At 41.1% G+C, this 144,179-nt stretch overlaps 1 pseudogene; it reads right to left on the bottom strand.

The window, feature by feature from the left end:
• Window positions 1–32,270: 32,270 nt before the first annotated feature.
• Window positions 32,271–138,756, bottom strand: LOC143404205 (cTAGE family member 15-like; annotated as a pseudogene).
• Window positions 138,757–144,179: the final 5,423 nt, after the last annotated feature.

The following is a 144,179-nucleotide window of genomic DNA, read 5'->3' as shown; positions in this document are numbered from 1 at the left end:
GCCCATTAAGTTATATTTCTTGATCCAAGATACTTTGAAGGAACTGGAGCTTCATGTGGCTCCAGGAAGAGATTGACCCTTGGGTCCCTGAAGTCCTACGGTTATCTGCCCATTTCATGAGCTGTGCTTTATAAAACTCCCTTGTGTTTTCTCAGGACCCCTCCTGGGCAAGTAAAGTAATCAAGTGTTTTTGTGTGTGTTTAGGAATTTATGTTTAGCTGTATGGTGTGTTAAATTGGAAGATTTCTACAGATATTTTGTAGTTGATCTGGGATATATTTCACAGGAGCATCATGTAAGGGATCTGTATTATGGAATAACACCAGGCAGATGCACTCTGTTATTTATCTGTCACTTTAACATTTATTGCTTGACTTCTGCTAGCTTGGCTGTGCTTGATACTAGGCACAAATTCAGAAGACCTTGGCCAAAAGGTGCTCTGTTTTCCTTTTAGGGCCTTTCTGTTTAACTCAGTGAAGACATACAATTAGTTACAGAGAGAAAAAGAAGATATAAGACTTTTCTGAGAAAGTAGGAGGCTTCTAGAAGATAAATATTAGCCCTGAGTTCAGTACCAGTTGGCAGCAGTTGGCAAAGGACAAGATTCTGGGCAGACAAACCAGCATTTGTAAAGTGAGGAAGGGAAGCTATTGGGCATTTGCATTGGCTTTAAAGAGCATAGCAGTGAGGATGTACTCTATGTACAAAGTAGTGGAAAGTCTATCCACTCAGGTAGGAGACATATCACAGAGGGCTTTGGGCAGAATGCTTTAATCAGTAAGGGGCAAGGGCTTGAAGAATGCTGAGGGAGGGAGGTAATATTCTCAGGTCCCTGCACTGAGAAAGTTGTAATGTCCTGCCCAGGGGTTGGGCATTGAGTGTCCCTACTCTGCCTGGCCTATGAACAGAGGGCATGATTGCAGCAGTTGATTCAGAACAAGAATGCTACATGAAAGAGTAGGTTCCTGTTTCATTCCAGGTACCAGAGAAGACAGTGGCATTCGTTCTTCTCCAAAGCAGAGGTGAAGGTGGAGTTCTACACAGGGATTACCTTGGGACAAACACACATTCACTTTCTATTTAATATTTATATTTAGGATTAGAGATTTCTAGAGCTAAGTTTTAAAACTCAGTTTCATGTACAAATCTTATTCATATGTAATGATTGCAAGAAAGAAGAGAATGAAGACATTATTTCTAACTTGGTGATACATGAAGAATTTTTAAAAAGTCCTCATTTGTGTTTGCAAAATTTTCCTGTAGCATTTAGAGAAACTGGTAATTATTCCCATGGAGGAATGTGTTTCTTAACAGCATATGGCTTTCATCAAATGCCACTGTGGCACTAATGCTATTATTTAGGTCTCTAAAAAGATACAAAATATAGTTACCAATGCAATAATATAGAATGTCTTCCTCACTCCTAAAATCTTAAATTTAGTTTACTGCCATGGCTGATAAGTTGGTCCTCTGTTACCTTTGGTTTACAAAGGTAACTCAACCAACTGCAGATCCAACATATTAAAGAAAAGTGATTTAATCTTCACTGAACATATGTGGACTCCTTTTTTTGTCATGATTTCTAAACAATATAGTGTAAGGATTATTTACTTTTTAAATACTTTTCATCAGATTAATATAGAAACTTAGAGGTAGTTTAATGTATCCAGTTGGGTACTACCAGGTTATATGCAAACACTGGCATTTTAAAGAAGGAGCTGAGACATCCATGGGCATAGGTATTCATGAAGAGTTTTGGAATCAACTCCCTGAGTATTCTGAGGGACAGCTGTGTACATTTTCAAGGATTACTGTGAAAATTGGCTTTGTTAAACTAACCAGTTTTGTTAAGGCAGTAGAGTGATTTGTGAGAATAGAGATGACTTTCAAGGGATGTAATGAACATAAGTTCAGTATAAGTCAATCATGTTGTTTATTGATGTCTCTAATCAGATTAGTGCTAAAAATTACTGCAAATTAAAACTAAGTAATTAACACACCCTCTTACATAGGATTTGTTTCAGTTAATAAAACTTGATAAGTGTCTGCCATACATTGGCACATTCTACGTGTTTGGAGAACATCAAAGAACAAAAGACTGAGGCCGGGGTTGAGACTCAGTGGTAGAGCACAGTGCTTGCTTATCATGTGTGAGGCACTAGGTTCCATTATCAGTACCACTTAAAAATAAAATATTGTGTCCATCTACAAAAATTTTTTTTAAAGATGCAAACCCTTGTTTCTTTGTTCTTCTCTTCCAAGTGCAGGGAGACAGGCAATAAACCAACAAATAGATAGAATCTAGTCTGTTAAAGGTGTTGAGTATTTTGGACACATATAAAGGAATAAGGTGGGTTGGCATATTGCCCTGTGAGCAATAACAGTGAACCTTATGGAGAAAGTGAGATCTGAGCATATGCTTTAAGAAGTGGAGTGAGTAGCTGTGTGAGAATCAGGGAAAGAGTATACATGGCAGAGGCCTATGGAAACTTGAGGCATAGATGAGGGTAGAGAGCAGGGAACAGAGAGGATGGTAGCCAACTACTAACACTTGATCTGACCTGGGCCAGGGATCCTGAGGCAGCTTCACTTGGCATAGCCCTGAGTGCTGCTTCTTGCTCTGGGTCTCCACTTGCCACCCACTGAAGCACCATTGCCTGTCTGATGCCTGGAACCTGTTGTGTCCCAGGTTAGAGCTGACAGTAAGAAAAAGCACCCTTGTCTTGTGGAGTTAGTTTTCCAAGCTGCCTGAACAGGCACAGAATTACAACTTAAATTTGTCTCATTTTTCAATCTGTCTCACCTGAAAAAAATCCAGAAAGAAATGTTTTACTCAGCTATGACATTAGCTAAATTCCAGCTAGAAATTTCCATTAATGTGAAGGTTGATTGGATAGATATTTGTTGGGAATTTGACTCTAACCCTGTTATTTTCTTTATTTTTCCTCTATGTCACCATTTCCAAAAAGATATCCTACAGGTATTGCAGGATGTTACAGAACATGGGAATTTTGTGATCCAATGCAGTACTGCTCAGAGTGTAGGCCAGGGACCAGGAATCAGGCCAGTCAAAATTAATTACTGGTCTGTAACAAAACAAGTAAAGATATTAAGAGTAAAGGATTAAACATTTTATATCTGTTTAAGGGAGAAATTTAATAACTTGAAATGGTGTTTATATATCCTTTATGTCCCCATTTTGAAATGTTAATTCTTCTAGAAGTTTTATTGCATTTTATTAGAGATGAAGACCATGATGGAACTGGAAATATAAAACTAGTCCCTTATCATGGGTGGTTTGAGAAGTACTGATCTGACCTGTTTAAAGGGTGCTGAGTTAAAGGATTAAATAAGTGTCATTTTTACTTCACACTTTTCACATCTGTGTACTGTCAGCAGCTATAAAGTGTAGAGTCAGCCTTTCTGTGTCTAGGCATACTGAGTCACAGCATCCTTTTTCAGAGGGTACTCTGGGACCGCCTGTCTAAACAGTAATCTTTTCTTTTGGGAAAACCTCTGATGGGCTATTTTAGGTATTTTTTTAATCATTTCACAGAGGTGACTTTGCTCTTCCGTGGTTTTCTACCCATTAATCTCTTGAATTTACCATCTCCCTTTGCAAAGGTGAAACTGGATCTAGGTAGAATAAATGAATATATTTTCAAATTTATGTAAAAAGTTCAGAAAACAATTTTGAAAATCTGTGACTTTTTCTTTTGGCCCCTTTCATTCTTGATGACTTGTAAAAAGGGTTTTGTTGAAATACGCCACTTACCTTGTACATTTTTTTTTGTTGTTGTTCTTTTGGTTTTTGTTTTCCTAAGAATAAGGAGTTATTTTCACTGGAACCATTTTACTAAGGACCCAGAACATAAAATTTAAACAGTGTTTCAGATTCTAGAATTTGTAAAACAAACAAGTTAGGCACAGATTGTGCCTCTGTTCTAGTAGTTTCTTTTTCTTTTCTTTTTCTTTTTTTTTTTTGTATTTGTTTTGTTTTTGGTCTAGGAGTTTTATCCAGAGGCACTCTGCCATTGAGCTACTCACTCAACCCTTTAAATATTTTTGAGACAAATTCTCTTTAAAGTGGTCTTAAACTTGTTATTTTCTTGCTTCAGCCTCTGGGTAGCTGGGATCAGAGGTGTCCCCAGTTTCTACTAGCAACTTAAAAGAAGGAAGAATACATACCAATCAAGTAACTTATAATTCTACTAAAAATGACACATGACAGGTATTCCTGTATGAGGAGTGCACTATGTCTCAACACTGCGCTTTTGTATTTAGTATGTCCTACCTTTCCTTGAGTCATAGAGGTTTTCCATTATGCTTAGTAATTCATGGAAGCTCATAATTTCTCCATTTTTTACAACATAATTTGGCTAAATCTGAGCTACATTCCTGTCATTTTAGTGATTGACAGCTAGGATACAAAGAGTAAGCCCTGGAATGTACACACCATATTTGCATGTAGTATACTGAGCCTAGCCCACTTTGAATAATCCACTCTCATTGCTGACAGCTAGTGGTGGATGGTTTGATTAATCAGTAGCTGTATAGACTGTTGTGCCCTTCCCTATACTGAATACTAACACCCACTTTTCATGAGATAATTCTTAGCATTTTTTTTTTGCCGATGTTTCTTATAGGTCAATAGTGTTTATTTATATGGTTTTGTAATGAACTGATTTTACTAAATTATTAAAAAACCAAATTAGAGGGGTAAAGCCCCACCTTCTTTCAAATTTATACTGTGTTCATTTCCACTATGCGGAGGAAGTAGGGTGATTCCTGTTTTTCTTTTGTTGTTGTTGTTGTTATTCATGTACTGAGTTTGCTAGGGCTCTAGCAGAGTAGATGAGAGAACAGTCTCTGGCAGTGGGAGTCTTGAGGTCAAGGAATAGCTCCATCAAGGTGGACTGCCTGAAGTAATTCAGCTTCACTGATGCTACACTTTGGTCTCCTTGTTCAGTGGTGATAATATTGTTTGTATTTTCTGTCAGGATATGGGGGCTCAGTGACAACATTTTGTTGAAGCCTTCAGCACCAGCACCACCTATGTACAGCAGAGCAGGAACTATCTGGGGTTTCTGCTTGCTGGCTTTACAGTATATCTCAGAGGGATTAACAATTTTTTTTTCATTGAATCCTGAGAATTGACAAACCCTTGTTTTGGATGAAGGGGCGATTTAATGCAAATATATTGTGAAATTTTTTCTGTGGATTTCTGCCATGTAAATCATTCACAGCTGACTTACTTTAGGCCCAAAATGTTATTTGCATATTGGAGAACAACAAGAAGTTCTTACATCTCCTTGGGAACAGCACAGGTCACTAGAGTATGCAGCCAGATGTCCCTGAGTATACCACCTGGTTCAAGTTCTAGTATCTGGTATCATGTTCATTTGATACAATATTGTGCAAATTCCAAGTCTTAATTTCTAAACAAATAAGTTGTTGTTCATAAATTGGTATTATAATGGTGTTTAACCAACACAAAACATACTTATGTAGAATACTTTCTTGGGAAGATAACACATAGATAGATATCAGTGATTTTCTCCTAGATAGGTATTTTTCCTTGAAGGACATTGGTATATATGTGGGCATAGGAGAGGGATGAATGAGGGACATAGGGCAGTGGATAAGAGCAATGCAGAACGGGAGAGACAGTAGATAAGGGCAAGTCTTCATTGCTGTATATAGGAGCTGGTGGTCCTCCCTTTGATCCCTCTTCCGTACCCTTTTTTTTGGGGGGGGAGGGGCTCTTGCTGGCAGCAATCTTTCCAGTCCTGAATATTGTGAATCTTTATGTTTAATCCTAGGCCCTTTATTCTTCTTGAGCTAACTCTGCAGGTGTTTTTATCATGCCATGATTTAATAACACAGAAATGCTTAAAGTGCCCCACTATTGATCCTTCAGAGAGACACCTGCTGTGAGGGGAGGAGGTTAACACTCCAGCCTACAAGTGACATGTTCCTCAGTGCATGATTAAGCAGTGTCACCTGAAGGCTCTTCATCAACTGAGCTCCTGGGCCATTTATCTGGCTGCCCAGCCAGGAATCCTGAGTCATTCTGGACACCTCCTTTTGTCTTAAACCTGTGTCCAGCCCAACATTAGTTTCTCCAAGTATAACTCCAATCAGTCCACCTCTCCCCACTGCCCCCATGTAGGCTGCCGCAAACTATCACCCAGACTACCCACAGTCTCCTAACTTGTCTTCCCACCCTCTCTCTACATTATGCACATAAAATCACACAATTAAACATGCACATATATTCCTCCACACACAGGTTGCTTAAAGTCATTTAGTGGCTTTTCATGGCTCTTGAACCCCATATTGTCACAGGAGCTGCAGGGTGTTCTATCTCTGTGCCTCACCATCCCTTTTCCCTGTCTTCCAGCCCCCTTGACCTCCTCCAGTGAGTTTACTTTTTACTGCCTTGTCTGTTCTCTTTCTCTTCACTAGAAAGTTCTCTGCTGGATTTTCAAACAGCATCTTCCCTGCTTACACTGTTTCCACTTATGTCACTTCTTTGGTAGAGATTTTCCGAGAACTTCTAGTACTCTCTTACAGCACATTACAGATTTTTTTGTAGCTCTAATTTTAATACATAATCTTTCTTGTTAAAGTTATTTAATATTTGCCTTTCCTGTGAGACTCAAATCTTCATGTAGGAAGATACCTTGATTATTTTTATGACTTTAAATTTTTAGAGCAGCTTTAGTTTTCCAGAAGAAGTGGGGAGGAGGGTAGTAGTTCCCTCATGCCAAGCAAGGCCCCATCATCCACAGAGGTGCCTTTGTTACACTAAAGAACCTTCATTGATGCATCATTAGCAACTGGTGTCAACAGCAGGGGCTCAAAAGTACGGTTATGATGTGAGTTCTAGCATGGTGTTCTCCACACAATTGTCCAGATGACTTTTTGCTCACATATTGCAAATATTTTCTGAACTTTGATTTTTTTTTATCCTTTTCAATCTCAGACTTCTTTGAGTTTCCCTCTATTCTTCTTTCTGATGACCCTGAACAAACCTGGTGTCTAGGAGTGGATTGGACTCTCTTCCCTCACTTATGGCTTCTAATCACCTTTTAACTCCTACTTCTTTTCTGTTTTTAGTCTCCTTTTAAATGATACTTTTTTATTTAGAAAATACATTTGGGGGCTGTGGCTGTATCTCAGTGGTAGAGAACCAGCCTTGCACATGAAAGGCACTGGGTTCAATAATCAGAGCCACACAACAGTAAGTAAAGTAAGATATTATGTCTGTCTAAAACTAAAAAAAAAGTGGATGTCTATTCCGCTATCAATATCTTCATTCATATTATTCCACCCAGGCAGATATATGTCCAGATGGATAAGTAGACTTCCATATACATGATATTTAGATAAGTAAGTACACAGGTATTTGGATGTGGTGTATGTATTCAATGTAAGAGGTCATTCATTGCAGCATTTTTAAAAATAGCTGAAGATTGAAGATCAACTTAAAGATAAGGAAAAGAAAACATGGATGCAGTTGATGCTGAAATTCAGGTAAAACTGAAAGAAAAAACAAGACTTTATTAATCAAGTGTTGGAACTCCAACACACACTTGAAGATCTCTGTGCAAGAGTAGTTTCTGTTAAAGAAGAAAATCTGAAGCTAAAATCAAAAAACCAAATTTTTGGACAATATACACAAAAACCTGATGTCTGCTTCTAGTGTTTTTCAAAAAACTGACACAAAAAACAAAAGAAAGGAATTCATTTTCCTTCTGTTTTATGGTATTTCATTTTTTCCCTTTAAAACTAGGATAGATTCCAAAAAGTACAGTACCTTTGTTTGTGGCTTCCTTGAATATTTATGAAGATAATGGTAGAGGAGGCAAAATTAACTGCATAGCAGAGACTTCCATGAGTTTGTGTATTATGTTAATCTATGAAAATGTGCAAATATAATGTAGAGACTTTATAATTAGAACTGCATATATTTATGAGACTTGAAGATGAATGTTTTATCAAATTTGCTTTTATATTTAGGTATATCACTGTCTTATATAAGCTTAGTAAAATATATAAGAAAATAACCCCATATTGTGAAAAAGTGACCAAAATCATGTACTGAATGCACAGCTTTATGTACTCTGTCCACTATCTTGTGCCTACCATTTCCCTTCCCCTAAGGAATAAAAAAGATTTCACATTCGTAAAAAATATTTTAATAGTCAATCACTTATGAGAGTAACCTGACTTTAATTGTTAAAACTCAAAAAAAAGCTACTCTCTTGACTAGGGCTTGTCCTTTGTGATATTTAATAATGAGAGAGGATTGCTATTTTCTCTTTAAGCAATTGAAGATGTACTGAAACTATAAAAATGGTCTAATACTGGGAAGATTTTTTTAAAACTTCCTTTTGCACAAAATAACCACTTGTTACCTGAAAAGATAAGAGTTCTTATCATGTGTGTGTTCAAGATAAAAAATGTTGGCGCAAGAAAGAACTTGGTAAGTAGTAGTAAACAACTCTAAATGCTTTCATTCCACACTTTTGTTCTCTCTGTAAGATTAGACTTTTGTCAGACAAAAGATAAGTATGAAAGTACATTAAGTTTGAGTAAGTTTATGTAAGGCACATATTAAGGAGATCAATTACCATTTGGTCTCAAAGACATTTATTCAATAGATGAAGTCTTGCAAAACTCCTTGAGAGAGTTTTTAAGCAACAGAATCATGAATACATAGTAGAATATACATATACAATAATGGTAATTTTATTTTATTTTATTTTATTGGTTATTCAAAACATTACAAAGATTGCAGAATCACATCGGTTACACATCCACATTTTTACATAATACCATAATAGTAACTGTTGTATTCTGCTACCTTTCCTATCCTCTACTATCCCCCCTCCCCTCCCCTCCCATCTTCTCTCTCTACCCCATCTACTGTAATTCATTTCTCTCCTTAGTATTTTAGCACTTTATTCTCCCAGAATTTTTTGTAAATTCAACCATTTTGTTTGCAGAGGTTTAGTCATTCTTCAATAATTTTTTAAATTTTATTTTTCTGATTCCGTTTGGTAAGGAACTCTGTATTGGAAATGATATTAAGATAAGATGAAAAGAGATCTACTAACATAGCTTATAGTTATTTATTTGGGCTACTTTTAATTATGGAATACTCATATATTAGTGTAAAATTTGATTCGTGACTTTACCTGTATGAATATATAATTAAACCATAAACATTTTTCATCCCTTTTGTGACCTAATTTCAAGTATTTAAAGTTGTGTTACAGTTCAGCTTTGTTTTTTAATAAAAATTTTTTACAAAGGAGAAAAGAAACATTTTGTCATTTTCACCTTATGGAATACTCCAGGGAGGTTTAAAAAACAAACCAGCTTTTTGTGAAAGGATAGTAATAGTAAGGTGTATTATTAAATAAAAAGAGGAAGTTATAGAGAAATACCTCTTGTACACACTCATTTGTGGGAAAGGCAGATACACCACCAATGGCACACATATGCACACACACACACACACACACACACACACACACACATTTTTCTTTAGTATGTGCAGACCCCAGGCAGTTGTTGATAAACCCAGCATAATTCCCTCTTAAGATCAGGAGCCATCTCGTCAAAAGTTATAAAAAGTACATTTCTGTTTTCTGTAAATACTAGGTTTTGTATTTGGTCTGGCCATTTTTTGATGTATTAAACTTACTTGGAATGCCTGCCCATGCCTTAAACTCACCCATGTCTGGCTTTTCCTGACCAGGTATTAACCCTCTCTGAAAACATAATGGTGCCTCATACATTCTGATGTTAGGATCTGAATTTATTTCCTAACTTGAAATGTTGAGCCATATAGATCACTAACCTAATATCTGCTTTTGTATTATAGTTGTCAAAATCCTGGTAGCTTTAAATTCTCAAGACATACCCCCATTGCAACTTTTTTGTGCTATAAAACCTCTTTTCTGAAACTGTGGTGCTGATTTCTAGCCCATGTTGGAAGAGACAGCCACTGATCAGCTCTCTTTGTGTACACCAACAGAAGCTTGCTTTAGTTTGATTTAAAAATGGAGTTGGTAGTCTTTTCTTTGCATTTGGGGCTCAATAATATACAAGAACTAGCAGCAGTTGGTGCATCTGGAGAAAGAAAAGCCACTTAAAATAAGGACCTGATGGGAGACTTAAACTTCCAGTTATTCCTTTTTGTGCCATTTCAATATTTACTTTATTCAAAAGTAAAAATATATATATATTTATTTTATTAAAAAGTAAAAAAAATTGAAAATAAAAATGTTTTGTTTTGATTTAGAACAACTGACTTATGCTGTGCTTCGAGGTTGGGTCACTATCCCCTTCATAGCCATTAGGTTTGGTTGTCTGGACACAGGGAAGACACCTGTAGCACATGTTTGCTTTTGTTTTACAGGACTTTGTTGGTACTATGATGTCATGTGAGTATATTGGATGAATACACTAAAGAAAAGGTGGAAAATATGAAGCCCTCCAAGAAATAAGTTGAGTGACAGGTTGTATCCATCTGCAGGGTGCAGTTGGTGTGGCCTTTGCAGATTGAGGGAGAACTGGGTGCCTTGCTTGTATTTGGTCACCCATTGCAGATTCAAAAATTCATAATGAGCTGAATCACAGGTGCTTCTTCATGTCTGTGGTGGAGAGTAGACTCTCAGGTTGCTGAGAGGAACAGCAAAGCTCAGTGTGTGTTTGAGAGTGTTTTATAAAAAGAGTCTTATTCCTAGTGTTTGTGAGTGTGAGAGCACTTATATCTGAATTTATGACATTACGTGACTTTCCGTTTCTTATCAATTGTTTATAATTTTATTTATTTTTATAAAGAAAACTTGTTTGAGGAATAATTATAAAGTATTTTTTTTATTTCTGTTTGAAGATGAGAAAGCCGAGCAGACACATGCTAAGTGGCTCTGCCTGAAGTTCTGTGACCCGTACCTGTAGCAATGCTTAGCCTAGTAAACCTCTGCATCCTCACTGCTAACAATCCTTGAAGTTAATTGCTTTATAGGAAAGTGTTAGATACTAAATGAGCAGATATATGATGAATGGTAGCTATTTTGTGATGTTATTATTTTCTCATTTATTCTTAAATATTTAAGCCACTACTTCCAGGACCCATATTATTTTTCTCAGATTTTTATTGGTACATCATATTTGTACATAATAATGGAATTTGTTGTTATGTATTTATACATGCACACAATATAACAATATCATATAGCAAATATCACTCCCCAGCACTCCCCACTAATTTCACACTTCCAATCCCATGGTCTCTTTCCTTTGTAGACCTCACTTTGATTTTCATAAGATCCACTCCCACCTTTCTTTTCTTTTTTTTTTTTTTTCTCTTTAGCTTCTGTGTATCAGAGAAAACTCATGACCATTGACCTTCGGAGATTGACTTAGTTCACGTAAAGTGATGGTCTCCAGTTCCATCCATTTTAATGCAAATTACATTATTTCCTTTTTGTTTATGGCCACATAAAGAAAAATGTATATTAAAATTATTAAAATTATGTATGTAGCTGAGCAAGGTGGTGCATGCCTGTAGTCCCAGCAACTTGGGAGGCTGAGTCAGGAGAATCACACATTCAAACCCAGTCTCAGCAACTTAGCCAGGCTCTAAGGAACTCTGCAAGACCCTGCCTCTAGTAAAATATAACAATAAAGGGCTGGGAATTTTGCTCGGCATTAAGTGCCCCTGAGTTCAATTCCTGGTGCCAAAAAAGAAATAATAATCCTGTATAAAAACCACATTTTCTTTATCCATTCATTCATTGATGGACACCTAGGCTGGCTCCATAGCTTGGTTATTGAGAACTGTGCTGATATAAACATAGGTATGCAAGTATTGCTGTAGGAAGATGAATTTAATTCTACCATCCTTACTGAAGAGTTTTATAGCAGGTTCATATGGTGGTTCCATGCCAAGTCTTTTGAGGAGTGCTCCATACAGATTTCTATACTTGTACTATTTTGCAATTACACCAACAGTGTAAATGTGTTTATTTTACTCTATATCCGATCTACTATTTATTATTATTTGTTTTCTTGATGACGACCATTCTGACTGGTGTGCAATAAAATCTTGATGGAATTTTTTGGTTTTACTTTTTCCTTTTTTATAATAACTTTATGGTTGTACATAGTAGTTGGATTCATCCTGATGAACTGACACATGCATGGAATTTAATTTCAGATCATGACCCCTATTCTATCTCCCATCATCCCTCTCATTCTCCATCTTCAGTGTAGTTGACCTGCATTTCCTTAGTTGCTAATAACATTGAACTTTTTTATCGTTTTTTGGTCATTTTTGTTTCTTCTTTTGAGAAATGCCTCTTTAATCCATTTGCCCATTTATTAATTTGTTGATATTTGGTGTTAAGTTTTTTAAGTTCTTTATATATTCTAGATATTAATCTTCTGTCAGCAATCTGCTAGGGTAGCTAGAAGATTTTTTCTTTGGTTTTTCTCTTCACTTTCTTTATTTTTTTTCACTTAGTGTGCAAAAGCTTTTTAGTTTTATGACATTTATTAACTCTATTATTTCTTGAGCTTTAGAGGTTCTATTGAGAAAGTCATTGTGCCTAAAAATTGTAGTGTTTACCCTATGTTTTCTTTTAGGAGTTGCATAATTTCTGGTCTAATTCTTAGGGCTTTGATTGATTCTATGTTGATTTTTTTGCAGGGTGAGATATAAGGGTCTTGTTTTATTCTTCTACATTTGGATAATCATTTGTTTAAAAATTCTGTCTTTTCTCCAGTGTATGTTTTGTTGCCATTGTCAAGGATCAGACAGATATCTGCAGATGTGTAAGTTTGTCTCTATGACTTTAATTCTGTACTACTGGTGAAAATTACTCTTCTCAGTAACAGGTGTGGGAATGTGGTAAATAATATCATGGACATGAAAACAAAATATCTCCCGACTATCTCTGTTGTATCCCCAGGCCAGGGGCTTCCCCAGATAAAATGAAAGCCAAGTGGAAATGTTGTACCTTGTGAAAATGCAACCTTACCCACCAGGGCCTACCCCAGCTGACTGCACACACTAAGCTCAGTGCTGCCAAAGAGAGCTGATGGAAGCTGTGTCAGGACCTTGCACATTCTTAGGTTCTAGACGTGTTTTCCAAATGTGTGGACAGTCTCAAAGATGTAATTTTATGGTATGTTTCATACATTTATGTTTTGAAGCAATCCTTTCTGCGCAGTTTCTAATGTATCTAATGGTAACAGATGAGCTATCTGCCATCAATTCTACTTAAAAACCATATGAAAACATTGATAACTGAGAATTTTTCATTGTCCATTTTTCTCTGAACTGTATTTCCAGTTCACTTTTCCCAATCTAGATCATGACTTTGGGTGATGTTCTTTTGTTCAGCAGTCTTTGCCTTTGAGTCAAATGGCAAGATCAGTTGCAGTGTTTGTTCACGTACACAATTTTTGTTATTAAAAAGCTTATTCTATTCAGTGACCCCAAAATTGCTACTGTTTATCACAAAAACTCCTATTTAATCATTTTTCTGGTTACAACTCAATCAAGTCTTTGTTGAATTTTTTTAAGAACAAAATATTTAGAAGCCACCTAACTCACAAAAGAATTCATTATCCTCTTATTAGAGACATTTATATTCTTTAAGGTTTTTGAAATGTATATGAAAAAGTCATAATTAGTGCTAAAAATATTAAAAAAATAAATACCCAAACAAAACAAATAAGTATTCCTGTTTCTCTTTCACCTGAATACAAAAATGGAATTATTAATTTTATGTTATTTTACAAGTATAACATAATTAATTTTTATACTCTTCTGTGTGTGTGTGTGTGTGTGTGTGTGTAGTGTGTGTTATGTGTATGTTTGTGTTTCACTAAAATCTTGAGGTACAATTTACCTTGTTTTTTAGTGGATTTTTCTCCCATGTAACCTAGTTGGTAAAAGCTGGCTTTCACTTTCAAAATAAATAGTTAAAATAATTATCTTTTGTCATAAAAAGTCTGACTTTCTTTTCTGTTGAATCAAGTGGGTTAATATATGTCCATATAATAACTGAGTTCTGATTTCTAAATTTAAGACAGTGCTTGCAATATATCTTCTAGAGGAGCCCAATCATCTCCCTTTGGTATTAAATAAAAACTCCTCTCATCTGCAGTCTGTATTATTTCTTAATTCACCATGACACACCACTTAATTTTAACTCCATTTGCAACAGTTAGTGAATTGATAGTAACTGGCATCAACATGGATACAGGTCAGCGTAACCAGAAATGTTGAAGTTTCAGAACCATTTTAAAGAATTTTGACATCATCACACTAAGTTGTACTTCCAAACACCTTCTCAGCAACCAGCTCCACACTTGGAGAGATGCCCTAGAGAAAGGATGTGCCAACAGACATGGGAGTATTGCCTTATAGATATTATTTGCAATAGCAAAAATAAATAAATAAATAAAGGCAGGCTATTAGGGGTGGGTGCAATATTCTTCAGTAGGAAAATGAATGATTTTTATTTGCATTTCCCTAGTTGCTAATAATGTTGAATATTAGGTATAAATGTCAATGTAGGCATACACAAAATATAGTGTTGAGGATAGAAAAATACGTCTCACCAGGGGATATAAAGTTGAGACACCATACAAAGGCAGTCACAAACTACATACGTGCACATGTGGAAATTTGTTATACACTTAAGGTGCTCTTGCAGGTAAGTCAGAAGATGGTGAACTACTGAGTCTGTGGATCTCAGATCATTGATTTCAATTTGAGAAAACTACTATATTTCTCCCTTGAACCATACACAGACATTTGCAGAAGGAGATTCAATTGAATAAGACAGAAGTTTTTGAAGACAACGTCATAGGCTATCTTTATGACTGTGAAGTGAGGAAGAATTTTTTGAAAGCAGAAGAAACACTCATCTTCACTTCATTTAAAACATTAATTCAAAGAATTATTCTTGGTGAGGCCTTTTCTCCATATCCTGTGCAATGTGTGGTCATTTCCTTTGCCTTGCTCTATCTTTTCAATCATTCTTGTCATGTGGTGACACTTATTTGCCTATTTTTCACCCTGGCTTCCTTCTGTGTAAAACCCTATGCTTGTGATTAATTGGTCCATAGATACTGTTGAGGAAACAGAACACCTAATAAAATTGACTATATTGAAAAACTTATGTACATGAAGGAGATGATCAACTAAGTGAAAAGATTTGAAGAGCAACACCAAGACTCCTAAAATTAATTAGATGTTCTGATATAATAATTAGCAGAGGGTACAGATAATTCACAGCTAATAAACATGAAAGACACTCAGACTTACTAATATCAAGGCAATAATGTAATAGTAACTGCTGTATTCTGCTACCTTTCCTATCCTCTACTATCCCCCCTCCCCTCCCCTCCCATCTTCTCTCTCTACCCCATCTACTGTAATTCATTTCTCTCCTTATTTTTTTCCCATTCCCCTCACAAACTCTTATATGTAATTTTGTATAACAATGAGGGTCTCCTTCCATTTCCAAGCAAAAATGTGGATGTATAACCGATGTGATTCTGAAATCTTTGTAATGTTTTGAATAACCAATAAAAAAAATAAAATTAAATTAAAACACCTTGGGAAAAAAAAAGGCAATGTTTGATAAAATCACAATGAAAAGCTATTTTTCTCCCACCATGTTGGCAAAAACTGAGTAAATTTGTGGGACTATTAATTAGTATAACTACTCTGAGGACCAATGTAGCCTGATATCATAAAGCTGGAGAGGACCCAGTTATTTCTTACTGAGCAATGAGCCTTAGAGAGGTTTTGCATACAAAACAAACCTGAAAAGACAATTCATTGTATCATAGATTGTAGTGGCAGGAAATTGGAAAGAACTTAAATGTCTTCTTACTTGAGAATATAAAACTAATTTTGGGAAGTATATATTGTAATATTTGTTAAAATAAATTCATTATAGCTAACTGAGGCTGCAGAACCAATCTCAAATACATTGTCTTGAGAAAAACAAAATGCTAATGGTGGGCACAGTATAATGCTATTTAAATTTTAGAAACTTGACATGTGGCTTAGATATGTTTCCCAGAACCTAGTATGCCTAAAAAAATTCCTTGTAGTGTTGAACACCAACACAAAGAAAAGACCACCAAATCCATTTTTATATCAAATTAAAGCAAGCTTGCATTGTGTTTACAAAAAAGAGCTGATCAGCAGCTATCTCCCCCAAACAGACTAGAGCTCACCACCCCAGCTGACCAGGAACAAGGTTTTATAGCACAAAAAGATGCAGAGGGGAGTGTCTTGAGAACTTACAGATAACAGGATTTTTATAAGCATAATAGAAAAATAGGTAGTAAGTTAATGATCTACATGTCTTAATATTTAAAGGTAGGAAATAAATTTAGATACATACAGCAGAATTTATGAGAAACTGCTGATGTTTCAGAGAGGTTTGTTATCTGGTCAGAGGAAGCCAGGATTTATGAGGTGCCACTAAGGTTTTAGAGAGGCTTGCTATCTGGTCAGGGAAAACCAGCATGGGTGAGTATAAGGCACAGGCAGGAATTCTAAACAAGTTTAGAAATCACAGTAATTTATAGTAAAACTTAAATTAACTTTTCATGACTTTGTGATGAGATGGCTCCCAATCTTAAGATGGAATTAGACTGGGTTCATAACTATGACTACTCAACTTCAAATTTATGGCACTGTGGATGTATATGGAACTCTCAAGGTACCCCATTAAAAATTTTATATATGACAGCTCAAAAATAGATTTAAATACAAACACTTGTTACTAGCACATTATTCTTATGGTAGTCTTACCAATCATAACCATCCTCAAAACCAGTTGGTTTGGGGCTGGGTTTGTCACTCAGTGGGAGAACACTTGCCTTGTACATGTGAGGCACTGGTTCAATCCTCAGCACCGTATAAAAATAAATAAAGATATTTTGTTCATCTACACTTTAAAAAGAAAAAAAAAAAGCTTGGTTTCCCTGTTCTCACAGGTGAAGTTTTGTATACATTTTTGTACCAGTTCCACATGAAATATCCCTCAGTTGGAATTTTTCCACAAACTCTAATGTGTCTGTCAGGCAGCCAATTTAGGCAGTCATTCTGGAAAATATTCTCTGACTTCCTCCTACAGGTTAAATTGATATAAAGTCTGATTTTTGTATAGTGAAAAACTGTGTTTTCAGTGTCAGTACTCTGTTTCTGATTGTATGGCAGCTATGGTGATGCCAACACAAAGCAACTATACGAGAGACTGGGGATGTACATCAGTGGTAGGGCAATGCCTACCATTTACAGTGACTGCAAAAACTTCTATCTGAAGATACTGGATGGAAGACTCTGGGTTTTTTCTTATTCCTCACAACTTCATATGGTCATTTTGCTTATTTTTAGTTCTATTTTATTCTCTGATTGAAATATTGAAAAATATCTTCTCAAGCAGGATTTCTGTACATGTTTCTTAGTAATATTTTATTGAATCTGTTCAAGTAATTTGTATGCTAACAAATGTTGTTTTTTATTTACTGAAATATATTAAAATATTCCATTGCCTTTGTGGATGAGACCAATATTATAATTTTGCCAGTTATTCATTAAACTTTATGCATGTGTTACCTTGTTAAAAAAATATTGGCCTCATGAAAGTTGAATGTGGGTTTATTTATAATCACAGTTCTCATTTTCAACATTATTAGTAATTTTTATTCCTTAAGCTGAGTGGAAACTGATCTCATGATTATTTTATGAATAATAAATGTTTAAATATCATTTTATGCACATAAAATATTTTAAACTTTATTATATATATATATATATATATATGCTTATGGCACAATAGGATAAAAATAGTCACTTTGGATTAACAAAATTATGGACTTTTCATTCTTTTTAACACTTTTTTTATGAATTTGTATTTCTTTCCACTTGGAGGGAAACTGCTTTTAATGTAAAAAAAAATTATAGTAAATAATCATGAAAAAGTTAACATTTGTGTATTTCATCTGTGTGATGTCTCTTGTGGGACAGTGTTTCTAATCTCAAAATCAGGACAGGTGGCCAATTTTGTTCTGAAACCTCATTTCCTAAATCTTGTTTGATTCAGATGGGAAATTTCACCCCCACCCTCCTTTTTGGCAAAAAGCAAAATTATTTAAATTTCAAAGTAAAGTATAAAAAAAGTCAGTCTTTGTTTTATTTGTGCTGAAGATTAGCTGTAAGTAACAGCAGGAACTGTCCCTGGGGAGTCAAATTACCCCTTCAGCTCTGGACAAAAAAAAAGGCTCTTACTTTGGGGAGAGTGTGAGGTAATATGAAAAGGTCATCAGAGCTAGCTACATTGCCTCTAAATTTCCATGCTTTTTGATAATTTTAGTAAAAATTTTAAGAAGTTCAATATGTTATTTGAGAATTATATCACTGATTTACTTTGGTGATTGTATCCTATTTTGTGTTAATCCACGGTGAAGGTGATTCTGAGCAAAATTTTAAAGATCTGACAAAATAATTAGTGTGTTTGTGTACCTAGAAATCAATGGAATACATTTGTGGTTTTAAAATTCAAAATAGTTTTTCTTTTATATACATAAGGTTGATATCTGTATTCAATTTTTATCTTGTTATTTTAGTAGATATCTTAAGAATTTATTAGGTTTGGAAGAAAAGATTATTTTTAAGTTCAATTCAATTTTTTTTTCTTTCTTTCTAGATTTTCATTTTGGTAACTATCATTGTCATTGCTTCCAAGGAATGAAATCTTATTTTGAAATGGATGAAATCTAGAATGTCATTTTCCATGATAAGTTCCCAGCTTCTTGATGTCCAGGTCATAACTGTTTGTATTTGTCGGATTATAGAAAAACTACCCATATTCAGGAAAGTAGTCATTGCATGGAGACAAAAAGCCACCAACACATAAATGGAGATAAGTAGATAGATGATAGATAGATAGATAGATAGATAGATAGATAGATAGATAGATAGAGATAAAAGAGAAAATATGTGGAGTTAGTTTTTTTAAAATACTACAGGTCCAAAAAGCATGAACTAGCAACTGTGTTTTTGTTAATATTCAACAACATACCATGTGAACATCAGAGACTCTGGATTCCTGGACATCTCCACCTGGGTCAGGACCTTGCTGAGGGCTGCTTGTGAGGCTGCAGCTCATCTGATTCTGTGTTCACAGAAGGGGCCATCTGGAGTCATTCCAGGGAGTGGTGGGTGCACTCTGTTTATTGGCAAACTGTGACAAGGACTCTTCTGTCCCTGTAGGCCCATCAGTGGCACCAGGACAATGAACACTATGGATACTCCTGGCAGGCAGGTGACGTTGTGGGTTGCATGATTGACACGAATGAACACAACATGATGTTCACACTAAATGGCAAAATCCTGCTGGATGATTCAGGTTTCAAGCTGGCTTTCAAGGACTTCAATGTTGGTGATGGTGAGAGTTATCATTTGGTTCATTTTAAAGTTTGTGGTACAGTGAAACTATGATTCTGATACCTGATGTTTGAGGGTTTGTGAACTGATGAGCTGGAACTTTTAAGTCCCATGGGCACCACTTGGCAAATTGGATCAGGCACCCTTGAACTATCTGTAACAGTAAGGCTGTGCTACTAGCTTGGATTTTGATAAGGTAGAAATGTCTTTGATGAGTTTCAGGCCAAAGGATGGAGTTCCACAGTACTGGAGGGCTCAATTTTAATTCCCCTGGTTAATGCCTGATTTTATTCTTTTTCTCTTCAGTTCACAAAACTGCAATGAGAATCAACCTTGAATTAGGTCCTCAGCTGGAAGCTGAGGTAACTAAGAAAAAACAAACTGATCCTCTTTTTATGTAGATTGCAGTGTGCCAGCAGAGGGTGTTGCTTGTATAACCTCTATGGTACAGAAATGCTCCATAGGAGCTCCATGCAGTGGCAGTCTTCTTTGGCCATGAGATAGGTCCTGGATGTTGGGGACAGTTCCTGTGGCCGAGGGATGTCCCCTACCCAAGGAAAGATGGGGCTTGGTTTTGGGCCAAATCAGCTGCCTTTGGCGTAAACAAGTTTGTGCCTGTACCAGGAAGTCCACCCCATTGGCCGGTAGAAACCACAAGAGCTCGGGCCCAGTAAATGCTTTCTGTCTTCCCTATTATGTGTCCACAAGGTTGAGATGTGACCTTCTCTGTGATTGGCTCCTATGTCCTATTTATACTACGCACTTTCTTGGTACTGGGTTCCTCTTGTTGCGCCTTCAGTAAAACCTGTCACAGTTCCGCCGGGTCCTTGTTTTTCTTTTGTTTGACTCTGCTGGTCGGAGTCAGCACTGGATACCAGCTGTGCAGGAAATTTGAGGACCTTGGCAAAGAAAAAGAGAAGGCACTTGTCTTTCAGAGATGTACTTCTATGTGGTGGCCAATGGACACATGCACCTGTGTAGGTTTAAATTAAAGCACATTAAAAATTGCCCTTCTATGTCACACTAGCTACATGTCAAGTGCTCAGTGCCCATGAGTGACTGGTGGTGGCCTTAAGTTCTAATCTAAATAGTTTTCAGTTGGAAGTCATTGTAATAAAGCCACAGTGAACACTTAGTACATCAGCTGCCTTTGTCAGTACCTCTGAATATTTTTTTTGTGATTCACCAGAGGTGGAATTGCTGCATCAATTCTGTGTCTATTTTATGGTTCCCTAATAAGCCAGAGTAGTGGTGCCATATATAAATATTGATCAAAGAATAGTAAAGAATAGGGCAGGTCTCATTGCATTCAAACCATTTGGACTTGAACACTTTGTCTGAATCCTTGCTAAGTGGATAGGCAAAAAAGCAGTATTTCATGCCCAATAAGATGCAAGGTCCAAATCAGATGCCATGCTCACAGGTCCATGACAGCTGTGGAGACTTCCTTCTTGGGTTTTGATGTGGTTGTAATAAAATCCACTAAAAACAGTGGATCTTTTCCTGCCACAGTATTATCTTGGGTGTGAAACTATCTATGGACACCACTGAACTTGTACTTGTGTGGACACTGAACCATGCTCTTTCGTGAATATTTATGGCACCACTCCTCTGAAGTGTCATTTCAAAATACATATAAAGAAACTGTAGACTCGAAATTCCCTCCCCCTGACTTCTGCAGATTATGATCCTTTTCTTGTTCCTCCAGTTCCTTGGTTTGTTGCCTCCTTCTGCCTGACAGACTCAGTACTGAAGAGCATTGCCAGCAGCCATTTGCCAGTACACCTCATACATGGTTAGCCTGTGATATTCATCTGGTCCCCAAATGATTAACTACTCAATGGAATTTATCTGATGGACTCACTCTCATAGAACTTGAGCTCGTACAGAAATCTTGAGGATGAGAGGGAGGTTTGACAGAGTGTGAGATGTGGGTGTTCTTTTTTCTTCAAGTTACATTCTTATTTTCTGACTTAATCAGCTTTCTATTTCTGTGACAGTGAAATTGAAATATTCACACTTCTGCTGGCAGGTGGAGTCTGCATAAGCTGCAGGAGTCTAAGCTGAGAAGTGTTGCACTTTTTAATGGTGGGCCATGCCCTCCCGTGTTGCAGCAGACCCCAGCAGCACACTGTCCATTTCTACTGATTTCTGCATTCTTCTCTTCTGAATTGAACAAAGAAATCCGCAGGCAAGGATGAGTGAGGGTAAGAATAGGATTTATTGAAGAATAAAAACAGGAACACTACTCTCCATTTGTGAGAGGGGAACCAGTGAGAGGTTTCTGTCACCCTGTGCTAGTGTAGGGGAGTGTACAGCACTTGGGTTAATGCTATTATTCTGTACTAATGCCATTTAGGCTTTGAATAAAATACCAATTCTGCTGATCCAAACTTACGGTAATTAGAATGAAGACACATACTAATGCTATGGCTTAGCACTAAATCCCATTTACGTTTTTCTTACTTCCATTTTCTCTTGGCCTCTTCTCTTGACAAGAAGTTGAGGTAGTGAACCTCATAGGCTCAGTGGGTGGGACAGGATGTGCTGATATTCTGTTGCTGCAGCCTGGCCTAAAGCAGTAATCTGCACCTCAGCCAGTTGGTGTTGGTTGTTGCTGGGATGACAGCTCAGTGTGCCTTGGCTCTCCTGCAGGGATGGCCCACTATGCCTCATGCCCACACTCATGAATTATGTCCAACCCACCTGAGGCTGCCATTCTACCACTGTTTCTTCATTCTGCTAGGCTGCAATTTCTCTGCAAGGACCATGGGTCTGAGTACACAGCTTGGTGGCTCAGGACCCATGTCAATGCTCACCTTATATAAATAACATAGATGGAGTACAGACTAAGAGATGGAAGATGGTGGAATGAAAGCAAGCTGTATTCTAGGCTGTGATGTGTTTCTCTGTATGGTATGTGAAGGAGGGATTTCATTAACATTTCTTATTAGACATTCAGAGTGGCTTAAGGACTCGGAAATTTTGGTACAATAAACTAAAATGAGTGACTACATCAGTGATGGCTTGGATGCCTTATGAGTGCCTCTGGTGCTAATTCACCAAAAACAAACAGTGGGGGGAAACAGAGTTTGGGTTCAGAAACACCTGAAATGGTAAAAATGTTGCCTGATCTTAGCTGATACAGAGACTTCAGTGTGTGTTGGAGTTTGAAAAGTAAGTTCTGTATCTCTGATGGCCTCTGGGAAGTGAAGCACGATCCATCTCTGGGTGAGATCACTGCCCTGGTGACTGGGGGTCTTAGGATAGGATATATGAGGGAAACAGCTGCAATATCTTGGCCAACACCTATAGAGTGACAAAGGTGTGGCTGATTGAATGAAATAAGCACAGAGTGGACTTCACCCTGTGTGATTGAAGTAAGAAGGGCAAAGGGGAGCTCACTAATATGTCCTTTGTGTCTGGTGGCTCATGTAATCAGTTGAAGTGGGCTGGGAGTGTGAGCTGTCAGGGTGAACATCTCAGGGGCTAAACCCATAAATGCTGTGCTCATGGGCAGCAGTCAGTAGAGGATTGGCCCCTCTGCCCCACAGGTGGTTTTCTAGGGAGTCTCCTGAGGACCAGACCCATATCAGAGATGGGCTACTGTGTACCCAAGGTCCTAGTTGATCTAATCTATCCCAAATTTCACCACCTAACAAAACCCTTCAGGTCTGATTAGACGTAAGCTCCACCTGCTGGAACTCTTTTCACTGAGTGCTGCAGAAGTTGTACCCTGAGTATACCCAAACTGAGTACCACACTGTGTACCAGTGAATCAAACTGGGGTGAATGGAGAAAATACCACTGACAGTACTTCATAACTCCTCCCACCTCATACTGGTAAAAAGGGAAGCTGAGTCTTATATCAAACACCTCAATCTCAAGCCATTACAACTGGCAACTCAGAGAGCAACACAAAGACAGAATGGTGTTAACACCTCCTACCCCTTGCTCTGACAGTACTTAACTCAATAAGAAATGGAAAGAAAGACACTAGGGAAGAGAAAGTGACCACTGAATCCAATCAACTATTTTGACCACCTCGGTGAACATAGTTTCTTCATTCTAAACTAAGCTGTGAAGTTTTCTAAATTTTCATTTATATTTATTTTCCACTAATATTTTTTCTCACTAAAAAATTAGTTGCAGGAATGTGTGTGCATTCTCATGTGAATTCTGGATATGCTGATTGGTTCAGGGACATATATAAATACATTTATTGCTTCACTAATTTTTAGCATTTTTAAATGTACCTATTGTTTCCTAGCATTCTCTAGTAAGTGTATGGGTTTTGGATTATATATTTTGGTTTCATTTTGTACCAGTGTCCTTTTTTTTCCTCTTGTTTCTCATTGTCTATTCTTTTACTAAGGGCCAAATTATGTTGCTCTTTCTCTCTTTCCCAATACCTTGATGTTTCTATTTTCCCCCTCATTTCATAGAGAGAGAATATGCTGCATCTCTTCTGAATTCTCTGATCAGTTTTTGAAATTGAAGACTTTTTCCTAACTTCCTAAAACGTTTTCTTTTTACCTAATCAACTGTATATCTACCATCCTTCAGAACTGATGGGATTATATAACCACTGTCTCCACATTAATGCTAATACAGTCATTACTACTGTGGATGATATAGTTGACACCTCTGGTTTGCTTTACTAAATCCAGGTCTAGTTCATGTTGATTGTTTTTATTGTTGACAATTGTTGAATCCACCATTCCAGTTTATTTGTGGTAATTAATTTTCCAGAGTTCTCCATTTACACAGCTGGTGGAAACTCTCAGGAATCTTTGGATGATTAATGACAGAAAAATGAGTACAAATTGTTATGGCAGAGCAGGCAAAGAATGTGGAAAGAATGATCTAAGAAAGTAAGAAGTTCAGTGGCAGATGGCCTTAGTCAAAGCTCCACCTGGTTGCTGATGAGGACAGCAGGAATGATCTCTCCTGACCTGCTTGTGGACTTCTGATTTGGTGTCATATTTTTGATGGCTATGACTTTGTAGTGACAGGATAAATACTAACTCCCTCTGCAACCCTCCCTGGTGGTTTCACCTTGAGTCCTGCCCTATACAGTCTGAATGATCACAGACAATAGACAATCAGTGTATCCTGCAGGATGATCTCTTCTGATTGGCCAGATTTCATACATGTGAACTTCTACCTCCCAGGTGCCTTTGGAACATCTCACAATATTTCCTGGTGGAGATGCCTGTGAGCAGGGTTCAGGGTGGAGATACTGTATCCTATGTTCTGTGGCCATTCGTGCTGACATCTCACACCCCACTGTCTCAGAGGAATTTATGACAGCACTTCTTCCCTTCATACGTGTGTTTCACCACCACAGTGTAGTATGGTTTCCTTTGTGCAGGTTGAATTTGTCTTTTGCTCCTGGCTTCTAGACCTGTAACTTGTTTATATGTGACATCAGTTATTCAGTCAACAATTATTCACCGACCACTTGTTCTTTGTAAGGTCATCATTAGTTTCTGGATCCAGAATCCTGAGGAATTATAATATTCCTGCCCTCAAGGAACTGAGATGGTAGTAGGACTACTTCAAATTTTGGAAGTCAAAGGCAGCTGGGTGAGTCCAAGTGAGAAAAGGGGTTAAATAATCTATGAGCATACATAGAAGTGCAGGGAGGTAAATAGAGATAGAGCCTATGAGGAGGTGACAATGGGAAGTAAGGGACAGGTCATGTGTCCATTAGAGGACCAGTGTTCCAGGCAGAGGGCAGCTTTTTCGAAGTTCATGATATGGGACAAACTCAAGCTTCCCAGAGAACAGGTGTTCAATTCTTTATTATCAAAAGCCAGAGAGTAAATATTGCAGTTTTGAGGGCCTTATGCCCTTTGTGGCAACTGCTCAGTTCTATCACTGTCATTGAAAAAGAGACATTGACAACCCCTAAATAACCCGATATTAATGTGCTCCAACAATAACTTTTTTGAAGGACAAAAATTAGAAATTTTATATCATTTCTGTTGCCATCATTTAGTGTTTCTTTCGGGTGATTTTAAGAAGAAAATCTGAGCTGGAAGGCCTGAAAATACCAGTGGAAATCCCATTTGGCCTAAAGTCTGTGATATGCACACTCCTGATTGCAGAGGTGTGGTAAGGTGACTGGTGAGGTAGCAGGGCAGTAGGGAGGAAAGCAGCTGGGGATGCGCTCAGCAAGAGAAGAGGGCACACCATGTGATCTTGGAGGTCATTCTGGAGCTGTTAGTGTTCCAAAACCCCCTGGAAATGCCTATCTGGATTTTTACCACCTACAGTGTTTCTGGCCAGCAGGTGTCACCCAAGGAGTCTTCCAGGAAATAAGCTCCATCTGAGCAAGGAGCAGAAGGGTGATTCCAGGCCTAAACTATGTGTTCACCATGTGTCTAGAGGGAATCCCTTTTCTTTTCTTTTTTTTTTAAAGAAAGAGTGAGGAGAGAGAGAGAGAGAGAGAGAGAGAGAGAGAGAGAGAGAGAGAGAGAGAATTTTAATATTTTATTTCTTAGTTTTCGGCAGACACAACATCTTTGCTTGTATGTGGTGCTGAGGATCGAACCCGGGCCGCGCGCATGCCAGACGGGCACGCTACCGCTTGAGCCACATCCCCAGCCCCGGGAATCCCTTTTCTTCTCTGGGCTTGTGCCTTCTTCTCAACACTAGGTCACTGGGGGAAAGTGATTTTTAGTAAGCCTCTTGGCTCTGGCAGGCTGTCATTGGTCATTGCACATTTCTTTCCAGGTAAGTCTGATATCCAGCACCCCATGGTGCTGACAGCTTCTGATGTTCCTAGGATGCTGCTGACCTGAGCTGAGTCCACAATCAGACAATATTGGGTCTGTACGCTTCCCCCTCACTGGCTGCTGAGGATACACAGGGCAGAAGATCTGAGCTGTGTCTGTGTGTAACATCCAGGAGTCTAGGTTCTTGTGGGGTACCCAAATGCTACTGCTGCTCTCACCAGCAATTTGCATTGAGCTGCTTGTTACTCCAGTTATGATTGGGCCTCTGAGAAGAAAGTGAAGGAGGCCCCATGGAGGGAGGAGAGGGGGATGTGAAGTCCCATTAAGCCCATTCACCTCCTGCCTTCCTCTCACACGTCTTTCAACCTCCGCCAACCACTTTTCACCTGCCCCAGGTGAAATGGGCAGTGGCTCCCAGGGAGCATTGACAGCATAGTGTGTTGCTAGGGCACCATGGGATCCTTTTAAACCAGGTCCACTGGGATGCCTTTCATTCTCTTCAGTGTGGGCCCTGTTCATCTTCTTATGGGAACATTTGACTGCATGAGTTTATTCTCATTGTCACTGTCACTGACTTGTCAGTTCATTCAGGTACTTCTCATCTTCTTAATTCATTTTATCTCCTTTATCCAATATGTGATCTCCAGGGAGAAGAGCTGTTCATGCTCTTCCTTCCTTTGATGGCACCTCCCAAACCACCTGAGAGGCAGGCAGGGTGAAAATGATGACTTCAATGTGGAGAAGAGATTATCAGCCTCCAGTCTGGAAGTCACATAATAACAAAGTTTATTGGGTTTTAATGTTCAGCAAATTTTAGTTCACGGTGATTGGTGGAGCCTCAACTCTCTTCTTCCTCCCTGCTCAGTGAATAAACTCCTGAAATGACACCCTGCATAACACTTCATTATGTCACCATGAAAGCATAATCATTGAGTTATCATTCAAAAAACTATGATCTTGGTAATATCTGATCACATAAAGAGCAACAACACTGTATTAGCTTGCTTATAAAACTAAATGCTCTCAGATTGAATACTGTTTCACAGATTAAATGCAACTGAGTTTGTGGTCTGCCACATTATCATAGGGAGATATATACTGACTTCTTGAAATAATTACTCTAATGCAGATAACACTGAAAGAAAAAAATATGATTTTTAGTAACTCTGAAAATAGGCTGAAATTTAAAAATTATAATAGTAATTATAACTTTCTTATCATTATTACCAAGCAGCAGGAAATTTGATAAAAAGGAGAAACAGGATTGAAGGGTAGAGATGTATAGTGAATTAATTCACTACCTAATATTATTGGAAGGAAACACTCACCTAACTAGAGTTTAAATTTGGGTAGTAGTGAGGCTTATAATTTTAACTGACCTCCCCAAAATATTTTTTTTTCCATTTTCCATTTGGAATGTATTCAAGACTTTGAAATGTTTGACTGACTCTCAGATCTTTGTGTCTAACCTAAAGGCATCTGTGATGCTGAAGGCTAAGTGAATAACCGCATAGCAGTGTTAAAACAAAGCTTAACTGATATGACTTCCCAGTTGCCCCCTATATCTGCATTGTGGCTATGTTGCTAATAGTTTTATGATGACTATAGATCACATTCACTTCTCCATGCTTAGTAAAGTATACAAAGGTCAAAAACCTGCCAGACTTTTACTGAAATTTCATAATAAATTTGGATCATCATGCCAGCCATGGTAGAACATACGTGTAATTTCTGTGACTCAGGAAGTTGAGGCAGGAGTATTACAAATTTGAGTCCAAACTATGGAATGTAGGAAAACCCTGTCTCACAATGATATTTGAAGGAGGCTGGGGATATAGGTTGGTGGTACTTGCCTAGTATGTGAGAGGCCCTGGAATCCTCAGTACTGCAGGGAAAAAAATCATCATTATTGTATGACAAGGATATTCTATCCTCACATTAGGTCTAGATTATTATTAAGAAAAATAGACAGACCAAAAATGTACTTCTGTGAGCCAATAGTCATGGAGCTAGTGACTACCCATCAGCCTGTGAGCAGGGAGAATGTGTGAGAATCTATTTGCTATCCTCCCTGACAGGAGTTTGAGGAGGGTTTGGAGGACACCCAGCAATCCCACTCCTATGTGTGGAAAACAAAGTTAGACATGCACACAAACATTTGTATAGTGTTCAAGTAGCCAAAAGGTACAAGTGACTCAGTCAACTAACAAAATTGATTAATACAGCATATCCCTCTAATGGAATGTTGTTCTGCAATAGAAAGAAATGGAGTACTGATAACATGCTACAACATGAGTAAACCTTGAAAATATAGGCCAACTCAAAGAAAATAGTCACAAAAAGACAGGGTCCCACTAAGTTGCTGAAGGCCCTAATTTTATCTTTGATGAAAGAAGGAACACTTGGCAATTTGTCCCATGTGCAGACTTCTACTCACCTCTCCAGGAACAGTGAGAGGCAGGCTTACTGAAATGTTCCTAGGAGCAGCCAGGTTTCACAGCATGTTTACCATGGTTCATACTGCAAGTTCCCTGGGGCCACAATATCTTTTAACTCCTGTTTCTCCAGCAGCTCCTCCAGACAGAAGGCAACATCTTCCAGAATATTCCTTATCATGCCATGCCATTGCTCTTCCTAGACTTCTCCATTCCTGCCTTCCTCTGGACCTCACCAGAGAGCCACCTCACCAGAGTTGCTCAGGAGAAAGCTCACAGCTATCAGGGAGCAGGCCCTGCATCCTCCAGGATGTGCTGTCTTTAGAGGCATGGGCTAATGGAAGAGAGGGGACTCAGGAAAATGTGCATCATGCTATATCACAAAACTTTCCTATGGGTACATAAAGCATATTCATATTTTGAATAGAGGTTTACATGTCCCAAAGGAAGTTGTCATTTCTTTTTTCTAGGAATCTGTCACTTTAAATCACTCTAAGAATAGGATGCCACATTAGACATATTTTTGACCTTCATAAAGTTGTATGTTGAAAAAATAAATAAATAAAAGTTGGAAGTTGTCTTCTTACCCAATATTAATATAGCTAATGGCATAATGACTCATTTATCCAAAATTTCAGGCAAGGATTTATGAACAGCATTCCAATACCTACCTAAATGTATCCTCAAGTGGACACCTCACTGAACTGGATATCCCAGGATGTGGGACCACCTAAAACACTTATTGAAATCATGCCACTTGCCATCCTCACTTACAGCCCACCTAAGTGAGAACTCACAGCTCCCTCACTGACACACCTCAGATGTTTGTTTTCCATTTTAAATGTTTTATTGTGGTTAAAATACACATAAAATGAAATTTGCCATGTTAACAATTTTTTAAAATATATATTTTTTTAGTTATAGACAGACACAATACCTTTATTTATCTGTATGTGGTGCTGAGAATCAAAACCAGGACCTTGTAGCTTCTAAGTGATCACTCTATCATTGAGTCACATGCCCAGCCCTCATTTTTTTTTAAACACAATCCTTCTACTCAATATCAGTACTCTCGGGTCCATTGCACATTTGAGGAATATTGATACCCCTGAGTATATAAGTTTAATTCATAAAATGAATTCTAACTTACCCATTTTCTCTATTGTAGAAGATTAGATGCTGGCCAAGTTCTAGGAAATATTTCAGACCTTTGATAAAACCACAACAGAATAAAAGAATCCCTGTAATGAGTAGAACATTAGAAAATAATTCATATCTAATTATTGTTGTTATATATTTTTGGCTTCCATTTCTTTGATAATAGAAATATACTTATTTCCTTTTTAGATTATTGATAGTGGTTATTAAGACATAATCATGGGCTGGAGTTTGGCTCAGTAGTAGAGCTCCTACCTGGCATGTGTGAATCACTGTGTTCAATTCTCTGCACTACATATAAATAAATACATAAAGTAAATGTCAATCAACAACTAAAAACGTTTATAAATAAAACAGTCATATACCTATTAGTTTCATTCATTGATGCTATATTTCTCCACATAAGTCATGTAAAAAAGACTATTCCTTTAATTATGACAGCTCAAATATCAGAGCAGGACTATTCTTTACTTGTGAGAATTTTGATTTTTACAATAACAGCCCAATAATTTAGTTAAAGTGCATATAAATATGTACTGTGTATATGACTTCATTTTTGGACTTAATTATTCCTTATTTTCCTATGAATTGCCGATTTTTCAGATTGTTTTATTTAACTGTGATTTTCAGAGCTGTAAAGAAAGTTGGAAGCTGATTCAATAAATGGTGTAATATTTAGAAGAGCCTATCAGGTTTTTCTTCTGAAGCTATAACTTTTTATAGGACTGTATCATGGTATTTAGGCATTTCAGCTCTAATTTCAACCTGAAATTACCTTACTTCCAGTTTCTGGATGTCAAACTTGAAATATACAAGCAACTACTCTCTTATAGTACTTAGGGCAGAAGTAGTTCTGGATTAAGATAAGTGGGGGATCATCAGTCCATTTTATACAGACCATGAATGTAGACTTGTCTTCCACTCATTTAGAGCAAATAATGTTTTATCCTGGAAAGTAAAAATTATAGGATTGATTTAACCACTAGTGTTACTCTTGAGGGAAAATAGATTAGATTTATTGAACTTGTAGAGTTTCTTTTTCAATGCCCAACTTTAATTTAATTGTGGGCTCAAGTATCATTGAAAATCTTCACTGGCCATAAATTGTGATAAAGCTGCTTCTTATATTTAAGAAGAAAATTATATTACCGCATTTATTTTAGACTTAAATGTAGACCCTACAAATAAAAACTGAAAAGCATATTTAACACTTGAAAAAATGCTTTAACTACTTAAATTAAATTAAATTCTTAATTAGGGAATTTTTAATAAGTGTTCTTTCTTGGTCTCTATCAGGGAAACATCGTTTGAAGGGTTGTCTCTGGTCGGGTGCAGTTTTGTAAATTTTTACTTATTTGCAATGTTATAGAAATTGAGATTAAAAACTTCAAACATTTATGGTAGTTTAGTAGAGTCATTTTATGACTGTGAATCTAACAATAACAAAATTTGGAGTTATGTCCTTGTTTCTTCATTTCAGTGTCCTAATAATTAATTTTTATTTTAGAAATGTCTCCCTGAAAACAAAACAAAAACTAGAAAACTCCCCATATCACTGAACCACAGCAAAATGGGTATAAAATAAAGAAGATATAAGGGAAAACAGGGACAGAGTGAACGCAAATTTTGGTTTCCAATTTTAAAAGTTTTCTGAGAACTGATTTTTTTTGTATTTGAAAACTCTTATTTCCATGACATGTATAGTTATGTTTTCTGATTTACTCTTAATATACTCTAGTTATTTTTTTTTACTGGAAAAGGTAGCTGATTTTTATAATCAATGCCAAAGAAGAATTTAAATCAATTAAAATAGTTTTTAAACATAAGGTTACTTTCACATTTTCTACAATCACAGTAAATATGTTTCTTTGTATAAAGGGACAGCCTTTGTTGGAGTTTAAAATATCTCCAACTGCAAGATTATATATATATATTATATATATATAATATATATATATATAATATATATATATATATATATAATATTTATAATCAGTGCCAAAGAAGAATTTAAATCAATTAAAATATTTTTAAGCATAAAGTTACTTTCACATTTGCTACAATCACAGTAAATATGTTTCTTTGTATAAAGGGACAGCCTTTGTTGGAGTTTAAAATATCTCCAACTGCAAGATTTTATATATATATATATATATATATATATATATATATATATATATATATCCATTTATTGCTTATATAATAGTACATTAATTAAATTAAATGTTACACTTTCTAGAATAAGATAAAATGGAAATAATTTACTCATAAGATTCATATTTAAACCATCCTTATTTACAAAATATTATCATAAAATTTATATTTTCATTAAGCTTCAATTGGAGAAAAAGTTTAATCACTTAAATAAAAGCAGTTACTTAAATTAAAAATGAGAGATAAATTACTTTTGAAGGCAGATACAAAATATTGTCAGGTTTCTTGTTGTGCTTCTGCATGTTCAGTAGCAGGTTAATTTAAAGGTAGAATCATGCCTGAAGAGAATTCACTTCTACTTTCAGAATGCAGAGGTTGGGGGGGGGGGAGAAATCCAGCTCTTGGGGTGGAGATAATGAGAAAAACACTGAGGTCCCATTGGGAATGGAGGGGGTGGTGGGCCTGGTAAAAATATTCTCAAGATGCTCCATACATGTTTCCTGGAGGAGGTGGAGGAAAAAAGGGTCCCCTTCTCATGAACTGACTCCTTGGATCCACTGGAAACAATGGACCTCTGATTGGAGCAATAGGTGAGAAAGCAAAGCCAGAGGCCGTTGTTTCATTTTCAGCAAGGAGAGATGAATCAGGCATATTGGAATCACCAAGATAATACTTGGTATCATTTCTACTGCATTCAACATCTAAAAACATAGACCCATTTATTTTATCCAAAGTCAGCATAGTGGAACTTGAATTCTGCTGCTCCAAATAGTCTATCATAATAAGAATAACATCCATCTTGACTTTATAGAGGAAGCTGGGGATAATAATATGGTTGTCCTGGTGGAGGGATCATTATCTTATGGACCTGTTGACATGGAGATGCCAGGGGCCCAGTGTCAGTTGATGCTCTCTGAGGATCAGTTAACCTATCAGAGTTTAATCCTCTTCTTCCATTGCTAGTCGGATGGTTCAGAGAATTCTCTGGGCACCTTGAGCCTCTTTCTTCTCCCACTGGCACCAAAAATGAGAGTATGAATGGACTCTTTTTTTTTCCATATAAGAAGGTCTCATTTCACATGAAGGTCAACCAAATGGTGAAGGACTATTTGGGGAATGCTGTCTGCCAAATGCTGTATTTGAAATATCAAGTGCAGAAGGATCTTTTTCTGCAAGTTTAATTTTGAACTCCATTTCAATCAATTTTTTTCTGTTGTGAGCATTTTGTTTCCTTAAACCATTGAGGTATCTTTCAGCACTCTGAGCTGCCAACTCATTATCATGTGCTTTTTTCTCATAGTACATAACACACCCCTGATAAAAAATCTTCTTCAAGATTATTGGCTCACTTTCTATAGGTCTCCAGTGGTTTAGTTGTATAGCTGATCTTTTCTTCCACTTTGGAAACTTTCTCTTCTTGCTCTACCTGGTAATTTTCCCCTTCTGTTAATTTTCTTTGGAGTTCCATTACATTTTGATATAGTTCCATGATGACTTTAAATTTCTGCTGAAGGTTCTTTTTCTCAATTTTAAACTGTGTATTTTCTGCTTGCAAAGATGCTTGTTCTGTCTAAAGACGTTTAATATATTGTATAACATCTTCCTTTGTTTCAATTACTTCAGATAATAAAGTAAAAATTTGATTTCTTTCTCTTTCTAAAGTTTTAAAAGAGACCTTTAACTTTGCAACATAAACCAGTTTCTTCAAAGGCCCTTTTGGCTGATCTTCTAAGTGAGCACAAATTTTTGATTCATTCTCTATTTCCAACTTCAAGTTACCATTATCTGTTAGGAATTTTGCAAGCACAGGAGCCCAATCATTAATCTGCAGCAAGTGTTCTGTCAGAGACTTAATTTGATATTTTTTATCTCTTATAACTTCTTCTTCATGTACTTTATAGTGTCCAAATGTCATTTTCTGTTTCTTGGCTTTTTCTTTCCATAACTCAACTTTTTGAAAAAGCTGTTTCTGACTTTTTTGAAGTTCAGAATTTTCATTGAAAGCCTCTTTTATTGCTATTATTACTGCTCTTCTTTATCATTTTAAATATTCTCAAGGTTGCTTTATCTTGAGATTTGAGGGATTTTGATTCATCTTCTAGGGACTTAATTCTTTTTAATATATCCATCATCAATTCATTCTGTTGAAAATGTTTAGTTTTCTCTTCTTTTAGCTCTTTTTCTAGACAGAATATTTCATCCTCAATTTTATATATGGACCTATGCAGGTTTTCATATACTGTCTCCAAATTTTCTGGTTTTATTGATTCTTTCTCCAAGATGGCATTCTTTAAAGATGACTCTAAGCCTTCATACTGTTTTCCATCAAGACTAACTTTTTCAAGTAGTTCACATTTTTCTTCAATTAGTCCAGGAAGATTTCGAGAAAGCTTTTTTTCTCTTCTAATGTGACACCTGCTTCTCACAGATTGTTATCTTCTCCATAAAAACAAGAGAACAACGAAAAAACCAGTAGTTGTACATATCACTAATTCCCATGTACAGCCATAAGGACTAGGGTGTGTTTCCATGTCTTTAGACAAGGCACACCACAACCCTGCTTACTTCTTTCAGGACCACACCCAAGTAGGGCTGAGGGGCAGCTGTTGCTCCTCCATCACACTAAGGCTACTTTGGCTATTCCCTCTACAACCACACCATGATCAGCCATGCCAAAACAGGCTGTGGACACTCAGGGCTTTGGTCAGGAACAAAACTGTACCAGGCAACAGAGCAGACCATTGTAAACCAGTGTGGGGGGGGCTGTGGGCATGGGCATGGGAAGCCCCATTCATGGGCTCCCAGGGGCCTAGAAGACTCACACTGCCTTTCAGAGAAGTCTTGGCTCCTTCACTATGCTGTGAATCCTTAAGCAGCACAGGTTCAAGCCTGTCCCAATCAAGCCAGAGAGGAGTCCTCTCCATGTCACTCACCCGTTGGTTTGGTTTAGGTGAGGCCAAGGCAGAACTTATTATGTGCCATTCTGTATAGTCATAATATCACCCAGTTTGATGTCAGTAAAGTTCTGAAGATCTGAAAACATTTTAAAGAGCTAGTACATCAAATATTTATATTTGTACCACTTGTCCTTTTGTTTTAATGACTCATTTTTCCATCCCTTCTTGTCCTCTATCATTTTTCTTCCTTTCTTCCTTCCTCCTTCCTTCCTTCCTTCCTTCCATCCTTCCTTCCTTCCTTCCTTTCTTCCTTCCTTACTTCCTTCCTTCCTTCTCCCTTTTCTTATTTTTCAGTGTTGATGGTTAAATTTCAAAGTCAATACCTGCTGGGCAAGCTCTCTAGCACAGAGCTACATCTTTATGCCTGTTGAGCTTTATATAGAAGCCATGTAAATTATTGGCATAGAAAACCTCTCATGTTAGACTAGTTTAAAAACTATTTTAGAAGAGAGCAAATATGGGCACAAATCAGTTTTGATAAGTTATTTTTAAGTAGTGCAGAATATCTAATGTTTCTAAAAAGAAGTAGCTTAAAACTTGAGTTGGCTTTTATGTCAGTTTTTGTAGACTACTATTTAAGAGTTATGAAAATATTTTTTCAGATGTTCTTTTCACTTCTCAAAGGATGTAAATACTTCTAGGCAAACTGGTCATTTTAAATATATAGCAATGAGAATGATATGATACCTTAGTTTTCACATCAAATAAAATGCTGCATGGGATTCTCACACAGAGACAAAGAGACACCAGAGTATTCAATAGAAAGGAGTGTTTATTTGTGTGCATCCAGCCTTAGTGGACTCTTATCCAAAGGCTGAGCATTAGTGTAGGGCGTTATCCCTTATCTACTCTGGTTAGTTTCCTTTTACATACTAGCCTTTGTCTTCATATTAGGTAATACACATTCCTGTTTGAGCATTCTATTTCTATACTAAAAATAGTGCGAATGTTCAAAACTGATTTCTGGAGGGCTCACAATGTTACAGATGGCATCATATTCTCTTTCCTTTCTTCTGAGATATATGTACCACAAAATATAGCTCAGTGGTAAAGCACCCCTGGCTTCTATTCCCAGTACCAAACCAATTAAATGGAAGATGCACTTCATTTAGGACAGAGAATTTAGTATTATAATGAGTTAGAGTAGGTCACTTAGAAAAGGAGCTGTGACTGACTTAGCCGGTTCTTCCAGGCCTTTTCTAAGGAGAAGTTTCTAATACAAAGAAACAACTTTGAGTGATGTTAGCAGCTCTTTACCTGCAATCACGAGTGTTCCTAAGTTCCTGCCTGGCAGCTGACCATTTTGCAGACTGTATCCTGGTGTGGAGAAAAGTCTGAAGGGAGGCAGAACTTGACATCTGGATTCCTTGGGGGATCCCTTCCTCTTAGGCTGTTCTAACCAGCTCTCTGGCAGCACCTCTACTATCTAAGATGCAGAGAGTTTCAATGGCCTCTGAAGCTAGGGCATTGAGCCCTGATCCCAGGCCCTCACCTCACTCTATATCCCTGAGTTGTGGTTGTTTTTTAGGGCAACCCAAGGCCCTAAATTTGGAGGATTTTACTTTTATCCCACTTCTATGACTTCCAGTTCACTGAGGGATTTGATTGCAGTACCTGGAATTGGGAAGGGGTTTCTCCAGGCTGGAGATTCAGCCTTCCAAGCAGGCTGTCTTGACCTTAATCCTACATAAGACAGTGCCCTTGGAGCTACCCAGTAGGCGTCTTTAGGCTGTAACTTATGGGGTTGAGTCTTAGGAATTTTTGCCAGACAGGTTTTTCTCTCTTGTGCCAAGGATCTCCCTCCCTGAGGTACTAGTTACTCTTTGATGGAGGCTAAAAGCTCTCTAGGTGCCAGCCACTCACTTTTCTCACTTCCTTTGACCACTGGTATCAGAATAAGCTTTATCTCTCACAGCCTATTGCTCAAGCCCCAGGTGACCCAGGAGGCTTTAAAGGTTAGTTGCCTTCTGCAAAAGGACACTTTTTTTCTGAGAGACTTCAGTGATAGGAATCACCTGCACATTTTCTTCTAGACCATCTTGACAGTGGGGTTGTGATGGGTGCAGTCAGGTATTACTTTAAATCTACTGTTATTACAGTCCACAGACTGACCCAGAAGCCTGTTTTCCTGGGCTAGAGAAAACATACTTGTGCACATTATAGAGAAATTGTTGGTTAGTGATACAAAGGGTGTGGGGAAGCTTGAAAATGTCTCTTAAGAACTTTCTGTGACATTTGGTGAGAGGTGACAAAAGGAGAGGCAAGGCTCCTGACCCACCAGCTCATGAGCCATTCACTGCTTAATAGCTATATATTAAAAGCTACATCTTCATGCAGAGGTGACTGCTAATGGTGACTTAAGCACAGAAGGCCAGAGCAGTTCAGATCTTAGAGGGTCCAACAGTGATGTCAATCTTGCTGGCCACTGACTGGTATGAATCAAGAGATGGTAACTAAGCTCTCCAGGCCCTGAGTATGGGTAAGGCTGGAGATAAAATCTGATACAAATATCTTCTTCTTATTCTGGGACTTCTAACCATTTCTGAGCATCACAGCTTGATTCTGGAATGACAAAATCACTTGTAATAGAAGAGAAATTGTCACTGTGAGATGACTTGTGAGTTGTCCAAGTCACACATCTCAGGAGTGGGTCAACCTGGATTGAATTCAGGCATTTTCTCTTGACCCAGTCCCTCACACACTGAGCTCAGGGAGTTGCTGCCCATGGTGCATAAGCAGCTCTAGGGGATGCTCCTGGTAACCACTGTGTGCTGTCCCCAGTGGCAGGATTTTGCACTCACTGTACTCTGCTATCCTCCTAAGGACCTTGGGTGAAGGTCTGCATTGTATAGAAGAGAAAATAGAAGCCCCAAGGTGTGCTGGGATTTGGTAATGAGCACACAATTAGCAAACAGCAAAATGGGACTAGATCAGGGCATCTACAAGCTTTTTATTCATGGTCCTGGCCTCAAGACTTTTTATTGGTGGAAAAGCTCTCAGAAATCAGGAGCAGACCTTCCTGTGTGAGAGGGAGATGAAGGCGGAAAGTGGAATCTGACCCACTTCCTGTGTTTGTAGCTCCTGTGAGGTTGGTTTTGACTCCCATGAGTCATGTCCTGGGGCCAGGTGGGGAATCCAAAATAATGCTTTTCTTTCCAATTTGTTAGTACCATAATGGGAAGTTGCTTAAACTTAAATTCGTATTATTTAAAATATTTGTTGGTACTGGGATCTAATTCTGGGTCCTTCTGTATGCTATGTGCAGACTCACCACTGAGCTACTTCTCCAGCTCCTGATCAGATTTAGGAGAAATTTTTCCTATTTCCATAGGTTAGCCAAGATGAACTTAATTAACAGGGTCAATTTCTTGGACTCATGGGAAAAGTATTTGCCAAAGAGTAAGGTGTGTTAAGTTTTCTCTATCACTGCCAATTTCTGGCTTCAGAAGGCTAATGTTGATATACATCATGGCAGTGTGAATGTAGAAAAAGCCCTCTTGAGTGCTGTTAATTATCTCGAAAGAGTTTATCTCCCTAATGTCTTGCTGCAGGGAACACCCAGTTGCTGTGTAGTGACAGGGCATCTAGTCCAGGACTTCTCCTGTCTCCAGGCTGAAGGAAGACATTTAAGCCTATCCAAAGTGTTGCACACCAACACTGGTGTCACATACAAAGTGAGTAATTAAGTAAATGAAGTAAAAAAAGCCAAGGACACTCTTGGACCAAGCCTGTGGGTCATATGCTGGATGGTGTTGCCATGAGGCTAGGGAGAATATTCTTCTCTCATGTGGCTTATCTGATTGGTCTGGCCCACGAGGGTACTCTTCATAAGATTAATAAGTGGTTTGTAGTTATTACTGTGAAGTCCCCTCACAACATAATCAGATCAGTGTTTGACTGATGAAACAGGAAATGGGATTCTTAGAGACCAAGCAGTTCATCTTTAGAATTCTGTCTACTGGAGAATGAATCATGTCATTGAATTATTGGGACAACTTTTCAGTAATATTATTATTCTCAATTCAGACAAATAAACTGAGGAATGAACAGGTGAAAACACAAGTTCACGGAGCTTTAAGTGGAAAAACCAGGGTTAAACTCAGGAAACCTCTTTCCAACATTCACAGTCTTAATGTCTACACTGTGTGCATGAAAAATGGCCAACATCCATTATCAGGGACTGAGGAAGAGGAACACAGGAATGAACAGGAACGAGATGGAGATGAGAAACAGCTATAGTCAATACCAGGTCTTATGTCAGGTGCATCTGTCATCTCACCGTATCCCCACAACTACTCTAGGAAGTATCAATACTAAAGTGTGAGAGAGTCCCACGTCAGATTTATCTGAACCTCAAGCACAGACCACTGTAACTCACTGTGGTGTGGTTCTCACCTTATGTTGAAAACCACCAGAGTTCTCTAGCCCTTGATCTGGGTCAGCTCTGGGTCTGAGATCTCAATCTGCCAGAGGAGAACAGGCACCAAGACAGTATCCTCCACTTCCCAGGTTGCTGGTGGGTGAAGTTCACTATTGTGTCCACTTTACTCTTTATTATTATTTTTTTTTAGTTGTGGATAGACATAGGACCTTTATTTTATTTGTTTATTTGTATGTGGTGCTGGAAAACAAACCCAGTGCCTCATGCATGCTAGGCAAGTGCTATACCAATGAGCCACAACCATGGCCTCCCCACTTTACTCTTCATTTCCTTCCCATTCAAAAAATAGAGTCACCATTGTTGGAAACCTGTGGAAAACAGAGAGAACCAGGAGATGAACCATCCAAAAAACCACAAAAAAAAAAAACCCTAATAACAGCAAATCAGGTGAGCTGTGACAGCTCTTATTTATTAGACACCAGTATGACCATTAGAATATGATTCCCATAAAAGGAAATTTGCACTAGTGATGAATGCTGATAAACAGATGAAAGAATAAACATTTTGTTACAAAATTGTGACAAGTAAACCTGTAAACATAATTTAATAAGGTCACATAACCTTGCAGTGTAGTTTTTCTTCATCTTACCTTTTCCCATTAACACAAACCACCAGTAATCAAAACCCAGGTCCAATTTATTTCACTCTGACACCATATTAGAAGATGCACAAAATGTTTTTGTCACATAAAAACATATTTAACTTAAGCCATAAAGAGGATCTTCTGAAAAAACAAGAGAGGTTTGCACTAGATTAAAATCCTGGTAAAAGGCAAAGCACCCATAAAATGTGCTAGAAACATAGAGGCAATTATTTTTGCCCCATTAAATTATAATTTTTCAGAAGATCAGTAAGAATGTAGCACTTTAGCCTGGTCTTTTGATGCAGCATTTGGAGGCACCTCCTTAAATTGATCCTTTCACAGATTCAGACTTAGGCAATATAAGCCTCCATTTCAATTTACATCTTCAAGATAAGCAAATAAAGTGTTATCGCCTTGCTCTCCTGGCCCAACAGGAAAATGTGTAGATGAGCAAAAAGGAAAAAGTAGGCATCATATCATGAAGAGACATCAGGAAATAAACCATCAATTCAGAACACAATCACAACACTGCAAAGAGGCCATGATCTCATTTTGAAGATGAAGAAACTGAGGCTAGCAATATGGCATAATTGGATAAATGTCACAGACTACTTTTAAATTTTTTTTTAGTTGTAGTTGGACACAATGGCTTTATTTAATTGACTTTTATGTGGTTCTGAGGGTGAAAACCAGTGACCTGCACATGCTAGACGAGTGGTCTACCATTGAGCCACAACCCCAGCCCCACTGACTACTTCTTTTAAAACTTAAAACAAGTTTATTGTCTTGAAGTGCCAGAAGTCAAAAATCCAAAAATTAGTCTTGGTTAACATTGGCAGAGCTGTTTTCTTAAAATTCTGTGTCAGGCTGGGACTTTTGGCAAGGCTCACAGCTCAACCAGTGATGTCTCCACACAGCCAGTTTGACAAGCCACCAACTAGAACCTGAAACTTTCCATCCTCCCCTCTTCACCTGGATCCAGAGCTTCAGCTCCAAGCCTCAGACCAGGAGCCCACCTGCCTGATAAGGATCATCAGATGAATGGCTCAAGAGTGAAATCAGAATACCAACTTCCAAACCCAGAGAAAATCTCCAAGTTTTTCGAGACAAATTAACACTTTCCCCTGCAAAACAGTACCATTATAAATGTGCTCCCTGAGGAGGAAATGGTGACCTCCCACTACCTACTAGTCATGTTTCTGTATACAGTAGTTGACCACAGAAAGAAACCAAACTCTCACCTTCATCCAAGTCACAGAGAAGGACCTTTGTCATTTCCACTTCACAACATCAGTATCATCTTAGGGATGATAAATGTGTTTCAATTAAGTCACTAATTAGAAGATCAGCTGAAATCACTGTGATCCTGATTTGGTAACTCTGGCCCACAAAGCAATGCACAGAGTTTGCCAGAGAGCAATTGAGTCTAGCTATGTCCCTTTCTCTGCAGGATCTGCTCTTCTGAGCAGCAAATCTTCACCAGCAACACAGTGGATTATTTGTGGAGTATTTTTTGTTGATGAGGTGGCTGATGTGGCTGTTGTTATTGAGTGATTTAAGTTCCTATATATTCCACATAGTCACTCTTTGTCACATTAATAGTTTGCAAAATATTTCTCCCATTTTGCAGCCTGTCTCTTCCCTCTATGGCAAATTTGCTATACAGAAGCTTCTTAGTTTGATTAATCTTGTTTATCTCTTTTTACTTTTATTCCTTGTACTTTTAGTGACTTATGAAAAATGTCATTGCCGATAGCAATGTAGCAAGGTATTTTTTCTGATTCTTCTTATGGTTTCAGAGTTTTAAGTCTTATATTTGAGTTTTTGACCATTCTGTTCTCATTGTCATTTTTTGTTGTTGTTGTTGTTTTGTGTTACTGGGGATGGAAAATAGGGCCCCACACAGGCCAGGAAAGTGCTCTACTCTGAAGCTACAACCCTATTCCTCAAGCTGACTTTCATAGTGAGAAATAGAGTTCAAATTTAAATCTCTGTCTTGTGAATGTCCAGTTTTTCCAGCACTGTTTTTTGAAGACACTCTCTTATCCCAAACACACGTTTATGGCACATTTGTTGAGAATGATTTGCCTGTAAGTACTCAGGGTTATTTCTGACTCTGTTCTGTTCCACTTGTCTGCATGTCTGTTTTTAAAGGGATAAATTCAAATCGCCAAAAATTCATGAAAAAAAAAAACAGAACTCAACTTACTTAGCCATCATGACAATAAGAGAAAAAATATACTATCTAACCCCAGATAGAATTGCTATTACCAAAAAGAAAATAAATTCTGCAATGATATAAGTGAGAGGAAACTCTCATACATTTTTGATGGGAATGCAAATTAACACTGCAATATGAAGAACAGATGGAGCTTCCTCAAGAAACTAAAGGTTGATCTACTATATGATGTACTTCTGGGAATATCTCCAAAGGAAATGAGATACCTGCCACATATGTTCATGGATGCACTTTTCACAATAGCTGATATGGAATAAAGCCAGATGCTTTATTGTGGAGAAATGGATAAAGATATTGTGCTATATACACACAGTTGTATATAGTGAATTATTATTTTCATCAAAATGCATGCAATTGGAGGAGAAATAAGTCAAATTCTGCATGTTTTTATAAGTGTGTGTTTTTAAAAGTCAATCTAAATGTATAACAATTACTACTAGAGGTTGGGAAGTGTTGGGGGGGGGTAGTGGGAGATTAGATAATGTGCACCAAAACAGAGTTAGATAGAAGTAATAAGTTCTGGTATTCTACAAAAGAGTTGGGGGACAATTATTTACAATAACCTATGTATAATCAGAGAAGAGCTCAAAGGCCCCAATTATGAGGAATAAGAGGAACAGAAATACTAATTTGACCTGTACATACATGTGTACAGTGTATTAAAATGTTTCACTGAATCACATAAATATGTATAATTATTGTGTTAATTTAAAGTTTGAAATGTTTGAGGTGAAAATGTTAACTACCCTGATTTGAATATTATATTCCATATATAAGCATCAGATTATCACACAGTACCCATGAATTTGTTAAGTTAAAATAATACGGTTTTTAAATGATGATGCTGGTAATTATCAAGAATGCAAACAACAATTAATGTTGGCAAGGATGTGGGAAAAAAAGTACACTCATACATTCCTGGTGGGGCTACAAATTGGTGCAACCACTATGGAAACCAGTATGGAGATTCCTCAGAAAAGTGGGAATGGAACCACCATTTGACCCAGCTACCCCAATCCTCCATTTATACCCAAAGGACTTAAAGTCAGCACACTACAGTGATGTAGTCATATCAATATTTATAATAGCACAATTCCTACTAATTTATGGAAGCCACCTACGTGTCCTTCAATAGATTAATGGATAAAGAAAATGTGATATAGAGACATAATTAAATATTACTCAGCTTAACAAAGATTTAAATTATGATATTTCCTGGTAAATTGATGGAACTAAAAATATCATGCTAAGCAAAATAAGCCAATCCCCAAAAAACAAGGGTTCAATGTTTTCTCTGATATGTGGATGCATGAGGGGCTAGAGAAGAGTGGAAGTACTTTGGATTAAACATGGTGAGTTAAAAGGGGAGCAAGTGTAAGGGCAAGAGGGATAGTAGAATTAATCAGACTTTATAATGTGCATATTTGATTACATGACTACTATAACACTACATCAGGTACAACCATAAGAATGATAAGTTATAAACCAACCATGTGTTCTACTGTCACATATAACTAATTAAAACACATTATTTAAAAAAAAAGATGATAGTGTATAGTGGTAAATAACATGTCTCTCAGCCCCATACTCCCAGTTTGAGCTGAAGAGGACATCTCTTTTGACTCTTCAAATTTGAGGGAATAAGATACTTTCCCAACTTCTCTGCTTTACTTTTTTAAAAGGGACAAAATGAATAGCCAAGAAAATCATCAGTTTGTGGGGGCATGTTTGAGGGACATGAATCTGTATTATTTTGCCCAGTATTGTAAAGGGAACAATGAGAATATATTTTACATTTTGAGCAGGAAAATGGAATGGAGAGTCATACTCTTATTTTAAAATACCATGATGCTGACAAAAAAATGTAGCCTGGCTGCCATCCATTTAGATACCTAGGAATGGTAACAGAAGTCCCGTTACAGAGCAAACACTCTTCTGATGGGAACACTGCTCTGGGGAAAGTTGAAGTCCAAGAAGAACCTTTCCTCTGGAGCAAGGAAAAGAATGTAATCTGTCCCTGCCATGCAGACCACCTCCAGAGAATGAGGTTCCCTGCCAATCAGAAGGCTGCAGTGCACACATTAGAAAGTTTTATTCTGCCCTTACTTTTTCCCTGGTACATGTAGTTGTCACCTACTGCTGGGACTTTCCCAATCCTACCTTCTAGAGTACAGACCTCAACTCTCCTACATTTATGGAAAATTCTGCTTCTTCTTTGTCAACTGTATCCCACCCACAAGTAATTCCACTTTAGATCACTCTGAACCATATCCCACTGCCAGGGACACATCATATTTGGAAACCATGAGTGTTTTTCCTGTCATTCAAATTGAAATCATAATGCAGGAACTCTGCATCCTTTCAGAGCACATGCAGACTTAACCTTGCCATGTATTTCAGGAATTGATCTATAATGACTTGGAAAAATAATTAATACTTTCATTAACTAAAAATTTTAAGAGTGAATGATCTAAGCAATTCTGATGTTATTATCATTTATCTCATAACATTTGACTTGTTGATGAGTCACATATGAGGTTCGAAGGAGAAGATGCACAAGTAATCACTGGTTTTGTAAGCATGCAAATTCCAAGCCCATAGGCCACCATGCATGATTAGACCTGTTGTTATTTACACTTAAATGGCCAGAGCTGTATCAGTGTCTCAAAGTTGCCAAATGAGAGTAGCTTGTTTTCCTCTCCAGCACCTGTATCTAATGACCAGCTTTCAAGTGGACTTCCCTGAGCCTTTTCACTATCTGAACATGCGAGTCCAAAACACTTTAGTCCTACTACTAAGAAAGGTACTCACTGTAACACTGTTTTTCTGACCATTCAATGGACAATAAGATGACCCTGGTGTGCAAAGAACAGGACTCACTGAAGATGTACTGCCTGTTGGTGCATGACACTTTTCTAGGTTTTACAGGCCTTGAGGAGGAACCAGTCCAAACACCTTGAAATAGCACTCAATTCATAGTTTAATTAAGGACACATGTGGCTAAGGGAGAACTTCTTTCCTCTGAAAGTGTTTCTTCAAATGAGATGAGAGTCGAAAAGAAGATATTGAGAACACTAAGAAAAATGGCTGTGCTTTGTGGAATTGGCAGGATTCACCAATACATGTAACAATGCTTTGTCACTGCCTTTGGACCTAACACGTATCAGTGTAGATGAACAGAGGCACAGTAAGAAAGATAGCTGGAATAAAACACCAAGGGGAAGGGGCTAAGCAGCCTTACTAGGTTTACTTTTTTCACTCTGGAGGCACTTTCTGTTTTCTGTAAGAACAGGGTTTCCAAGTACTTTCCCACTTAGCCGGCCTCTCTGTTATTCATACAGTTGAACCACCAGGGAGAGATGGATCAGTTTACCACCTGTGAGGCCTTTTCTTCCACATTTTCTGCCCATTGCAGGCTTTTATTTTTTTAGCTCTTCTGACAAACCTCCCTAATCCTGATCTCTCCTTAGTCCTTATGATTTTTTTAAGTGTCCCCTTTGCTCCTGTTCATGGAGTCATGTGTACCGATATTATACCTGGTTCTATTGAACTCTACTTAATTCTTTCTCACCTCTGTGCTCCTTTTACCATGTCACACCTCAACACTTACTGAAACCCTTTGAATTTTTTGTCCATTGCCATTTAAAAAACTCTTTGAAAATTGAACCATTTCGCATGCAGATACAGTCCTCTTGATCTGCTAGTAATCCCCCACTACTGACATTGTAAATTATTGAAATGTACACTTCCAGATCATTTTCAGATTTTTTATTTCTGCATATCATTCTGTCTATCTATTTACAAACATAACATGGTATTCCGAAAGTATAGTTCTGCTTTTGGAGCTCTACATTGTGTTTTTCAGAAGCAGGCGTATTACACAGAGATGAATCCATGTTACCTAGATTGAGTTCAAACCGGTATGTGCACTGTGATTCCCATTATATTGTTCTACCTACTAATGGACAGTTAAGTTATATCCAGACCTCACCCCCTCCCCCATTAAGTAAAACCCCTGTGGAGAGACATGTAGATGCCTTTATGAACATATTGATAATTTTTCATGGCAGTGTTTTCCAAAAACCAGTTAGTAAAATCAATTTATTTCTTTGCAACCTGAAATTACCTTCATTCCAGTTGACTGGTATAAGAACCGCAGTATATCATCAACAATTCTCCAATAGTAGTTCAGGTAGAAGTCATTCAGGATAACAATCAGTGCGGGATCCTCCATGTATTTTACACAGCCCATGGCAGGGGACATCCGTCCACTCGTTTAGAGAAACTGATGTTCTATGCTGGCAATTTAGGGTGATTTAAAGGAATAATTTGAAAACAGGTGAGTCAGACTGATCAGATTTATTATGTATGTTGGCTTTGTTTTTCTAGGCCTGAATTTTTCACATTTCAATTAATTGTAGGTCAAGTATCAGGCAGATTCTTCACTGGGCTTCAAATGTGATAATTTGCTTCTTATTTTTAAGAAGGCCGTTGTAATCCTGCATTTATTTTACACCTCAGTGCATGTTTTACACACAAGCACACACACACACACACACACACACACACACACACACACCTACACATCAACAAACACACAAACACAAAATTAGAGCACATTCAACACTAAATTAAAGCTTTAACTACTAATTCATAACTAGGGTATTTTTTTAATAAGTATTGTGTCTTGGTCGCTACTGGGGAAACATTGTTCAATGTGAGTTCTCTGGTTTGTTGTAGGTCAATGAATGTTCACTTGTTGGCAATGATACAGAAATGGGGAGTAAGTGTTTAAAAGTTTTTATAGTAGGTAGGCAGAGTCAGAGTATGGAATCTAAGAATAAGAAATTGGGGAATTTCCTCTTTGTTTCTTCATTTCAATCTCCTAATAATTCATATACATTTTCCAAAAGTCTCCCAGAAAACAAGGACTAGGTCAATCCACATATCAGTGAACCATAGCAGAATGCAATTCTGAATTTCATATAAACAGTCATGAAATCAAAAAGACAGGAGCTGGGGTTTTGGCTCAGCACTAGAGTGCTGGCTTCGCACTTTCAAAGGTCCTGAGTTGGATCCCCAACACCATATGTGAAAGGAATGAATGAACCAATGCATGAGTGTATGATGAATGAATTAAAGGTATAAGGAGGAGGAGGAGGAGGAGAAGGTGGAGGAGGAGGAGGAGGAGAAGGAGGAGGAGGAGGAGGAGGAGAAATAGAAGAAGATGATGAGTAATTTGACAGAAGGGAAAAAGGGGAGCAGAGTGAGTTTGAAGTGTGGTTTCCAATTCCCAAACGTTAAATTACAGCAGATGGGATAGAGAGAGAAGATGGGAGGGCAGGAGAGGGGGGATCGTAGAGGATAGAAAAGGTAGCAGAAGAAAATAGTGACTAATCTGGCATTGTGTAAAAATGTGGATGTGTAAACATTGTGATTGTGCAATCTGTATATGGGGTAAAAATGGTAGTTCATAACTCACTTGAATGTAATGTAGGAAATATATCTCAAGAGTTATGTAATGTTTTAAACAACCAATATAAAAAAGAGGTCTTCATTTTTCGTTGTAGTTGAGATCTCCTGTTTCCGTGACATGTTTAGTTGTGTTCTCTCCTTTAGTCCTCCCATGCTCTAGTTATTGTGATATAGAAAAACTGGCTGATATGCCCAACCCGTCTGTAAATCAGTGACAATTTTTCATTAAGCCTAATGTCACTTCACATTTGCTACAGTCATACTAAATACACTTCTTTGTTGGGAGTTTAAAATATATTTCCATCAGCTAGATTACAAGTACCTAGAACTCCCATTCTTGTTTATGTAATAGTGGCTTCATCAGATTAAATGCTGTACTCTAGAATAAAATAAAATAGGAATAATTTACTCATAAGATTCCTACGTAAACCATCTTTATTTACAAAATATTATCTTAAGAATTATAGTTTCATTGAGCTTCAGTTGGAGCCAAAGTATAGTCAATTACTGAAGTAAAAGCAGTTACTTAAAAATTAAAAAGGAGAGATAAGTCAAATTACATTTGAAGAGATAGCAACAACAGTAGGTTTCTTGTTTGGTTCTGGATGTTGAGTAACAGGCTCATTTGCAGGTGGAAGGAACCCTTCAGGGAACTCACTTGTACTTTCAGAATGCGGGTGTAAAGGGGTGAATTCCCGCTCTTGGAGGATGATTGTGAGGAAAACCCCCTCCCTGAATAGACATTTCGCATTGGAAATGGAGTGGGTGGCGGGCCAGGTGGAAAATAATCTCCAGGTTCCCATACAAGTTTTCTGGAGAGGTGGAGGGAAAAAAAGGTCCTCTTCTCATGAACTGACTCCTTGGGTCAACTGGAAACAAGGCACCTCTGACTGGAGGGATAGGTGCCAACACAGAGCCAGAGTCAGTTGCTTGGTTTTCAGCATGGAGAGGTGAATCAGGCACATCAGAGTCCCCGAGATCGACTATGATCTCCTTTCTACTGGATTGCCTTTGTAAACACATAGGCCCATCCCATTTATCCAAAGGAGGCATATTAAGAATTCTGTGTTCTGCTGGTCCTGATGGTCTACCACAATTTGAGTAAAACCCATCTTGCCTTTGTAGAGGAAGAGGTGGATCAGAAGAATATGGTTGGCCTGGCGGAGGGATCATCAGCCTGCTGGCCTGTTCCCCTGGAGGAGAGAGGGGCCCAGTCTGAGAAGGTACTCTCTGAAAATCAGTGAATTTATGACAGCTGGATTCTCTTCCTTTACTGCTAGTCGCATGGTCCAGAGGATTCTCCAGGGCCCCTTGACCCTCTTCCTCATCCTACTGGAGTGAAAGGTGAGAGTGTGAGTGGACCACTCTTTTCAAAATGAGGAGGTCTCCTTTCAGATGAAGGCTGACCTATTGGTGAGGGCCCATTTGGAGAAGGCTTTCTGCCCATTGCTGAGTTGGAAACATCCAGTGCATCATAGGGATCTTTTTCTACAAGTTCAAATCTATGCTCCTTCTCAGTTAATTTTTGTCTGTTGCACGCATTTTGTTTTCTGAAATAACTCAGGTTTTTTTCAGCAATCCAAGCTGCCAACTCACTAGCATGTGCTTCTTTCTCAGAGGAAATAATCTGCCCCAGACAGGAATGAATGGTTCTCTGCAATTCTTCTTCAAGATATTGGGCTCTCTTTCTGTAGGTCTCCAGCTCTTCCATTGTATGGCCCAACATTTCTTCGACTTTGGAAAGTTTCTCCTCTTGCTCCACCCTGTAGTTTTCCTCCACTCTTAATTTCCTGTGCAGTTTCACCATATTTTCTTGACAGCGTTCCATCATGACTTTAAAGTTCTTCTGTAGGGTCTCATTCTCACGTTGCAGCTGTGCATTTTCTGACTGCAAGGATGCCTGTTCAGTCTGCAGACTTTAAAGGTGTTCTGTAAGGTCTTCCGTGGTTTTCTCCACTTCAGATGAGAAAGTACATTTTTGATTTCTTCCTCCTTCCAAGATTTCTAAGGAGGCCTTTAGCTTAGCACCATAAACCAGGTTCCTCAAAGCTCCTTTGGACTCATCCTCCAAGTGAGCACCAATTTCTGGTTCACTCATCCTTCCCAAATCCAGGTGACCACCATCCCTTTGGGCTTCCATGCTTGGAGAAGACCTATACTTCATCTTCAGCAAGCATTCACTCAGAGACTCCATGTGATTTTCTGTGTCCCTTAGAACTTGTTCTACAGCTACTTTAGAGTCCTCTAATGTGATTTTTGCTTTATATTGGACACCTCCTTGTTTCCTCTGTGCTTCAGCTTCTTCTTGTATTGTTGGTCTCTGCATTTGCGGAAGTTGGGATCCTTCATTCAAAACCTCTTTGATTGCCAGCTTCAGTTCTTCCTCATTCACTTGAAAGAGTCTCCAGTTTGTTTTAGATTCAGCTATTTGTGATCTGAGGGATTCAGATTCACCTTGGAGGGACTGTATCCTTCTTGATAGATGCGCCATCGTTTCATCCTGTTGACCATGTTTAGCCTTGTGTGCTTTGAGCTCTTCTTCTAGAAAGACCATTTCAATGCCATGGCTGGATTCGGACCTATGCAGCTTTTCATAGGTTACCTCCAGATGTTGTGCTTCCCTTGAACCCTTCTCAAACCTGCAATCCTTTAAAGATGAGTCTAAGCCTTCATGTTCTTTTTCAACAAGGCTAACTTTTTCAAGAAGTCCACATTTTTTTCCAATACGTCCAGCAAGATTTAGAGCCAGCTTTTTTTCTCTTCCCACGTAAAGCCTGCTACTAACTGACTGAAAACTTCTCCAGAAAAGTGAGAGAAGAGCAAATAATCCAAGAGCTGTACACATCACCAACTCCCAAGGAAAGCCATAAGGAAGATGGCCTGGCTTCATGTCTTCGGAAAATGCTGCCACAACCCTGGGTGCTTCTTCCAGAACCACCCACTAGTATGGCTGAGAGGCAACCCTTGGCTCCTCCATCGCGCCAAGATGGCTTTGGCTCTTGCCACCACAACCACAGCCTGCCCAGGAAGGTCAACACAGGCTGTGTACACTCAGGTGTTTGGTCAGGAACTCCAACCTGCACCAGGCAACGGAGCAGACCACTGTGATCTTCTTCAGGGGCTGAGCGTATGGCGGGGGGTGGGCGTATGGCAGTGGGAGCCATGATCAAGGGCTCCCAGGAGCCTAGTTGTGCTCAACTGCCCATCAGGGGAGTCTTGTCCCATTCCCTACCCAGTGCATCCTCAAGTGCCACAAGTTTAAGTCCCTCCCACTCCAGCCAGAGAGAATTCCTCTCCATGCCACCCACCCCTTGATTTGGTTTAGGCCAGGCCAAGGTGGGGCTTAGTAGGAAGATTCCATCCAGTCATAATAACATTCAGTTTGATGTCACTCAAATTCTAAAGCTGTCTAAACTGTTCAAACAGCTTTTATGGCCTATATTGGTCTTTGTGTCCCTTGCCTTTTGTTTTAGTGACTCAGTCCTTTCCCTGCCATTGTGCTCTCCCTAATTCTTTCCTTCCTTGCTTCCTTCCTTTCTTCCTGGTTTTTCTTCTTTTCTTCTTCCTTCTTTTTTACCTCCCTCCATCCCTGCAACTTTGCCTCCCTCCCTTCCAACTTGCTCTCTCCCTTCCCAACCTTTTCTTTTCTTGCAAGTGTTTGGGGTGAAAGTCCATGGCAGGTCAGCCACAAGCTAGGCAAGGTCACTGCCACTGAGCTACAACATCCCCAGACCTGCTGCCACTTCCTATGCAAGTAATTTCAATTATTTCTAAAGAGAAACTCTCACATTAGTCTACTTTCAAAGTAATTTCAGAAGAGTTGCTAACATGGGCACAAATCAGTTATGACAAGTCATTTTTGAAAAGCACAGCACAGCTAATGTTCCTTAAGAAAAGGAGTTGAAAACTTTCGTTGGTTTTCATGTCAGCATCTAGACTAGTATTTGTTGAAAATTCTTCAAACTCTTCTTTCAGATGTTCTTTTCTTTGGACTTTTCATGGGCTTGAAAACACCTAAGGAAGCTGGCTGGTACTTATAAATATATAGCCAAGAGAAGGATGGATATGACTCTCTGAAATGGATGTACTGTTGATGTTAAGACAAAGAGTTCATGGCTTGATGTACAAAAAGGACATCCGAACATATTGTTTTCCTTCCAAGTTAACACTTGACTTGTTGATAAGTCACATATGAGGTTCGAAGGAGAAGATGCACAACTAATCACTGGTTTTATAAGCATGCAATTCCCAAACCCATAGGCCACCATGCATGATTAGACCTGTTGTTATTTACGCTTATATGGCCAGAGCTGTATCAGTGTCTCAAAGTTGCCAAATGAGAGTAGCTTGTTTTCCTCTCCAGCACCTGTATCCAATGACCAGCTTTCAAGTGGACTTCCCCGAGCCTTTTCACTATCTGAACATGTGAGTCCAAAACACTTTAATCCTACTAATAAGAAGGAAACTCACTGTAACACTGTTTTTCTGACCATTAAATGGACAATATGACCCTGGTGTGCAAAGAACAGGACTCACTGAAGATGTACTGCCTGTTGGTGCATGACACTTTTCTAGGTTTTACGGGCCGGGTGGAGGAACCAGCCCAAACACCTTGAAATAGCACTCAATTCATAGTTTAATTAAGGACACATGTGGCGGAGGGAGAACTTCTTTCCACTGAAAGTCTTTCTTCAAACGAGATGAGAGTCGAAAAGATGGTATTGAGAACACTAAGTAAAATGGCTGTGCTTTGTGGAATTGGCAGGATTCATCAATACATGTAACAATGCTTTGTCACTGCCTTTGGACCTAACATGTATCAGTGTAGATGAACAGAGGCACAGTAAGAAAGATAGCTGGCATAAAACACTATGGGGAAGGGGCTAAGCAGCCTTACTAGGTTTACTTTTTTCACTCTGGTGGCACTTTCTGTTGTCTGTATGAACAGAGTTTCCAAGTACTTTCCCACTTAGCCGGCCTCTCTGTTATTCATACAGTTGAACCACCAGGGAGAGATGGATCAGTTTACCACCTGTGAGGCCTTTTCTTCCACATTTTCTGCCCATTGCATGCTTTTGTTTTTTTCAGCTCTTCCTACAGACCTCCCTAATCCTGATCTCTCCTTAGTCCTTATGATTTTTTTAAGTGTCCCCTTTGCCCCTGTTCGTGGAGTCATGTGTACAGATATTATACCTGGTTCTATTGAACTCCACTTAATTCTTTCTCACCTCTGTGCTCCTGTTACCAAGTCACACCTCAACACTTACTGTAACCCTTTGAATTTTTTGTCCATTGCCATTTAAAAAACTCTTTAAAAATTGAACCCTTTCGCATGCAGATACAGTCCTCTTGATCTGCTAGTAATCCCCCACTACTGACATTGTAAATTATTGAAATGTACACTTCCAGACCCTTTTCAGATTTTTTTTTTATTTCTGTATATCTATCTGTCTATCTATTTACAAATATAACATGTTATTCTGAAAAAATCTTTCTGCTTTTGGAACTCTACATTGTGTTTTTCAGAAGCAGGCCTATTACACAGAGATGAATCCATGTTACCTAGATTGAGTTCAAACCAGTATGTGCACTGTGATTCCCATTATATTATTCTACCTACTGATGGACAGTTAAGTTATATCCAGACCTCACCCCCTCCCCCATTAAGTAAAACCCCTGTGGAGAGACATGTAGATGCCTTTATGAACATATTGATAATTTTTCATGGCAGTGTTTTCCAAAAACCAGTTAGTAAAATCAATTTATTTCTTTGCAACCTGAAATTACCTTCATTCCAGTTGACTGGTAGAGGAACCGAAGTATATCAGCAGCTATTCTCCAATAGTAGTTCAGGCAGAAGTCATTCTGGATAACAATCAGTGCGGGATCCTCCATGTATTTTAAATAGCCCATGGCAGGGGACATCCGTCCACTCATTTAGAGCAACTGATGTTTTATGCTGGCAATTTAGGGTTATTGATGGACTGATTTGAAAACAGGTGAGACAGACTGATTAGATTTATTATGTATGTTGGCTTTGTTTTTCTAGGCCTGAATTTTTCACATTTCAATTAATTGTAGGTCAAGTATCAGGCAGATTCTTCACTGGACTTCAAATGTGATAAAGCTGTTTCTTATTTTTAAGAAGGCCGTTGTAATCCTGCATTTATTTTACACCTCAGTGCATGTTTTCTACACAAGCACACACACACACACACACACACACATCAACAAACACACAAACACATAATTAGAGCACATTTAACACTCAAATAAAGCTTTAACTAGTAATTCATAACTTCTTGGTCTCTACTGGGGAAACATTGTTCAATGTGAGTTCTCTGGTTTGTTGTAGGTCAGTGAATGCTCACTTGTTGGCAATGATACAGAAATGGGGAGTAAGAGTTTAAAAGTTTTTATAGAAGGTAGGCGGAGTCAGAGTATGGAATCTAAGAATAAGAAATTGGGGAATTTCCTCTTTGTTTCTTCATTTCAGTCTCCTAATAATTCATATATATTTTCCAAAGTCTCCCAGGAAACAAGGACTAGGTCAATCCACATATCAGTGAACCATAGCAGAATGCAATTCTAATTTTCAAATAAACAGTCATGAAATCAAAAAGACAGGAGCTGGGGTTTTGGCTCAGCACTAGAGTGCTGGCTTCGCACTTTCAAAGGTCCTGAGTTGGATCCCCAACACCATTTGTGAAAGGAATGAATGAACCAATGCATGAGTGTATGATGAATGAATTAAAGGTATAAGGAGAAGGAGGAAGAGGAGGAGGAGGAGGAGGAGGAGGAGGAGGAGGAGAAATAGAAGAAGATGATGAGTAATTTGACATCAGGGAAAAAGGGGAGCAGAGTGAGTTTGAAGTGTGGTTTCCAATTCCCAAACGATAAATTACAGCAGATGGGATAGAGAGAGAAGATGGGAGGGCAGGAGAGAGGGGATCGTAGAGGATAGAAAAGGTAGCAGAAGACAATAGTGACTAATATGGCATTTTGTAAAAATGTGGATGTGTAAACATTGTGATTGTGCAATCTGTATATTGGGTAAAAATGTTAGTTCATAACTCACTTGAATGTAATGTAGGAAATATGATATCTCAAGAGCTATGTAATGTTTTAAACAACCAATATAAAAAAGAGGTCTTCATTTTTCTTTGTAGATGAGATCTCCTGTTTCCGTGACATGTTTAATTGTGTTCTCTCCTTTTGTCCTCCTATGCTCTAGTTATTGTGATATGGAAAAACTGGCTGATATGCCCAACCAGTCTGTAAATCAGTGACAATTTTTCATGAAGCCTAAAGTCACTTCACATTTGCTACAGTCATACTAAATACACTTCTTTGTTGGGAGTTTAAAATATATTTCCATCAGCTAGATTACAAGTCCTAGAACTCTCATTCTTGTTTATGTAATAGTGGCTTCATCAGATTAAATGCTGTACTCTAGAATAAAATAAAATAGGAATGATTTACTCATAAGATTCCTACGTAAACCATCTTTATTTACAAAATACTATCTTAAGATTTATAGTTTCATTGAGCTTCAATTGGAGCTAAAGTATAGTCAATTACTGAAGTAAAAGCAGTTACTTAAAAATTAAAAACGAGAGATAAATTACATTTGAAGAGAGAGCAACAACAGGAGGTTTCTTGTTTGGTTCTGGATATTGAGTAACAGGCTCATTTGCAGGTGGAAGGAACCCTTCAGGGAACTCACTTGTACTTTCAGAATGCGGGTGTAAAGGGGTGAATTCCCACTCTTGGGAAAGATTGTGAGGAAAACCCACTCCCTGCATACACATTTCGCATTGGAAATGGAGTGGGTGGCGGGCCAGGTGGAAAATAATCTCCAGGTTCCCATACAAGTTTCCTGGAGAGGTGGAGGGAAAAAAGGTCCTCTTCTCATGAACTGACTCCTTGGGTCAACTGGAAACAAGGCACCTCTGACTGGAGGGATAGGTGCCAACACAGAGCCAGAGCCAGTTGCTTGTTTTCAGCATGGAGAGGTGAATCAGGCACATCAGAGTCCCTGAGATCGACTATGATCTCCTTTCTACTGGATTGCCTTTGTAAACACATAGGCCCATCCCATTTATCCAAAGGAGGCATATTAAGAAATCTGTGTTCTGCTGGTCCCGATGGTCTACCACAATTTGAGTAAAACCTATCTTGCCTTTGTAAAGGAAGACGTGGATCAGAAGAATATGGTTGGCCTGGCGGAGGGATCATCAGCCTGCTGGCCTGTTCCCCTGGAGGAGAGAGGGGCCCAGTCTGAGAAGGTGCTCTCTGAAAATCAGTGAACTTATGACAGCTGGATTCTCTTCCTTTACTGCTAGTCACATGGTCCAGAGAATTCTTCAGGGCCCCTTGACCCTCTTCCTCCTCCCAATGGAGTGAAAGGTGAGAGTGTGAGTGGACCACTCTTTTCAAAATGAGGAGGTCTCCTTTCAGATGAAGGCTGACCTATTGGTGAAGGCCCATTTGGAGAAGGCTTTCTGCCCATTGCTGAGTTGGAAACATCCAGTGCATCATAGGGATCTTTTTCTACAAGTTCAAATCTAAGCTCCTGCTCAGTTAATTTTTGTCTGTTGCACGCATTTTGTTTTTGAAATAACTCAGGTTTCTTTCAGCAATGCAAGCTGCCAACTTACTAGCATGTGCTTCTTTCTCAGAGGAAATAATCTGCCCCAGACAGGAATGAATGGTTCTCTGCAATTCTTCTTCAAGATATTGGGCTCTCTTTCTGTAGGTCTCCAGCTCTTCCATTGTATGGCCCAACATTTCTTCGACTTTGGAAAGTTTCTCCTCTTGCTCCACCCTGTAGTTTTCCTCCACTCTTAATTTCCTGTGCAGTTTCACCATATTTTCTTGACAGCGTTCCATCATGACTTTAAAGTTCTTCTGTAGGGTCTCATTCTCACGTTGCAGCTGTGCATTTTCTGACTGCAAGGATGCCTGTTCAGTCTGCAGACTTTAAAGGTGTTCTGTAAGGTCTTCCGTGGTTTTCTCCACTTCAGATGAGAAAGTACATTTTTGATTTCTTCCTCCTTCCAAGATTTCTAAGGAGGCCTTTAGCTTAGCACCATAAACCAGGTTCCTCAAAGCTCCTTTGGACTCATCCTCCAAGTGAGCACCAACTTCTGGTTCACTCATCCTTCCCAAATCCAGGTGACCACCATCCCTTTGGGCTTCCAGGCTTAGAGAAAACCTATACTTCATCTTCAGCAAGCATTCACTCAGAGACTCCATGTGATTTTCTGTGTCCCTTAGAATTTGTTCTCCAGCTACTTTAGAGTCCTCTAATGTGATTTTGCTTTATATTGGACACCTCCTTGTTTCCTCTGTGCTTCAGCTTCTTCTTGTATTGTTGGTCTCTGCATTTGCGGAAGTTGGGATCCTTCATTCAAAACCTCTTTGATTGCCAGCTTCAGTTCTTCCTCATTCACTTGAAAGAGTCTCCAGTTTGTTTTAGATTCAGCTATTTGTGATCTGAGGGATTCAGATTCACCTTGGAGGGACTGTATCCTTCTTGATAGATGCGCCATCGTTTCATCCTGTTGACCATGTTTAGCCTTGTGTGCTTTGAGCTCTTCTTCTAGAAAGACCATTTCAACGCCATGGCTGGATTCGGACCTATGCAGCTTTTCATAGGTTACCTCCAGATGTTGTGCTTCCCTTGAACCCTTCTCAAACCTGCAATCCTTTAAAGATGAGTCTAAGCCTTCATGTTCTTTTTCAACAAGGCTAACTTTTTCAAGAAGTCCACATTTTTTTCCAATACGTCCAGCAAGATTTAGAGCCAGCTTTTTTTCTCTTCCCACGTAAAGCCTGCTACTAACCGACTGAAAACTTCTCCAGAAAAGTGAGAGAAGAGCAAATAATCCAAGAGCTGTACACATCACCAACTCCCAAGGAAAGCCATAAGGAAGATGGCCTGGCTTCATGTCTTCGGACAATGCTGCCACAACCCTGGGTGCTTCTTCCAGAACCACACACTAGTATGGCTGAGAGGCAGCCCCGGGCTCCTCCATCACGCCAGGATGGCTTTGGCTCTTGCCACCACAACCACAGCCTGCCCAGGCAGGCCAACACAGGCTGTGGACACTCAGGTGTTTGATCAGGAACTCCAACCTGCACCAGGCAATGGAGCAGACCACTGTGATCCCCTTAAGGGGCTGAGCGTATGGCGGGGTGTGGGCGTATGGCGGTGGGAGCCATGATCAAGGGCTCCCAGGAGCTTTGTTGTGCTCAACTTCCCATCAGGGGAGTCTTGTCCCCTTCCCTACCCAGTGCATCCTCATGTGCCACAGGTTTAGGTCCCTCCCACTCCAGCCAGAGAGAATATCTCTCCATGGCACCCACCCCTTGATTTGGTTTAGGCCAGGCCAAGGAGGGGCTTAGTAGAAAGATTCCATCCAGTCATTATAACATTCTGTTTGATGTCACTCAAATTCTAAAGCTGTATAAACTGTTCAAACAGCTCTTAGGTCCTATATTGGTCTTTGTGTCCCTTGCCTTTTGTTTTAGTGACTCAGTCCTTTCCCTGCCCTTGTGCTCTCCCTATTTCCTTCCTTCCTTGCTTCCTTGCTTTCTTCCTGGTTTTTCTCCTTTTCTTCTTCCTTCTTTTTTACCTCCCTCCATCCCTGCAACTTTGCCTCCCTCCCTTCCAACTTGCTCTCTCCCTTCCCAACCTTTTCTTTTCTTGCAAGTGTTTGGGGTGAAAGTCCATGGCAGGCCAGCCACAAGCTAGGCAAGGTCACTGCCACTGAGCTACAACATCCCCAGACCTGCTGCCACTTCCTATGCAAGTAATTTCAATTATTTCTAAAGAGAAACTCTCACATTAGTCTACTTTCAAAGTAATTTCAGAAGAGTTGCTAACATGGGCACAAATCAGTTATGACAAGTCATTTTTGAAAAGCACAGCACAGCTAATGTTCCTTAAGAAAAGGAGTTGAAAACTTTAGTTGGTTTTCATGTCAGCATCTAGACTAGTATTTGTTGAAAATTCTTCAAACTCTTCTTTCTGATGTTCTTTTCTTTGGAATTTTCATGGGCTTGAAAACATCTAAGGAAGCTGGCTGGTCTTTATAAATATATAGCCAAGAGAAGGATGGATATGACTCTCTGAAATGGATGTACTGTTGATGTTAAGACAAAGAGTTCATGGCTTGATGTACAAAAAGGATATCCCAACATATTGTTTTCCTTCCAAGTTAACACTTGACTTGTTGATGAGTCACATATGAGGTTCGAAGGAGAAGATGCACAACTAATCACTGGTTTTGTAAGCATGCAAGTTCCAAGCCCATAGGCCACCATGCATGATTAGACCTGTTGTTATTTATGCTTACATGGCCAGAGCTGTATCAGTGTCTCAAAGTTGCCAAATGAGAGTAGCTTGTTTTCCTCTCCAGCACCTGTATCCAATGACCAGCTTTCAAGTGGACTTCCCTGAGCCTTTTCACTATCTGAACATGTGAGTCCAAAACACTTTAGTCCTACTACTAAGAAGGATACTCACTGTAACACTGTTTTTCTGACCATTCAATGGACAATAAGATGACCCTGGTGTGCAAAGAACAGGACTCACTGAAGATGTACTGCCTGTTGGTGCATGACACTTTTCTAGGTTTTACCTTCCAGGTGAAGGAACCGGCCCAAACACCTTGAAATAGCACTCAATTCATAGTTTAATTAAGGACACATGTGGCTGAGGGAGAACTTCTTTCCTCTGAAAGTGTTTCATCAAACGAGATGAGAGTCAAAAAGAAGGTATTGAGAACACTAAGTAAAATGTCTGTGCTTTGTGGAATTGGCAGGATTCATCAATACATGTAACAATGCTTTGTCACTGCCTTTGGACCTAACACGTATCAGTGTAGATGAACAGAGGCACAGTAAGAAAGATAGTTGGCATAAAACACCAAGGGGAAGGGGCTAAGCTGCCTTACTAGGTTTCCTTTTTTCACTCTGGTGGCACTTTCTGTTGTCTGTACGAACAGAGTTTCCAAGTTCTTTCTCACTTAGCCGGCCTCTCTGTTATTCTTACAGTTGAACCACCAGGGAGAGATGGATCAGTTTACCACCTGTGAGGACTTTTCTTCCACATTTTCTGCCCATTGCATGCTTTTGTTTTTTTCAGCTCTTCCTACAAACCTCCCTAATCCTGATCTCTCCTTAGTCCTTATGATTTTTTTAAGTGTCCCCTTTGCTCCTGTTCATGGAGTCATGTGTACAGATATTATACCTGGTTCTATTGAACTCTACTTAATTTTTTCTCACCTCTGTGCTCCTTTTACCAAGTCATACCTCAACACTTACTGTAACCCTTTGAATTTTTTGTCCATTGCCATTTAAAAAACTCTTTAAAAATTGAACCATTTAGCATGCAGATACAGTCCTCTTGATCTGCTAGTAATCCCCCACTACTGACATTGTAAATTATTGAAATGTACACTTCCAGACCGTTTTCAGATTTTTTATTTTTGTATATCTATCTGTCTATCTATTTACAAACATAACATGGTATTCTGAAAATATCATTCTGAAAGTATCAGCAGGAGGGAAGGGCTTCCTGGGACCAGAGGACTCTTGTGGTCCCACACAGACTCTCTGTGAAGATGTCCCTTGCAAGTCTGGGCCTCTGTGCTTGCTGCAAAGAGCAGACCAACTTAGAGATCAGCAAGATGCCACTCTGACAGATGGGTCTCCCTGTGGCCAGGTTGCCAAGTGTTCCACGCAGCAAGTGTCCCCACTAGAAGTCCACGTCTCTGCCAGGTGCATCTAAAGAATGTCTGTCTCCATGCCTGACACAGCGTGTAGGACTCCAGCTTTTCCCAGGCCCGCTGCCCTGTACCTTACCTCTGTTGGGCTCCTCTGTCTAGGCAGGAGGGCGTGGGACTGGCAATCCAGGGTCGACTGGCAATGGGCAGCCAGGTGTCTGCCTCACCCTCTCCTGGAGATACAAGTCCACCAAACCCAAGCTGTCTCCTTGGCCTGGGCTCATGGGAATTCAAAGGAGAGGACACAAGCCAGGGAAAAGGAAGTGTAGACGTTTTGTAGACGTTGTTTCGTCTTTGCATCTGACAGGTCCATTTAAACGCCTCAGTGTATGCAGTATCTGCAGTTGCTAGAATACATGTAATTCGTTTCATCAGAAAATGGCTTTTGACCTTTACAGTAAGTCCATGTATAAAAATCTGCTTTGGGAAGTTTGGGTGGGGTTCATGTCAGGGAGGAGCGTTGTTAGTGCTTGTGGACATAAACATGAGCACTGTGTACAATTACACATGTATGCATCTACACAGTTCTCATGTATATGATGGGGTGCATGCAGATTCTGTGTTCATCACACAACACAATTCCTAAGAATCACCATGCCATGACCATGTTAGATGTGAAGAGCTGAATGGTCCTTAGGATATTTATTCAAATGAAGCCCAATGTCTCCTCTGGGTATGATGCCCCAATTTGACATGAAACAGAATGTGCATCACCTTCTTTGGGTACATCACTCTCTTCCCACATTCTTTGACTTGAGAATATCCCGTCTCCTTGTGAACCCAACAGGGGGGTAGGAAATAGCAGCACATCACTGGGTGTCCATGGGCCTGTCCCCTTTACACTGCTATGGTGTGTGGACCAGGGCAGTTACACAGGCTGAGAAAGCATACACTGTTCTTGAATATAAGGGCTTCTGACTTTTATTGCCCTTTGCTTCTCAGAATTTATCATTTTATTACCATGTAACAGAATCTCCTAGAAACTTTGCAATTGTGACGGGGCTGTTCCATTTCTATTTTCAGATTTTTTTAAAAAATGAAATGTCCCTTGCCTTCCCCAATAAGTGTGTATAACACTACAGATTTCAGCAGACTATAGATCTGCAAATAGTGTAGTTGTTCATGATTTTACATTTTTTTTTAATTTTGCCTTTCATACATCTTGTTAGAAAGAAACTATTCAGGGAATTCAACACAAGTTAATCATCCATAGGTTTAAGACTCTCTCTCTCTCTCTCTCTCTCTCTCTCTCTCTCTCTCTCTCTCTCTCTCTCTCCTTAATTCATGAATAAAATTGCCATTTGCCTTTTCCAGAAATGCTTTTAAGAAAATTCAGCATCACACCTAATATATGAAATAATAATCATAGAATTTACAGTTGAAAATCTTAATTGGTTACAATTAATTAGACTCCTATTTTTATAGATTTCTTTGATAATTGCATTAATTAAGAAGGATGCACAGTAATTGGGTTCTGTCCAAACAGTAATATCCCTGCAGCTGCTGGCTGGAGATGCTCTCCTCGTTACGATGCCCCACAGAACATGGTGGAAGGTTGGTGTGGGATTTGGCAGTGTGTGCCTGAGTCTGGAAGCACGTGCAAGATTCCCTCCCTGACGGATTTGTCAGTGGTTTTTCTTAAGATTAATTACAGTCAGGAAAAGTATGGAAATGGGATTCTAATCTACAGAACACAGCTGGTAGGCCTGGAACTCAGTCTTGGCCCTGAAACAAACAGCGAACCCACATGCGAGGAGAAGTATGGGATGAGCTGAGGATGCAGGTGTCAATGACATGCCCTGCAGAGTCCTTGAGGGCAGGGATGCTACTTAACACACTCTTCTTGGACAGCTTTTGTTCTCTATTTCCTGTTGATAGACAGTGGCCATTAATGACATTCAGTAAAGAAATATCCATTGAGGGCCCCAGCCACCTACTAGGCATGGAGAAGACCTTAAAGAAAAAGAAAGGACACACTCAAGAGAGTGTCTAGTGCTAGGAGCTGGACATAAACAAACATTCAGAGTGACTTCAAAGCCACAGCGAAGGCAGCCACGGAATGCTCACGACTGTGACATCAAAGACAGAGCCAGCTAGTGTCTCCTGAGGGCACTCCAGGCTTTCCTCAAAGAAACACTAGCTGCAAAAACCAGCATCCTCTCTCTGTTCTGGACTGCCATCTCTTTTCCTGACTCTACTCTCCCTCACAAATTTCATCCTCAAATTAGCTGCTCTTCTACATCATTTGACCTGCAAAACTTTCAAACCAATTGAAATTCAGGGGTGGTTATATCTTGTTTCTCTTGGACCAAAAAAAAAAAAAGTGCAAAACTCTTTAATACTTGACATAAGTATAGCAGGTACTTAGTAAGGAAGCAAGGAAAATGAGCTAAAATAGCTGGGCCAGCTCTGCAAAGTGCTGATTCCAGACTTCTGAGCACAGGCTGAGAAGCTCTGTGGCTTCAGGCATAAGGGCGGTAGCCTCCTTCCTGAGCCCAGAGGCTGTTCTACCAATGCCCTCCTCTGGCGCTCACCACCTTCTCCTGATGAACCTTTTCAGCTGTGCCATTGACCTCTACAAGTCTATAGCAAGTGCTCTTGTAAAAGAGTAGCAGAAAATATTCCCAAATCTAATCAAGCCTTCCCTCTATTTTTATTCAGCTCTGATTCCAACCATGTCCTTCTAGTGTAGTCAAGCGCCTTTTACATGATCTTCCCAGTGAGGTCAGTATTGGCTCTGAAGCCATCTCCATCTTGCTTAGGGAGGGAACATGTCTAAGTGTAAACAAAGTTGTTTTTTTTTTTTTCTTTAGAGCTGTGGCTGGTGCTAGCCAAGCATGGGCTCTGCAATTGGGAAGAACTGGGAATCAGGCTCTTTTTCCTTTAATGATTGCATGGTTTCTGAAAAGTTCATTAATTTCTGAGAGCCTCAGCTTCCTCATCTAAATATCTACAAAAAAATTTGCATACTAGGCGAGAATTAGAGATTTCAGATGGAAACACTGGACAGAGAGTCTGGCACATTGTAGATGTGCAACACATGGCCAGCATTCATCCTCACAGCTGGCTTCAGAATGATACCTTCTTCCTCCTTCTCATTGTGTGGTTAAGGGAGTATTTGCCTCTCTGGGCTTCATTTGTAGAACCAGAATAAAGCACACCTCAAGTTTCTTTAGGAAGTAACAGGATGAAATAGAACCCCGTGGTGTTTAAGGCCCAGTGTGTGAGCTTTCTCAATTGCCAGAGCGTCTCCCATGGACTGATGAGGAACAAGCGCTACATGGGTTGCTGTACACTTGGAGTTTTTTAACCACCACGACAGCCCAGACCAGAGTGAATAATGATCCAGGCGCTCTCATCACATGTGCAAGAACAGCGCTGCTTGGTGTGTTTGCACTTCTGTCAAATGTCGAGGTCTGTCCTAAGTCACAGCACTGACTGACACTTTTTCCAAGGAAAAGCAAAGACCAAGAAACTGGGAATAACTAACTGTAAGTTAATGCTCCTGTTCCTCAAATTGGAGTAGAGTGACTGCATTGCTATGTGTATTGATATTTAGGAAACCATAGAGACAGGGTTTTAAAATCTCTATTGATTTCAAGAATAGCTTCCACTTTAGTGCTGTCTGAGCCAGAAAAAATGGTCAGATAACTGAGACTGTACAAAACTATTTTTATTTTTTCCACATTTAGCTACCAATATATACCTGTGTATACTTAAAATTCTCTACATTGACCATCTTTATGGTATAGTTGATCAAGAACATTTTAGGAATCCCAAGTGTATGGTCCCAGCAATTTTTCAGTTAAAGCCATGAGTCTGCACATAAACCAATATGGGCATTTCCAAAATCTTGCAATTTATTTTTAACTTAAGACACATCTGAGCAGCATTCACATCATTAATTGCAAACAAAAGCTTCCTGCACCTGTGGACACTGATGGAGAAGAGACAGTTGTCCTGGGGTAGCTAGAAGACGTAAAGAGTGAGCAGCCAGGTCTCAGACAAGTGAGGAGCTGTGGGCCATCACCCCTGGAAACCCTCTCCCACCCCTCACCCTTGCATGCCAAGGTGCCCTGTTCACCCTGGGGCTCCTGGGACTCGCCTTACTGATCCTGTGAAGGGTGACAGGAGGAATACAGCAGAAGGTGCACTTCCAGTAAAGAATTTGCTCAATTGAACTTTCTGGGCAGGACTTAATGTTGTGCAGACCAAAAGACAAAGCCATTCAATAGTACTTACACAGAGTGAGTCCCTGATGGCCTGGTCAGAGCCTAAGCGAGGAAAGTGGGGACTTGAAGAGGAAAGGAGAGGTGTCCTGAGACGTGATGTAGTAGTGCATTTGGGCGGAGGCTTCGGGATTCAAGCCCTGAGAAGATACTCTCCAGCTCCTTGGCAGGGTCGATTCAGTTTCAGGGTGGTTACAGGACTTGCTAGTTCAGCTCATTTACAGAGTTTGAAGGAGTTATTTATTCTATAGATTATATAATCATTTCCTCATAGGAGCTCAAAATTCTTCTGTCAGGAGGGCTCTGCGTCCCCTGGAGGCAGTGAAGGGCAGGTGTTAGTGGCAGATTTTCACTGACTAGATATTAAGGAAATTACTAAGGAATGCTAATAACACAGGGTGTGGGTCTACATATTAATCATGGAAAATAATGAGAGAATGTTCCTGAGACCAGGATAAATATGCTGTGTCAGAGGTCAAGGGAATTACCTAACAAATTCACAAAACAACCAGTGTGTTCCCCGGTGACTTTCAAAAATAACCGTGTCCATCTGTCTGGGCACTGGGTCATTCCTCAGCACTGGATGGAGATTTTTCTCCAGACTTTCCAACAGAAAGGGCATTGATGACAGGGTGATGAGAGTCATCTGATGCTGATGGAGCAGACAGAATCAAGGAAAGGCAAAGTTCTTAATTTGCATTATCAATCAGATGGATCCATTTTCCCAATTTATAACAAAGGTCTGTCCTGTTGGAGGAACACATCATGTCAGGATCTCCTGTATTAGGTTCCTATCTTATCTCACTATCTACAGACTGTCTCCTGCCAAAATTCATATATTGAACCTAATCACCAAGATGACAATATATTTAGAGTCAGGACCTCTAGGAAGTGATTAGTTCATAAAGGTAAAGTCCTCATAATGGAATAATCATCCTTAGAAAAGAGGGCACTTGACCCTATCTCACCATGTGAGAACACAATGATAAATCATCATCTGCAAACTGGGAAGCGGCGCTTGTCAGACATCACATCTCCCAGCACGTTGACCTTGGACTTAAGGCCTTCAGAACTGATAGAAATAAATTTCCTTTGTTTACAAGTGACTGAGTCTATGGTATTTTGTTGTAGACACTCAAAGAGAATGAGACACATTTTGATATGTGAAGAGTTTATATCATGGGAATCTGGGGGATACTACAGTTAGGATTCATTCTTGAATAGTCTGTGAATTTGTGAATTATAGAAAGGAGGGGCTCAGCACCTAAACTGAAAAAATGATTCATAGAGTTCAGTAGAGGATGTATCAGAGAATAAAAATTTTCAAGACTTCAGTTATAGTTTGACATTCAAAGGGCTTAAATTGTCCCTCACATCCTTGCCAAAGAAAAAGCATAAACTAAAAATCTACAATTTTTCTGTACCCACCAGAAAACAGAGGTGTAGAGCAAACTGCCACTTGAGAATGTTGATAGACAGATGTGTCCAAAGAGTCACAGCCCACCTATGCACACCCAAGGTAGAAGCCTCCAGGGCTATGCACTGCAGGAGCAGAAACATGGTGGCTCTGGGACGCCCTCTAGGTTGTGTGGCCTAGGACGAGAGGAGGAAAGGCCTGGGTCTGCAGTCTTCAGGAGCCCTGCAACTCTGTGGGGATCAGCACCACCAACTCCACCTGGTCACACTGTGACAACTCTAGACAGACTGCCCAACCTCGGCATAGCCAGGAGAGGTTTTCCGGATTCTACCCTGTAAGACAGGCTTCCTCTCAGGGACGTGTCATTCTGGAAGCTAATTAGGGGACAAAGTGTCTTCCATGGAAGACTCCTTAGATTTCCTGTCTCACTAATGGAAAAGTCAGATCAATAGGTGTCAAGGCTTCAAGGAAGCAGAGTGGAAAAACTATGAATAGAAAAGTAGTTGGAGGAAGGATGAAAAAAGAGCTGTATTGATGGGGGGTGGGGTGGGGAAGACCTCAGGTCACAGACCCATGACACAGATTTGGTACAAGGTCAACATAAAGAAAGATTATGAAACTCTCTGTCACTCCTTGCCACCACTCCAACAGGGTTCCTGTGTATAGGAGTGAGTCCTTATCTGACAGTTGAGTGTGGTGAGCCGTTTCTGCAGATTATGGTCCCCATTACAAGATGGTGCTGGCGCCACTGTGGTCTGTAACAAACAACTCCTTGTTTGGGAGAGTTGGTACATGGTTTCTCAGCACCCTGTGAGAAAGTTCCACGTGGCAGCTTCACATTGGGTCTTGGGATGCTTTATTAAGGCTGGGAGGGGCATCCGAGGAGGAATTAGAAGAAATATCAAGGGCCTGGATAAACTGCTGAAAGAAGATTCCTGAGTTGCGTCTTCCTTGCGGGCAAGGGGTCGCGACAAGTGGTGCCGAAACCCGGGAACCAGAACTTTCAGCAGTCAGGGGTGGTGCACCGGTTAGTCCTAGGTAAGTGGGACTCACTATCAAAGCGGAGATCAGTCCCAGATAATTGGGACCCGCTATCAAAGCGGAGATTAGTCCCAGGTAATTGAGACCCGCTATCAAAGCGGAGATTAGTCCTAGGTAATTGGGACCCGCTATCAAAGCGGCAGCTCCTCTGTAAAGCCAGAGAGAGCATTACATCTTATTGCAGCTGCACTGTGTACTTTCGCTCTTACTTTCACTTGTGTTTTTTGTGTGTCTTTTGTTGTGTCATGGGTGCCGTATCTTCAAGTCCGTTTCTCCTGGCCCTAGATAACCTGTTACGTTCCAAGGGCCTAGAAGTGAAACATAGTACTTTACAGAGATTTTTACAGAAGACAGATATTGCTGCACCGTGGTTTCCGTTCTCGGGCAGCTTTACTCTACCTAGCTGGGATAAGTTAGGCACAGATCTTGAGTTTGCTTCTGAGCAGGGCATATTAGAGGGTGGGGTGATACCCCTTTGAAAGATGATCCGTAGTTGCCTCGCAGATGGCAGATGTCAAGAAGCACTTACTAAAGGACAAGAAGTTTTAGAGCAATTACATGAAAAAAGATCAGAAATGGCAGGCAGTGAGGTATTTCAGGAGGGTGGGAGTGTGCGGAGCGAGAAACAGGGGAGGAGGCGATTATCTCCGGTACGAAGTGACGTATTTCAGGAGGATGGCAGTGTGCGGAGCGAGAAACAGGGGAGGAAGCAATTGTCTCTGGCACGGAGTGAAATATTTCAGGAGGAAGGGAATGTGCAGAGCGAGAAACGGGGGGAGGAAACGCTTGTATCCAGATCTCAGTACACTGCACACACTCCCATGCAAAAGTGGGTCAAAAGAGGAGGAGGATGAGGAGGAGGAGCTCGGGAGACTGTCTCGGCAGCTAGGGAGTCTAACTATGGGAGAAGGGAACAAAAATAAACAGGAGCTCAGAAGAAGAAAAAAAAAAAAATGATCCTCCGGACCCGCCGCCGTACGGTGGGGGTGTTTCGAAGAGAGCTTTCCATGCCCAAACATAGAGGGGGCTGTTAACATTTTTACTGACGGTTCCAAGTCTGGAATGGGAGCCTACGTAATTAATGACTCTCCCCCTATCCAGCATCAATTTGCTCCTGGAAATCCACAATGGGTAGAACTACAAATTGTTATTAAAGTTTTTAAACAGTGTTCTTTTCCTTTTAATCTTATTTCGGACTCCAACTATGTGGTACAAGCACTAAAAGTCCTGGAGGCCGTGGGAACTATTAGTGATGCCCACAATGTGTCTGTTTACTTTACTCAGCTTCAACAGCTTATCTCTAACCGCACTGCTTCTTTTTATCCAATGCACATCAGGGCTCACACCTCTCTTCCTGGTCCGTTATCCCAAGGTAATGCCTGTGCGGACTTAGCCACTAGAGGTCAATTGATATGCTTGGCTTCCTCCTTAGAGGGGACTAAGTTGTTTCACCAAAACTTCCATGTTAATGCATTAACGCTGCGCAGGCATTTTTCCATTTCAAGAGCGGATGCTCGGCAGATAGTATTGCAATGTCCCCATTGTGTCACATTTCTTCATCCCCCTAATTATGGAGTAAACCCACGGGGATTAAAGCCATTGGTTATTTGACAAATGGATGTGACACATATACCTGACTTTGGTAACCTTAAGTATGTGCATGTTTCCGTTGATACGTGCTCTGGAATTATCCATGCTTCTGCTTTATCGGGAAAAAAGGCACGTAATGTCATTACTCACTGTTTAGAGGCATGGGCAACATGGGGTGCACCTGCATCCCTTAAGACTGATAATGGACCTGCTTATACTGGCAGACAATTTACAGCTTTTTGTTCTACTATGGGAGTGCAACTTACTCATGGTTTGCCTTATAACCCTCAAGGACAAGGCATTGTTGAGCGTGCTCATCGCACCTTAAAAGAAACTTTACAAAAACAGAAAGGGGGAATAGGAGCTGAACACACTCCTAAAGAACGCCTGTCCTTAGCTCTCTTTACCATTAATTTTTTTACCATTAATTTTTAAAATTTGGATATTCATGGTCGCTCTGCGGCCGATAGACATGTGTCCCCTCAGCCCTCTGTGATTGGCTATGTTAAGTGGAAGGATGTTCTTACGGGCCAATGAAACGGCCCTGACCCCGTGCTGACATGGGCACGAGAATCTGTATGTGTTTTTCCCCAGGATCGTACGGAACCATTGTGGGTCCCGGAACGCTTAACAAGAAGAGTCTCAACATCAGCTGACCAGCAACAAGAGATACCACAACAATCCTGTGATGAGGATCTTCATTCTGCTAAGTGCTCTGGCTCTGGTGCTGGTGCCGATGGCACAGGCGACACCAATGCGGTGGTGGGCAGGGGCACGGGCCTGGCCAATGCCGATGCCGGTTCATGGTAATTCTAGTGTCCTCCCCACTCTTTTTTCAACCTCATGTGAGATGTCTGCTCCCTGTGCCTCTCCTAGAGGGGACATGGAGAGAATTTTTAATCAATCTCAAGTTAATCTCACAGGAGTTTTTTGTTTCAGCCTTAGAAACTCTAATTGCATTAGCCTTAAGACCAAAAATTTGACTAACTGGGAGGACCCATTGCGGTCAAATCAGGTCTCAGGAAGCATTATCAGTGCTGTATTGAGCAAGGTAGTTTCGGGGAAACAATCAGGCTCAGAGACCCCCACAAACAACAGTTCTGATCTTAACATAACTACCTTGGCTATTATCTCCGAGGTACTAATCCCAGTGCCTCCTTCTTCTAGTAGTATTTATAATGCCACTCATTTCAAGGCCTCTCCTTACTGTTCCCCTAATCTTGGTTTCCCCCCAACATTTACGCCTTGTCAGGATCATTCTTGGGAGAAACATCAAGTTGCTAAAGGTTTCTCCCTTTCCCCCTCTCTTGAAAGGTATGTTTATAACTTTAACAATAGTGCCAGCTCCTCTACAGGAGTAGGTTGGTCCTGGTTTCAATGGCTGATTTCCAATGAAAAGGGGGCTTCAGCCGATATTTCTGCACTGGCTCAGTTGGTAGGAGCCAAAAGTTGGCTGGCTAATATTTCTGGTACTATTAGGGAAAGTGAACAAGGCAATAGACTTACATCTGTTTCATTCAACTCTCTGTTGTATAATGCCACATTGCCTCCTGCAATGGTCTGTGTCCAATCCCCCTTCTTATTCCTTTTGGCTAAGGCCACCTCATCGGGGATGCTGGATTGTTCTCATACTACCTGTCTCTTATCTGAGTGTTGGAATGGTTCCTGGACTGTAGCAGTGTTTATGAAAATTCCAACTTTTGTCCCAATCCCGGTCACTGCGGATCCTGATAAATTCCCTATTGTTGAGCTACTTAGAGTCCGCAGAGATTTTGAAATCACAGCGGCTATAGTGACAGCCGTGGCGGTATCTGCTGCTACAGCGGTTACGGCCGGAGTGGCTATGGCCAATCAAGTACAAACTGCTGCCACCATTATTCAAGTTGTCCAACAAACTTCCACCATACTTGAATCCCAAAATACAATTAATCAACATATTTTGTCAGGGATTTTAGCTGCCAACCAAAGAATAGACTTACTCCAAACTCAGGTAGAAGAATTGGCTGACTTAGTGCTTTTGGGTTATGTTGACCAACGTGCACATTGATGCATAACCTCTGTCAGATTTAATAATTCCAGGAATGCTTCCCGCATCATTGGCAAATATTTGGCTGGAAATTGGTCCATGGAAGCAGAAGACATGATCCAGTCTCAACTAACCCAGATAGCTGTCTTGAATAGCACTCGTGTTGATCCCGTGACTTTGGGTCAATTCACTGATTGGATATCTTCTGCTTTTTCCTTTTTTAAAGAGTGGGTGGGGGTAGGCATTTTTGGTACAATGTGTTGCTTCGGTATGTTTCTCTGTTTGTGGTTTCTCTGTCGCCTCAAGGCCCGCAATGCTCACGATAAGGCTATGATCATCCAAGCTCTTGCAGCTTTAAAAAATGGCAATTCACCTCAAGTCTGGCTTGTGCAGCTTAAACAGTAAATCTTTGACATGGTCGTTGCACTCCAAGTTATTATAACATTGCACTGGGATCGGCATGTCTTTCCTCGTTATTCTCTTAGTGTTGGAAAGCCCTTGCACTCTGCTGGTCTTGCTGCCATTGCACGCAGGTGGGTTTCCACACTAATGCTTCTCTATCACCTTAAAGTCCGTGCCTTTCTTTCAGGGTGCTGTCAACTCGTTTGTCATTGTGTACAGCCACAGTTCAGCCTCAGCTGTCCCCCTTCGTCCACCTTCGTCACGATACAGGATGCGAGACAAGGCACTGCACTTGAGTGATCCTTGAAGTGGACCTCAAAGAGAGCATGTCCTATTGCATGCGGGTTTGATGTCCACGCCCCGCCCCATGAAAAAAGGCGTCGGCTGATATGGCTTCAGATCTGGGGAAGGGCCCTCCTTAGGACTGAGCCATACTATGGAGCCACTTCTGCACAGTGGGATAGGACCTCTACTCTCGCCTGTATTGTTTTCAGAAAACAGAAGGGGGGAACTGTGGTGAGCCGTTTCTGCAGATTATGGTCGCCATTACAAGATGGCGCTGGCTCCACTGTGGTCTGTAACAAACAACTCCTTGTTTGGGAGAGTTGGTACATGGTTTCTCAGCACCCTGTGAGAAAGTTCCACGTGGCAGCTTCGCATTGGGGCTTGGGATGCTTTATTAAGGCTGGAAGGGGCATCCGAGGAGGAATTAGAAGAAATATCAAGGGCCTGAATAAACTGCTGAAAGAAGATTCCTGAGTTGCGTCTTCCTTGCGGGCAAGGGGTCGCGACAGCTGAGAAAGCTCTCTGAGGAGGGAATCAGAGCTCAGATACCTACTGTCATAGTAGACATCAAACACAGCCCAATCTCTAGCCTGATAAAGGAAAAAATTTTTTATACTAAAATTTTTTTTATACTAATGTCCTACTTACCTCAGCTACTTTTTATCAATACATTTCAGGCTAGCATGCTGAAGGCAAAAATTAATAATATTAATAATAATAATAATAAATCAAGAGACAAAAAGATATGACCGAGATTGGACAGCAATGTTGGCATAAAGAAGCAGGGAATTTAAAATGATTATGATTTACTAGATACAATATTTGAAATAATTCTGATTAATATTCCAAGAGTATTAGTGGGAAAAGTAGAGAAGATGCAAGAGCAGATGAGCTATGTAAGCAGAATAACGCAGACTCTCAGAATCAAAAGGAAAAAGTGCTAGAAATCAAAAATACTGTGAACAAGATGAAAAATGTGTTTGATGGGCTCATCAGCAGACCAGACACATCTAAGCTAAGAATGAGCTCGAAAACTGCTTAATAGAAACTCCTCAGGCTGAAATAAAAGATGAAAGAAAAAGAAAAACCAGAATAGAGCCTCCAAGAATTGTGGGAAGTTTTCAAAAAGGAGGAGTCATTGAAAAAATAAAGAAGGAGAGGACTGAGCAGGGTAAATATATGAGAGATTGCTGAGATCTTTTTAGAATTAGTGATAGACATCAAACTATAGAACCAAGAAGCCCAGAGAACACCAAATAAGATGGCATCACAAATCTACAGTGAACAGCATTAAAGTAGAGACGAAGGGAGAACCTTGAAATCAGAGTAAGGAGGAGACACTGTACCCACGGAGGAGCAAGCAAGAAAAGAATGGAGTGAAAGGTTTAAGAAAAACTTCCTTGAAGAAACAAAAACTGCCTGAGAGGATTCATCCCTGCAGACCTGCCAGAAGGGAGCTAAGAGAAGTCCTTTAGAGAGAAGGAGAATGACGTATGTCACAAACAGGAACCTACTAAAAGAGAACCGGACACCAGGAGGGAGGAAAGAACAGAAAGCAAGACCTCCTAAATTTCTTCCTCTTGATTTAATAGGGTAATGGTAACAATGTATTTGTTGCCTATAGATGTGGATGATTAAAATGCATGGCAGGAATGCCACAAAAGACAGTGAACTGGGAAATCCTACTGTAAGGCATCTGAGCTATTTAGAATATTATCTGGAACAGTCATAGGACCTATCTATTTTAGTTTGTGTAAAATAGAAAATCTATATTCTCTGGCTGCCATGAAAATGATTTTAAAGGAATTATAAATCAAAAATACTGAAGGCAAATATGAATCACTTCATTAAAATCAGAGACAGTAGAAAAATAGGAAAAAGAAAAAATGCTACAAGGAATAGACAGCAATTACACATATGGTAGCTGTTGTTCTGACTGTAGCAACAATTACATGTGAATGATCTAAATAAACCCGTAAAAGTACAGATTCCCAGAGCTCATAAGGGAAGCAAAACCCAAGTAGACACTGAATACAAAAATCTCACTTTAAATATGAGTGCTTGGGTTAAAAGAAAGCAATGGAGAAAGATGCACCATGCTTATATTGATAAAAACAAAGCTGGAATAGCTGGATTATTCACAGGGAAAGATTTCAGAAGAAGGAAACTTCCCAGGGATGATAACAGGAAGAGTCCTAGTACCTAATCATAAAAGGGTGGACTTCCTGAAAAGAAACAGCAAGCATTCACACTCTATGTGCTAATGACAGAGAATCCACACACGTGAGGCAAAATCTAAAATGGCTCAAAGGAGAAATGGACATGTTCACCAGTACAGCTGGAGGCTTCACTTTCCTTTGTGACTTGTAGATCAGGAGCCAGAAAAATCAGTGGGGATACAGTAGAACTGAACAACACCGTTATTCAATCACATCTAACTGGTACTGATAGGCAGCCCCACCTGATATTCTGGAATATCAGAATCACATGAGGTGTTCGCCAAGAAGGACCACATCCTAGGAGCTCACACGATCTTCTGAAACCACCCTTGAAGTAAAACTAGAAAGCAGTAATTGAAAGACAGCTGAGAAATCTCCCAAATATTGGGACTTAACACATTTCTAATGACACATGGTAAAAAATAAATAAATAAATAAAAGAAGAAGCCTCAATAGAAATAAGAAGATATTTTAAATTTAATGAAAATTAAAATACAAAGCTTCAAAACATGTAGGATGCAGGAAAAGGAGTATTTAGAGGAAAATTTATAGTATTAAATGCATATATTAGAAAACAAGTCTAAAATCAGTAGCCTTACTGTGACCCTTGGAATAAGAGAAGCAAATACAATGGAAGCTTAAAGCAAGGAGGCTTTCCTACTAGTAATGATTAGAGAAGAAACCAATAAAATTGAAGGCAGGGAAATAACTGAGAGATCAATGGAACTCAGAGAGGCTCTTTGAAAATCCCAATAACAATTGATAAAACTCTAGCTAGTCTAATTGTGGATAAGAGAGGAAGAATACAAAATAGCAAATAGCAATATAAAAAATGATCATATGGACACTAAAAGATAATAAAGAAATATTGCACATGACTCTGCCTACCAAATCTGGTAACTAAGATGAAATGGACCAACTCCTTGACAGGCATAAACTACCAACTCTCACACAAGAAGGATGAAAAATGAACAGCCCCATATCTTTTATGTACATTGAATAAATAATAACCTTCCAAAATCACCAATCAAATATAAAATTTATATTAATATTAGGAAAAGATGAAAAACACTCATGGATTGTTAGGATTAATCATAGGGTTAATTCTCTCATGGGTTAATTTTACCTGTGCTTGAACAAGAGCAAGGTTAATGGTGAAGACAGAATGTATTTGCTGACCTAGGTCTTCAAGTAGGCATATGGAATGTTCTGGAACAGATATAGAACCTTCTTTTTCCTCATCCTTTTTAAAGTTGATCTAACAAAACAAGAACAAAGAAATGGATTACCTGGGGACGCAATGCATTTAACATAACCCCAAACTTTAAGTTGTTGGAGTTAAAATTCATTTTAAGAAGATATTTTTATGGTACATTTTCCTCTGAGAAACTTTGTTATCTCTTTGGGGCATGTCAGAAAACAGACAATTTGCATTTATACTGATGCAGGGTGGAACTGGGCTTCTGGGCATGAAGGTGTACAGGGACAGGAAAGGAGACCGACTCTGGGCTCAGGACATGGAAACCACGGATGGAGAATGTCCTAACTCAGCCCTTGATGGTGGTTATTCCACACAACAGACCACCATTGTATGGGGACAGTCCCTTCAGGGCCTGCCAGTCCTCATGTGGGAGTGCCTCTGCCACTGGTCTGGGGCAAGGCCTTACTTTCATTTTCTAACAAATGTTTTTCACACATTTTTTAAAGAAATTTTTCCTAATTGGTGTTGCGTTAATGTTGTAATGCCACAGTTATCATGGAAACCTGACCATATTGAATCTAGTTTGAGTGCCACGGGATCAGGGCTGTTAGAATCTGTTTGAGATCGTGAGGATCCTGAGGTCTCATGGATATTGAGTACTCACGGATCTTGCCCAATACTCATGGCAGGAATTGGTACTTGAGGGATTTGAACTTGGGCCTTCCCAGTTTGAAAGCCCAAGCCTGGAACCGCTATGTCTGACTGCTAACAGTGGGAAGGGTCTTTGGGCTTTTGTCTTAGAAGTCAATATGGAGGCTAAATCACAGAATAGGCTATAATCTATTTTAAGATAGAGAAATATTTTTCACTAGAGAGAATTCAGAGAGAACAGACCTTTTTGGGCAAAGCAGGAGCACAGGGAAGGTGTTCTAAGCAGACGCCTCCCATCCTCTTTCCCTTACTGCACAGAGGGGTCTGCAGGGCAGTTGGTTAGGTAACAGAACGTGAAATTCTCTCACCATTGTGCCAAATCTAACCATTCCGATGGCATTTAGACATATAGATAAGTATTGAATAAATACCACTGTGCTCTATTTAGCAGGAAAATCATTTAGGAAAGATTCAGGGAAAAATAGCTGCAGATCAAGTAAATCTCTGCATTCTCACCTCATGGAACTGAGGGTTCATTCAAGAAAGAACCTCAAAATGCATGAGATATTTTAAAAATCCAAACCTTAAAGTATTTAAAGAGGATTAAAAGCACACTTGAAAAAAAAAAAAAAGCAAAGTACGTGAAATACTGTCAAAATATACCTTGCTCTCCAAAGATTATTCAACGACTCCATGGTCCCTTAAGTTTCTGGGGCCAGGTCACCTCTATAAATCCCATTGACTTCTAAATGGCTTGCCTCAGTGCCCCAGGCTACATGCAGGAATGCATTTTAACCTAAGATAGAACTAACAAAACAAAAAATATACAGAGTTTTAATTCAGTGATGGTTCTGATTTGGTCAGCTCTTGTTGAGAAGAGCCAAGCTGAGCATGAGCACTTCCGGGGCCTTACAGCCCACTGCTCCTTCTGCTGGTCAAGGGGTCATTGTTTATAGACAGGTGTATTCTGCAATCACTTCCCCTCTAAGGACTGTGCATGCAGCATCCAGCAATCCTACCAGAACCTGCCAGGGGGTTTGCTTGTTGGTGAGACCCAGGGCCCAGCGGATGCAGTCTTCAGAAACCTTTTTCATGTGTCAGGTCAGATGTTACTTCCTACCAAAAAAGAGTTCACTTTGAAATGATTTAAACATAGGAAAAGTTAATTGAGGAAGGTGGGGACGAGTAGAGAAAGGGAGTAGATCTGGGAAAGAGGTAGAAATAATTTAAAAGATATTAGGTCGTTTTTTTTTTTTTTTTTTTTTTTTTAGAGAATTAGGGACATGAAAGAAGTGGATCTTGAATTCTTCACTATGTGAAAATCTATATTCTTATAACTATCTTTATCTGATTTTTCATATCTATCTACTAATTTTCTACCAATTTTCTTCTATTTTATGAATAATATGACGATAAAAACTTAAGACCTTTCTGCTTTTTTTTTTTTTTAATTTCTGAAGTGTTTTGAGGGTCAGTTCCCGTGCAGTCTTTACTTAGCCTGTGGGCTTTTCACACTAGGGCAGCACTGCTTTCCATGGCCTGGCCTGCCCTGGGTTGAGAAGAGAGGACCCTCTAGACTCTGCCAGCCCTGTGTCTCAGGCAGTGCCTGGAGACTGCTGGATAATGTGTACTCATAGATGCAATAAAGCCAGGATCAAACTCGCAGATGGGATATCAAATAGGACTTCTTTTTTTCAGGGATGTATTCGAATAGTACTCACAGAATTTTATTGCTTATGACATTTAAAAGCTGAATGTATAGAGCACTAAAAATACACCACAGGGAACAATTCTATGCTGGCAGAAAAATGTTCGAGAGCTTCAAAAGGTCCCTGCTATTTTTAATTCCTACTCTCACACTACTAGGTATTACTCATAGCATGAGTAATACCTTGCCGATTCCACTATGGCAGGTGAAGTGGTGGCAAAGTTCCTTGGCCCCGGGAACCCTGGGCAATGTTCAGGCAATCACCTGAGAGCTCCTCCTTCTTGGGAATAAACATCTCCAATGAGGGAAGATAGCAATTTTAAAACTGTGTGGATCTTTAGGTCGGACTTTCTGTTATATTTTACTCTAACTACCGAAGAAAACCCTTGAAGGTTCTATGTGCAAAAAAAAAAAAACTAATTTTTTTTCTAGAAATTTTCTCTAAGACTGTTTGCCAGTAATACATCCTCCACTCTCTTCCTCCCCTGTCTGGGGGGAGTGTCACCACGCTCAACACTCCTAGCTGACCATGTGGTGGAGGGGGTGTCCCTCACTTCTGCACTGGTTTGCCAGTACTCTGGCCATCACCATCTTGTCCCTGTGAGACCACAGAGAAGCAGTGCCTTATCTTGAAGGGGTGCTGGGCTCTTAACCAGGAAATTTAGGTTATACCAGATGTTTGACTTTGGATGTCTCCTCTTCAAATCATTAGATTTTTTTTTAATATGTAGGATGCAGGTTCTGTTTTCTTCTCTAGGAAATGGTGAAAGGGATAAAAATTTAAATCAGAACATTTCTGCTGGCTGTTACGTCCTTATAGATACAGGAATTCATCTTTAGTTTTAAATGAAAAATGTACTTACATACTTCCATTGTTTCTGAAATTAACAATTTAAAATCCATCAGGGACTATGCTTGGTATCATGCCCCAATTTAATTGATTCTTAATTGTAATTTAACTGGAGATCAGAGAGTGGAAGGATGTGGGGACTGCCATGCTCTCTCTCCTATGTGGGGACAATTCCAGGCTAGCTTGCCTCAGGTTAGGGCCTGTGCTTGGCTCTTTCCATGTGCAGTGTTTTTTCCAGTCTTACTCTGATGTCAGTCCTCCAAACGAATACTGCAAAGCAAGCAGGGGCAAGGGGCAGTAAGGTTTTATCCTTCTGGGAGAATTCACTTGCTTCTTAAGAGCAAATTCATGGGCTTGAGGAAATGCAACCTTATTGTGTATCCACACAGCTGATGGGGTCAATAAGGGGATGGGGAGTTCTTCTCGCCATTTAAACAGGAGACTCCTGACCCTGGGTGCCAGGACTCTTAACTCAGAGTTCTCAAGTGAAGCTGTGTTCTGAACTTTAACTTCTTCGTACTGCTGCTCCTTACAGCTGCAGGGGCCCCTTTAGTCTCTCATCATTCCCAGTTAGTCCTGCACAACTCAAAGAGAAGAGATCTCATCAAAGTTGACTTCACAGTGTGATATAATATGACAAGCTGAGGTCTACAGGTATTCTTAATTGCCACCAGATAGACTATGCATTGCTAAATATATCTCTGGTTTGAGTATTTCCATAATTTTAAGCAAAATAATTCATAAATAATTAAAGACAAGCATCTCTACAACTACTGTATGCTTTAGCATAGTGTCATCTTCAAGGGGGAAAATCAATAAACTATTTGGACATAGCTTTAAAAACAAGAAGCTTTGGGAAATGAGACCACAGACTTGCATTTAGGAACAAAGTACTAAAGAGGGCAATTTTATCTGTAATGCTATTGCTAAATGAAAATCCAAAAGGTCAGTTGCAGTTTACCCCAGGGAATTGAGATGATGCTCCTGGCAAGTTGCAGGTGCTGTGCTGGTTAGGGAGAGACCGTGTTCTAAAATGGACCTCAAGTCTCCTGAGGGAAGACGGCTCTTAGACCTGAGCTGACCTGAAGTCCCAGCAGGACCCACCTGCCTGTCCTCGGTCAGGCCTTGACCTGAGCCTGCCCGTGTGTTCAGGAGGGTGAAAATGCCAAGTTGTGAATGACAGAATTGGCTGCAGCTCTGGACTTGTTCTCCACCCTCGCTGGCTGGGTGCACCCATAACTGTTTCCTTTTATAGCTTCCTGAGTTATCTGAAGCCAACTAACATCAATAAGTGACTGAAAATGCTACATAGTACTTTGATTGCATTTTTACTTTTCTGTTTCTGTTTTTAACAAACTTATCACTCAACGTGTTGGTGACTCTTGTTAATATTGAAATTAAAATTATCCTTGGTATTGCTTTTTTTAAGTTTATTTACATGTGTACACACACACACACACACACACACACACACATGGCTGTATCTAACTTCATTGGAAATTAATTTCCTGTCCATAACATGAGCAAAAATTTTGTATATTTTTCTGATAACAAAAACAAACAGATATTTCATGGTATTTCTATAAGAGATTAGCATAGAGTTTCTTGTCAGCTTATTTTTGTTAGGAGTGTTGGTTTCAGTGGATAAGGTTTTTGAGGGTAGCTGTTTTCGAAAGCAAGATGCCATTAATATGTTTCTTAGAAAGAAGGACTCTGATTTGGCCTGAGTCATTACCTAATCTTAATTTTAATTTTCTCTAACATACTATAATTCTAGATTATTTTAATCACTTAAATGCCCCTCAAGAATGCTTGATTTTGAAACTTCCTTACAATTGACAGACTTCAATTAGTGATGTTTTCTAATTTCATTTTCATTAAAAAAAGAAAAAGAAAAACTTAAGTATAAAGTAATTGTTTTTTTAAAGCAGTTCAACTAGTGACATTACTAGAAAATCCACTTTTTATTTTATTGTTTCTGACTCTGTTCCTCTCATTTTCATTATTTCTTTCTCTAATTCTGTATTTGCAGCAATACTAGTTTATTGTGAAATTTGCAATATTTTGTTTAAGAATTCATACTTACTGATGAGGTTTCCTTTGTAGCATGTTAAATGGTCAATAGCACTATCAAAAATTGAATCCTATATTCTTCAAGTGTTGAAATTGTGTGTGTATAGCAACTTCAGAAATAGGGCTGGAGTACCTCAGAGATAGAGCACTGCCAAACAGGAGCAAAGTTCTAGGTTCAATCCCTAGAGCTGAAGGAAAAAAAATAAAGAGGTATTATAAACCATAGTTGAAAACAAAAAGAGTGTCCTTCAACGTAGTATACGTAGATTCCTATCAGTATTCCCTGAATCTATATATTTGATTTAGAATAGGCCTTAACCTTGTCAGTAAATGTAAAAGGCAATGTGTTACGTGTGTGTATGGTAGTCTATTGCTTGTATTAAAATACACATGTAATACCTATGTTTGTGCAGAATAATAAAAAGTCAATGATAACTAAAATAAAAAAGCTTGCATGCTTCTCTCTCATTAAGAGGATAAATAGAAAACTGGCAACTATGTTCATTTCCTGGCCAGAGAGGTTTCAGAGGTCAGAGATGTGTGTATTTTCCATTTATTTTATAATAAATGTTGAGTAATATATGTTGAAGTTTGTACCATGTGCATGTACTGTTTATTCCCAATAAATTAAGTAGTGTAGACATCATAAAGCCAATGCCAAGGAGAGAGAGGCTGTGATATGGCAGTAGTGAAGGCCAAGAACAGGCACAGCACCGTAGCATTTATTGATTTAGCAGAGTTGAGACTCGAGTGTAGCATATACAGTGTGGTGTAAAGGTACTGGCTTCTCCAGAAATGACATTGTATTTTCATTTATTCCTGAAAAGCATATTCCTTTCAATAAACATACTATATATATATATTCATATGTACGTAAAAATAAGAAGATAAAATCTACATTAGCGCCTGATTCCTTAGCACAGGGCCTGCAATGGTGCCTCCACCCCCTAACACCCCATGTTCGGTGCACATCCCTCCTAAACACTGTCCGAGGCTGTAGCTGTGGTTCTGCATTTGAGCTCCCCTGTAAAGATCCGCACTGCACTGACAATCACTGTAACATACTTAGGTAATTATAAGTGTCCTCATGGCTAGAAAGAAGTGACTGTCTCAATGTTGATACTGTTTCAACAGATTTATCTGATTTCTTTGAGAATATGCAATCAGCTTTGTGCTTCCCTACCAGGAAGGTACATCTTATCATTTATCCTCCGTCCTCACTGCAGAGAGCTGGCATGGAGAGTGAAAAGTGCATTTTAAAAAGCTGCAGGGTGCATTGAGAACACACTAGTTTTAAAATGCATATGCAGTAGGGAGAGGAGCTAATGAAGGTGCCAGGGAAAGGACACAACTGAAAGATGGGTCTTTCCTTTTCTTTTTGGTGGGGAGGTCATATGAATTCTTACAGAGTATCCCTTTAAGCTAGCAAAGATGTAAGAAAATAATTGATATGGCTTTATGTAAAAATAATTCTCAACTATCCATTAAATTCTATGAAAGTTCAGATAATGGAAGAGTCGATTTCAAGTGCACAACTCAGCAGTTTTGTGTAGATGATTACACTTCTTACACCTGCACACTTGATGTGTTCTCTTCACAGTATGAGTGAGGATGCAGAAATGTTTCAAAAATTAAAGTGGCCATGTGCGGTGGAACACCCTGTAATCCCAGTGGCTGGGGAAGCTGAGGCAGGAGGATCACAAGTTCAAAGCCAGACTCAACACTTAGCAAGGTCCTCAGCAACTTAACAAGACCTTGCCTCAATAACAAAAGTGTGGGGATGCGGTTGAGTGGCTCAGCACCCCTGGGTTCAATCTCTAGGGAAAAACAACAACTTGGAAGTATATCTTTGTTTTCTAGAAGATAAAGCTTTTGAAGATGATTCCGAAATGTCATTGTTCTTAGAAAACAAGAGATGGATCAGTATTGACGTTTGGTTGTGAGACCAAGGACATTGAGGACTTTGGCGCCGAGACGGCTCATGAGTGTGTGTTAGGACCCAGGGTTGCTCCTTGTGCAGTGCTGTGGGGTAACTTCATCCTTCATGTCCTTTAGGACACGGGTGGTCATACCTACCCCTACGTGTGTTGCACTGGGCGGCCCGGTGTCGGGTGCTGTGCTGGGCGGAGTGGACAGGTTGGGGCGTGCAGGCTGAGGCAGCACCTTCCCAGGGCCCTGTGCTCTGCAGAGGAGGGGTGTGTCCACCAAGCTGTGATGAACACAAGACAGAAGTGCTCCTGTGTGACCCTGTGGCCCAGACAGAAATGTCCATTGATCCTGAGAAGAGAATGTGAGAATGAGCTAACGTGGGCAGCAGGAGGGACACCCCGGTCTTCTGACCTCCGACAGCATCCCCACAGCCCCTGTGGCAGCAGAGAGTATGACAAGTACAGGGACCAGCGCCCAGCAAGCTCCAGAGCAGGGGAGCCAGGAAGGTGCCATAAGGCAAAGGGAGCAGGACAGGCTCTGAGTGATGACAGGTGGACACGGGTGACAGTGAGGACCCGGGAGGAGACAGCGAGCGCTGCCCAGGAGCTGTGATGCAGGGCCTGAGAAGAGGCTGGTCGAGGACAGATCCAGCTCTTCTGGTGTCGCTGATGCGTCAGAGCTGTTCATGAGCCCTGTGACACGGAAGGAGGGAGTTGCACATGCCCATGTTGAAGTGCCCAGGGAGCTGGCCAGTCAGCAGGCGGGGCTCCCAGGGGAGTGGGGATGAGGAGCAGCCACTTTGCCTGGTTTTGACATCCTTGTCGGTGGGGACTGAACCTCTGTGAGCTGAGCCTGGAGGAGAAGCCAGAGGACACAGGGCCAGCAGGAGACTGAGCTGCCCAGGGCCTGGCAGTGGTGTGGGAGTGGACAGGAGGTGTGGACTCGCAGAGGAGAGAGTGTTGGAGGAGGGAAAGTGCTGCTTAGAGGACAGGTGGCCTCCCGCAGAGCTCTCTCCAGGGCGTAGAGCACTGGGCCCTGCAGTGCGCCCACAGCAGGGGGACGCACAGAGCACTGAGCCTCAGTTTCCAGCTCCTCAGAAAAGCCCACAGCAACGAGCCTGTTAACAGCTGGCCCGGCCTCCGCCCGCGGGGCTCTGCGGCACTCACATGAGGGGACTGTAAGGCCCTTTGGCCTCATTTTTTGCCTCAGAGGAAAAGGATCCACTGAGATATGATTAGAGATTTTAAAATTTATGACTTTAAATGAGAGTCCATTCAAACCGCGGTTATCTCATATTTTTGACAAAACTGCGAATGAGACCCTATGATTCATTCAACCAGAGGTAACTGATACAAGTAACAAATATTTACCCAACTTCCAGACAACCATCACAGGAAAAGGTGACTGAGGTACGCTCCCACACTTCTTTCTTTCTTTCTTTTTATCAGACTGTTAGACCTAACATATCAGGGTTCCTTCTGTTTAATTAGTTATCAATTTCACATCTGAAGTTACTTTCCATTTACATAAAACAACTCTTGGGAAAATAATATTTATTTTCTTCCAAATCGTTCATCAAAATATACATTTCATTTTTCTTTACTACTGTAAGCCATTTCAGTTTGGGGAGTGAAGACAATATTTATGTTAGCAATAAATTCATGTTTTGCTACTTATGCATGAATGGCAATATCTCACAAGCACAACCCAAACTTTTCTGAAGCTTTAAATTGAATGACACTTCTTCCAAAGGCACATATCTGCAGATGAGAGGAAGGTTTGGGTTCCAGGCAACTATCTATATTATGTATATAGCCAACTCATCATATCAGATATTGTGTGGCTAATCTCACTCCAGTCAAAGGACACACCTAATGTTAAATGATTGAGCTGTCCCAAATTGGAGGAGCTGGGTCAAGTATACAACTCTCTCTTCAATTTTAAATAGACATTATTCAATCAATGTTTAAAGACACTTTTATAACTATAATGTTAGAATAATATATATTATTTCCACATCTAATTTCATCAAGTTGCAATTAATGCATTTATGCTAAGTTAATTTAGCATGCTACAGTGATGTGGCCATGTCAATGTTCATAGCAGCTCAATTCACAAAAGCTAAGCTATGGAAAAGACCTAGTTGTCCTTCAATAGTTGAATGGATAAAGAAAATGTGGCATATATACACAATGGAGTACTACTCAGTTATAAACAAGAATGACTTTATGCCATTTGGCCCCAAATTGATGAATCTTGAGACTACTATGCCAAGTAAAGTGAGCCAGTTCTCAAACAACCGAAGGTTGAATGTTTTCTCTGATAGGTGAAAGCGAACCCACAATAAGGATTGGGGATGAAGGGAAGAATAGAAGTGTGGTAGGTTACAAAATGGGGAATGGAGGGAAGGGAAGGAGTATAAGCAAAGGAAAGAGAGTGGAGTGAATTTGACAGAGTTTTCCCATGTACAAACATCAAAACTACACAGTGAACTGCCATTAGTACATCCATAAGAATGGGACTCCATCTAGAATAAGCTATATTCCATGCTTATGTAATCAGATCAATATGGATTCTGCCATCCTGTATAACTAAAAAGAACCAATACATATAAAAAAAAACTTAAAGAAATACATCATAATCTGTATTCTGCCAATTTTTTAAAATTTACATAAAGTGTAGATTGTTATTATTATTATTATTATTATTATTATTATTATTATTATTATTATTATTATTTGGGAACTTCTTACCCCTCTTCTGACAGAGAACTAAATTAAGACCCATTGACAGTGATGATGAAGAAATGTAATAAAATGTCTTTAATTTAATTTTCTCAGACTTTCCTTGTTTAATTTGACAATGTTCATAAAACTTTTTCATAAAGAATTTCACTGCACACACTGTGTTTATTAGCCATTCAGAGGGCTGGGGCAGTATGTGTGAGCAAGGCCCAGCCTTGCACTTGGAAGAGCAGAGGCCTACGGACTCGCGGTCACCCTGGGCCTGGGAGTCAGGGCGGGCATTGCTGGAACTTGGGTCTTCTCTACTTGCTCTACCCACGGTGGCACCTCTGTGCTCCTCACCCCATCACTGTGGCCCTGAATTGCTTAATTGCAAAAAACTTGGGTGTGACACATGCATTACAACAAAGAATTATAAATCTAATGGCCACCATGCAAGGTGGCATGTGTCTTGGAGAAAAACTGAGCATTTTACTTCTAGCCAAGATGACGGTCATCCACTGAGCACCTGAGGCTCACTACACAGGCCTCGAGGTCAATCACTCCCTTGTGCAACCCCAAGGTGGGTGCACTTCCCTCTCCTGGGACTGGAATACCAAACACAGGTCCATAGGTATGCACACTATTTATTTACTTACCCAGCTCTTCACTTTTATTTTACAAATAATCTATTCTTAAATATTCACAACTACCTGAACTATTTAATATTTTGTTCTTTTTAAAAATATTAAATTAGGGTCAGTTTTTCCAATGAAGAACAAAAATAATTTCTTTAAAATAATCAAGGAAAAAAAACCTAAAGTTAAGCATAGCATAAAACAGATTTATGCCAAGATATACAATGTCATTAATTAATGAAAGCCAGGCCTTGTCATTGTTCCTGGAAGGGGCCCATGAAGACGTCAATCGGAGTTCTTAGTGAGGAGGGCAAGAATTTAGGTTGAAGACAGACACTGCAAAACCCCATTTCTTTTTTAAACCTCAATAATACAACAAAAACTTGAGCATCTTGTCTCATCTTTCTCTCTCTTTCTACCCATGAATGTATGATTTCAATTCTCAAAATAGATTTAAAAATACAAAGTATAAAATAGTAGTAAATAGCAATTTGGTATTTTTTGTGTAGATGTAATATTGGAAAGTAAAATGTTTAAAAATGGTACTCAGGCTGAACATATTGTCTAGGTAGTGACATATTATAACCATAAACATGATGGTAAAAATGAGCCTTAAGATTTGTGACTGAGGATTGCTCAAACCGACTGATACATGATGCCCTGTGAAATAACACCAGGTAAATCATTTAATTTGGTGACTAAAGATGATGAGAGAGGCTGGATCCAGGATCCACAGACCTACAATAGCCCACCCACTTTTTAAAGATATTCCTATCAGTAGCTGTGGAGGATTCATTTATTTTCTCAGTAGGTCTTATCCATTGCTGATTTATCTTGTGGAAATGGATTCAATCAGTATCTTCCCAGATCAGGACCTACACAAATAAAGAATAATGGCATGCTTGGTAAAACTCTGTTTGTTTCATCTCTTTTCCATTCTTGTTTTTCCTTTCCTAATTGAACACTTAAAATTTGTTTGATAATATTAAAGGGGACCTCGTCACAATAGAAATAAAGCAAGCCGAATGTGAATTTCATTCTGCCACCACTGATCTTGAAGTTTCTTCCTCTGCATGCTGGGGATGGAGAAGGCAGCTGTCTGGGTCCTCAATGCCCTGGAAGGAAATACCTGAGGCCAACCCTGAAACAGGAGCATTTCAGGAAAGCCAGGCTTGCTTTAACTCCTGCCTAGCTTTTAAAAATTGTCATGCCAAAAGAGAAGTCCTAGTCAAAGAGAGTAGAAGATCAGTCAGGCATTAGAAATGTGAAGGAGGATCCATTTCTGGGGTTTGCTATGGGAAACAGGCAAGAAAGAAGAATAAACAGCCTGTCCCCTTGGCCCTGGCCCCTGTGCCCCGCAGCTCTTCCAGCCCCTTGGTGCTCAGGAGATAGCTGCCATTACCGAGCCCCGCCCTCCTGTCCTGTACTGCCTCCTCCCTGCTCCTTCAGTCTGGGAGATAGGCTTCCTGCTGCTTGGAAGGAGGGTGGCGCACTGCCCCAGGCTTGGAGACTGCACCTGTGCTATCAATCCCCTGGAAACCACTTGAAGTGGGACTCAGGATGAATCATCAATGGATATGGCTGGACATTGAAAGAGTGTCTATAAGGCGGTAAAGGAAATGTCCCAAGTCATAAAGCAAAGAACAGAGATTGACAATACAAGATCAAAATTCAGAGACTGCCATCAGCTCAGGAGCTTGGCATTTGCTAAAAGATGTTCCATAAGGAAAGATCTGAGAAAACATGAGTAAATAAATTTTAAAATGCAGAAGAAAAGCTTCATGTGCTAAAGATAAACTCAAATGTGCAGAGTAAAGAGCTAATTAAATATTGAAAGTCATGAATGAAAAGAGACCCACAATTAGCAATACAAAAATGAAAAACTTACGGAGAAGGACTAGATGAAGGTGACTTGCAAAGTCAGAAGAACTAGGTTGAAAAGTCACTTCTCAGTAGCCATGTTAAATGCAGAAAGCAAAAGAGAAATTTCTTCACATTTGAAGAAAAATTATTTTGAGGCTATAATCCATTAAACCTAGCAGCATGAAGATACTTTTAGACATGCAAAGGCCTTTAATTGTGCAAACAGACATTGGTTAGGAGCAATCAGGCAAGGAGTGATTACAAAGACCTCTGTCAGAACAAGGGCAGCTGGTAATGGTGAGACGTTAAGCATCAAAGATCAGAGTTAAGTCTAAATAAGTGGAGGGAAGATTTTACAGTGGATTAGTACCAATCCTGAACCAAAACCCAGTATAATGAGAATGAGAAGCTGCGACAGGCAAATGGAAGGAAGATAGTTGATAGGCTAAATTCTCATGCCATGAGGGGTTTTAGGGTGGTTCTAGAGGCTGATTGATTCTGATCATTACTTTAGAAAGGTTTAATATTTTTCAAAAAATTAAATTTTACTGCCTATAGAGTTAGGATGTGGAGCTTCGAAGACTTTGATGGAAAGAACCATAGTCGTGGAGTGGTGGCCGGCAGGTGGGAAGGAGAAAGCCCCTATCCAACAAGGGCAAGGCCAGGTGGAGCCCATCCAAGCCTGTCCGCAGTCCCTGGGTCAGCGCAGCGTCCTTGCTAGGACGACACTATAACTGGACATGGGAGACTTGGGATGTGTGTGGCATGTGTGTGGCAATCATTCACTTACACTTGTTAAACAATCCTGGAATTAAAGTGAGTGTAGAAAGCCTGAAGACTCAGGAGGGAAATGTGGTGCACAAACACTAATGGTGGTGTTTCTGCTGCGGAGCAAGGCCACGCTGCCCCTCGTTTCCATGAGAGAGAGAGTGTGCCCCGCAGCTGCTCCAAGCCCCTTGGTGCTCAGGAGATAGCTGCCATTACCTCGCACCTGACCTGCTGCCATCATGATCCGGGGAAAGAGGAACTGGAAGTAAGCAGGCAGCAGACATCTAAGGCCTGAGGTTCATATTTATAAACACCTCCTCACACCGGGGAGATGACATAGACAATGGAAGCACTTAGGGCAGAACATGGGGAAATGATCGTAGCAATAGTGTAATGGGGCTAATGATGGCGAAAATGACCAATGATCGTTAAACACGCATCAGGGTGCCAGGTGGTACTCTGAGCCCCTTACAGGATTGGTGGGCTTTGTTCATAAAACCGGGAGCTCAACTCTGAAACCACAAGCAGCTGAATGTGGAGGGGGAGCTGCCAGTTCCTGTCCATCACCGGGCAGGACTGTGACACTGCTCGGCTTGTCTTCACTGTGCAGGAGTTAAGCTCTTTTGCTGTAGCTCTTGAAGCTTAAAACAATAGCCCCCCCTTTTTTTCTGTAAAGAAACAGAAATGAATCCAATTTTTTGAGCCAAAGTTCTTTAATAATCAATTCCTGAGAGTGAAGCATATTTAGAAGTTGTTTACAATAAGTCAAATACCTTATCAGTGAGAAAACTGAGGCCCAGAGGCTAGGCGCCTGCCAAGGGTCACAGAGGAGGAACATGGAGGAGCAGGGTGGAGCCCTGGCATCTTGGCCCCCGATCTTGGGTTGCAAATGCCACCCACTTGAAATGCACATTCTTGGCAGGGTTCATGGAGCAGGCCCATGGAAGTTTGCACAGAGAATCTCAATGACGTTCTGGAGCACATCGGTAGGGTTGATTCTCTGTCTCTGCTGAAACACACAGAAAAACCATGAACTGATTTCTCACGGTTTTATACCCATGAACGCAGGCATCACCATGCGTGCATGCATACCCACAGATCATCCAAATAACTAGTGTTTCCCAAGCAGGCAAACTGAAATTCATATGCATTCTGATATAAATGATCCCTAGTCAGTCGGGCATTACTTCACACAGGACCTTGCTGCTGTGGTTCAGATGACAATTTTTGTCACCTGAGATGCAGGGCTGAAAGAGTCACACAGTGGGAGACTGGCAGGAAGTGAGCCCTGTGCTTTTAAGATCCTATGAGCAGTAAATTGACATGAAAGAAAACAGACAAGGCAAATACAGGGGAAATTAAATAAAAGTCAAAAAACAAAAGAGAAGGCCTGGTAGGTAACCGATTAAAGCTCCTTCTTCAAATAGTCAACTTTTAGCATATCTGATGAAACAGATAGATAATAGATGATTGACAGGTACGGTACATTACAGACAATGGATCAAACGAAGTACCAATGAAAAGAAATAAATATCTTTCTTAGTTAAAAACAGGGAGATTTTTAGAAGTGGATATGATAGAGTACACAGTTTATGCAAAGTAATTTGGTAAACTAAGATGCAGGATTCTCTAGGAACACACAACTGAATCAAAATACAAGGGAGAAAAGTCCAAAGGCACTGATCACAGATGCTGGAAACCCTGTCAGGGTCCCCACCTCAGCCATCAACAGGACAAAAGTCTCTCTCGTGTCAAAAGAAAACTCTGGGGAAAAGACACTGTTCTGATTGCTGCTAAAAAAGCTTTTTTCTCAGGTTTAGAGGAAGAAGTGTAAGAATAACGGATGATGAGCCACCTGGCCAGACAGGAACAAGTACTAAAAGAGAGAAATGGGCAATGTGGCATCAGTTCTGAAAGAAGCCAGTCGGTCAGCGAAGTGAAGCAGGTCGCCCAGGGCTGAGCTGTGCAGCTCCGATGCCCCAGGCTTGGCTCTGCACTTGGCTTCAGCTGGTTGGAAGAAAGCTGGCTGAGTCCTCCTAGAGAGCACGGGCAGATTACCATACGTCCTGAGAAAAAGGTAGTTTATGTAAGTACATTGCACCATTTATAAGGCAATTTCCATCTGGATTAAAGAGCCAAAATATGAAATAATTATCAAACTATTTGGAGGACAAGGCAAGACATTAACCCTGAAGTCATAAAGAAAAAGCCTACATTTAAGACAAAATGTTTATTAAGGAAAAGCCTGTCAACAAAAACATAGCAAAGTTAAAAATAATTAATACAGGAAAATACTTAAAAAATACAATAAGAGATGACACTACAGAATATATAGCGAACTTCTACAGTTCAGAAAAAAAGTCAGTTAGAAATCTTTGTAACAATATAGCCAGGCAATTAAAATAAGATACACAAGTACTAGTGGAACTTTCTTATTCAGGAAAATTTGCCTGATTAAAATCAAAGAAAGCAAAGTTAGATAACAATAGGTATCATTTCTGTACATTACACTGTCGAAAATCAGAAGAGAAATAAGACCCAGTGCTAAAGATGGTAGAGGGATGCTTGACATGCCAATCTTTCCCAGATGTCACCTGACAGAAACTTGGCAACTTAAAATGCAGAAGTAATTCCACACCAAGCAACTTAATTCCTAAAGAGCCTTACACAACATGCTCATAGTCCTGCAAAAATAGACACATAAAATGCATTCATTGCATTATCAGTTCATCAAACATAAGTGGAAGAGGCTGATGCCTGTCAATGGGGGAGTTATTAATTGAGTTAGGGCACACTGTCCTGCTGAGCAGGGCGGACCTACAAAGGAGATCAGTGCTGCTGCTATATCACTAAGGGTGAAGAGAAGCAGCAAATCAGAATATGAAATATCAAAAACAACATGTCAATAAATGTATAAAAATCTACACATTTTATTTAGTTTGGGGTGCTGGGTATTGAACCCTGGGCCTTGTTCTTGGTAGGCAAGCACTCTACCACTGAGCCATATCCCTGGCCTCCCAACATCTATGTACATGCATAGGAAACATGCACCCAAAGGAGAAAGCCCTGTGGAGCTCAGGGCTCCCCTCCAGGGGAAAGACCTGAGCGGGGCTTGGTGGTGGGACAGTAGAAAATGAAAGGCTTTCTCATCTTTATACACAATTCTGTATTACCTTCTTATTTTGCTATTAAATAGTACCTGATCCTAGTACAGATGCCACTGCATATAATAGTCCTGGTGTCTTTGCAAGCACTTATTTTATTTTTCAGTTAGGAAAACAAGAATCCAAGACTTATATGCCGTTTTTTTCTAAGCTACATTTGCTGTAGTGGAAAACAGATTTTAACCCGAATTCTTAGCAGCCCAACCAACATGTTCACACCCTTCTTTCCCAGGGATTGACTTCAGCGCATGAGTACAATAAGTAGCAAGCATCACTGGACATGATTGATTTCTTATTAAAATAAAGGGACACCTGGCTACCCAGGTGCTCTTAATTTAGAAGAGCAATCTTTTATTGACAACGTATTTTCATGCCTCAAAAGGATCTTGAAATATTTCATATATCTAAATGAAAGTACCTTGCTGAAATTGCAGGTGAGAGATGGAAACAAAGTTCACATGTGACAGAGAGGAAGAAAATAACCTGTTCTATTTCATCCCTCCTGCAACTGACACAGAGAATGTTGATTTCTACATATGGGCTGTTAGTGGAGAGCTCAGCACAGTGCTTAAAGTCTATTTTGGTCTTACCTCTTTTGGAATTTATGTCTCTGAAGGCCATCTTCTTTCTGCTCCCATCTTTGATAACCTACCATCTGTTTCTTTGCTAAAATAGAATATAAAAGAGTGAATGTCAACGGATGGAATCAATGAATAAAACAAGGTTGTATCTAAACAAATAATGTAAACACATTTAATTAAGTTAGACTTCATGGGTTGCTAATTAACGGCTTGACTAAAATAACCAGAGAGCTTTAGGAAACAACTGGGTGTTTTCTTTGAAAACCATTAAAGTGATTTGTGTGCATTGGCATAAGCCCTAAAGAAAGTATATATCATATTTCCAATTTTAAGAAATTTGGATTCAGCATCTTTCAACAAAACACCTGATTATGTGCTTAAGACATTTCCTAAAAGAATAAAAATAACAAATCGTAAGATGTATGATTCTCAAGGCAAACTGCCTACATATATTTTTAGCAATGCACTAATATCTACTTTAATTACAATTTCTTAAAAATAATTTTTAGTTGTAGATGGACACAATACCTTTATTTATTTATATTTATGTATTGCTGAGGATCGAACCCAGTGCCTCACCCATGCTAAGTGAGTGCTGTACTACTGAGTCACAACCCCAGACCTCAATTACAAATTTTTAAATTAAAAAATGTTTTAAAGCATGTTCGCACCCAGTAGTCTATATGAATGTACTGATAGCCTAACTTACAGAGCTGATCAAATGTTAATTTATTCAAGAAATAAAATGCTTTCTACTAAATAAATTTGCTCTACACTCTCAGCTTTTTAAGTAAGGACACACACTATTAACTGATTGTCTCAGCTTATATAGTCATTCTCATTTCTAGGATCATCTGCACATGGAAGTTCACCTTCACGTAGCTCCATGGTGACAGATCATTGTCACATGTTTAGCTTTTAGAAACATTTTCAGAGATATCATGGTGTTGGAGACACAAACTAACCCATGAAACAAAACGAAGGTCCTCTGTCCTCTCCTGGCACAGGACATGGGGAGGGTTATGACCAAGCACCAGCCAGCATAGCCACCTGGGCATTCCCATGACTGGAGGGCTCTCCGCCTCGCCTCCTCCTGACACACTCCTGAATGTCCCTTGCTCTATACCACATTTGCTCTACTTTGTGCTGACCAAATCATCAGCCACCAGAAGCAAAAGTTGTCTCTCCAGTGAACCTCGTGTCTCAGGAAGCACTTACCAGGATGACCAGAACTGCTCCCTCTGCAAGGAATTGAAGAGGCAGCTGTTGTTTCTCACAGCAGGAATCATAAGGTGGACATTCTCATTTCTCAGAACTGGCTTCTGATGACACAATGGTCCAAGGTGGCTTTAGCCCTTTTACTGTCCGCAGAGCATATTAATTGTTTGTGAACATGCCAAAACAAATTTCTGTTTTGTAAGTATGACGTAGCAGAAGGGTCCTATGTTCTGATAGTAGAGAGGATAAATTCCAACATTGGTCAAAGAATTACGCATTTGGCTGGCTCTGGTTGCTGTGGTTGCACATGGACTCGGACATCACCTGGCTCAGAAAATACCTCCTCTGCTTCCCGTTGGAGTCCCAGGAAAGCATTGAATGCTTTAGTTAGGCCTGCTTTTCCTCGCCCTTCATCTCCTTTATTTCTTTTTCTTTCCAGTTTTGTTCATTTTGTTAGTGTGTGTGTGTGTGTGTGTGTGTGTGTGTGTGTGTGTGTTTGTGTAGTATTCTACCTCCCCAGCCTTATTGGTTTTATTTTAAGACAGGGTCTCACCAAATCACCCAGGCTGGGCTCAAACTTGCCATCCTCCTGCCTCAGCCTCCCCAGTTGCTGGGATTACAGACATGCGCCTCGGCACCTGGCTTTCTTTCCAGTTTTCAGTAAAATTGTGCATTTGCAGCCCCTGATGGTACTAATGTTCTTAGGCTGCCTTTTATATTTCTATTTTTACCTTTTCAAACACATGAACACTGCAAAATACAAAGAATTCTTGCGTACCCTGCCTCTACTTCCTCTAGTGATCATACCTAAGACAATTCTGTCAGAATGGAGGGGACTAGGAAACTGACATGGGTGCCCAATGCTTTTATCACTTACAAACCTTAGTAAAATTTGGGCAAATTTCCAGGGCAGGAAAGAACTGGGGACTGCACAGGTGCTGCATCGGGTGGATCCTTGTGTAGACCTGTCCACTGGGGAGCAGTCCCAAGGTCTTCCCTTGAATCTCCAGAGCGTCACACCTTGAAGAACATGTTACAGAAGGCCATTCGTGTGGGACTGTGTAGTCCCCTCACAATCACACCTCAGCTGTGCAGTTACCATGGCGACAGAGCTAAGGTTGATCCCTCCTTGGTGCGACGCCCTCCTGACTGGTAATGTGAACCGCCATACCTCGATCAGGGCATATCTGCCAGGTTTCTCCACTCCAAAGTTACTTTTCTATTTGCAATTAGTGGAAATACTGTGGGCCCTACTGTGAGATTTTTGTAAATACCCTGCTTCTCATCAAACTTTCATTCACTGTGTTTAATGGGCCCTCATGCTGCTTGCCTGGTACAATTAGTGTCATTGTGTTTGCAAAATGGTGTTTTTTCAATTTCCATCATGCTTTTGATGATCAGTAATTGGGATTCTATTTTACGTAGGATTTTCCCATCTCCTCATTAATTTGTGTGGGAGCATGAGTGGCAAATCATGGAGATTACTGTTTATTGGTTTCTGAAACTGTGGCAGATTTTCTACTGGGAGTTCCTTCAAGTGACCCTGTGTCCTCTTGATGTGCCCAACAATTTTTGAAGCACTTCTTGCTGTCTAACCCCAACATGAAGTTCAGACTTCCTTGAGTTTCCCCATCCCTGGAAGCCATCACGTACCCAAGGAATCCCTATGTCTTTTCTTTTATTTGAGGATTAGATTCATAATCAAGATCTGGGCACTGCGTCAGGTGGGGCTTTGTGTAGACCTGAATTTGCTTGTGGGGACCCATATTTCATTGTTAACAGACCCTCTTAGCACACAGACTTGGGGTGGAGGTGTACTGGTCTTACACTGAGTCACAACCTCAACCCCTATTTAATTATTTTCTAGAAAATAGAACACACAGTTTAGAATTACTAATCTATACCCCAATGAAAAATAAATTTGTCATGTAGAGTGCAATATTTTTTGATTCCTGCTATCAATTTCCAGTAGTCGAAACAGTGTTATCCAAGTTGTTTAGACTTTGGTGTCCTTATGCTGTATATTTGGGAAACTCTGATACTCTTAGTGCTCCAGTTGGCCCTGGCTGATTATTGTGTAGGTTTGAGGAGATGAGATGTCACAGCAGTACCAGGGACAGAGCCTTGCAAACAGCACACGTGGAGGACAGTCTGAGCTCACCTCTGCTCTTCCCTTGGCTCCTCAAAGTCTTCCCCCCACCTCCAGGGCAACCCTTCTCCTTGGCTTTGGCTCATGCTTTCTATCTTTTCTTTTTTTGTAAGTAAGTATGCACCTGTGTATTTGTGTATTTCCTGTTTTACTGTACAATTGGTAGATTACTATTTGTGCATATAAATACACACATTCACACATGCACATCTAAAACTAGACCCTGAAAGACTCCCTATCAATTCCTGGAGAATTTCCTCATTTATTTAGTACATTATTCTCTTCTTATTCATTCATTCTTTCATTTTTTCTTGTATGCTATAGGTTATTTCCAATACTTAACAGTTACAAAAAAGTTTGTATTTTATATTACTGATATTTTATCTTCAGTGGAAATTCCTAAAAATAGCATTGATGGGTGACAGAAAATGGCATATGTAGTTTCGATAGACATTTTAATCTAGCCTCTTAAGAGAATTTAAATTAAATTCCTCCTTGAAGATTTTATTGCACTATATAAATGATAATGTCTTCACAAATTTAGATGCCCAATGTTCTCTTTTCTTCCTGAAGATCCTATATTGATTGATTTAATAGAATGCAAGGGTTATGTTTATGATACTCTGTGTCACTCTCCTATCAGTATGCTTAGTTATGCAAATGAAGTAGAAATGTCTTGTCAGATATAAAAATTCATCTCTGTTCTAAATATGAAAAATATCAGTTTATATTGCCAGAATTATATTCAATACTATTCTTAGAATATATTTTTCAAATGCCTAACCTTTTGTACTTTTCAAATATACTGACCTTTAATTTTCAACTTTCCAAATTCAGTTTCTTAGGTTCATGTAACTTTACTAAAAATTCACATATATTTTATGTTAATAGTCAGATAACATGTCAATATTTTATCTAAATATATTTACACACAAAAGATCCTTGCTTGTCAATAATAAGAATTCAAAGACAATAAAAACAAATAACTCAAAGAAATGGCGCACCAGGAACACTTCCATTCATTGATGACTGGAATACCAGGTGACATAACTCTTTGAAAAACAATGGTCAGTTTCCTACTAAAAGAGCATATACTTTTATAACCTAGCATTAGTACTTAGTGGTAGTCATCTGAGTTGAAAACTTTTATCCACAGAAAACTCTGCACAGGGATATTTGTAGCAACTGGATTTGTAATTACCAAAATGGGGAAGCAGCCGACATGCCCTTTAGTGGGTGAAGAGGTGAGTAAACTGTGATACACCCGGAAGATGGGTCTGTATCCAGCACAGAGAGGATCTGCTGTCCCACCATGAGAAGCCAGGCCTTAAGCACACAGGACTAAGTGACGAAAGTCAATCTTAAAATCTTTAGGGCAGAAAAACTCTTCTGAGTGATGTTAAAATGATGGGTTCAAGCTCTATACACTTGTCAAAACCCACCTACGGCACCACCCCAGCTGCGGGTGGTAGTGGTGTGACAACACAGCCTCCGACATGGGAGCAATCTCCACATTGGCGCTGATGTCAACAGCAGGGCAAGTTGTGCATAGGTGGGGACAAGGGCGTAGGAGGACTTTGTGTTTCCTCCTTATTATTGTTGTGAACCTAAAACTCCTTAACACAGTTATGTCTTTTTAAAAGAAATAATGTTTGCTGCCAGGAGAGCTCCATTTCTGGAAAGACGGGGTGAGGCGCTCCCCAGTGAAACAATCACAGACCCTAAACAGTGTCAAAATTGGGAGAAATCACTGGGAGTGTGTTTAGTTGTACGAGATGCAGAGAGCACATGAAAAGCAGCCACCCGAGCGCATCTTCCTGTTCAGAATAGCAAGACTGACCCTGGGGCCGGCTCGTCCCCCTCCCTCCCACTCCAGCTCCACACTGGGTGAGTGTAGGCACGACATGGGGCTCCCTCTGCCCACAAGTCACAGTCTCACGGCTGTGACTCCCCCATGTGCTGAGGTGCAGAGCTTCAAGAGTGCCCTTCCTTCCTCTGGCCCCACTCACAGGTACAGCCTCTACCCCAATCCAGCACCTTCCACGAGAGGTGCAGTCTCCAGGCCAAAGTGGACAAGTTAAGAAGAACTGAGACTACTGTCATTGTCCATGCTGTGACCACAAAGGCAGTTGTTGCTCAGAGAGAAGAAGACCCCCATTCCAACTCCAAACTCGGAATCTTTCACTCAGGAATTTTAGCCATGAAAGAGGCAGTCCCTAATACAGTGAACTTTGAAGGTCTCCTCCCAAAGAACTCACGTTATTTGTACCAGCAAGGGCAAGTTCAAGGCCAAGGCAGCTCTCCAACACAAAAGTCCGTGTTGATAAGCAGTAAAGACAAGATGGGTACCTCCAGGGGAGCACAGAGTGGGCGTGTGGGGTGGTTATGCCTCACCCAGACCAGGAAAGAGGAGCTGAGAAGAGCCATGACATCAGAAAGACAGAGAGACATACTGAGAGGTCAGGGAGAAGAAGAGATCCCCTGAGTCCCTGAAGTGTCAACATGACTGCCTGCATGCCCAGGGGTGCACCTGCTGGGGGGCAGCCTCACGACTCACGCTTCAGAGGACATGGTCCTCGGGTAAGTGCTCCATCCAGTTCAGTGGGCAGGTCACAGCAGACAAGGGCAATGCCAAGTGATCACTGTAGGGTGGCACATGGTCATAGGGATGTGACATACAGAGAGTGAAAGTTTCAAAACAGGATGAGCAGAGCTTGAGAGACATATGACACCACCCAGTACACCAGTGTACTGGGGTACTGGAGAGGACAGACAGAGAAAGGGGTAGAAAACATCCAAGGAAATCATCTTCCTGTTTTGACAAATCAAAAGCAAACAAACAAACAAACAAAACCCCAAAAACATCAATCTGCACTTCCAAAAAGCCCAGTAATTTCCAGCTATAAAAATGCAAGGATTCTCAGCTAGTTACAATGTAGTACAACGCTGAAAGTATATGACAAATAAAACATTTAAAACCTGAAGAAATACAGATACAAGACAACCAAACTGAGATTAACAGCTAATTCCTTACCAGAGATAATGAAAGCCAGAGGCAATGAAATATCATGTTGAAAACACTGAAAATAAAAATATCAATAAGAAATTTTACATCCAACAAAAGTATCTTTCAAAAATGAAAAAAAATTACAAACATTTCCAGTTAAATTCAAAAGGAAAGATTGTAGTGCTCCCAAACCCATCTTACAAGAAATAATAAAGTTCTGTAGACTGAGAGCAAATGATTCCAGACAAGATTCCAATGTTAGTTTAAAAAAAGAACCTATAGGTAATTAGGTAACTATAATGGACAATGTAAGTGCACATTTATTCTTTCTTTCCTAAATATTGGAACATTTATTTTATGAAATAATATGTACAACCTCATGCTTTTAAATCTAAAATATAACAAATGTAATAAATTTGACCATAATGGCCCAAAGGATATGGATTGAACAAACCTGTGTTGGAATGTGGACTAACACCAGGGGATTACTAAATACTCTAGAGAAGTAGGACAAGGGGGCCAGCAATGTTGAATAGGAATGTTATTATAACTCTATAAATGTACTTGATTTCCCCTCTTCTCTGAGTGTCTTTAGGATACTTAATCATACTTGAATCATTATTACAAACTGTTGTTGGGTGTGTGAAGTGTGTATATAATATATATACCTATACATTATAATATATAGATATATTATGTATTCAAATAAAAATAGAAAGGGATGAGAGAACAGAATTCTATAAAAGCACTATATCTTTTCAGGCCAAACCTAGGCTGATAAGACCTGAAGCAGGTATGATGTGCATGTGTGTAACACTCATAGTTATCTTCTTAGTGCTATGTATCCTTAAAGAAATTGCAGTGTTACAGAATATATATATTTAATGTGAAAGACAGATGTAAAGAAGAAATAAGGGAACCAAAAGACCAGGACATAATGACAGATCTAAATGCAGCTATGTCATTAATGTGGTGGAAAGTGAGAAGGGATCAATCCATCTGTTTCAAAGGCTGGAATCAGAAACAATGTCCAACCACACACTGTTGGCAGGACACACTTCACACCAACATGCATATGTGTTCAATAAAAGAATGGAGAAGGTATATTTTGCAAAAAAAAAAAATTAAGGAATGTGGAGTTACTATACTAATATTGGTTAAAATGGACATGAAACCACAAAACACAGAAATAAAAAGGGATATTTTAAGATTATAAAATGGTTAATCTTTCACAAACATATAATAATAACATATATATATATATATATATATGCACCTAACAAGCCCCAATTACATGAAATAAAAACTAATAAAACTGAGAAATAGAAAATTTCAAAATTACAGAAGGATACTTCAATATATCACTTTCACTATTGAATAAAAAAACTCTGCAAAAGATGAATAAGGAATTAGAAGACCCGAATAACACAAAGCATCCACACCTAACAAAATCATCTGTAGATCTAGACTAGCAAAAATAACAATACATTTTTCCTTACTCGTAGATGAAATATTCTCTAGGATAAACTCTAAAAGCAAGCCTTGATAATTTTAAACAGGAGAAATACTACAATGTGTTCCAAGATAAAGCCTAAAAGCTTTTAACCCTAAAAAAAAGCATTCGCTAATTTAAATGGATTAAAATTGGTCAAATGTGCTCCCCAAACACAGTGTAATCAAATTGAAGCCCAGAAATTTGAAGCTCAATGTGTAGAAATTAAATAATGCACACCAAAACAAATCATAAACAGAGAAGAAGTCATAAAGGAAATTATGAAATACTTTCAAATGAATGCAAATGATGACAAAGCATACCAAAACTTAGGGAATATAGCTAAATCTGGTTGTGCAAGGACACAGAGAGCTGAGTATACTATTGATACCCAACCACCTAAACTTACACCTTAAGACACTTGAGATAGAAAAGCAAACTAAACTCCAAATTGACACGAGGATAGGAATAATAAAAATGGATCAGAAATTAACAAAATAAAGGAAAGAAAATTAACAAATAATAGAAAATTAGAAAAACAAATGCTGATTCTCTGAGGGTAACAAATTTTTAAAAATCTTTAGATACACTTTCTAATAAGAATGAAAAATTTAAATTTATTTAAATCAGAAATGAGAGAATCCTATTAACAGCTTTACAAAAATTAAAATATTCTAAAAGTATCTATATTTTAGATATAGACACGTAATATCTTTATACAAATTAGACAACTTAAAACAAATGAACAAAATATTAAAAAGAGAAAAATTACTTATGAAGGAATATAAAATCTGAATGAACCTATAGCATGTACTGCGATGTGATTAGTAATAGAAATATCTACTTACAATGAAAAGTCAAGGCCTCAATAGTTTCACTGTTCAATTTTAGCAAACACTTAAGATGAATTAATACTAGTACTTCAAAATACATTCTACTGTCATTTATAACTAAAAGAACAAGTAAAAAAAAATTAATGCTCCACACTCTTCCAAACACTTCCCAACTCATCTTATGAGTTCACTAAAAATTTGGTGCCAATAAAGTAAAAAGGCATCACATAGAAATCTACAGATTAATATTTCTTACAAACACAGATGTAAAATTCTTCAAGAAAACACTAGCAAGACAAATCCAGAAAAACATTAAAAGTTTTTTGTATGTATAATAAAAATTGCATATGATATATATATATATATATATATATATATATATATATATATAAATAATATACACATACATATAAAGCATCATATGTCATTTAATGATGGCAATGCATTCTGAGAAATGTGATGTGTGATTAGTGATTTTTTTTTTTTGTTTTAGTTTGTTGATTAGTGGTTTTGTGTTGCAGAAACATCATAGCATGTACTCACACAAGCTGAGCTGGCGACAGGAGGTCTAGGCAGGGTCACGTGGGGCCACTGCTGTGAATAGGGTCTAGCACTGAACAGAACATCCTCATGAAGTTCAGATTATACACTGCACCAATGGGATAAAGGACTAGAGCCACACTGTCATCTCAACAACGCACAGAAAGCATTGGCCAAACCCAGCCACTCTTTATTATAAGAACACTCAGCCAAACAGGAGCAGGGGAGCCTCCCCAACCTGCTGAGGGGCGTGTAGGAAAGCTGCCCGCTGACCCAGCACCCAACGTTGGAAGACTGAGGTGCTCCCGCTTGGAAGAGGAGCAAGACCAGGAGGGGCACTCCTGCTTCTTCTATTCAAGAACACACAGGAGGTTTTAGCAGCCCATGAGGGAGGGAAATGGGGAGACAAAAAGGCATCCAGGTGGATAAAGAACCAAGACTATCTCCAACTGCTGATCCACCCCTGGATATGGAAATGCTGAGGAATCCAATTAAAAAACCTATTAGAGCCAAAAATCAAGTCAGGGCTTTCAGGTTACCAGATAAAGGACAAAAGCCAGTTTTATGACTATACACTCAGAATCTGAAATTATAATTAAGAAGAGAGCTTCATTTACAGTAGATTAAAAAAAAAACAGAAAAACCCAGCAGTACTTTTACCTAAAGAAGTTTCAAATTATACTCTGAAAAGTACAAAATCTTATTTAATAAAGTTAAAGAAGGCCCAAATAAATGAAATAAAATTCAAGTTTTTGAGTCAGAAGAATTGATATAGTTAAGAAGAAAATCCAGTCGAGCTGCAGCTTCAATGCAGTACCTACAGAAATGTCAGCTGGCTTCTTTGAAAATATTAGCCGGCTAATTAAGGAATTAATGTGGAAATGCAATTTCCCAGAAGACTCAAACCTTCTCCAATGAGGGAGCAAAATTGCCAGAAACATACTCCAAACCTTCCCACCTAGCTACAGAGTCAAGACAGGGCTGTGCTGATTCAGTGTGGTCCTGGGTTCCAGGCAGGAAAATGAGGGTCTAAAAGTAAATCCTTATATTTAGGGTCAGTTGATATTAGATGAGACCACCAAGACCTCAGTGAACTCTTATCAACAAAGTGCTGCAACAACTAGCCATCACTCACACAGAGACAAAGCTAGAACCCAGCCCAACGCAGCGTGTGAAATTCACTCAAAACAGCTCAGACCTAAACATAAGGACTGAGCATTACAGCACTGTCACTGAGAAAACAAAAGCATTAGTGCTGTCACAATTGGGAAGACCATGGTTTTTGCTCTTTTTAGGGGGTTTTAGATAAGACAGAAAAATCACAAGCAAAAAAAAAAAAACAAAATACAAACAAACTGGACTTCATTGAAACTAAAAATATGCATCAAGGGACTCAGTTGGGAAAGTGCAGAGACGACAATCAGAATGGGATAGGATGAGTGAATCTTGCATCTGACATGCTACTTCATCTAGAACATATTTAAAAACTCTTTCAGCTCAGGAATTCTGAAAAATCTTTTAAAATGAGTGAAGGATCTGAATAAATACTGTGCCAACAGGATAAATAAGGGGCCCAGAAGCGTTTGAGAAGATGGCCCGCACCATCGGCCGTCAGAGAAGTACAAAGCAGAGCCATAGGACATGCCATTTGACGTCACTGTGATCTCTGTTGTCAAACACAGGGACCACAATAAGCATTGCAGAGGATCAAAGGAAGGGGAAGCCTCTTCCAGTGGTTCTGGGGAATGTACAACATTGCCATGTCTTTGGACTTTCTAAAAAGTGCTAAACATAAGGTTATCTTATGACCCAGAAATTCCACTCCTAGGTATAGACCCAAGAAAACTGAAAATAAATCTCTACACAAAATCTAGCAAGTGATTCTAGTTTCAAATGTTCATGTCGACGTTACCATCAACCAATGAATGAAAAGACAGCATGCAGTATCTCCATACAGTGGGAAATGGTCCTACAATAAAGATAAGTACTGATACCTGGCACAACATGAATTAACCTTGAAAACACCATGCTAAGTGAGAGAAGCCAGTCACAAGGTATGTTGTAATTGCATTTATAAAATGCCCATACTTGACAAATTCAGAGAAGCAGAAAATAAATATTATTGGTTGTCCAGGGTTGGTTGATGAGGAATAAGGGGATTGGCATTAGTGGTTATGGGGATTTACTTTAGGAGTGATAGAAATGTCCAGAATTGGAGGGTGACGATGGTTTGCATCAGAAGACACTGAGAACCACCATTTGTAATGGTGAATTTTATAGCTGGGGCTTTGTTTAGTGGCAGAGCACCTGCCTAGCATGTGTGAGACACTGGGTTCAATCCTTAGCACCATCTAAAAATAAACAAAAAAAGGCATTATGTCCATTTACAACTACAAAAAAATAAAAATTAAAAAAAACCCCACAATGTGGAGTTATACTGGTCATGTAATCATATATGAGCATAGAAAAGTTAAGTCTGATTTATCCTACTATCTTTTCTATTCACACCCCCTTCTCTTCTCTTTATTTCTTTGCCTAATTCACTGAATTTCTATACTTCCTCTCTCTACTCTCTCTTGTTATGGGTTAGCATCCTCATATTAGAGAGAACATTCAGCCTTTGGTATATTGGGACTGGCTTCTTTCACTTAGCATGATATTCTCAGTTCCATTCATTTATCAGCAAATGCTTTAATTTCATTCTTTTTTATGGCTGATTAATATTCCATTGTGTATTTGTACCACAATTTCTTTATCCATTCATCTTTTGAAGGGCGCCTAGGTTGGTTCCATAGCTCAGCTATTGTGAATTGAGCTGCTATAAATATTGATGTGGCTGCATCACTGTAGTGTGCTGATTTTAAGTCCTTTGGGTCTAAGCTGAGGAGTAGGATAGCTGGGTCAAATGGTGTTTCTATTCCAAGTTTTCTGAGGAATCTCCATACTGCTTTCCATAGTGGTTGCACCACTTTGCAGTCCCACCAGCAGTGTATGAGTGACACCATTTTCCCCCCATCCCTGCCAACAATTGCGGGACTGAGGTTCAGTTCCAGGATGGCTGACCCCAATGTCATGTTCTCTCCATTACATGACCCAGCACCACTTTTCTTCTTCTTCATAAAAATCATTGAAAGATAAAACAAGAAAATGTTGCTCAAATATTTGGCTTTTAATCCCAAGCTGTGAATGAACTCGCTCCAATAGGTTAGGGAACAAAGTGCCGGGAAAGGCCAGCGGTGTGATGAGTGGTGTGGTGAGGGGCGGGCTGCTGTGTGCTTCTTGCTCTAAACGTCAGAGGGGTGAGGTAGGAAGATCTTTACTTAAACATTTGCAGGGAGATTTTGTTATTTGCAAAATACAATAAAGCACTTAAACATGAGCTTATACAATAAGATAGGGATGATCAGGATTAAAAAAAAATAATATAACATCTAGATTCTGACCTCAGGGAGCAAGCCACTGTAGGCAGGAGCCTCATGAGAGTAGGGAGGCCGTATAGGCAGACAGACAGACGGGCAGACAGAGTGGCATAGACCTCTCATTCAACCACTTATCAGTTGCTTGCCCACTGAGTGGCCGTTGAGTTTTCTGGAGCATGTTAGTCACTATGCATTCAAAGGCAAAGCAGGCGTCGTCCCTGTCCCCTGTGGGGTGCAGTCTGGAAAGGGGATCCTGGGGAGACACATACATGGACAGCCCAGTGAGAAGGGTGGAGATGGAATTTGGCCTGTGGGCGAGGCACAGGCCATGCAGCCGCTGGGAAACTAGCTAGAGCTGCAGGGGAACTAGCTAGAGCTGCAGGTGAGGTGGGAGCAGACCTGGACCAGGTGCCGACAGGCCCTTGACGGGGCAGGAGAGTGGGCTGTGGCGGTGACCAGGGCCTCCAGGCTGTTGGTAACTGATTCCTGAGAGTGGGGAACTTTGGTGGTGGACAGAGAGTGGGAGGGGCTTCCTCTGGTTTCCGTGAGGCTCTAGATGGGCCTGGCTCACTGTGGGTGCTTGATTAGTCTAAAGATGGTAAATGAGGGATGCAACATTGCTGGAGTTCTCTTTCTGCAGAGTCTTGTGAAATAATAGGGAGCAGCTTTAGTCAGGGCCCTTTGGTGACCAGAGTGGCAGAAAAAAAAAAAAAAACCTGGAATTTTATTCTGTGTACAGAAAAGAAATGCACAAAGAAAGTAAATGCATTGAAGTCAAAAGACTTGCTTCAAGTTATCTTCGCATGTATACACGCGGGGTCTGTACCAAGCACACAATGCCCACCTCGGGCACAGGAGAAAGGAGACTTTCCATCTCCATTTCCAATTACAGTGCTAGAACACTTCAAAGTAAGTAAATCTAAAACCTAATACAGGCCGCGTGAGCTCCGGGAACACAGGAGATGTGTCTATTTAATAAAGAGGACCTCGGAGGCTGGGGCTGAGAAGAAAGGTGGCATCTAAAGGCGATTGTTCTGTGCCAGAGAGTTCCTGGGAGAAGCAGGGCCCCCAAAGTGCTCTCTTCAGGCAGCAGTATCAGCAACGCAGACGTGACTAAGGGCCCCTCAACACTGACCTGCCCCCGCCCATAGTCTCTTTCCTGTCTCTGTCCCTGAAACAAACATGTGGCTCAAGTGCTCCAACTTCAATACGCACTGGACTCCCTTGGCTGCAGCCGATTGGAATCTGTGTGTGGGCGAGGTCCCAGGCCACCTCCTCTTTGTCTCATCCTTTGTGGACCTGCGGGAGGACGCAGTGGTGTGCTCTTCCTTACCTCGTTCCTGGAAGTGGAATCCACTGTGGGCCAGGGGAGACCATCACACCATGAACAAGCAGGAGGCCGCACAGCTCTGAGATCTTAACCAGATCAGCACATCTGAGAAGGAAATCCAGAGCAAAAGTGGGAGATGGGTTTCAAAGCCCCCAATAAACCAGCGTTTAGGTGATTACAGTGTAATGCTACTCTTTAATCAGAGGAAGTGAACCTCAACAAAGAAATGAGGTCCATAGTTCCTGAGATGGAAGACAGAATTCTGGGAGCCCTAAGTGATTTCCCAATTGTTGTGTTTATTTATTGCAATTGACAATTAAAAAGTGTGTGTATCAGGTACATCGTGGTATTTTGAAGTAAGTGTGATTTGTTAGACGCACTTCTCTGGCCTCCTAACCCCCTGGTTTCTGCCCTGTGTCACTCCACAGTGCCAGCCTCCCTTCCCAGTGCCCTCTTCACTGGACAGTATTCTCCTTGAGTCTCCGGGCCTCTCTTGGACAGTTGATCTCAGGTTTTCCAATGGTGGTCCTTTAAACAACATTGCTTATGGAGGTTTGGCTTTTTTCCAATATTTTGTTCTTATTTTTATAAACTCACCCTGGAAATCATATTTATTTCCTTGTTTAAAAAATGCCATTTGAGTATTTCCATGCCTTATATTAACCAGGAGTTCCAAATTTGTGTTTCCTAGTACTCAGCAGCTCCTAAATCTCATCTCAGTGCTTCAAACCTTGTCCAGATGCTCTTGACATCTCTGAATCCCACCATGGGCAGGCAGATCCCTGCCTGAGGTCTTCCCTGACCCCCGTTCTCCTCTCTCCCGGGCCATTGCCTCTGAGTCCTGCAGTCGCATCTCCACACATGTCCTGAGCCCCTTTCCTGTGATCAGCTCCCTGCGGCTTCCGGAGAGGAGCGCCGGTCTCTTCCCAGGGACGCTCCTGACAGCTGCCCACCCGTCTCCACCCACCATAGTTGTTTTTCTAAAACACATTATTCACATTACTTTCTCATTTGTAGCCTCTGCTGAGTGTCCACAGTGTCCAGCACACTCCCTAAACCCTGAGATCTGCTCTCCGGACCCTGCTTGCCTTCCGCTGGCTTTCTCTCCCTGTGCTCAGATGGCCACAGCCTGCTCTCGCTGATCCCACCAGCCCTCCCTCCCGAGTCATTCCCGAATGGACACCATCACTCTCTTGTGTCTGGCTCAAGCCTTCTCATCCCACAGGGTTCTGGGACATATATTAATAAATCCGGCCCTGAGCTGATTGCCAGCTTCTTGACGGCGACATAAGTCCACGCTATGTCCTTAAAACCAACAAATTCACTGTGGGTGTGTCCTGAGGGAAGACACTGCTGAGTGCCATCTCAGCTTTTAAAATGGGTAGAATATAGAATATGGACCTTAGGAAAATATGCAAGTTCCTTTAAAAATGTTGCTAGATGCACTTCTCTGACCTCCTAAACCCCGGTTTCTGCCCTGTGTCACTCCACAGTGTCAGCCTCCCTTCCATTGCCCTCTTTACTGGACAGTATTCTCCCTGATTCACTAACTGGTGATAGCAATGATATCCCACATCATTTCTATGATGGTTGTTTAAGGGGTTTCTTAAGACATGTACAACCTCCAGTGACTGGGGAGGCCAAGACAGGAGGACCACATGTTCAAGGCCAGTATGGGCAACTTAGTGAGACCGTATTCTAAAATCAAAAACAAAATGGCTGAGGTGCAGCTCAGTGGTGGAGGACCCCGGGTTAAATCCATAGCACTGACCCTGAAAGATCAGTGGGATAATATTGTCAAGAGGTAATGATTCTGCTCCATTCCCCTGTACCTAACTTTTCCCAAAGGACAGGAGGACACACAGGATACAATCCCTATGTCTACATTTCTAGAATGTGGAAGATGTTTGTGTTCCTAGACTAGAGTTTTGGCCTTGGGCTCCCCTCCTGTGCAACACCCCTCATGTGTCTTGCGTGTCCCCGAGTCCTCGGGAGGAAGTGACTGGGTCATGCACGTCTGCTTTTCTCCTGTCCCGCCCTCCGGTTCGTCGCTTGCCACATCTTGAACTTTCTTCCTAATGTTCCTTGGAATCGTCTCCAGAATAATCGACTCACTTCCAATCATTTCTCAGACTCTGCTTTTGAGGAAAACCAAAGCACAGCACAGGGCATGGCACAGGGAGAATGACTGGTAACAGACGAGGGCAGCAGGTTGCACATTGGAAAGGAGCTCCTTTCCAATGAAATGCTTTAGTACGTGGTCGCAGTGCGCCTTGTTCCCTCGCTCAGAAACCTGGGCTGTTTAAACATTTTCACTTGAGGAAAAGAAAATGAATCTGTTAGTCACAAGATTTGAGCCACCAGGTTTTTAGGCTTGTATCTCCCTGAGCCAGGTCTGCGCCCCTTTAAGGGCAAGCTCATTGCCAGTCTGGTTCTCCTTTGAAGAGCCTACTGTGATGATTCCCTTATTGCCTTTGTGCAGTTTCTTATGGTCAGCAAAAATGTAAAGGACCTGAATTCTAAAAGAATTACCATAGAAATTACCATAGGATTCACTACCATAGAATTTTATGGCACACAGCTCTTATACATCTTATGAGAGTCAGGTCCTGGCCACAGACTGGACTCTTTCCTCTTTGGGTTTAGCTGCAATTCCACTCAGCTCCATTTCCCTCTCTTCCATGGCCTTTGATGGCAGACAGACCTTTGAGCATCAAGCAAGTGGCATTATAAATAAGAAGATGCAAGAAAAATGTCATCCTATGTAAACCCCAATCACGACACCGTGAACTTGGAACATAGAACTCTTTAAAAACCAGTCACTAAATAAAGAGTATGATTTGGTTTTGTTGAGCAGAAGCACTTTCTGTTTGGTATTTATTGTATTCTTATCGTGTTTTCATGAGGTTATGTAATGTGTGGCATGTGTGAACTGGGAGAGAGCGAGCTTTCTCATATCGAAGTGTCTTTGCCTTTTTATCCATTCTCTCCCCCAGGCTTCCTACAGCTTTCTATTCTTGCCTTCTATTACTTGAACTCATTTAGGTCCAAGAAGATAAATAAGACACTCCTATAAAACTGAGAAATTACTCCAAATGTAAACTGGTGCAGCCGGCCCCAGGAAAGAGGTCACAATTGCCATCTTGGAAATTAACACAGAAAAAACCATGTAAATATAAACTAGCTTGAAATACGAGCTTTCTTATTGGACTTCTAAATAACCAATTGTCACCTTGTTTGCTAAGTTAGAAAATAGAATATTGCAAGAATAAACATCCCTGTACAGTTAAAATTGAGGAGGTATTGAAATATGCTGATTTGTTTAAATTTTACACATAGTCTAACTAAAAGAAATCTAATTCAAAGAACCATGTGAAAAAATTAGTAAAGATTTTTAATCAGCATGCAATTAATATCTTTACAAAAGCAGACCGCTTGTGCTTTCTGACAATTTGCTCTGTGTTTCAGGGAGGTATAAATTTTGCACAACCACTTTCACAGATTCTAGGTGAAATGTGTTGCTCATGAGTTCAACTCTCTTTTGAAGAAGCAATGACTGCAATATATGAATTCTCTTGTCGTGGAGGGTTAGATCCTACCATAGTAACAGATGAGTGGAAGACTGAGTTCTCAAAGTGGCCTGCATAGTTAAATTCATGTTATTACCCAGCAGGGGAAGAGATCTGAAGCCATTTGTATTCCCTAATTTTGCCATTGTTCAGACCAAGCCGAGCTTACTTTACTTTTGTTCCAATCATTATATGATGTGCTAAGGGATCTGAATGGCTAGTTTTTTCCCCTTTTCACTAAAATTCTTTTTATTCCTTCTCCTAAGAAAAATCTTCTTCAGAAAAAAATATAAAGAGTAGCATCCTTTATTAATGAAGTAAATTCTTTGAGTTGTTGAAAAACCTGTAGTTGATTGATTACTGATTGAATGACTACAGTAATCATTTAAGATGGTTTACATGGGTGTCGCGTGTGGGTGTGCATGCACCCCGCTGTGGCCTAGGGGTCTCTGACCTCAATGTTTACGGTCATTTACTGGAGTATGTGCAAGTGCCTGTGTCTATCTTAATTTTCCAGCTCTACCCAAAGGTTTTTGTACCTGGCTTTTCCAGCCTTCCTTTGCCTAATCTCTCTTCCTTTCCAATCACATGCTGCAGTAAACAGCCAAGCTCCTGTACAGGGGCCTGCTTTGAATCACAGGGACTAGAGGCCTGCTCCTGCTCGACATGGGCAGCAGATGGCGCTAGACAAATGCCGAAGCTCCATCTCATGGCGCGGCTCCAGCGAGAGGCTCCACATCCAGCAGATCTAAACTGATCTGCACTTTAATTCGAGTTTAAAATAAAACCTATATTTAATAATTCATTCTGGAGAAATAATAGCTTTGATAGAAGAAAATAGGTCACTTGTCAATTCCAAAATATTAGATGACTGTCACATATTACAAGCCCGGATCCTGTTTTCAGAGTGAATAAAGGAGCTGTGTGTTGTCGGTTGACTTGGGCCTAACATTTGCTTATTCACGATTCTTGCTCTTATTTCAGCATGAGTTTTTAAAGTTCTAGTGCACAGAGAGAGCAAGGAGAACCCAAGATCTGCAGGCAGAGGAAAGACTCCTAAGACAAGAAAGGGCACCAGGGGGTGCTCTGAGTTCTAAATACCAAGGCAGATTTCCAAGACAGACAGAGACAAGGGAGGGAAGAGCAAAGGGAAAGAGGAGAGGAGGGGGAGGAGGGGGAGAGGAGGGGAGGAGGAGGGGGAGGAAAATAAAGGGATGAAAGAGGAAACATGACCCTTGTAGAAAGAGGCTCAGTGGGTTAACCCAGTGAATCTCATTATGCCTACATGTCAATAGTACACTGTGCATATACTAGGTTCAGTCTGCTGGATATATTATAATATAGTATTATAGATTAACCAAATAAGGATGCATTTATATATCAAGGCATTGAGAATTCAGATATAATTCAAAAGTAAGTAAGGTGACTGTTAAAAGCTATTCTATACGTGAGATGAGCTAATTGGCAACTGGTCTCTCCCATCATCCCCATTTTTTCATTTTGTATTAATAAATCATAAATTACATAAGAAGCCAGATGATAGACAGTCCAAATTAAAATTCAGATCATAGATTATAAGTAGTAGAGTTCATTCTTTCGTCACAGTTGTGGCCCATTGGCCACAGGCTCTGTCAGTGCTGCAAATCACATGTGCTCATGGTCATTGACTATAACATAAGTACAAGGGTCTTTGGAAAGTGGTAAGGGTGTCCAATGGAACCTGGCTGGTATTCCTTAGAGTAAGACCCTGTGCAATGCCTACCTACACTAGAGCTCTGTGACAGAACAGTGATGAATGATGGATAGATGGATGGAGGGATGGATAGATAGAATTGCAAAGCACACAGTGGTGGTTTCTGCAAACAAGATCGCACATTTACTCCTTGACATGCCTCATCATTCCTTTCTCTCCCGTCCTTCCTTCATTTCTTATTTCTTTCTAGTTGCCATTTCTGAAAGCCATTCTTAGCTGTTTTTGAAAGCAGTTCAAATAATTCTTTGTCTGAACACCTCCTGAAGTGGAGCCAATAGCAAGCCACTTGTGGGACCCTCTGTGGGCCATCAGACCCTTCCCAGGGCAGCAGGCCTTCTCTGTCTCCTCTGCAGATGCAGCCAAGCCTAGAAGGAGAGAATTCGGGAAGAAGCTTGGCTCCATACTGAACATGTGTAGGCACTTCTCTCTTGTCATTAAACAACGCAGTCCAACAGCTAGTTAGAACAGAATTCGAGTGTTGTGACTAACCTAGAGGTGACTACAATATATAGGATCTAGGTTCATGTAAATACACAAATATATTCTGCCACTTAATATAAGGGATTTGAGCTCCAAGCATTTTTTTCTCCAGGGGTCCCTGGAACCAATTCCCTGAGAAATAGCAAGGTACAACCTATTTTATATAAAATAGGTGACTTGAATCTTTCTAGATTGTATGCTTCTTGAAATAAGGAATTCAAATACTGATCTGATTAGTTATCGACTGTATCATCAATAAGTACTGGCCAGTGGATGGAATAATTGATTATTTAGTACAAGTCCTTGCCTTGAAAGAAGGATTGCTGGTTATCCTTAGGAGGTGAAACCTGTCCCAGGTGCTGCTAAAGCAGTGCATAAAAGCAGAACCATAGCCAGTTGAAAGGCCACCCTCAATGAGTAGAATTTCTCTCCAATTTTTTTTCAGAAGTAAAAACTATCTGGGTGAAATTCTAGAGTTTTATTTGATTTGTTGTTGAGTGTCCTGATAATTCTGTTTTATGTCACTATGGATGTAGCAGACAGATCCACTCATTCATACAATACCTACCACACACACATACACACTTACACCATGCATACCCCACATCACACACACACCCTACACACACTTACCACACACACACACACACACACACACACACACAACTTTTTGAAATGGAACCAGAGTGTGAATTAAGGAAAAGAATTTTTTTGATATTTTTAAAGAAATTTTGATCTAAGTAAATTTCAAATCTATATAAAATACCAGCACTCAACCATAAATATTGACTATTGATTATCATTTTTCTCTTCTTCTTATAATATTTAAGCAAATCACAGCCAGCACCACCATTTCACAAATCCCCATCACATGTGAATGTATTGACAGTATGGCCACATCTCAGTATGTGCTTATTCCCAAATATCGCTTTCCACACCTCGAGGGTGGATGATTCTCATCGACCATTCTCCAGTGAAGTCAAAAGTGAAATAAATAAAATACACTCCTCAAAGATTCAGATGTCACACAAAGAATTTACTAGCAGTACTCAAATATCATTTGGTAACCAGTATGCATTCAAAATTTGACTAATTTCTTAAAGTTCAAAAGAATTTATCCCTGGGGTTGGATCACAGTAAAGGATCCCTGATTTACACACGTGGTCCGTCTCAACTCATGGGTTCCTCCCTCTCCGCTGTCTCCTTCCAGTCTCTATTCACTCTTGCCGTGATTTGTACTGAGACTGTTACTTGGGAGGTATTTAAGGCAGTATTGCAAAAAGACAGAGAGAGAGAGAGAGAGAGGGAGACACACACACAGAGGGAGAACTCCGCAGCTCCAGCTGCCCTGCCCATCCCTGGCTGTTGTGTGGCCTGTGCGAGGCACAGGCTGGCCATGGTACCTGTTGGCTCCCTCACTTGCGGGATTTTCATCGTGTTGCGGTGGAGACAGGACAAGTGAGGACCTTTAGACCAGAGGCAACCCAACTTAGATCAGCTGCAAGTTCTGGCTGCCACGGTGCGCAGGCCTTGGGTCACCCGGGTCCTGTGCACACACATTGATTTCTGTGGCCCAGCTGGAAATGCCACTGTGCTGAAACCCAGTGCGTTCCATGATTTTTTCAGGGTTTCCAACACCTACTGGATTAGAAATGCCTTTTATATCAACACAAATATCTGGAAGCATGTGAAAATCTAGTTCCATGGAAAAAAACCAAGAAAATTAAAAATTTCATGAAATAATGCTGGAGAATTACCAGGTTGTCACAATGCCTGTGAGCACAGTTCTGGACCTTGGAGTGGTTTTCCTGGGACACAGTCCCATGGGAACTCTGGCACCTGCTGCCTGCCACAGCGCTGCAGCCTCTCAGGCGCATATTCTCACGTCCCCTCCTGTCTCTCAGCCCTAGCACCTGCCTTCTCCTAGACTCTAGCGGGAGCAGAGGCCACCAGCTGGTCTGCAAGCATCCAGCTGCCCAGCTCCCTGGGGTGAGCACAGCATCCTGCACTCTGGCCAGACCCTGCATCCACAGACCCTCTCAGCTCTTGGGACTTGGCTGAGGCTCCACCCTTGTAGTACATGGTGTTGGGCTCCCTCTTTGCAGCCCTCAGAACCAGGGGATGCAAACAGGAAATGCCTGGCAGAGGCATCCGCTGAGACAGAGGAAGCCAATGGCTACATTCCTCTCTCTTCCTCAGATGGAAGGTTCCAGCACTGCAGCTCTGCACAGCCCCTCTGAGCAGCCTCTCAGCTGAAGCCTTTCTAGGAAGCCGACCAGCTTTGGCCTGTCCACCTGCCTCGACACCCTTCTGTGCTCATTGCTCTCTGCCCTCATGCTGGACGTGCTGGAACTCACCTCCTGAAAGAAAGTGACCACTCACCCCAGGTCCTGTGCTCCAGGCAGGCTGGCTGGGCACACCTGCCAGAAGCAAGTGTGTGAGATGCTCTTGGCTGCATGCATGGGGCCACTGGGTAATCTGGAAAGGCCCAGCTGAATAATAATATGCACATCTACTTACTGATTGCCTGTGGCAATGCATTCAATGGGCAAAGTTGCAGGAACATAAAATATTGAGAATATCCACGAGTATGAAAATGAATACATTTATTACGATGGTCAATAACATGATTCTCTAAGCAACTAAACACAGAGTTTGTTGGCCTCTGCTGTGGCACCGGGAATCTCCACAACCCAGTGAGGTTCCCCAGCGTGCACCTCCCTCACCACCAACCCTTCGTTTCCAAGTTTGCAGATCAACATCACAAAGTCAAGTGCAAGGTGATACAAAATGCAGCATCTACAGAAAAATAAAAAAATAAAGCCATGGTGGGACTATCACTTGTAATTTTCTTATTGCAAAAGTGAAGAAAGTTAAATCATTGATCGGCTTGGGTGGGAAACAGTGGGCTCAGACAATTACTGCTTATAAATAACTGTGCCTCACGGGAAGCTCCTTCTTCACATAGGCTATGTCTGGGTTCTGCACATTATCATTATCGTCATTAGGATACTTTTGTGTGTCGTGTGGGGGTTGAACCCAGGGCCTCCAGCATGCTAGGTGAACACTCTCCCCCTGAACTACCTTCTCAGCTCTGAGGTTTGCATTTTAGTACAACCTTTCAAATAATTGTTAGTCAACTCTGTAAAGAAAAAAGAAGTTAATCAAATGCTCTTCCATGACAGGACATAAACAGCAGGGCAATTCATTTTCTAGACATAAATTGATGAGTAGGGAGGGTCATCAATTTGCATAGCATTTAACCACCCCACATTCTCCAGCTTTCTTAGCCTGTCAGGTGATTAGAAAGATGCACCAGAAACTTCCAGCTTTTGCAATAGCTAAATCGAGGGTGAACGTGCATTGCACAGGTCCAGTTGGATCATAGTATCATTTTGTTTTACTTTTTTAATCCCAACCTAAACATTATTTCCTGAGTGGTTTAAGAGTAGAATAGCAACCAAAGCTTTAGATGATTAGCATGAAGCTCAGCCTCTGAAATGTCCCTTGTATTCAATCACATTGCACATTAAGGAGCAAGAGGACAGTAAATGCGTGCTCTGTATGGATGGTAAGGTCACAATAATAAGAGCACAGAGTCAGGATGTGGCCTCGTTGGACCTTTTCACCTTTTAACTTATGTTTAGAATAAATTAAGTAGAAAATAAGTTTGGAAGATTGAGTTTGGAAATTATTTTCCATCTTGAAAATTTCATCTTATTTCTATTTCCTTCTCAATCTGGTAAAGTAAAGAGAATACAGGAGCCTTCATTTGAGCTTTGTCTCAGTTTCTGACTCAGCTGCTTACAAGCTGTGTGTCATGAGGGAAATAGCAAGGCTTCTCTGAGCCTCTATTCACTTGGTGGTAAAAAGAATTAATAATACTCTCTTGTTGGGAATGTAAGTGCCTACCACGAAGTAAATGCTAAAATACATCTTTAAAAAAGTGTGGGGGGGGGAGCAGACAAACTCCTTTCATCAGTATTACCTTAGAGAAACAATTAAGAAGATGAGATCTGTGGGAGGTTGCTTCAAAGACAGTGGTGGTTATTTTTTGGCTTGTCAGTGTGGGAACAAATCCCTGGAGAAGTCAGTAGATTCTGGGGTGTGTATAATATTGCAGAAGGATGAAGGATCAAGGAAGTGAGGAAATTCAGTGTGAATTCTGAGGAAGGCTGTTAAATGGAGTTTCTGTAGAATGCTTTCCTTTGCAAGGGAGACGGTGGTCCTTCCACCTTTAAAGGGAAGGCACAAGCCTCACTGTTCAGTAGGGTGCAAGTGAAGTCGCTTTGAATTAGCAGTGAGTTGGGCTCCCATTAATGATGGCTCTCACGGGTATGGGACCATCAAGGTGTCCAAAGCGGGGCACCTTAACAAGACATAACACCGGCTTTTAAACCGAGCTCTTGCTGTTAGGTCACATCTCAAGGATTTCCTGTGTAAATAGACACCGACAGAAATAAATTTTTGAAATGAATTTTCAAATTATCTGCACAGGAAGATTAAAGCTCTTGGCAGTGATTTTTCACTGAACTCATGATTGAGTTCAGTTAAAATTAAGTGGAGAAAATGTGCCCTAAAAATGAAGAACAGTCGTTGAAGTTGGACCTTCCAGCAAGGTGGTGCTGGCTTGGTCTATTTTGGGGTATGGAGGAGCTCTTCTATTAGGCAGGTGTGCTGTGCCCAGACTTCTTGTTGGGGCAGCCCTGGTGAGGGGCCATCCCTTCTGCCCACTGCAAGACGCATGGAGTCTCCAGGGCTCCCTGCTCAGGGCTCCCTGAGGACCAACTGCAGAGCCACGTGCACACGGGAGGGTGCGCCAGTGAGCAGCTGCCCTCCCCACCACCGCAAACTAAGGAAGGAAAATGCAAGTGGAATCCGCTGTCTGTCACTCCAAGTCATCTCCAGGAGCTTAAAGAAAGCAAAGTCACTGACTTCAGCTGCTAACTTCAATGACACAGATATAGAAAGTCTTAGTGAGATTTCCTCCTTATTCAAAATGGGGCCATATGCATTCCTTTTATACGATGCATGATTGCAAGGATTTTAATTTGCTAAATGAGGGCCTGCTCACAATATGAGAATCATTTCAGTGCCATATGAAAAAAAAAATAATAATCGGGTGGGTTAAGTAAGATGGTAGGACATTCTGAATTTTAACATTGCCTACAGTTTTATGGGCAAAACTTTATAACACGTGTACTCACAAATACATATGATTGTTAGGTAAAAGTGAAATGTGCTTTTTTGAATACCAATGTAGGAGAGTTGTACTCAATGTCTGTGCATACATGGGTATGGTGTGTGTAGCACACATGTGTATGTGCACACTTGTGTGTCTCCACAGATGGAACCTGATATTTTCAGGGTAGTAGACCAACTCTGTGAAATGTTAAATGAAACATTAACATAAAACATTAAAATGCACTGAAATAAAACTTTATGATGTATATAGGAATTATTTATTGAACTTTTCCTAAATCAGAAGGTAGTATCCTTGGGTCATGCAGAGGCTTTTAGTTACACAATCAAATTATTAGAACTATTTAATTTGCTTGTGGGTGTCCATCAAATAACACTTTTAAATTAATAAAGTCAATAACTAAAATGACAACATAAAAAAAGACCATTATTAACTTTGGCAAAACATTGTGATGATGACTTGGTTCGTTTAAAAAAATCACATTTGCAAAATCCAAATGTAAATTAAATCATGATTTCGATCTTCTGGGCAATAACTTCCAACCATTAAAGTGGACAGTTCAAGGAAATACACAGACAGCACAGTTTCAAAAAGTGTGTTTTATAAACAGCTGCAAGATAAATGTAATTCAAGTCATTGTCTTTATTTATGTTCTAAAGATAGCTCATTAATATGGCATTAGTTCTTCTTAGTCACTGATTGCACTTGTGTACATGTGTGTATACTCTGAAAAAATGGTATGTATGTTCCTTTGGACACTTTGATAGCAATTTGTTATTCTGTCTGTCTTGTGTGTTATCTAGTATCACTTGAGATGAGTCTACAGAAGCGATCCAAAAAATCCAGGATGAAATCTTAAATGATGATTATAGGCTAAAGTCTATAAATACAGTATTATTTTATATGTAACATGGCAAAAGAGGATTAGTGGTCCAAGAAACAAAAAATGCTATTAATATAAAGCATGATAAGATTACCAAATATAGTTAGGTATTAGATCAAATGAAAGTCACTTCTGAAAAATTCCTCCACGTTTATTTTAGGAAACTTTCATGAAGAAAAGTGACATTTGACTTGCTCTTTGCTTTTATTTTAATTTATGCCATTTTATAAAGGCAGTTTTAAATCAAGAGTATAGGTACATAATTTCATTTCCTAAAGGACTTGCATATTCTGTTCAAATTTACTCCAAAAAAAGGAAATACACAAAATAGCTCAGTCATCAAAACCGTAAACTACATTGCCTATTAACCAAACTAGATGTTCATTTTTGGTGGAATGAGAAGGTTTTCATTATTGATTAATCCAATTTGAGAAATGCACCTATTTAGATCCAAACTCCAGACTCTGCAGGGGCCCTGGGGGAGGAGACAGGAAGGATGATGGTGTCTCTGCGAGGAGACAAGGGCCCTGAGAGAAGGCTCTAAGACTTCGAGAATGAGAGTGTGAGATAAAAATAGAAATGAGCCCTTTCACTGAAATATTCAGCTGAGATTTGAATGTTACTAGATTACATGTAAGATCTGGAATTCTTGTTCTAGAATCTGAACGCAGGAGTCTGTCAGCTCTCATGGGGGATAAAGATTCTCTTCACCTGTACTCACCTCGACGTTGGGTGAGGACTCAGGGACGGTGTGATAGGAACGTAACAGTGCCTGACACTTGTCAACAGCTTATGTCATCCCATGTATTCTTTAAGGTTTCTTAAACCTTTATTCTTCTCATATGATCTTCAAAACACACTATTAGATATGTTCCCCCCATTTTGTAAATTAAAAGGAAAACCTGAGGTGAAGAGTAATGACACTTCTCTAGTTTAGATCGCCTGTGGCCTACATAAACCCAGTGACTCATGACCTACATGAACCCAGTGACTAACACCTTCATATTTATGACCTCAGTCCCTGAGCATCCAAATGACTCCACCAGATGCCACCAGTGGACAACCAGTTCTTGCTTCCGGATCTATAGCAAGCCTTGCACAGTTGCCCACTTCTGTGGTCTGACGTGGTTGGTGGTTGTCACCTCTCCAGTTTCCATCTGACCTCTTGAGCTACAGGGTCCCCTGCACTCTCACAATCACTCCTCACCATCAGTTTTGATTTCTGAAGCCCTTGGGGTCAGACTTGGCTTTCCACCTGTAGCTACCCTAAGTCCCTTTCTGCTGTCACCTGATCAAAGGACTTCAAGAACCTTCAGGTTGTCATCTACCACCTTTATATTTCCCGACCAGAAGTCCCTGAACAGTTTATCCATGGTCTTCCTCATGCTGGTAAAGGCAATTCCAGATTCTAATTCAAGAAACTTGGAGTTTTGTTGACTTCTGTTTTTCTCTTAAATTGATCTTCAAAGTTTTCACCTTCATCGTTTGTTTTAACATCAAAATGTGTCCATAATCTAGCTGCTTCTCGCTGACCCCGCCAGTGGTTCAAGCTGCCATGATCCTTCCCTGGTTACCAAGTGAAATTTTACCAATTTTCTTTCTTTTTTTTTAATTTTTTATTTTTTTTAATTAGTTACACATGACAGTACAATGACCTTGACTTATCATACATTTGAATCAGATGGGATGTAATTTCTCATTTTTATGAGTGTCCAGGTTGCAGAATCACATTGGTCATGCAGTCACGTAAACACCCACAGCAATAATAATGATGATGCCTAATTCATTCTACTGTCCTTCCTTTCCCCCCTCCCCTCCCCTCCCCTCCCATCACGTCTCTCTACCCAATCTAAGCTTTTGCTTGCTCTTCCTTTGGCCAATCCTGATACCCACCCTAGTCTGTCAAGTACTTAAGACTGCAGTGATTCCTCCGAAGAACTAGCGCAAGTTGGAGCGCCGCTGCTCTGTGAAAAGCCCACCTATGGCCCATCTCATTCAGCATCAGGTTGTGACAATGGCCACGGCGGTATTCCAAACAATGGGTTCCCAGCACCTCTCTTCCCTCCTGCTCAACCACCCACCAAGGCCTCCTGGGCACACCTGAGACCCTTGATGCACTCCCAGCCCAGCTCCTGTGCCCTCCCGGGCCCCTTCATCCAGACATCCATGGGACTCCTGCCTCCCTCCCTTCAGCTCTCCCACCAGAGCCACCTGACCTGAAAGGGCGGCCTGAGCTTCCTCTGTCCCCATGACAGCTCTCTTGCTGTGTATTCTCAGTCCTCCTTACTTTTAATACATAATGTGTGATATTCTTGATATTTATTTGTGTGCCGATTTTTTCTCTGTGAATTCTGAAGTATAATATGAGCAAAGTTCCTCTCTCCCAGCTTCTCTTCTCTTTTCACCCAGGCCCATTCATTATTCCTGACCCATTTTATAAATGCAGTAAATAGTGCTTCCATAAATTTTGAGGAAAGATCCTTTAGACCTCTATGTTTTAAATGTTTTATTTGCAGCTTGTACCCTCTGAGTTTCTTTATCTTATATAATACTGAACACAAGTTAACCAGTTGCTTGAAAGTGTTGTGTGGTTATGTGGTGGAAAATCCAGTGTCATTTGGGGTGGATATATAATTAGACAATTTTTGACTCATCATGACTTCTGTCAGAGAATTTCAGCTGCAGGTTCTGAAGATGGCTCTCCTTTCCTCCCTAACACTCGCCCGCGCCATGTATTCTATTCTCCTGCAGGCTCCAAGACCTACGCTCATCATAAGCACACACCTAGAGGATTTTCAAATTCCATATGTGTAACTCCAAGAACTCTGACTCTCTTGTTCACATGTTTGCAGTGCCCTGAGTGAGTGAAGCTGCTGTCTGGCCTCACATTTTGCCTGCATGTGTAAGTAATCTCACCACTATGCACACACCATACATGGGTCACTCTGCCTTTCTTGATGTACAGTTGCGATGAAGTATTACTTTCTATATCCATAGTGAAATGGATTGGACAGGGCTCTGGGACCAATGTCAGAACCCAGCATTAACTTCCATTCATATATTTGTTCAACAAATATCCATTAAGTGGATGCTAAGGGCAAGGACACTTTCTCAGCCTTGCAAATAAGACTCTGCCATCAAGGAGCTTGACAGGTGTCAGTGCCCAGAGTGAGTGTCAGATAGCAGCAGGTATTTGATCTGGTGGACACAGGCTCACATTCCCGAGCCTGTCAGCACCAGAGCTGGCGTCTCTAGGATCAGCACATTCACGTGCTGAGCAGAGGCAGGTTCTCCAGCAGAAGTGGGTGCAGAAGGTTTCAGAGAGGGGAGGTCATGCTAGGACGAGGACACTGCAGATGACGCTAGGGAGGGAAGGCTGCAAAAAGGGCATCACGGGTCACATGTGCCGGGGCAGCGAGGAGCATTCCAAACATCTTAGTAGATCAGTGACACAACCATATTCACCATGGAAGCAACAATCCTTTCAGAAATAGATTGAGAGAATAAAAGTTCTACAGTGTGCCTGATAGGCTACAATAGCTCTACCGCGTGTAAAAAATGAAGGCGGTCTGATCTCAGGAAGCAGATGGATTTGGGACAAGCCACAGAGGCAGACAGGTCAGATCTTAGCAAGAGACTAAATACCAGGGAGGGAGGGAAACTGGAGGGGAATAAACAGATGACAGGTTCTGTGAGACTGAAGGGGGCAGAGGAAACTAGGGGTGGTGCCTAATGGCACCATGGCTCTTTATGGGATGGGGAAAGAATTCTGAGTTTGGATTACGGTGATGGTGGCTGGGGTGGAAAACACTGAACTGTACTCATTAGAGAGGAATTCCAACGTCTGTTAATCTCAGTAAAGCCACTCTCCCTCAGGAAGTCCCAAGACTCTTAGACTCTGTGTGACTGCTGAGCACATTTGCTGGAGACCTCAACTTGAGCAGGCGTGGAAGAGAGGTGGCTCTGAGTGCCCAGGGCTCCAATTCCCACTCAAGGGCCAAGCCCTGGCTCAACCCCAGGGTGAAGCTTCTGAGTGCTGCCCTCTTCCAAGCCTGTTTGCATGCAAACAAAAGGCCTCCAACTACATAAAATTAATGAAATTCTTACACTAATGATGAATTCTAGTTACTTAACTATTAAGTTTTTGCATTTTCCAAGTTGACCTATGTCAGTTAGGGAAACACAAAGTTAAATAAAACTGTTTATACTATTGCATAAGCAATACCCATGCATTTATTAGTTCTGAACTTCCAAAGGCTGGTTTGAATTCTGGTATAAGTCAGAAAACTCGTCTGTTGGTGGATAAGTCTGGGGAATCGATTAGGCTACTACATGGATGGATATGAACAGTCATAGTTACCGTTGTGGTTAGTGCTTCAGAGTCAAGCATGATAATGAATGAAGTCTGTTTCTTTGGTACTAAGCCTCCTGCAGAGGCTGTTTGGAAGGGAGGCTTGTGACGTGCAGATTCGGGAAGAGCCACCCACATCCCTGTGATCTGTCTGCTCCCTTGGCCGGTTACTGACTCGCGAGGCAGACTGGGAAGGCAGGGTGACCCTGGAGCAGCAGAGTGCTGACTGAGGCAGCTGGGAGCAGAAGGATGGCATTGTGCTGAGCAGATGAGAATCAGAAATAAAAGGAGTGGGTGAGAGCAGTAGCATCCATATTCAGATCTGTTAATTTCCTTAGGGAAGGGCGGGAGTCCATTCCCACAGATGCTCTTGGCAATAAAAGATTCAACCAAAGGCCTGGGCAGTGTCACTGGGGATGTTCAGGTAAACATAAGCACCGGTCCAGAAATGCTAGTTCTGGTAGGTTGCCACGATGGGCACTGCTTGAATTTTCCAGGTGGCTGCAGTCCCCGATGTCCCCTAGCCCCAGTGCTATATATAGTAGACACCATGCTTATTTGGTTGGAAAAATATAATTTGTAAACCCAAACCTCGTCCTATGTTAGATAAGCACTATGTGGACTGGTTCTTCCTTCTCTGGTGGTTATAAAGCTGAAGCATTTAACAGGACACAGCAGGCCTCACCCTGGATCACCCTTCTCAAATGCAGCATGGTTGCCTCCCTCTGCTGGTCCCGAGATGCTCAGGTGTTTCCAGAGAGCAGCTTCCTCCACCTCAGCTTTGAACTTCCTCGTTGTGCACCCAGAAAATGGCTGGCTGGACATGAGAGTTGTGCTAGGGCTCTCCATCACATCACAGTCAGGGCCAAGGGCCCCCTTCCCATCTCCAGAGCTTCCCTGCTCCTGTTTTGGTCTTTCACAGATACTTACAGGAGACGTTTAATATGCAAGCTCAAGGTACTTCAGTAGGTGCTGCAAAAACTGGAAACGATACTCTGGAGGAGTAGATCAAATATGCACCTACGGTAGCCAGTGTGGTGGCCTTAAGGCTCAGGCAGAGGCACCTGGGTTCCCAGAAAGGGGGCCTCCTGGTTGGGACACAGGCATGTAATGTGAAGATGGGCAGCGACTTTAGCTGGGCCTTTAACCATCATGACTTCTGGATGTGGAGGAGTCCATGGAGACATTTTGCCTCTTCCCTTTGTATTCAGAGTTTCTTTCTAATTTTGTTCTAATCTCTCAACATTCACTATCAGGGAGGATCATGTGAACACAGGAGAGCTAGGCTTCTTGAGGTGCTGCGCTCCACAGGGTGGAGATTGTAATGAGCTATTAACTTCTAAGCCTCAGAGGTGGCTCCTGCGGGTAGAAGCACCAGGCCATAAGTAGGATTTTCTTCTGGGGTGACCTTCTCCAATGCCGTGGTGAGCCGTATCCCCCAGATCCAAGTGGGTGTGCAAGCTCCACATGTTCGTTACCTTCTTTGCCCCTCCGCCTCTCCCTCTTATGAAACACTAATGCCAAGTTCAACAGAGGCAGAAGGGCACATGCGTGTCTCCTGTCCCTACTTGAGAGCATTGATAGTGAAATCCTGATGCAGGACATGAGGACCTAGGACGCACTCAGCGGCTTCTGAATACAGAAGAAAGCTGCTCTTTCCAGTGTTCACATCTTCTCCCTCATTGGTTTCCTGTAAATTTTTCTAACTTAAGTGCCTAACCCTGAGGATCCGCTCTAGTTCTGCATTTCTAATATTCTAGGGGTAAGACTTTAAGCATCACGAAAAGCGTGGAGTTAGGAGGTACACAACTTTTCTGCTTTGAAGATGTTTCTTAGCAATCTCTAAGCCTAGTTATTGTTTTTGCACACAGCCGTTGTTAACCTGTGGTTTCAGTGCTACCTTCAGAAATAAGGCGTGACGGATGGGCAGAAGCACAGGCTGGTTCCAGGTATCTACAGAGTGTTCAAGAAGTCTTTGGTCCTGTCCTCTCCTGCTCACCAGACCTCGGCAGATGCTGCTGACCACCTGAGCGAGGACAGTGCTGGGGGTGCCTTTGTAGGCGGGTGTCCCCCTCCCCTTCAGCAAAGACCTGCAAGCTCTGTGCCAAAAATGGCTTCTGCACTGCTGCCTGCGGTGCGAACTGTAGGTGGACTCGATGCCCCTTTTCAGGAAGCCTTTCCTTATATTATCCATTGCATCTGGAAAGATGTGAAAGGTTAACAAAAAGTAGTTCAGATGATAAAAATCATTGAAATTGGGCTGTATTTCAAATTTTAGCAATTGCAAAAGCAAAATGGAACAATGAAAAAAAATGTGTCAAATTCAAGACAAAGTCAAATATGAAAGTCTGTCACAGGATGCTGGCAAATAGTGTTCCATGGAGTCCCTCTATTGGAAGGTTCACACTGACACTAAGTATCCTTTCACTCTCTTCCTTCCCTCAGTTCTATTCACCTCTTTGCTGCTAGATAGCTTTCCTAGGTCATCAGTACTGCCAGTTCTGGGAAGGCCCGGCTGGTGACTTCAGAGTGTTATGACTCTAATACAGTGTGAGCCACCTGGAGAAAGGTTAGGTGCTGATGGAAATCCCCTCTTTTGCTCAGGCTTTTCTACGAGGTTTCCCTATCTACTGAAGGGAGAGCAGAGACATTCAGAACATTAATATCCATTGCGTCATCAATACCTTTTAATTAACATCTCCCAAGAGTATGCAGGCATAGGAAGCAATACGAAGTTCACGTTAAGCTCATAGTTTAGGGTTATCTAGCTTTCATCCTGAAGTTGAGGCTCTGAAGCATTAGAGGACTAGCATCTTACACCCCTCAGTTGTGTTTTCGTGTAGCATTCACAGATTTATCGTTGGACTGTCTCATCCACTTGGCCACTGCCTGTTGTACTTAAGAGGATCTAATGACCTGTCCACCCCATCCCACTTGTCCCCCCTCATTCTGTCTTGATGGCACTGACATGGACTAGGGTCTTGCTGCATGTTTAGAAGAGAAAAGGCAGAAAAATTGTAGTTATTGCCATCAGGACCCCTGTGGTTCCCCGACCTGCGTCTTTGGAACAGAATGGTCCCAGAGCAGAAAGGCCTGTGATGATGTTTTCAGTATTTTAAAGAAACTCAAGAAAGATGTTACACTGGTCAGTAACCAAAGGCTGCATCAGCAAATGAAAATATGACATTTATTTTTCACTAGATTCATAATTGATGCCACTTACACTATCTGTTTTTGCAAAAAGAAGATTGTTCCTATCTGTGTTCAGTTATAACGGTGACAATGCTAACTAGTTGAAATGCTGTTGTGCGTAAACGTAAGTTCTTCACAACAGCATTCTTCTAGTGGTGGGAATAATTGATAGAAAATGTCAGTGGTGACAAGGTAGAGCCCAGGAGCTCACTGCAAACTTCTAGTTCAGAGGTCTTGCTTCTCATCAGCCTAGCCAATGGATTCCATATCGGGACATTTGTTTACACCCTAATGGTTTTGTGGTGATTGTGACAGGTAAATGTTAGGTACTCCATAAAGTGTGTTGTGTCACTTGTAGCTCAATGTTTACTCACCACGCCAGCCTACCAGGTGCAGCAGTCCTGTGTGTGAAGGCTCTGGCCTGACCGCAGCTTATTAGCTAGTGCTGAGAGACCACAGAGTCCACACAGCATACACCAGAACAGGAGTCTCACCCGCCATTAGAGTGACCACAGAGATATGGGATGCGTCACTCAGGAGGTGCAGCTTCTTCAATAATGTAATTCTGTGTTTTGACTTATATGACATTACATTTGGGATATTTCTTCATATATTCTTTCTCTGGGAATTTTATTTGAAAGTTATTACACCACCAAATGTCTTTTTTTTATGGTACTAGGGATAGAACCCAGGTAGACTTTACCACTGAGCCACATCCCCAGCCCTTTGTCTTTCTCATTCTGAGGCAGGGTCTCACTAAGTTGCGGAGGCTGATCTTGACTTTGGGATCCTCCTGCTTCATTGTTCAGAATCACTGGGATTTCAGGTGTGTCCCACCATGCCCAGCTGAATACTTATCACTGCACCTTAATCCAACATTGGCTGGCTGACTCATCCTGTGAGTCCTGGCACTTGACTTGCTAAGCCTCCTGCATTGTGCAGAGAGACAGGGACACAAATAGAAGGAGCTGTGTTCTTTGCACTTCAGGGGCTTATAATCATGTGGCCAACAGAGAAGCACAAGGTTGTAATTGGATTGAAGCACAGCTTCCTACTCAACTGGGCTGTACCACAGTGTGACATTTTAGTGGGGCCCTCACCACCTTCTAAACACTATTTGATATTTTATTGTTTAATTATGTTTCAGAATGATCATGTAATTGATGTTACTATCCCAATTCAATAAGGAAGCTGAGGCTTAGAGAAGTTAATATCTTGTCCAACTCACAGTGATAACTGACCATGTGGTCAAATGAAAATGTGGTTTGCATCTGCAGCATTCTGAGGCATGGTCATCTTGCTGAGTGACCCCATATTCACAGCTCTGAAAAACCAAAGCATCAGTGGCCTGAGGGCAGGAAATCCATTCTGACCAGGGAGGGAATTTGTAGTAACTCATTGTGGGTCATTTCATGGGTTACAAAGTTGTTTCCACACACATTCTCCCTCCAGGCTCATTAGTATCATGTGGACTGTGAGCATCACCTTCATATTAAGGTGCTGTTGGTGAGGCTCAGAGAGGTGGCTGACTCGCTCAGGTTGCCAAGGAGTCGGGCGAGGCTGGGCATGAGCTTAGGTCTTTGTTGCATACTTTGTGCATACTGTGAAAGAGGAAGGACCATCAGAGGTGGCAGAGAAAACACAAGCTATGACCAGGGACAAATGGGAAGCCATGGGTGGGGTGAGGGAGCTGCTCAACAGCCCTGAGACCCACAGCTGTGGTATCTCCTTGGGTTCCAGGTAGGTGGTGAGCTGAGTCTCCCCAAGAATGGGTGGGGCGCACTGAGGAGCAAAGCAGCAGCTGCAGAGCCAGGAGCTGTGTGGGCTAGCAAGATGGAGCACCCAGCGCCACAGTGTGTGTCCCAACTGCACACACCACAGGAGTGTTAATGAGAGGTGCAGGAGACAGCTTTTTGCCCCCAGATGCCAGTGCTAAGCAGGTGACTGCGTGGCACACTTCCCACCATGCAAAGATCAACCACACTAAGAAAACTTTAAAGATAAACATTTAATTAGAGATGTTTAAGTCCATTCTTTGTGGTTTTCCTTGCAATGATCAAAATATTTTTTGAGGGTAGCAGTGTTTGTAAATGAGAACTCAATACAAAGATGGTGTTGGGTTTGAATTTTGTGAGAGCTGAGGACTCTGAGTGCTGGCGCCACGCAGCCCTGGGTACCAAGGAAGGTGAGGGGGGAAGGCTCCTGGCCACTGGGTACTCTACAGAAATCAGCACTCAGCTCACTCTGAGGCTGCGACTTGTGTGTGCTCCTAGTCCCTATCTGGAAGGAGGAACAGCACCCCAAAGGGGATGAAGTCACATTATTTCTTAGCATTTTTAGGGTTGCTTGGTGCTTCTGGAGTTCTGTTCCCAAAGTCACTGGCCACTCGTTGCAGAATCAGAGGTGAGACGTGTGTGTGACACGCGGAGCCGAATCTGCTCTGCTGCGAGGGCGCGCGGTGCCCCCCTTGCTTGCACTAGGTCAGCTCGGGTGTTGCTCATCCTTGTCTCTTCTGGTGGCAGTCAATAAGTGGGTGAATAAACACCTAAATAACATAGGGTGGAAGTTAGATGCTGTCATTAAGGGGAGGTTGATGTTTTGAGAGAGAATCATGAGTTTCCTTCTTTGGCCTTGATGAGGGACAGGGGTGCTGTTTTAATGACAGCACTAGCTCTGGAAGGAGCTGTAGCCCTGAAGGAGGGAAACTGAGGCAGCAGCATAAAGGGAAAGGTGGGAATCGGCAGCAGACAGTCAGAAATCTGGTTCCTGGAGGCTGCAATGACACCCAGAGGGAACACTGAGAAAGAACAAATCATCTGCAGTAATTGCTAGAAAAAATGATTACGAATTGTTTAATTTTTACAAAAATGGTATCTTGTGTACACTAAACAATTTATAATTAATGGAAGCATAAAGCTCAATCGTGGACACCAGGAAAGAGAACTGATGAAGAGCTGGCAGAGGGAGAGCGGCACCGTCAGGTGAAGCCCTGTTTTGAGAGAGTGGCAGTCTGTCGAGACTGGGCGTGGGAGGGAGGTTGGCTCACGAGCTGTGGGTTCTAGGTGAGCCATTTTAGAGAAAGGATGTGAGGAAGCCCCCTCAGAGAGCAAAGCCCTCTGATGAATTCTTTTCCTAGTACCACAGAGAGCAATAGATCACAGTAATAACAGATGCATGTGCTGATTGCTTATGGACGTAGTCTCAGCATGTACCCCTGCCCATGGTAGGCAGGACATCAGGGTAAAGAAAGTGACAAGCCAGCATGACCTCATCTGTGTAGCACCTCCATTTGGAGACTATGTTGCTATCTGTCCCTGATTGGAACTGTTTGGTTGCCACAGCACTTATACAGTAGACCACTTATCCACAGCTTCACTTCCCAAGGTTAGTTACCTAGAGTCAATTAATGTCTTGGAGTATCCCAGAAATTAACAATTTGGACATTTTCAATTGCTTGTCCTTCTGAGTAGCAACATGTTATACTGCTTGGCTTTCCGAGTAGCACCAGGAAATCTTGTGTGCCTCCCCCCCCCCAGCTCCATCCTTCTCAGGATGTGAATCATCTCTTTTTGCAGAGTATGCACCATGTATATGCTACCTGCCTGTTAGTCACTTATTAATCATCTTAGTTTCAGAGGCACTATCACTGTATGGCAATGCTATAATTCAGGTAACTTTTATTTTTTTTAATGACAGTTCCCAAGAATAATATTGGTGGTGGCAATTTGGATGTGCCAGAGAAGACATTAATTGTGTCCTTTCTGAAAAAAAGTAAAGAACCTGACTTAATAAGGAAACAAAAAAAAAAATCCTATGTTGAGGTGGCTGAGCCTCACAGTGAGGGCAGATCTTCCATGCACTGTGAAGAGGGGAAAGGGATTCGTGCTGGCTCCACTGTTACATTGTGGACTGCAAAGGCCATGGATGCAGTGTGACAGGGCTAAGTGAAGACAGAAAAGGTGCAGGGAACAGCTTCAGTGCTCTCCATGGTTTAGACATCCCCTCGGGGTCTTGGAAACTGTCTCCCGGGTGGACAGGAGAATGCTATGTCACTTGCAACCATCTATTTCTTTTTCCATCTTCACTGTGAGGCTGGAATCTTCAAGCCAGAGCTGCTCTTTTAATTTTATTTCCATGAAAAAGTGCGAGGACAGTGGCTGGCCCGTGCTGGCCCTTGGGCGTGACCTGCTGGGTGAATAAGTGAATCAGGCCTTGAGGAACTACTGACGTGAGCGTCCAGGGAGAGCACTGTGCACAAGCAAAAATTTGAAGGTTGAAAAAGTTTCATTTTTTCTGTTTTAAAGCCATTCCTCCTTTGTTCCCCCTGGTTTTCACTAGTTGTCATGGCCACCTAAGTGACACTACACTTCACCATCACCCACTCATCCTACCTCCCGTAGTCAGCTCCTGGGGTCAGGTGAAGGAGATGGTGGAGCGGCACCTTCGTACCCAGTGCCGAGCGGCCACTTTGAGATTGTCCGTCTCTGCCTGCTAGCTTTATAAAATCGCTGGGATCTATTGGACATGAGATTGCCTATTGAAGCCCTCATTAATTATCACTGCTTTCCGTCCCAGAGCCCCCTCTCCTGTGTGATCTTTTCCAAGCACTTCATTTTTATGAACTCTACTTCATTTCTTATTGAAAACGCAGGGTGGCAATGCCCGAAGAATCTTAATAGAAAAAAAAATGTTACCCGAGCTGTGGAAGATGGAATTCCAACATGCCCTGGGAGGACCCCCCTGGCCAGCACTCTGCACTGCTGCGTTCTCAGAGCAGGGGGGGTTCTGGGCCTGTGACCCGTTCATCTGTAGACGGCACCTTTCCTCACCTGGCAGAGTGCTAACGTGGTGCTGTGTACAGCAGTGATTCCAAACGGGAGTCAGGGTCCTTTAGCCAGCAGGCATGTTGACTTAGAGGACAGGATTTCATGACTTCTCTTGCAGATAGAAAAGTGGATTCGGAGAGATGAGCGAACAGCTGTAAAATTTCAAAGCATCATTTAGTAATGACTGCCTTTTAAGAGTAAGAACAAAAGCTGCGTATACAGCTTGCACTGCATACTAATCAAAATTTATTCATAAAGTTCAAGTTCAAACCTCACCGTGTCTAAATATTTTCATTATTTATTACAATTACCATATGCATGATTCATGTTACCTGTCTGCCTTGTTTTAGAGCTCTAGTCCTGCCGAAGAGCACTTGAGAAATTGAACAAATCTCTCCCACTAGCTTGTGATAACAATCCCAGCTGAGCTGAGTAGCGTCAGTCAGCAAGGTGCCAGGCTGCTCTGCGTATAAATGCTCATCGGATTGGGAAACAGTGCGATGCAGAAATGTATTAATTACTATCTTAGAGGCAGAAGGTAAGGAAAATTAGTCTTCATGTTATAATTTGAAAAAATGAGTCATGGTAGTTAATTAAGCTATCTAATACCTCAAGGCAAATGAATGCCTGCATCAATTCACAATTAACAATTCAAATAACCCCACTTTTAAAGTAGCCTTATAATACCTGTAGTTAAAATTGGAAGCTGAGGCTCTCGGTGCTGCTCTCAGTTGTCTATACATGTGTGTGCAAGGTGCATTTAGCTACACACCAGCTGCAAGGAGAGGCCTTCTCCTTCCCTTCTTCAAGACCTTCTTGGAATCCAGCAGGATACGTCACACATAGACAGCCCTTAATGAATTCTCAAAAATTACATTAGATTTCTCTTCTTTATCATCATAGTTTATTATGAAAATTTTCCCAAAAAAGAACGGAATGTGATGTTTAACTCCTTCAGAGGCCGTTGCAGTGGTGCTGGCTCAGTCTGTGAACTGTGTGCACCTCCAGGAGAAGACCCTGGTGAGAGCCACCGGGCCCTGCACCATGTCTGCCCTGGGAGGTATTAAAATGAACTCACCAAATTCAAAAGAAATCATCTTTGACAAATAACAGAAAATAGAGCTCTAATTATTAAATATAAATGAACATGTTTCATAAAATCTCATTACCTGGGTGAATCAGGTTTCTCATGTGGAAAACACAGATGATCAAATGTGTGTCCCTGTAATTCCCAGTCCTCTGTCTCCTAAGTTGACATCCCCATGCTTCCACAGTCTGCTGGATCGTGTACCTAAATGGGTGAAGTTTCTCAGTTTTCCAAGTGCATGAGCTGGCCTTTCGACTCCTGCCTCCATCTGCAGAGTGGCTGCCGCGGCTCTTGTTTTCCTTAGTCTAGCTAGCGATGTGCTCATGTGCTCAGGTTCCCAAGCATCTGTCTCAGCATATCCAGAGACTACTGGCTCTCTGCCTTGTCCCTTCCAGGGACCAGATTTATCAGACATGATCCAAAAGGCATCCCACCTTCTCTCCTGCCCAGGACATCGAGCCCGACCTGCGGTCCCCCGCTAGTCCCATCTGCCTCCACCTGCCTGGAGCCAGGCTTCTGGAGCAACCTTCTTAAGAACAATGTTCCCAGGCCCATGGTACCAGCGGGGCCCACCCAACCTCCATGTTCCTCACCTAAGGCATTTCAGCATTTCCCACGCGGCAGCCACCTCCTGCACCATCCTCCACCATGGACATGTCCATCTTGTCTGGCTAAAACATTTGCCCCTTCCTGGAGCCCTGGCTTGTTCTCAGCATGCCCACTCACCTCCTGCACCTGCTGATGCCACCATGGCAGCTCAGACCACACCTCCTGGGCCCAACTCCCGGGACTCCTCCCCAGGCCCTGGCCTACTGGATTCTCCTCCCTGTCCACACTGTCCTCAGGAATTACTTCTGCCTGCCTGCCTGTGTCTCCTTCCACAGAGGATGTGTTCTCACTAGTGGGTGAAATTCTCAGCTCTCCTTCCATCCCTAGTACCTAATGTGTCTCCACGTGATGAACACCTAGGAGACAGGCGACCTCGTGCCCTCTGGCCATCATCTGACCTATCTGCCTCATTTGAAGACTGGCTGTCCTCTGAGATGATGGATCTAAGCTAACTGTAGCTGCATGAGTTAGATGCTTATAAAATTAGGCCCCAATTTAGGCCATCTGCATAAACAAGCATTTGCTCAAACATATGTAGGAGTCAAACTTTTTAAATCATGTGGTTGACGGTGGCACCTACTGGCCATGTACAAAATTGCATCCAGGATCTATTGTGTTATAAAATCTGGGGCAGAAGATGTTCTCCTGGGAGTCAAGGTGGTGGGGGACTGTCATTGGCCACTGTGGTGTGGAGGTGGGCACTCCATCAGGGAAGCTGCTTCTGTCTCCTTTAAGAGCTGAAGGCCAGCCTGAGGGACACTGACTCCTGTGTGCACAACCCTCTCCAGGGCATAGGCCAGCCAACAGGGCTACTTGCTGTTGATCAGAAGCTTCCACTGTAGTTGGTTGGTTCACTATGGATCCCACCCTAAGACCGCCAAAGTCCATGGTGGTCAGAAATTGCCCGAGCATGCACGAGGAAGCATGCACCTTGTTTTAGGATTGGTCTCTGTTAAGCCTACGCACACGCAGCAGCACCTAAGATGCAAGCACACAGGACCAGCATTTCAGATCTTCCTTTTCAGTAATGTTGTGCTCCATTGGAATGTAACAATCAGTTCATCACAGTCCTTATCTACTGTAGACAGCAAAATTTAATTGGTATGCATTCACTCACCATGAAGAGTACATGAAACTCATGTACATATTTAAATCCAATAGGGATTGGGAAGTAGTCTACGGTCTCCTTAAGACGCTTTCATGTGCACTGTTGAAACTGGTCAGCCTGATAATCCCTCCTCGGGATGATGACCAGGACAGAACAGGAATTCCCTCCAGAAACCAGGTTAGAGCTTTCTGGGCCAAAGCACAGAGCTCAGAGTGCACGGACAGAAGCTCTTAGCTTGCCATCTGGCGGCTCCCACCTGTCCCCTTGAAAATGCACTTGCTAGGACAGGGGTGGTGCTTGTTGACTCTGAGGGAAGGTGTCCAGGTTAGCGGGGCCCACTCCTCCACAGTCCTGTCACCTGCCAACCAGCAACCTCCGTTCTCTTTAACTCCTTATTTATAGAAGGGGGAGCACTGTGGCATCTACCTGAGAGAGCCTTCAGGTACTTACCAGGTGGGTCTGACACATGCTGTATGCTCAGGAAATGCGGTGGTTTTGATTTTCAGCCTTGAGCGCACAGCCAGCCATTCCCATCTCATCGGTGAAGCTCAGACCTCAGCACTTCAGCCCTGTTCCCCCCTCCTCCAGAAGTCCTCCTTACTCCTTTGTGTGGGCGAGGTTCTTATTTTTTCTCGGGGTCACGTCGTCTCTTCTGTACCTTCCTGGATGCATTGGCAGGTGCTGACACCCACCATGTCTGATGACTACCTGCCATTGTCTCCCCTGTGGCCTGCCATTTAATCACCACAGCTGCCTTGAGTGTGTCCAGCTTCACGTGCTCTGAAGGCTGAAACCTCTCTGGGAACTAGAACCAGGGATACTCGTTACTGGCTAATGATTTCTCTCCCCTCAGCCAACTCCTGGTGCCTCTGTCCTGGAAAGTACACACTAAGCATCCCACACGTGTTTGTAGATGTGCACAGATGTAACAGAGCACAGGGAGCAGGTGTGTGGAGGGAAGGAGGAAAGAGGTCATCACTCCTGCAATTGCCTCTGGGGAGTCTCCTTCAGAGCCTGGGTATTTGACTAGAGGACATTAGCTCTTGCTGGCCTCCCGATGCAGTGAGTGGACCTGCCTCACCTTCTCCTATCAGCCTCCTTCTGCTGGGAACACAGAGAGAGGTTGGGGGTGGAGGGAGACACTGGCCTCCTGAGGAGTTCCTGCTACTCTCTATAGAATATGTGGGTGAGCCTGGACGCCAAGGCCAGGTGCAGGCATCTGCTTCCAAAGGTCCTATGAGTACCTGTTGACCACTGCACTGAAGTATGGAGGAATCAGGGCCATCGCTGGGAAGAACTCTCAACCTGAGTGTAAGTCTAGTGTCACCAGGAGTCCTGGGGTCAGCCAGATCTTGGTTTCTGTCCTAAACTGCATAAACCTTTGGAAAAGTTGCTTAAACCCTTTGAAGCCTCTTCCTTTCCAAAACAGGAAATGACTACCATGCAATTATTGAGCTTTGACATGCATCAAATAAAATGGTGTATGTAAGATGCGTGGCACACAATAGGCACCCATGCTGACATTCAGAGGTATTCAGTAAATGCAGCTGTTCTGTCCTCTGTTATTATTGTTTTGCTAATAAAATTAAGGGTGCCAATAATTATACGAGCGGCAGTCATTATTGAAACTCTAGGGACACAGTGAGACTCATGAGAGCCTCAGAGTGGAGCCCCCTCCCCATCACACTCACCATCTGCCCCTGGACTTCTCAGCACCCTTTCGTCAGGTGCAGGAGGTGAAGGACATCTCAGTTGGTTCTAGGTTCCTGTCCACTGACCGCCGGCTGACTTCATGAAGACCCCACGATTTCTCTGTGTGAAGGTGTGGGGGGAGTGCCTCAAGCAGCCCGTCCACCTCTTGACCTCATAGGGCTGGACAGGAAGGAAAGGGGAGGTCACCATGTACTGACTGCTGCAGCCCCAGGGGAAGGGCTGCTGCCTGCTGGCCGTCTCCCACAGGCAGCAAATAGCTTCTGAGCAACATAAGAAGGAAGTTCACTGAGAATCCATTAAACTCTACTCCAGAGGCTTCTTCAGATGTTTATTTTTCCAGAGCTTCTCCTCCCATCTCATTTCTATTCCTCCTCTCTCTTTCTTATCCTTCATTCATCTCAGAGTAATCTGACTTGACTGTGTGGTGAGTTGGGCTTTCATTTCTTAATGTGGCCAGATTCCCCTAAAGCCAAGATGCCTGGGAACACAAGGTTATCAAAAGTGCCTTGCTCTGCGACCACCAGGTAATGAGTGAGTCATGGCTCATTCTGGCCCTATCATTTATCTATCTATCATCTAACTGTCTATCTATCCATCACCTATCTGTCTATCATCCACCCACCCATCTAATTCAAAATTACCTAATTATGTTCCTCTTTACATGGAACCATGAGCTCCTGATAGTCCTTTGTCAAAGCCAGTAACTTCTGGATCCTTGCATGTTGAACATCCAACAATTAAAATCCCCTGTATAATATTCTCAAATGGATTTAGTTTTGTAAAATTATTTCACAGCTAAATACTGTTCTTCAGCATTCTTCTATTATCTATAATGTGTCCAGGATTTTCATAATGCTAGTAGTGAGGACACAGGAACAAGAAAGGGAACAGCCATCTCACAGTTATGTTTTGATTTTTCAATGTCTTATTTATTTATTTATTTATTTTGTGTGTGCACATGCAGTGCTGGGGTGGAACCCAGGGCCATGTGTGTGCTAAGGGAGCACTCTACCACTGAACTCATCCCCAGTCAAATGTGGGTTCATTTGGATGCCTTGGCCTAAGACTAAATTAGGTTGCAAAGTAGAAGGGGATTATCTCTCTCAAAATGCCATCATGGAAGCAAGACTCCTTATACACTGTCAGGTTGTTCAGGACTGACACAGGCCTGCATGGAGCTGAGTTTGTCGTGTCCCTTGAACACCTGGGTACTGGGCAGTGCCTGCACAATGTGGGCCTTGGCCTTCGGATGTGACCAGTGCACACAGGGTCCAAGCAGCCGATCATGGGGACTTGGAAGACCCTGTGGGGTCTGTGAGGGAGCTGTGTGCAAGTTTCCTTTCTACAGGTAGAGGCCTCCTGGGGGCAATGGTGGCTGCCTGAGGACTGATGAAGGGTGGCCTCTGATGCACCACCCTGAAGTCCCTCATCCCCAGTGGAGCGACTCACTTTCTGCTGTCAGAGCTGTTCCTTGATGGGAGTCTGTGACAGTGTGTGAAAACTGGTGTCTGCTGCAGACTTAGGACTTCCTTTGCAGTGAGATCAGTGCCTGTCATTGTTTTGTCCCTATCTTGTCTATGAGCACTTGTGCTGCTGTTGCAAACCTTTAGTGCATGCATGTTGGTTAAATGAAGAAAGAGGCTAATAGGCCAGTTTCATAGGGTAGAGCTCATGAGCAGATATTGTAAAACAAACTCTTTCACTGAAAAAGAATATCAGGATGGTCTCAGTGTTTTGCAAAATTGGGTCTTGCCAAATTGAGAAGTCTTTGTTAAAAGATTGAAGGGAGGAGAAGTTTACTGGATTTGAGTTCACAACAGGCAAACTCAGTCATAGACAAAAGGACTCAGATATTTTCCCCACCATTTAACCATCAAATCTTATTGGAGAAAGGGAACCTACTGAATTATCATTAGTTATTAATATCATAGTGTGATTTTAATGATCATTAGCATTTTGAGAAGCCCTCATCTGTCAGGGCAATGCAAGAGGAACAACTGTGAGTCTGATAGACCAGCCTGTGTCCTCTTGGGGTTGCCAGCTCCGAGCCTGGGCTGGTGTCCTGGAGGCAGACCAGCCCATATCTGCTTGGGGTCGCCAGCTCTAGCCCTGGATGGTGGACACTCTGCAAGTGCTGGCTTTCAGATATCAGTATCTGCCATCATTCTCGTCCACGTACTGCGGGGCGCTTTTGAGCCATGATCTCACTAAATCTTCACAACCCAGCCAGCCTGGCTGCACCCCATTTCCAGGTGAGGAAACTGAGGCAGGTGTTTTCTGACTTCTCTGAGGACAGACAAGCGGTGGAGAGGGCTGAGCCAGGCCCCCTGACCTGAGGCATCTGCTCTCCTGTGTCTGCCCTTGCCCATGACTGCTAACGCTGGAGGTGGTGCAGGCTTTAACCCACGGGGCTGCAGGGGAGAGGTCTCCATGAGAGCAGTAGGCAGGACCGTCTGCAGTGTGGGGTGTGCCCAGGGAGGGTGGCCCACAAGTGCTTGGGAACCTTCTCCTAGACAAAAATGAACAAGAAGGAGCCTCACTTCCATTACTAATTTGTCTGAGAGAAGATGAGGTGCCTGTGGTGCCCCTGGATGATGGTTTTATTAGGTGCCTGAGCAGAACCATCACGTTCCAGGTTCATCTTAGCAATGGTCTTATTTTGCCTATTTTCTTTCGCCTGTAAGAAAAATCAGCAAATATGTTTACATAACTTCCACTGAAGTTAACAAAATACCAAGGGCGTGGGGTCTATTTTTTTCAGATAATGACATGGGCTTGGCGTGTAGAATATTAAGTGTTGTTAGTGCTGCTTTCCACACTGAAGTGAGCTCTGTACTCATGCCTGGCCATCAATTACCTTGTGGGTTCCCTTGCACTGTTGGAAAATCGAATACATAATTCTGTCCAACCAAGTTGAAAAATATTTAGCCATAAAAAATAAACAAAACGACCAGTAAACTACTTTTGATTGTAACTGGCTGACATATCTAATATGCATTTTGCAATACTGGGTTTATTATTATGTGTTTGTTAAAATTTTGTATTTTGATCCTTATATTTTTAAAACACAAAAAACCATAGGATTTGTCACTATTTATTGTGCTTTGAACAGTTGTTGGAGGAAAGCAGAAAAAATATTAAATACCAAAGGGTAAATCAATTAAGAAGTTGAGTAGGTTGGATCTGAGAATCGCACTAACATTTCTCAGGGGGTCTAATCCTGAGCTTAGGTTGTCAGTCTCGAATATAAAATCTTTGGGGGAAACAGCACGCGCACAGGTATAAACACAATCTCTCTGGGTGTAGTGATAATGAAAACCAACTTATTCCTTGGCTGGTTTTTGGGGAGTCAGGGTACAAGCCATAAGCTGACAGTGCCTGAAGATTTAGCCATGCAATCTCTGAGACGTAAGCCCTAAGACGAAATGCAGGCTACATTCTCATTGATAAAGAAAGCCTTCATATGTTTACAGAAATGTTCCAAAGAATCTTGCAGGAAATGTTCCAGGGTATTTTGAAAACCAGTCAGCTTATCTTAAGTGCATTTAATTTTACTTGACTGAAGAGATTTCTTCAAAGGAAAGAGAATCTCTGAGGTGCTGTCTGCCCTTTTGGACAGCCAGGCAGTTGGGATACTGAGGCAGACTGCTCTTTGTCCTGTTGCCCAGGGTTAGGGTTAGGATATAATGGAACTGGAGCAATGAAATAAATATTCATTGCTAAATCAATGTAAGTTACAAAAACAAATGCAAAAAATTAATAAATTTGGGTGGGTAAGTTTTCAGTTTTTCAGTTCCATAGATTGCACAGGAGTGAAATCTTTGCTTTCTTGATCTTTTCTTTCATTGCTTAATGAAAGAAATTAATCTGGTTGATTAATCCTAATGACAAGGGCATTCCAAGAACACAAATTTAGATTTTTTTTCTCTATTTTTAGTGGACTAGAAACCAATAAATATAAAGCTATGTGTGGTTAGTGGGAGATCCTCCAGCACTCTGGGTTCCCGGGTCCCTGCCCTCCAGCGCCCAGGGCCACAACCACGCCAGGCTGGGTCCGACTCAGCTCTTCAGGCTGCTCAGGTTCTTTCCCCAAGTCTGGTTCCCTCATCTGGAGACTGACAACAGGACTTTCAGGACCCAGCAACTGCGGCATTAACACGTGCTTCCACAGAGCACAGCCAGAGTCCATATTTGTTAAGGACTGGGTCTTTCTCTGTTTCCCAAGGCACACAGTTTTGGACCAGAATTGGCTTTTGACCTTGGCTCCGGGACATGGTGGTATCAAAGACCCGACTGAGAGAAGGAGAACAAGTGGGGGCTGGCACCAGAAGCGGTTCCCTCTGCCTTGTCTCCCCTTTGCTCTGCCACCAGTGGTTAAGAGATGCCACACCTCTGTGATGGGCTGAGCATAATGCCTTCCAGGTCCATCTGCCTTGCTGTCCATGTGGAATTTTCTTGTTTACTAAGTTGAATGCCATGCTCTTGTGTGCAAGCACCCATGCTTTAACCCACTCACCCAAGATGACACATGAGATGCTTCTGCTTCTTGGGTGCTGAGAACAATGCTGCAGTCAGCCCTGCGTGCTAGCAACTCTCTGAGATCCTGATTTCACATCTTCTGGTGTACACTGGGAACGAGATTTCTTCATTACAGGGTCATTCTAGTGATTTGAAGAGTCTCCATACTGCTCTCCACCGTGGATGCACCACTTTATATCCCTATCAACAAAGACACTCATCTTGCTAATCCTGAGCACTCAGCACTTGTTAAATTCTGGTTTTCATCATGGTGCTCCTAACAGGAGTGAGGAGGTCTCTCACCAGGGTTTTGCTTTGTGTTCCCCTCATGCTTAGTGATATTCTGCACCTGTTCCTGTATGGTTGGCTGTTTGTGCATACTCTTGGAGAAATGCCTATGCAAGTCATTCACTCATATTTTATTCAATTAATGGTTTTGCAATTATGCTGTAGAAGTTCCTTTCCTATCTTGGATAGACCCTTAGTCAATGGCGTGACTTGAAAAGACTCTTCCCATTCTGTAGCATTCCTGTGCCTTCTGTTGACTGCTCTGCTCTGCTCTGCAGAGCCATTGGTTTGACCTAGTCCCTCTTGTCTTTTTGCTTCTGTTTCCTGTGCTTTTTGATCCTACATGGAAAAAATAGGCAAAAAATAAAATAGAAAAAAAGCAGACACCTAGAAGCAGCGAGTGCACTGTGATTTCCAGAGGCCGTGGAGGCAAACGGGAGAGGTGGTGGAGGGGCGTGGACTGGCAATGCACAAGGTCTTTTGCTCATGGATAGTTCTACAGATGCGCCACTCAGGGCCGTGTGGCCCTGCACACTGGAACGTGTCACAAGAGCAGAGCTGAGTGTGTCCTTGCCACCAAGATCTAAAGGGGAGGATGAACAGCCAGGAGTCAGCCTTAGAAAGGTGTAATGAGCCCGAAAGTCATGAGTACAGTGTTTGCCCAGCACATCTTGCTTTCAAACCAAATTTTTCAGTTACTTCAACTTCCGTGTCCCATGAACATCTCAGCTTTACATTAGCACTCACATGGCAGTAAGGGCCATTATCCTGTGGTGACAGTCTATTACAATGACATTATTTCACCTGGAAATACTGATTGTTTCTTAACTATTGACTACACACCTGGTTGTTTCCAGCAACCAATGAAATATGAATTATTACTCTGGTGGGTGTTTGTCTCTGAGTGACAGGTTCCAGAAGCACTGCGCAGGGGAAGGCCAGGGTGTCCACTTCCACTTATTTGGATAAAATATGTAGACAGACATTGCGAATATTGCAATGAGACTCCCTTTATTTGTTGCACACACACACACAAACACACACGTGCACTTCACAAGCTGCTTCTTTTGAAATGAAGAAGACTGCTGTGTTTGAGATTATTTCTGTGGTTTAATTATTAATAGAACCCTCTTTGCCTCCAAAATACTTAAATTAGAACAGCTGCGTTACCACTCTGCTTACAAACTTTCCCACACCTTACATAAGTAGCGCATTCTTCTTAATTATGGGATTGCTCTGCTGAGGACCAGGTGAGGTTGGGCGGCACGGGCTTCATCACTCTTCACAATAAGTAAAACCTTGGCAAACCATCAATCTTTCCAGTGTCCACCTCACACAGCCAAATAGCAATAAGGACTGCTTCAAGCTGACCTGTGCTGCAGGAGAATGATCAGTTATTCATCCGCACAGTTGCCCTATCACTATCCTCTTCCCTGGCCCATCTAGATGCCAGCAGAGAATTGATTAATTTCCATGGTCTGTTCTAGTCCGATTTTTTGCTGCCATGGCTAAAGGATCTGAGCAGACCAACCATAGAGGAGGAAAGGTTCATTTGAGGGCTCAGGGTTTCGGAAATCTTAGTCCTCAGAAGGCTGGCACAATTTCTCGGGGTTCAAGGTGAGGCTGAAGATCATGGGGAAGTGTGTGGCAGAGGAAAATAGCTCAGGTCATGGTGATCCAAAGCAGAGACTCCACTCTCCTGATACAAAAGTGTACACCGATGCCACACCCAATCCCCATCTCCTCCAGCCACCCCTGCCCCTTCAGTTAATCCCATCAAGAATTAGCTCCCTAATTAGGCTAAGGCTGTCACCCAATCCTTTCTCCCCTGAACTTTCTTGCATTGTCTCACACGTGAGCTTTTGGGAGACATCTCACATCCAAACCACAACAATGATCCAAAAATATGCATCTTCAGGCAGCAATTATATTTCTCTACTTTCTTACACATGTGTGAGCATTGTGGGTGTGTTTGTATGTGTCTGTTCCTGGGTGTGTGATTGTGCTTCTCTGCCTTGATTTGGGCTACTTTCTTGAAGTGCACTTTCCTTTCTTCGCTTAGTGAGATTCTGTTTAGCTTTCAAAGTTCCCCTCTGATACTAATCCCTTGTCTCCTCTCAAGCACATTCCTCTTTCCTCTCTGCTGTCCTCTTTCTCACCCACTTTCCCAAGGGCCACCCGGCCACCATGACTGCACTCATCTCTTGGTAGCCGTGCTCCATTGCATCAGTTCTCTTACAGAATGATTTGTACACCTTCATTATTACCTTCCTTCCGGGGCTGGTGCGCACTGTAGGATGTAGTGCCCCGGCTGGCCACCCTTCCATGAGGTCTGAGCCTTACTCTGCAAGGCTTTAGGGATCAGGTCATTCCTCATGACTTCATTTGCATTGTTCTAATCAATCCTCAATTTCCCTGAACACCCCATCTTAAAGGAAGGAGGCAAATTAAGGTTAAGAACATTAAGGTAATTTTCTCCAAGGTGACACATCCATTAAATAAATACCAATTGGTCCCTAACCACTGCCCCCCACTTTTCCTTCACATATCAGAAATCTCTAGGATTAATGGTCCCCTAAAGCCACCAAGGGTTATGAAATATATCAAAAGCCATTTAGCAAAAACTTTATTTCAAAAAAATGTAAAAATTTGAGAGATTTGGATTTGTAGAATATAGAGTTAAACCTTACAGAGGAAGAGATGACTGAATTCATGAGGCATAACCAGAAGAAATCTCAGTGAAACTTCTTCACTCTTTTACAAATTCTCACTTGTGCAGTAACAAAATTATGAATATAATATTTTAATGAATCATTGAAAACCAAGTCATCAAAAAGACTAAAATTTGGAAGAAGAAATTAAAAGTCACCCTTGTTTAATTCCTAATTTTCAACATTAAGAAACATAGGCTTGAGCTTTATATAGATAAAGAATTTAGTCATTTGAATTAAACCCAGGAAAAGCCTAGGGCTCAACAGACCTGACAGGAGCCAGAAGTTGTCAGAGTTGCTGCACAAACCACCCAGCAGCTTCACGTAGACATCAGCAAGCTGTGTTCCATCAAGACGTCACTTCCATGAAGTTAGTGGACAGAGCAGCAAAAATTCATTTCACAGACACGGTGCTGGAAGGAGAAGTAGATACGGTGAAATAAAATTAATTACTGGATCCCCAAATGGTTGCCAACAGGATCATCAGAGACAAAGTCAGAAGAAATTAATTATCACAACGAAACATAGTCACAGAGGTACCCAGAGCCTTTCTCCAATTGACATAAATGTAAAGGCAAAGAGACAATGAATATGATAGAGGAGAAAGTTATTTAAAGGACAAATTGCATATGGTTTATAAAACTGAGGGATGTTCTCTGGAGAGAAGAGGTCGACCAAGCAGAGGTAAGATCAAGGCTGCTTATGTAATTATCAATTTGTCCTTGTGAACTCTGACCTGTAGGAGACAATATTGCATGCACTCGATTATATTTCCATGAAAACCATGGGAATTTTCTCAAATATCTTTATTTGATCATATTTGAGCATTGCCAACAATTCTCTTGATCTTAACCTTTCTAATGCCTATTGCTTTTACAAATAGTTTGTTAAGTCAAAAGCAGGTTAATTGCCTGGTAATCCCCTGGCCCATGTGAACATGAAAAATCTCAATCCAGTCATAATCCTCTTGCACTGACTTTTACTCTTTTTTGAATCTTCCTAATTGCATATAGAATATTGTTTGAAAAACTGTTAAAACTATCAGAGGAGGTTGAAGACACACAACACTGAGCACACTTTCCCCCTCACTAAACATAGGTAAGGTTCTGATTACCTACAGAGGGTAAGACGTCAGTGGAATCCAGCTTGTAACACAGCAAGAGCCATCATCCTTCGGTATCCAGCATGGTAAAAATAAGTCACCAACCACCGCAACTCACACAAGACTTTCTCTTACTTTCCTCAAATGCATTGACTTACAAGCAAATCCAGAAGATTGCAATGTTTAATCTCAAAAAAAAAAAAAAGATGGAAGTATCTGAGTGCATGGTTAATTTTACCCTGTCTGTCAAGACGGGGCACATTCAGGGTGCTGAGGTCACCAATAAGAAATGAAGGGTGAAGACAAGGAGAGTGTTAGGAACAGTGACACTGGTGGTGGCATTAGAAGTCATTATATTAGGCAGCACATCTTTTCACAGTACTTTTTGGTTACTTTTTTCAACTTGGCTTTCATAAAATACCTGAAGTTGACTAGTGAATGTGCTGACCTGCGTTCTCGGCTTCTCTTGGGCTGCAGAAGTTGCATGGGCTGGGGCAGTGGGACAGGAAGCAGACCCATGACTGACTTGCGGCTCCGTGTTCACTTTGCATTTGGCAGCACACACCTGCTCAAGGGTCGTGGTGTCAACGTGCTTTCTTGGGAGCCACAGCCTGGTTACAGCACAGAGTTTCTCTTTAGCTTGGGATTCAACCAGCACTGATAGAGCACTTTCTTCAACGTGGTCAGGTGTCGCCACTGGCTCTTTCAAATACAAATTCCCATTAGGTTGAGTAAATTTACCTACTTTTCTGAAAGCAAGGGCTTCAAAAACCCTGTAATAATAGCCCTGATTACTAGGGGATTTCAACAATGCTATGAGCTCTTTCTGTGAATTGCTCTAAGAGGTTTCATAATACAGGTAGAATGTGCATGAAATAGGAGAGAAGTTTATCACCTATAGCATATTATTTCACAGTGTGACTTTTTTTTAACTTAAATTGCTATGGAAATTTTCAA

This window comes from Callospermophilus lateralis, chromosome 7 (assembly GCF_048772815.1).
Source record: "Callospermophilus lateralis isolate mCalLat2 chromosome 7, mCalLat2.hap1, whole genome shotgun sequence".
Taxonomy (NCBI): Eukaryota; Metazoa; Chordata; class Mammalia; order Rodentia; family Sciuridae; genus Callospermophilus; species Callospermophilus lateralis.
Note: the sequence above shows the minus strand (reverse complement) of the source record. Positions and strands in the feature narration are given on the sequence as shown.